Source organism: Lichenostomus cassidix, chromosome 2 (assembly GCF_008360975.1).
Source record: "Lichenostomus cassidix isolate B80296 chromosome 2, HeHo_3.0, whole genome shotgun sequence".
Lineage (NCBI taxonomy): Eukaryota > Metazoa > Chordata > Aves > Passeriformes > Meliphagidae > Lichenostomus > Lichenostomus cassidix.
Genome location: NC_139482.1, coordinates 128,037,908 through 128,181,433, shown reverse-complemented (window position 1 = coordinate 128,181,433; position 143,526 = coordinate 128,037,908). Strand labels below are relative to the sequence as shown.

Below are 143,526 nucleotides of genomic sequence, written 5' to 3'. Positions count from 1 at the left end.
AATGAGGCTCTGACGCTGCTGTGTTACTGGAGTAAACGGCATTGTCGATATACTAATAAAAAAAGGGAACATTGGCTGTGAGTACAAGGAGTGTGCTGACCTCATGAAGTGCAACTCAGCTTGGCTGGGAGAGCTTGAAGGAATGATTAACTAAAACAAGAACGTTTTATTAGACCTTTTCTAACATCATCTGAAAAGACTGGGTGGGGAGGTGTGGGGATTTGTATTTCTGGGAGGCACCCATCCTCAGCAAACATGGGCTCAGTCTCAGTGCTTCGTAGGTTTTGTGCTTTTTTCTCTCATGTCCCACATTTTCTATGAAGTTTTGGTTACTGACATAATTTATTGTGCTTAGCACAACTCTTTGTTCTCTAAGGAAAAGATGAAAATTATCAGAAGACCGCCTGTCTTCAGTGCTCAGAGCTACAGACCACATATATCTGATTATTGGTGTTCAAAACACAGGGTAAAACTAAAGAGGCACCAAATTTAAAAGTTCCAAATAATTAAGGATGATGCTAGCACTAACAAAAAAGTCGTAACTTGTGGACTAAAGCTACTGTCCTGAGTTGTGTTCATGGGGTTCAGCCCCCAAAATATTACTGTTCTATTTGGACCTATGGAACGACTTGTAAAATGGCCTCAGGGCATTTTCACTGAGGGAAAAAAAATCATTGCCAATGGACTGGGATTTTGGGAAGAGGCTGGACACAGACACCCTCCCAGATGCAGGGGTTTGAGTTGCCCCATCATTCTCCTACTGGTTTTGAGTCACCAACATGTGGTAATGCAATTATCATATTACAGGCAGCCTCAGGCAGCTGAACTTTGCTTTCTGGTGGCTGAGATGCAATCCCTGTCCCACTGGCAATGTTGGGCTGTCAGGCTGGCTTAAGTCATGCCAATTACAGATAAAACAAGTTACAATAATGTTACAGCCCCAAAAGTAATAACCAAGCTCACCAAAGAGAAAGTCTTACAAGACTCACACGCAGAAAGATCACTTAAAGCTGATGCTCCAAGTTTGAATTTAAAAAGCGAGGGCTGAGGTCTGCAAGTATTAGCAGTATTTCCCTGGAGCTAGCCTTATGTCTCACTTCAGGCTACATAGATTGGGGTGACTGAGATGGGACAAAACTTACATCTCAGACTCAAAATCCTGAAAAGAATACAGAAGAGGAGATATGAATATGATACCGATTTATGTTGAAATTGGAGATTTCTAGATCAGCCTAGACATTTTTTGAGGACATGTTGTTTCCTATAAATAGGAGACTGGAATATAAGAGACAGCAAAATCAGTGCCAACTGCTCAAAAGTATCCACTGTAAAGGACTCCCACAGAAAATTGTTTAAACTCAGAGCAGGAGAAAGAATGCAGTCATAACTGTATCAAGTGGGAGTTCAACAACATTTGAAAAATACTGTGTAAAACCCAGCTGTGTATCTGTCTTTTTTTAATCTATTTTCAGCTACAAGAAGTAGTAACACACAGTGTAGTTAACTGTGTGCCTGTGTGCCATGTCTGCATCTACTTCATTTTTCCCCTTTACATATGTTTTCTGCAAGAAAATAGTTAGACAGAGAAGTAAAAGGAAGTGGAAATTAAGAGTGAGACATGTATCTCAACAACACAGCTCTATAAAAGGGAATTACTCAGCAGCATTGGAAATAAATCAGAAAGACACAAATCCAGGATTTACTGCCCTTGTCAGCTATTTTGGATGAATCAGATCCAAAACCAAATCTGATCTTTTGTGTCTGGAAGAAAGAGTGGTACTTAGTCACGTAGTTAGGCACAGTAATGCTTCAGACTGGGGTGGTAGTGTGCCTGAACTACCTCCTCTTTTGGTGAACAGCCCCCATGCTGTCTGTGTGTACTAGAGAAGCACATTAGTCTCAACTGCTTGTTTTCAGGGCTAATTCTGCAGGATTGTTGACCCTGGCCTGCCATCCAGGTTCCTGCAGTGGAGAGACAGCCACGTGGCTCTGCAGGCACTGTCCTCCCTGAACACGAGGCCCTTATGAATCCCTCATGGTTCATGGACCATGTCCTGTGACCTTGATAATCATCAGTGAACCACATCTTTGGGAATTACTGCTGGGGGTGTCTGCATTTTAATACTCATGGACACATCATCCAGGTGAGTGACTTGAACATAAGCAGTCAGCAAGCACATTGTCAGGTTCAGCCTTCGTGCTGTGCTGCAGAATAGTGACATTTGCATTTAAATGCCAGTCAGGAAAGCAGTGTACTGAGCAGAGCTCAGGACACAAGTCAATCTAGTTCAGTTCAATATTCTTATTTGAGAGTTACTGTGGGCCAGGCAGAGAGCAAAATAGCCTGCAGCTTTTGGTACTGCTCTCTTCCTAAATGATCCTGAATGATTTTATTGATGTAAGCCACTTCCTCCATTTAGTTAGAGGTCTGAATTGCTTATGAACCCAGATGAGGTGTCATGGTATGCATTCAACAATATCATGACATTTTGTGTATGATTTGTGAAGATGAACTACTTGAACCAACCAATGTGTGCCCTTGCAGCTGCAAGCTGAGGTCTGGTGCTTTCTACGTCTTTACATGCACATCAAAGCCCTGTTCTAATTTAATTTAGATTAAATTAAACAATAAATCCATGCATCCATTTTAGGGAGCAAGAACATTTTCAAGAAGAGTCAGCAAGGTAAGACCATGAGCAAGCACCAGCCAGGTAAAGAGGGAGGATTTGCAACCCGGGGAAACCCAAGTGACTGGCAGGGATGCTGCACAGTGGGTTTCCCACAAGGTGGTATGTGCAGACATGGTGGCCTTTGGAGAGGAATTGACCACTAGAGCTTTACCGTCTGCAAAATTCATCTTTCTCTTTTGACTAAACACCACAGGGTTTAGTTCCCCCCTACAACAGCTCTACTCTTCAGAGGCTTAGCTGGAAACTGAAACACAGGCAGTTTGATCGTCCCTGAAGAGAGCAGCAGGATCAACAGAACAGCACAAACATACATTGACGTGCTGTGCCTGCTGCCAGGTCAGCAGGGTAAAAGGGGACTTTTCAAGGTCAGAGACAGTTCATAGGTATTTTCTGGCTCCTCTGGTTCAACTGAAGGGAAAACAGAATCAGGAAAGGTTCTGGGCAAAAGGGCAAAGGAATTGTGTGTGGGTGGAAAAACTTGCCTCTGGTTTATAGCTTCTGATCCTAGATTCAGTGGCTTGTTGTATGTGAAAGCACCATTTTTGAAATGTGCTTTGTCATGAAAAGGCTTTTACAGGAAGCTGGGAGAAAAAAGCCCTGCAGTGAGTGGGATGCTGACTCCAGCCCAAAGATGGTCACACAGTCCCTCAGGTGCACGTGTACAAACGACCTTGCTGGGAACAGGGAGAGACAGTGGATGTGCAGCTGCTGGCACTCCCAGCCTCCAGCTCCGCACATCCCAGCCTCCTGTTAACCACTGTTTTGGAACAGTTGCTTGGATACCACAAGAGCCTGGCTTCAACTTCAGGCAAGTTAATTTGACATTAAAACTTGACAATACCAAATGTATTCCAGGGTTGGGACACACTTACAGTTGAAAACCACAACATTGGTAGACATCGGTATTAAATCTAACCAGAATGAACAAACCTCCTGTCAGAGATCTGGTTGAGCCACACCCTTTCTTCTCCTCAGGCTCTCAAGGATCGTAGATAACACCCACATGTGAAATTTCCTTTGGCTTGCTGGAGCTGAGTGTCAGCTCTGTCCATCCTGGGACTCAAATGCTTGAAGGGCCCAAAGTCCAACATTTTCCGGTCTTTGTAGTGACAAGGCCCTACAATTTAAAGGTCGTGGCTGCTGACCTAATGCCACCCCTAGTGCTTGCATGTTCTTTCAGAAGCCATCTGATGTGAAAGCTTTCTGGCTCATCATTTATTTCTGCAAGGACTTAAATTAATGAAGACATCACTTTAGACAAACTTCACTTCAGGATGTTTTGACTTAATTACCTAAGGAAAAAAACCCAACATACAAAAGTGGGATTACATGAGTAAGCCTCCCTGCCACACTCTCTTCCATCCCATTTGGAGTCTGCTTCTGTCCAAGCTGTCAAGGTCCCTTGAATCTGCAGGTAGTGACCCTTTTGGCCTCAAGCAGTAAAAATGGCTGAAAGATCTAGAATGAAACATTTCTTTGTGTTTTGTAGCTTTTGAGGTTTGGTTGATTGTGGGGGTTTTTTGTTTGTTTGTTTGTCTGGGATTTTTGTTTGTTTGTTTTGTTTCTGGTTTGTTTGGTTTTGTTTGGTTTCTTATTCTGACAAATTATCAACAATAGTCTGGACAATCACAGACCCAAGTTGTCCTGAATAAAAGGTCATTTATTTTCCATACTTCTTTCTCTTGCATGTAGAAACACATATTCTTGTTTAGGAGCTAATGGGACCTGACTACTGCACTGTTATGAAGTGCTCTTTTGACTGATATCCCAAAAATTCTTCTGCTATTTTTCCCTTATTACTAATATATTGATGGTTGTGTAGGACTTTGCTGCAGCAGCATTTCCTGTTGTACCTGGTGACTTAGCGACTGTCTGGGGCAAATACATCTGAGCTTTGTAGATTCCTCTCAGAGCAGCCACATAATGCTGAGCTTTTCCTCCCGTTAACTGGTTACATCCATGCTTTGGTACAGTTGGAAACACAGATTTGAGTAGATTTCACTTGCTGTGAGAACATTCATTAAATAGAAGTTCACTGAATCAAGTCTTTCAGTCTTTAATCAAATATTATTCCCAAGAACAATGGAAAGGAGCCTTAGATTAGTGAGAACCAGAGCACTCTTCCATTGTTTTCTTGTTAATATATCTCCCTTCATTTGGAATGTCTCTTAACTCATTGCAACAGCTGAATGATGGGGCCCTTATTTCCCTTGGGAATAATTTTAAGTGGTGCAACATGCCACTGAGAACAAATAACCTAAGTAAAGTGCTGTAGATAACATTTTAATAAGCTTTATCAGATGATGAAAAACATAATGTTTTCCTCTGCAGTCATGGGGGAAACCATGAATTTTGATCTTGACAGTGGTTATTCAAGAGAATGAAGCAAAAACTGAGAAACGATAAGGATTTTCAGTGTCAGTTTTCACCTTCAAAAACCAGAATCACTCTGCTATTTGGTCTGTACAAAACCTTTGTGTCTACAAATATTTCTCATACTCTTCCTTGTAATATCTAATTCTATAAGGGGTTGTTTTGACCCATACTGACAGATTGAAACAATATCACAAACAGGGTATTTATTTTTGCTACCATAAGCTCCAGAAGAAAATCTCTTTTAATGAAATCTTGGCCAAAAAGACCTCTTAAAAACACTTACAAAGACAAAAAAAAAAAATCCCTTAGCTATTCAAACAAAAGGTACTTTCTCAGTTAGGCATACTCAGTTTTCTTAAGCAAAGTTATGAAGGATTCAAAGGGAGATCTTAAAAGGTAATTGAGATTATTTATCACTTTTTATATCTAGGTAAAAGGCAGATCATTTAATAAGCTGGAATAAGGGTGGGCTGGATCTCAGGAGGCTGCCTGATGGTTCTTTCCATTTCTGGAGTTTCAGTATATCCAAAGATGTGTCTTGTTGCAAAGCCTTTCCCTGTGTGTTTATGCTTGTCCAGTTTTACTGCCCACTGATTTTTCAAGCTCCCTCCTGTGCTATTGTGAAATATTGCAGTTTATGAATTCTGGAAAAGCATTTACAAGAGAAATTAGGTAAAGCAATTTCATAGTTGTTATGGTTAATTGACATCACATAAAGAAAAAACAAGCAAATGTCTTTCTAGATGAAAACCATACGGAAATGAAAATGAGATTTAGTGCCATTTTATCATAGAATCATAGAATCATGTAATGGTTTGGGTTGGAAGGGACCTTAAAGATCACCGAGTGACAATTCCCCTACCATGGGCAGGGACGTCTTCCACTAGACCTGGTTGCCCAAAGCCCCATCCAGCCTGGTCTTGAACACTTCCAGGGATGGCAAATCCACAAATTCTGTGGCCAACCTGTTCCAGTGTTCTGAGTAAAGAATTCCTTCCTAACATCTAATCTAAACCTGCACTCATTCAGTTTAAAACCATTGCCCCTTATCCTGTCACCATTGGCCCATATAAAAAGTCCATGTCACCCCTTTTTATAAGCGCCCTTTAGGTACTGGAAGGTGCTGTAAGGTCTCCCTTCTCTTCTCCAGGCTGAAAAATTTCTCCAACTCTCTCAGGTGTGAGGTGTCCACCTCACACAAGATGTGTTTCTTGGCCTGTTTTCCTAAAAAACCCACAAAGTAGTACAAAGTGTTAAAATAAGGTAAATCACTTTAAATAGACAGCAGATTTGTCTGCTGCTAATCCCCAAATGGAATAAATCCAGGCAGTGTTGACAGTCCTGTGGTGTTGGGAAGGGAAGGGAAGGGAAGGGAAGGGAAGGGAAGGGAAGGGAAGGGAAGGGATGGTGTACTGCTTCAACCAATTTTTTTTTTCTGGAGGTGTATGTAGGGTGCCCTCAGTAAGGTATTAAAAATCAATATGCTACAAGGGAAAATAAACGGAAGTTATAATTTCTTATCTAACAACAGAACAATGAACCTCAGACCGAGGTGAAATAAACAGGCCATTTATAAGTTACTGTAAGATTTAGAAAGACTAACTTTTTATTAACTAGTAACAGTAAAGCCTGCATCTATCAGGATACCTACTGACAGATTTATTTTTGAGTTTAACTGGAGAATATATTTTTAGAAAAGGGCAATATATTTTTCTTGTAATTTGAAAGTTCAGAAGGAAGAAATAACTCAGTCTTACAAAAAATTCCTACTGCAGTTCTTAGTTTTATGAGCACAAGATTTTACCAAGATTAGTGCTCAGCAAATGTTAAAAAAAGATGTTTGCTTTTTAAAGAAAGGAATTGCTTAATAAATTGTGATTCTATTAAAGTCCCTGCAATCAGACTAGCAAAACAAAAGGTCTAGAGGCATAATGGGAAAGGGGGTTCCCAGAATAGAAAAGTTTTTTAGTATCATTCAGACATTTACATTCTTCTGTGGTGTTAAGATACCTTATCAAAAACATGCTTCAGTTTTGTGTGATGCTTAGCAAATACAGAAGGGTCCAGACTTAAACTTTTAATCTAAAATGCTTTTTTTATTGTGAGGAAATAAGAATTTGGCCCACCCCCACGGGGGCTGATTAGCTGATATCTCCATGGAAGAATAAAAGTTGACTGTCTTATCAGCAGCCCATGATCTAGTCCATCACAGTATTTGTGCTCAGTGGATGTGGCTGGACAAACCTGGTGGGAATGTGGCAGCCTTCAGTCAAGCAGGGAATTGAATTCAAAATTTGAAGGCCAAATATCTCATCCTAAAATTTAACAAAGAGGATTAATGCAGTCAATAGTAAACAAATACAGCGTGGGTTGGAAATGGTCTCTCATCTTCAAAAAATTACTGAGAATATTAGGGTTTTGAGTAAACAAATTTCATCACAAAGAAATAGGTGGCCACCATGGAAAATGTTCATGCCATTAGACAAGCAACAAAAACACATTTTGACCATAAATATTTTCTATTTTGAAATATCGTTACAATATTCCATTAGTTGCAGGAGCTGAAATTCAGCTGTTTTCCATCCAAGCTCCTCTGTGGTCTGGACTTCTTCGTCACAGAACATCACACTAAATGCACTGTGGAGAGGTACCACATCGTGCAAGATGGGATATGACAAGAGACTCTGCCCAGGGGAGGAATGGGATGGGGATGCAAGGATCCTGCTCTGCCACTGGGCTTTAAGTAGAGGCAATCAAGAATTTATGATCTGGCTGTAAAGATTATGATTGACTAGTTAAATTTTTGATACACCCCCAAGATCTCCTTCTCTTTAACAGAATTGGCAGTTACAGCCTCAAAACAGAACAGTTTTGCTGGACTGAGAGACAGCTGAGACCATGCATCCATTGGGAATTAGGGGCAGGGTAGGGCAGTGTATCTGAAAATGCACCATGAATAACCTTCACCTTCTCTAATGGTCTTCATGTTGAAACAGAGCCGAGAGTGAGGGCCAGCAGACAGGAAAGCTGGGACACCTGTGACTTCAGGGCCTTGTGCTGCTGTTCACAATGACAGTTACACATGCTGTAAGATGCTTTGAAAGCTCTTACAGCAAGGATCAGGCAAAAGAGCTATTTCCTTACACTGTGGGATTCCTGTTTTCTATTTCAGGGAGAGAACAGATGGAGGCAGCTGGAATTAGGAGTGGCATTATAATATTCTTTGTGTTTACGTTATGATTCAATTTTTCAACTATTTAACATGAGAAATAATGCTTTAATCCTGCAAGCAAAGAACAAAAGTGTGTTTTGAATGTTTTCATGCTTTCCAGTACAGTAACAAACATTTTTTTTAAACTAAGGCATTAAACTGTGAGGGATGAAAGGCCTAAGTTTAGATCTAGATATAGCTAAGTGTTATGCAGTCTTTCTCTACTTGACCTAGGCACTGTAGTGCATCTATTACCTATCTGGAACATAAACCCTATGAACTTAAAGCCATCCTGAAATAAATTTACTTCTCAGGATAATGTCATGTATATTTTCTATATGTTATAGTTTGACTGGTTTTAATTACTACCCAGTGGAAAATTCTATATTTGGAAGAAGTTATTCACAGAAAGACATTGGAATGAGCTGCTCAGGGGGGTGGTGCAGTCACTATCCCTGGAGGTGTGTAAGAAAAGATTGGATGTGGCACTCAGTGCCATGGTCTAGTTGACAAGGGGGTGTTAGGTCATAGTTTGGACTTGATGATCTCAAAGATCTTTTCCAACCTAGTTAATTCTGTGATTCTGTGATTCAGTGTGAAATAACATCTTTGCCTTTAAAAAAACTACACTCACACTCTGGTAAAAAACTCAATGTATCTGCCCAATGATATGAGACATCTAACTGCACAAAGGTCATTGATGTTGCAGAAAAGCTTATTTGTTCCTGTTCTCTTTCCCTCCATCTCCTCATTACTGATCTCCTATGTCAGATTTTGGCTTTCTAGCAGTGAAGGAGGTGTTCAACGGCAGGTTGGATGGAGCTCTGTGCAACCTGTTCTAGTGAAAGATGTCCCTGCCAACAGCAGGGGGCTTAGAATGAGATGATCTTTAAGGTCTTTTCCAACCCAAACCATTCTATGATTCTATGAATCTGTATTTCAGTTCTTTGAGAGCAAATTTTCTCCTTGTGCAGAGCCCATAGTTACCTGAGATTTCTGCTCAGTCTCTGAAGCTAAAAAGGCCATATATGCTTGAGAAACACCATTTCAAACATAATCTTTGGTTCAGTTTGGTTCAGGAGCTGCAAATTTATGACAAATTATATTGCTATTCCTAAAACTATTTTTTGTTTTGTTTGGAGAAGAATACTCACCAAATGTCCTACTTTGTTCTGGTTGCCTGTGTGTGCACAATCTGCTTACACCTTACTTGTCCTGGTTATGGAAATGTTCATGTTTATCACAACTAAACCATCTTTCTCACCTTCAAACAGAACAGAGAGGAAGAGAGAGGGCTTGTTTGCTGAAGAGACTGCTGGTTGTAGTTAGTCCTTGGAAAGACAGGAAAGAAAAAAAAAGGGAGGAGAGAATGGAACAGAAGCAGAATAAAGTGAAGGAAAATAAATAAAAGAGAAGGGAAAGATCCATTCCCAGTGCTGCAGCTCTATAACGTGGCCTAAGTGTCAGCTTTTGGAGCAGCATTTGAGGATTATTCGTCCCTACTGAGAGCAGGGAGGATAATACAACAATAGGGAAATAACAAGCAGACACTAACCAGAGAAATGTTTTCCATTTGTAGTGAGGTTAGAAATAAATAATCAAAACAAGATCCAGTGTAACTTTTGCTTTTTCCACAAAGTTTTCCCTGCCAAGAGACGTAATGTCACATGGATCTGGTAAAGCTGCCAGGCTGGGGCCTCCACCAGGCTGCTGTGAGAGCTCCCACCAGAGACTCGAGTTGTGAGCACAGAGGGGCTGCTGCATGATGTCCTCTCCTTGGCTTTCTGCTGCTCCCCACATCTGCTGCAAAGCCACTTCCCGTTATTGTGAGACCTGGCTGTCACCTACCTGCTACTGCTGCCATTGTCCCCAGACCCTGGACCTAGGCTGTGCTCATTCCTGCACCAACCCACTGACAGTCAGTCCACCCACAGCAACTCCCTAACACCTTCACTAAGGAACCTTACAAACCCTTAAGCTAGCACAAGACAAGAACAAATCCAGAGGCTCCCTGGAGCACAGCAGATGCCCAATCTACCTGCCACAATCTCCACATCCTCCTGAAGGGAGAAGGACATGCTCCCAACAGGTAAGTGTGATCCCCAAAACTTTTGTGCAATCACCAGATTAAAGAACAAATATAAAAAGTAACCTTTAAAACTGCAGTATTTACATTGTAAAATCACTTGTGTATGTCACAAGACAAACATCTCAGAGCAGAGGCATGATCCTGATTGCGAAGCAAAAACTAAACAGACCACAGCTCGGCTCTGGGCATCTTGCAGGCTGCAGACTCCATTGTGCTTCATTGTAGAGGCAGCAAAATTTTGCAAGAGACGTACTCTGACAGTCTGAATGTGGAGGTGATCATACAGTGGACCAGGGGATTTAACCACAAGAAAGGCACAGCTATGGCTTAGGTTGGGGATGGCAACCACTCCATGACAGTGGTGCTTAAAGAACACAGTATACAAAACTAATTATCACAACAGGATTTTTTTAAACAAGTGAGGTCAACATTAACACTTCCTGGGTATGTAGGTAAGCTCAGATGATCAAAAGGTGTGGTAAAATGAAATTAAACAATTGCAAATGTGGTTCAGTCCTATTTCAGATCAGATGAACATGCTTGCAGGGTTTTCTTCCTCAATTGCTATTGTAGAAAAAAAGCAGAGATAAGCCTTCAAAAAGTGTTTGTGTACAATGCATTTATCTTGATATAGTTCCCCATGGAACTCTTTGCAATATGAAATTACTATGAATAATCTTCATATCGGCAGCTCTCTTAGACTTATTAATGCCTGTACTGAACACAAATATAAACAACTATTTTTCAGAAGACTTATCCACCAGGAAATATGAAAAAAGTAGGTTAATTTGACTGATTGCTCTTGTCATTGCTCTAAAAGATGTGAAACTGAGCTTATCTATCAATTTTAATATGCAAGATTTCACTCAGTTTTTCTCCTTCATAACTGGTATGAAATCAGAGAGACAACAAAGATATTAATAACAATATGCAATATAATCCACACAACATTCTTTTTTGGGCTTCTGCAGGAGAGCATGGTGTGTCTCCACCACAGGGATTTCTGTAAATCAAACAGATTCTTGTGACTCTGAGCAATCCTTTTGCTTAAATTGTTGTCAATGTGATCTGCAAGGTGTAGGATAGAAAGCAGAAATATAGCTGTGCTGTATTTGCACTGCAGTCCAAATTGAGAGAGAATGGAAAAATTAAGAGCAGACTGGAAAAATAATTTCCCAGTTTCTAAACAATAAGAGCTGTGAGATATCCACTGTTTTGGTTGATATTTTTTCCATGTTAAAAAAAAAAAAGAGCCTCTTTGTTTTAAGGTGTATTTATAGAAGGAATTCTCTTATTTTGCATTTTACTATGACTCTAAATTTAATAAATGCACTCCTGTGGCTGCAGGCAGGGAGAAGTGGCAGTTCAGAGAGGGATTTGGGCTGAAGGGCTTTGGGTATGTGACCAATCCACTTCCCACACAGACCTCCAAGCCACAGCAAGGCTGGAGATGGGCTGTGCCTGGGTGTCTCCAGCTGTTCTGTCCTGGCACCACAGACCACTTTTCTCTCAGAAATCTGTACATTAAAGACTGAGCTTTCATTGAGCAGGAATAGCCCCCAGCTATAGATTGAGAGAGTCCCTTGACTTTGTGAAATGTCACACATTCCTTGCCTCAAAAATTTGCACCAACAGATGGAAAATGTGGGAAATCTTCCTAACCTAATGAGACTCGTCTTACTTCTTGTCCAGGAAAACTGGCTATTTCCTTGTAGGGAGGGCCGAGGGTATAACACTCCAGTGAAAAAAGACCATCTTTTTCCATCTTCAGAATTATTGAACTCCCATGAGGCCTCAAGATGTTTTCATAATTATTTCCAGTTTCTAAAATTTCTTGTAAATACAACCTCCTCAGTCCCACCGATGTGAACAGACTATAAACAGGACTAGCACACTGACACACATCTGCTCTCCCTCCCCAGCTTGGCTGTCTGGCCATTTCAGCCCCAGCCATCAGGTCCCCTCATGGGCAATGCCCAGGTACCTTTGGAGGATGATTCCCAGGAAAACATGCGTGGATAACACCCCTTGGCTCAGGGGGGATGCTCTGGCTGTGCCTGCCTTGCTGAGCAGCCTGCCCCGGGGCTGGAAGGGCAATGCCTGGGGGTCTCACTTATCAACACACACAGAGCCCACTGAGCCACTGTGGTTCCCAATTACTAAACTAGTTTTCATGGGCTTTTTCATTTCCGTTTAAGATGTCCAAAACCCATCTGTTGCCAGTGATGCAGCCCAGAAATATGTGGAATGTTTATATGGCCCATAAGGAAGAGTAAATGCTGCATGTCCAGGGCTGCACAGGAGAGCAAGTGAGGCTGATTGAGTGTGCAGAGGCTGCCAGGACACTGCCAGTGGGAACTGTTCAGTTCCCTATAAAAGGGAACACAGTCAAACACATCCTCTGGGAGAGGTCTCAGGAGGGAGGAGAGACGTCCAGAACCACATGCACACTGTTTTTCCACAAGGAACCAGTTTGTCCAAAAGTGGGACTAGGGGCAAACTGGTGCCATGCAGGCAGACAGGAAACAAGAAAAAAGAACTGCAGAGCTAAGCTGTTTGAAGTGTAGATGACACCTTGAAGTGCAAGAGGCAATAGTGCTGACTGATGCTAGGAATGTTAATTAACCCACTGAATAAAATATTCAATAAAAATGCTGAATTCATACTGATTAATTGAATGTTCCCTATGAAACTGCCTACTTACACAGCCTCCCACAACCTCCCTTCCACACCTTCATTAAAGACAAGAAAAGCTTCAACATCATTGTGTGGCAGGGAATAAGTGTTTTGTGTGAGACAAATATCTTTTGATTACACTATAAAAATTAGGAAAAAGATACAGGGAGAGCTAGATGATTGGGTAAAAAGGTTTCAAATAAAGGGGAAGCAATCTGGAAAAAAAAAAGAAAAACCATACCAAAAAACAACAAAACCCCAAACAAACAACCTAGGAAAAAACTGAGAAGCTAAGGCAAATCCGTTCTGCACAAAGCAGACCATCTGGAACACGTTACTGAAGAAGAGATGTGGGATCACATAGATTGTTTCTGGAAAAGGAGGGGCTTGAGGGGCATGGAAAAAACCCAGCATGGTTGAATTAAGAGCCAGCCACAAACACTGAGCCAGATGGCTTTTTCTCTTCTTAAAATGATGTATGTCCCCATCTTTCTATATCTCTGCTAGTTGCTTTAACACCAGAGAACTACATGGAGCAAGATGCTAAGGAGGAAGAAGAGGCACCTGGGTAAGATGAAAAGAACTTTACTTCTCTTGTATGCCTCTCTGTCCTAGAAACTGAAATTTAAAACAGGGATGTCTCTCTTATGCAATAGTACATCTGCTGCTGTTCTAAACTCTTTGGGCAAAGAAACTCTTTCCAGACAATGCAGAGCAATCATTCGGGTGTTTTGACAGGTTTCCAGCTGTAAGCCATATATTTGTTTTATAGCAAATTTTAGGTTAGTTCCTAGAACTTAAAACATATTCAATCTGCTTTTGTTTTACAATCTGTAAACACTTTTAGAGCTCTATTCTTTATTTAACGATAGATAGGCACAACACAGCTGTTCTCCAGTGGCCTGTATTTTCAGCATAACCTTACTCTTTCCTACACTGTTCAGAGTTTCAAACATGTTAGAAGAATATGGGACAAAATATCAGGAGACCAAAAGTGTCTGAAATCGACAGAGAGGATGAATGATTTTTCATTTATATCTCCAAGACTTTACACTGACTCTCTTTCACAGTACCCAGGGCCACAGAGGATGGCTCAGATACAGCTAGTACAGGAATTTGTTTCTATGGCTCAGCATAGTGCAAGGGTACAAACAAAGCAGGGATGTCAACACAGAGCCTGTTGAACAACTGCACGTAGTTTCTCAGAAGGGTCAAGTGTTGCATCAGCATGATTATGAATGCTCCTGGTAGACAGGGCAGCTCGTGGTGTCTCAGCATGGCACTGTCCCGTGCCACATAATCCCACTGTGAGAAGAGAAGAGCTGAGGGGAGCAGGAGCCCTGGGAGCACAGTGAATGTATGGAAAGCACCGGTGCAATTGCCCAGCTGAAGTTAAATGCTGCTGCCTGCACAGCCGTGTCAGAGGGCTGGACCTCTACCTCTGCTGAAGGATGCCCTCTGCTGTGCCACAGCATTCTTCCAGCAGGGTACATTATGACCTTCTCAACAGCAATAAAAAAGCTGGTTTCTACTTTGACTTCAGTTTATACTTCAAATGCTGTGATAAAATGATCTCCCAGCAGTAAGGAATGCAATGTACCATTATAATAAACACAGCAGGTCCCCAGAATTGGGTTGGCACCCAAGTTACATTACAAATGCTTGCATATAATCTTCCTTTTACAGAAACTACACAGACAAACTGTAACTCTCTGGATGTGCTCAGCTCACGTTCCCCTCTGTAAACACTGCACATTCACAAATCAATCCCACACTGCAGCAGGATAAGCAACAGCAATGAGTCCAAATTCACCTTCTGACAGGTTGATGGAAACACAGTGAATTCTTTCCTTTTTACCAAGTGATTCTTCAAGGGAAAGAATTTGTTTCCAGAAAACCTTACCCTCTCACTTACAAAGCTTTAACATGGGAAATCCTGTCAGCAGGTGGCTTGACAAGTTATTTGTTTTCATACACTCACATTAATAACTCAGTCCTTCTCAGACACCACTCACCCGTTGAAAACAAGCCACCTACATGCACAGGGAACCCTCAGATGCTGGTTGTGGCCTTTTCCTCTGTCCTCTTGGGAATCCTGAACTCCTGTCCCCAGACCCAAATCAGGTGACTCAGCCTTTTGTGAGCTTCAGCTGGGAAAGAAATGGCCACATTCACTATTTCAGGTAATTCCCTTTCTGCTGTCAGCTTTCTTTACCCCCTCATCACTTTCCAATTAATTACTCTTTTGGGATATATGGGGCTGAAAAGAGCCATCCTATAAGCTCTTTTGCAGCTGGAATCCTACCTTAGACAGGATTACCAGAGCAGTGCTGGGTGGAGGGAGTGCTGGGCAGAGTAGCAAGAAACTGAGAACACCATATTTTCATTTTTATTATTATTGTTATTGTCCTCAGGGTGGACTAAGAGACCAGTGACGCATAAACATGGAACAAAAAAATGGTCACTTCCCCCAGAAACTGGCACTGGAAATACAAATATCCAGCATAAATGGAGTCCAAACAGAGTGTAAGTAGGGAAATAATCTGTTGTAGGAGGAACAGTGAGTGAGGACCTAATTTATAATGGAATACAAAGCAAACAGACTGAACAAGAGACTGCTGCATGGTCATACAATAACTGCATTGTGGACAGGCATGAGAGTGTCTTTGTTGAAAGACAGAGAGATGATTTTGCAAGAAGGTCTCTATGCTAGAAGCAAGAGAGCTGTAACCTTCTTGATTCCAGCTGTACTCTGGGGGGAAAAAAATCATCAATTTACATTCTTCACAAATAAGCAGGACTGCAGCAAAGAAAATACTGCTCCTACCACCACTTGTTTACTCCTCACCACCAAGACCCTAGATTTTAGCTCAACAGGTGACTTAATTACTCCAAGCAATCCTAGAAAAAATGAAGTAAAGTATGGCTTTGTATCAAAACATGTCCTAGTAAATTATAAGAATAGAGCACTGTTCAAGGCAAACTGGGATTTATAAAATAACTTCCCAGAGGCACTGATCCAAGGCCTGTTAGAGTTAGCAGGAGCCCTTCCTCTGACTTCAGTGGGATTAAGAGGAGGCCTCCCACTCATCTCACTAAGGCTCTTGTAAAACTGACAAGTTTAAAGTATCCACCCTGCCCAGATGATCAACTTGCACACAGAGTAGGGGCACTCATCACAAGCTCCCTTCAAAGGCCTGGAGACAAGGGCTGATGTATTGGATGTATGGTGTATACATAAACACAGGAGGTCACCTACTGAAATATAAAGCTTCAGAAGATAAAGTTTTTTGTGCATCTAATATGGTATTTCTAGCACTCCAAGAGTTTCTATACATTTGCATGAAACTCACTTTGACTCCTTGTCAAAGGGCTCATCCTCACAGAAAAATCAGAAATTATAGAAGCTGCCACTTACTGCACTTTTTTCTTTATGTTACACTCAAGACACTCACACTAATGAAAGGTGACTTATTTTACATCCTCTCCTCCCTGCAGACATCCCTTAGCCACATGGACATTTTTGCACACTTTGGCACTGTTTGGACTCTAGCAAGTCATGCTGGCAAAAAAAAAAAAAAGAAACCAAAACAAAACCCAGGCAGAATTAATGACAGGAGTTAGTTTGCAAAACAGTACAGTGTGTCAGCAGCAACCAAGGAAGGAGAGCCACCCAGATAGCCCTGCACACAAGATTAACTGAGAAAAATAAAACTGATGTGCTGGTAAAAGCAGTTTACAATGAAATGTTTAACTTTTACCGTGGTAATAGTCCAATTTGTAAATGAATGGTAAAAGATACAACATTCATGGTCACAAAGAATTATTCTAGAGACTCTTGCACTGATCAATAAAGAACAAGAGCTCAAAGTAGAAGGACACGAGACTGTGCTGTTCTCTGGAACATCTTCTGGTACTTTCTTAGGAAAAAGCGTAAATTCTTTTAAAGAAGATCAAGAAAAGCCATATGTTAATGCCTCAGGCTGGCAATAAAACACTCACACAAGGACTGAAGCAAAAGATAATTTGCCAGCTCGCTCCACTGCACAGGTCAACAACCGTACCAGAGAACATGGTGAAGGCAGTCTGTCCTTTCTGAACAGTTTCAGCTCACACTGACATAGACACTTTGTTTTGTCTGTTTTGATGCACAGCTTCATTGTGTATTATGTGTTTGACCCCTTCAGGAACGTGGATAGACCCATGTTGGGCAGTGGCTGGTGACATTCCTCTGGGCAGACAGCCATGGGGCAGCATGTACCCACTGTGCAATGGAGACACCCCCAGAGCTAAACTGGGGTCATTGCTTCCATTTTAGCAACTGCAGGTGAGAAGTGCCAGTCTTCTAGCAGGCACTTACACAGCAGAGAAAGAGTCCTCCACCTCGTTTTTTGTCTAAATCCTCAGATGTATCACATCTGAGTAAGAACTTGGAAAGAGAGAGATGTCAAACATTTCACTTCAGTTGTTCACTTCCTTACCTATTAGCAGGAAAATTTTCATGCCTGAGTAATAGTCTTATATTTGTTGATTTATTTATTTGTTTATTTTAATAAGTAGCAAAGACTTATTTTCTTTCTGAGGAGTGTATTTGTATATTGCTAATTATCTTTTCCATGAGTGTGCCAGCTAAAGTTTGCATGGAAAAAAACAGACAAAAGGATGTCATTAAAATGGGTCCTGAGGACCTTTCAAATGATTCACAGTGGTCTTGTTCTAATTAAAATTGAATGCCAAAACAAACATGTTTGCAATTTGCTAGGATGATACTATGTATTTATGAATGTTGTCAACCTGGCCCATATGTGAAAAAATGAAGCACATACAGTTGAAGTTTAAGATCCTAATCATGCAGAGTGAGCTGCTTGAATTGAATTAACTTTGTAGAAAATGATACAAGTACTTGATCTTACAAATCCTTACAGCACTTGTAAGTACTGTAGCTTGTTAGCTCATTGGAAAAAAATTCAATTTGAGAGTTTCACCACTGCCCCATTACTGGAATTGGAAATCATCTAATGTACAAAACCTTTAGCTCTGTGCAAGTCATAACAGCGTTTAGAGCCCCACTCTACTGCTCTCAGTGCTAGCATGCACATTTCCAAATTTATGCAAGGAAAAGAACTGGAAAGAGATATCCCTTTTAATGCACTGCATTTTCCTGTCTATTTGAACACAAGGATGGACTGACTGGAGGGCACTAAAAAGCTGGGCATAGGTGATGGTCCATCAGCTTGGCTAGAGAAAGTGAATCATTGCATTCCTGGTACAAACCCATTGGATGCATTTGGCTTAACACCATAAGTTGTATAGAACAGCTGTAGACTGGATCTAAAACCAACAAACAGTTTAAAATGGACAACCTGTGGAAAAAAAATGAAACACAACCACCCAAATCCCTGGGAAACCAGTAAAGCATTAAGGTAACACTGAACTTGTCAAGTAGAGCACAGCATTCCCTGTTACAAAATGGACATCCATACACCACATGGGATGGGGTCAGGCATCTCTGAGAGGGGTTTTCTGACCGTTTCTTTGAAATTACCCCATGCCATGAAGTGTATGGACATCTAACTTTTTTAAAATAAAAAACAAGGTGGAGGAAGGAAGCTGGAATTCTGAGGATCTGAGGGGATTAATTCAGGACTGCAGGTGTGTGCTTGCACTCCTGCAGGACCCAAAGCCAGGAATCCTTCAGAGAAAAGGTGCCTACCTCAGTTCTTTCAAGGAATGGAACAAGATTCACTGATTTCTTTTGAAGTGGCACCCACTTTTTGCCTCTTTGACTAGTGATGAGTACTCCTTAGGAAAGCAAGAGACCAGAGTTCAAAATATCTGCAATAACTGCTAAAGCAGGGGATGGAAGAAGAGACAGGAACACAAACCTTTCTGTCAAAACTGCATCCCATTTCAGGGTCTTATGGGAGAGATGTGGAACTGCAGAGAGAAAGGGACTGAGAAGACTTAGAGAAAGTGCACTGGTTTTGGGTAGGGTCATTTGACAAGATGAGGGAACACTGTGGCTCCCTCTTGTGAGATTATGACTGAAGTTTATATTCAGCAGCCACAGATATGAGGCAGAAACAGTCCTGCAGCAGTGAGAAGGTGGCAGCCCTGACAGCACTTTTTGCTTTCATGTGTTTTGCCACAAAATTGTATCCTCTATGTCTTCTCAGGGAACTCAGCACCACTCTGGCTAATTCCCCTAATCTGACCTGACTGTGAGGGAAGCCCTGTACCTGCTGACCTGGACTGAGAATATCTCAGCAGGCACCATAAGAGCTCAAGGGAAGTATCTAGGAAAAGTAAGTACTAAATTACTTCTGGACTAGAAACATCCAGTCTGTCTGAATTAATTTCTGAATATAGCCCTCAAGGACAAATCTTGCTCCAATTCTAAGGAATGACAAACCTCCCCTGCACTCCAGTGGGCTGTGGAAGGGATGGTATCTGGTGTTCAACCCTGGCTAAAGAATCAGCTGGGCAGTAGTTGTGTACTGCGTTATGAATTGCAGTGTGCTAACACAGGGAGAAGACCTAGTGGGCACAAGGCCATCATCTTCAAAAGCTGCCAGAGAGCACCAGCACTGTCCTTGCTGCAATCTCATCAGCACCAGCCTAGCAGCCTATCCTGGCTTCCCAGGAATCCCTTGCATCTCCTGAAAGTCTCTAGGTGCAAACCAGAACCACAATACACCACACAAAGAAGAAGACTGCAGCTGACCTCTATTCCTTTTGGCACAGTGCAGACCGTTCTGCAGGAGGCAATTGCTTTAATGCTGCAGGCAGCAATCTGCCAAGTTTCACAACACCTGGCAGTCAGATGGATAAAGGTGCATCCAAAGCCCAGAGGCAGGTGGAAAGCTCACCTGGGTTCAAGACTGGGTCTCCAGCCAGTACTTGGATGTGCCACGGTCCCTCTGCCACGAAGATGCAGGTTTTTTTGCAGAGCTGGTAATTAACTTCATCCCAGTAAAAAGGATGCAGAACACATATCCAGCACCTGTAACTCACAAGTAAGGACAGCTGGTACTCAGAACTGACAGCCTTAGAACTGAGCCTGCCCAGTGACAGAGTGCCATGTTGGGTGAATGGAGGTGATCAAAGCCCAGCATTCTCAAGAACCAAATATCTCAAAACATTTCACTGCTCACACAGTTTTCACAGGAATGAAATAAAATGAAAGAAGGAAAAAATTACATATGGCATGTGTTAATTGGTTTGCACAGGCTTAACTCCACAAAGGTCCTAGGACTTGTGATATGGACTGTTAGATGCTCAATTTTACATACTTATGTTCTATAATGGAGCTGTCACTGTTCCCTTTTGTATTGCATCCTTTAAAGTAGGCTCAGGAATTGATTCTCCTAATTTTGCAATTCATACCCTAATCTGTGGCTTCCAGTGTCAGCTGTGAAAGAAAATAATTGCATAGGTGTTCTGCAATTCAAATTGTCACTGCAATCTTCAGTTTTTTGTGTCCCTACATATACAAACCTATTACCAAGCAAAAAAGGGCCTATATACATATATATGTATATATATGAGAAGTAACTCTTGAATTAGCAGTAAACTGGACTAGTTGTCACTTTTTGATCTGCTTCAGCCAAAATCAGGACTCCAGATAGAACAAGAAGTCCACAGTCAGATGTTGCATTTAGTGTCCCCACTACTTTTCTTAGCACCCAATTCTCTAGCCATGAATGCTACACCAATGATGTTTCCTGCCGCAGAACACTTTGATATCTGTATAAATAACTTCACCAGTGAGGCTGCCGCTCCTTTGATCCGCCGCTATCACAGAATCAGCAGCAACACATCAAAGAGATTCAAAACTTCTTTCCCTGTGCTGGCCAAGCTTCCCGAGCGGCTGCAGCCACTGTGACCCCAGCGAGACCGGAGCGGGGCCAGAGAGGGGCCGGAGAGGGGCCGGAGTGTGGCCGGAGAGCAGCCCTGCATGATCAGATGCTGCCCCCTGCCTGGCTTCTCGTTCCCCGGCCCCGGCTGAGCTCTCCTCCAGGCAAAGGACGCGGCTCGCAGCTTTTATCTCTCCTACCACAGAATCATAGCATCATAGAATAGCTAAGGTTGGAAAAGACCTCTAACCGTGGACTGCCAGGTCCACCACTACATCATGTCTCTAATCACCACGTCTACATGTTTCTTTGACCGCTTCCAGGGATGGTGAATGCCACTTCCCCAGGCAGCCTGTTCCAATGCCTAACTACCCTTTCAGTGAATAATTTTTCCTAATATCTAATCTAGACCTGCCCTGGTACAACTTGAGGCTGTTTGCCACTTGTTACCTGGGAGAAGAGACCAACCCCACTTGTCTACAGTCTCCCTGCAGTTTCTCCAGATTAAACATCCCCAGTTCCCTTGGCTGCTCCATGATCACAATCCCATCCCATACTGGCAGGTATGCCACAGGAGGAACTCCAACAATAAGCTAGTGGTGAAAGACAGGAAAATAAACCAGTTATTTCCCCAAGAAAATTATGTTTGTAGGCACCAGAAAGTCACTTTGACTGAACAGTTGTTCAAATTGCTCAGCATCACTTGAAAGGGAGAACACAGACCTAAGTCCATTGGACAGTGGTAGATTATCTCAGATGTTTTTGGGCTGCACTGTAGTGACTTTATGATACTTTATTAGTTTCTGGGTTTTTTGAATGACAACCAAGTCAGCAGCATCCTGTTATATTCGTAACTGGAGTGTCCAGCTTGTTGGAGAAATTGTACCTAAGTAGATAAGCTTCAGTTAAGTTCCTTCACTGTTTTGCTCCTTCCAGCTGTAAAAGACAGCACTGCAAATCCCACTTGTTTCCTTCCAGGGTCTGCTTCCAAGGTCTGCTAAATTTCCAAAAGGAATGAAGCCCCTTTTCCCAGAAACCCCAGTCAAAGTCAACCTCAAATGCTGTAGACAGACCTTGGACAGTGTGGCAGCACATTCCCCCACCCCTCTCTGCACTCACGCTCAAGCCATAACCACCAGTGGGAGTTGTGATGGCTGCATCCAGCTCATTCTGGACTTGGGGGGACAGATGCCAACATGGCAGCCAAGAGCTGTCCAGAAAGGTGACATAGATGTCTTGCTGCTATGCAAATGTAAGTAAATAATCTTACTTCATAAATAGTGGGCAGCCTGCTAATCATGTGTGTGACACTCCTGTGGACCTGCTCCAACACACCCACATCTTTCCATGCTGGGGACCTCAGAGCTGGATGCAGCACTCCAGGTGAGATATCACCAGCACAGACTGGAGGGGCAGAATTGCCTCCCTCACCCTGCTGCACACTTCTCTTTTGATGCAGCCCAGGACACAGCCGGCTTTCTGAGCTGCAAATACACATTGCCAGGTCATGTTCAGTTTTTCATCCACCAGCACCCCCAAGTCCTTCTCAGCAGGGCTGTTGGCAATCTCTTTCTCTCCAGACTGTATTGATGCTGAGGGTTTTTCCAGCTCAGGTGCAGTACCTTGCACTTGGGCTTGTTGAACACTATGAGATTCCCATGGGCCCACTTCTTGAGCTTCTCCAGATCCCTCTGGATGGTATCCCATCCTTCACATGTGTCAATTGCACCACTCAGCTTGGTGTCCTTGGCAAACTTGCTGAGGGTGCAATGATCCCACTGTCTGTATCACTGATGAAGACATTAAATTCTCTGTTCCCAACACGGACTCTTGAAAGACATCACTTGTCACTGATCTCTGTTGGAACACTGAGCCATTGACCACTATCCCCTGTATGTGACCACACAACTAATCCCTCATCCACCAAACAGTCCACACATCAAATCCATCTCTCTCCAATTTAGCAAGAAGGATGTTGTGCGGGACCACATCAAAGACCTGACACAAATCCAGACAGATGACATCCACAGCCATTCCCTATCCACTGATGTAGTCACTCCATGATAGAAGACCACTAGTTTGGTCAGGCAGGACTTAGGCATGGAGAAGCTGCACTGGTTGTCCCAAATCAGCTCCCTGTCCTCCATGTGCCTTAGCACAGCTTCTAGGAACATCTGTTTCGTGATATTTCCAGGCACAGAGGTGAGGCTGACAGGTCAGTAATCCCCAGAGCCCTCCTTTCTCCCCTTTTTAAAAATGGGTGCAATGTTTCCCTTTTCCCAGCCACCAAGGAATTCATCTGACTGCCATGACTTTTCAATATCATCTATTGCCAAAAAAGCATGGAGTATAATTTTACTGCTATCTGCAATGAACAGGAGGAAACCAATAAGCAGCTCTATACTGTTGATACACGAAGCCACAATGCTGCCAGGTTTGTTCATGCTTACATGTGGATTTGCAAACCTAGGTATCTCTGCCAGAATTCAATTTGAGGTTCTGTGTGCACAAAAGCCAAGGATTGGAGAAGGAAAATTGAGAGAAACGTGAGCAGTTCTAAGGACTGAGGAGATTTGGCATCCATTTGTAGACCGGAGGAGGGTAACTGAGAGTACAGTAATGGAAGGGAAAATGAAGAACATCTACTCATGCAGACAAAAGGTTAAAAATGTGAAAGTACCAGAAAAGACCCAGATTTCTGAGAAAATATCTGCACCAAAGCATCATATTGTGTCTTGAAAGTGCTGTTGTCACCTTTCCACTGCAGGGCAAGAATTCTCTCAAACATATTTTTCTCCTTGCACTGACAAAACAAGAAACATCTCAGAGGAACTGAGAGAACATGACTTCTGTGTATAATTACATAGGTATATAAAGACACCTTAATGGTTTAAAAATGGTAGGAAAACATTTTATTTAGACACAGGGTAAAATTATGACACCATCAAAATGCCAGGCATTTCATTGCTGCCTTCACTGGTGAGTCAAGATCTGATCAGCTATTTTCTTCAGCTGAAAATACATAATTATCTCATTTTTTAAGATAGACATCCTGGATGATTTGTCCAAATTCATGCAACAAAGTGGTCATTTAGAAGCAAGTTGAAAATTATTTCCTTCTTCATAAAAAATGTTGACATTTCTAAGCAATCACATCCATTAAAGTATGAACTAAAGTCAGAATAACAAGTATGCTTAAACAATGAAAGCCAGAAAAATAATCATTTTAGATGGGACCTATAATTTTGATGATCAAAATACTTGCTTTAAATTTGTTTTAATTTTACTGAAACTTAATTTAAATTTTAAAATTAGTTTTTTAAAAAAAAACCCTCTGGAATGTTGAAGCAGGATATGTGAACAACTTCTAGGCATTTTAAAAGAGGTTTTAAATGTATTGAAATGGTTCTTTTACAATACACAGTTTGATAAATTAGCACTTTCTAGTGGAAAATCATTTTTCTGGTCAACTTCTGAGCAACTCTACCACTGTCACATCCTGCCTTTCGCTATATGTTTCTAGTAGGACTTGAGGTTAATGGTCCTGCTGATGGTTTCAGCCTGTTTAGATAATGAACCCAGGTAATCTCTGCCAATATGACTGGGTAGGCAGCTTTGTCCAAGCCTTATTGGTGACTGGGCAGGACTCTTACCCTCCTGTGGCTGACAGGACAGGTGAGTCACCTGCTGTACCTCACTGCTCATGGACTGCTGACCCAGGCAGGCACAGTGACTGCCACATGCACGCCTTGACAAGCCCATTAGGTTTCATCTGAAGATAAAGAATTCTTTTCCAGTGAGAGTAATCATTCACTGAACAATGTTGCCAGGGTCGTGGTAGAGTCCCTATAATTGGAGGTTTTGAAGATGTGATTGAATAGCTTGGTTGCTAATCTCACCTACACTCACTTTCCCATGAAAGGTTGGACTAGATGATCTTCTGAGGTCTCTTCCATACTAGACTGTTCTATGATTCTGTGATTTATACACCCACAAGGCCATTAGGATATGGATATGATTATGAGGATATGGATAATGAGTACAATTTATTCCAGAAAAAGTTGGGTCCCCGAATTTTCTGGCACTTTTCTATGAAATAGCTCTTTACAGGGGAATGAAGAACATTGTTCTCCAAGACTTCAGGAGATGAGGTGAGTCCCAGGACAAATCTGCAGGTGAGAGTTTTACTGAGTGTGGCAGATGAGGGCTGCTCCTTTTGCCCTACCCAGCACAGCTTTCAGATGCTGGCAGGGAATGTTACAAGAGCACTGTGAAAATGATCTAAAGCCCAGAATATCCCCAGGGTCACAGAGAGTCTGCTCAGTACTGCTGTGTGGTGCTGAGACCCTGTGGGGCAGTAGCTCTGAACAGACAGGGACATGGGAGAAAGGATCAATTCTGACTCTTTAAAAACAAGCCATTACAGGTTCTGTTGGAAGGATGGACCAAATTCACTAAAATGTGAATTAAGATAAATTAATGAAATTCAGTACAATAAAGAGCTTCAGAAAATGCAAAAAAACCAGTGTCAACACACTGGAATAGGCCAATCCATGTACTAGCCTTTCAACATTTTAAGCCTATTATCCTTAAACTTCTGGAAACAAATGACTCTTGAAATAACTAGTGAGAAAATATTCCTGCTTATTAAATACTGAGGGAATCCCCACTAACAGCATCTGCAGATATCCACTTCAGTGACAATTAACAATGTTCAAGTGTTGAAATAATACCCAGGTTACACTGGTGAACTGACTTCTCTTACTTAGGGTTTGAGCCAAGCTGTGGCACACTAAGGAAGGCTAACAGTAGCTTCAGTGGACAGATGTGCACTGCAATATAACATCCATTTCAAATGTATAGTTAAAAACAGACAAAAAGAATTCTTGAGAGGACTCTTCCCTGTATGAGTGATAATTTAAAATTATTAAGGCTATATTGGTGCCACACCAAAGGACTCTCAAGCATATTAGTGTACCAAGCAAATGGGGGTTTTTTAGGTATAAAAATGGCCTGTTTGAAATACATTTTCTACTTCAAAGCTTCCAATTTCCATTTTGGCATACCTTTCATCCTTCTTCCACCTTTACTTTTTGTCATAGCATGTGTTATTCTTTTGTTCTTTATCTTACTTTGCTTCACTACATTTTTTTTTTGTCCCTTGGAACTGCTTTAACTATAGAGAAAGAAAACACTTTTGGAGATTGGCATACATTCATCCTAGCTGTTATATTTATTAGGATTTCCCTACTATAAATGAAAAATTAATTTAAAATTTGTTTTGAACTTGTCTTGTGCCAAGAAGAATGGAAGAGCTAACCAGAGGTATCAGACCTGACAGGCCCTTGTAAGACCTGCTGCATGCCTGAGCTGCTAGGAGGTAGAAAATGAGAACAAAATTAAGGCCTCACCCATTAAAGACACATCTTGGTCCTTGTGTCTCTGCAAAATGGCCATATTTACATTCAATACTGAATTACAAGGTTTCCAATAATTCCCTCTAGAAGGATGCTTTTAAACATAACAAAGACTTCATCTTTTAAAGATAGTTTGTCCATTTAAGTAATGAGAGCAAAACCCAAATAATGGAAGGAGCGATTTGAGAGGGATATGGCTGCTCAAGGTGTGCCATGTGAGGAAAAACTCAAAAATACAAAATACTATCTTTGCTGCTCTGTGAAATGGAAATATTTGAGAATTCCAGTTTAAACCAAGGGAAATGCCTGGAGACAAAACCCCAACTATTTTTGCACTTTGATGTCAGCTGAAAAGCAAAGGCCAAGCAATCTCAAACTGTAAAGCTGAGCTGAATCTGGAGAGAGGCATTCTTGACTCATGAGTCACTCAGCTTGTGCCAGCCAGAGCACATCCACACTCAGGCTTGCAAGCTGGGTAAGCTTTCCCAGATAGTCCCTGCTAGTAGCTGGGCTGAGCATTGTGACAGATGTAGGAAATAACAAGCAGAAATGCTCTTCAGATGGTGCTTTCCAGCATGGAGTCACAAGGAGTAAATTCAAACATTGCAGACACTGTTCAAAAATTCAAAGCAGAACGTGAATACTACAATTTAAACCCTTCCCCCCCCCCCCCGCCCCCTTCCCCCGTGACTTCAGTAGCTCAGCCCCATCCTCCCAGGAGCCAAGGACCTGGAGGGAAGCACACTGGGCATCACACAAACACCATGCAGTACTTGCTTCAGAAAATGATGGGGGATGTTTTGTTGCCATTGAGAGGCCAGGTTTGGGAATGTCCAGATGGCACCAAAACAAAGTGCTTCTACACACTTTTATCTCTCTGGCCTTGCATTTAGTCCCTACCAGTACATTAAACAATTTTTTTGTTTTTTTAACAGATGAATTCGGCTCCCGTAAGGTACCAAGAGGAGGACTGACTTTTGCAAATCATATTTAGCAACATAATAATTTTTAGATAGCTCAGGTCAGAAGCCCGTTTAGTGCAAAACACTCAGATAATGTGATTTACCAAAGGCTCTGCCCAGTTATAGTCATGTCAATAAATTTCCTTTCCAAAGTCAGCCTCTACCACAGGAGAGTAGTATTTCTTTCCAGGCTGAGATCTGGGTTACAGAATCTCAGAAAAATTTTAGCACTAACAGTTTTGTTATGTATAGGACAATGATAGAATTAATATCTCATAAATGTCAGGATCAAGTTCTCATAAAATATAGAACTAGTCATAGGGACAAAACTTAAAGAAAAAAAACACCTTGCCATGAAGTGGCTGTTCATCTTCTATATGGTGAGATGTGCAGGCAGATCATAATTTCATGCTTATCCACTCAAATACCAATTTCTCTCCTAAATCAGTTCTGTCAGTTCAAATATTTTTCAATTCTTTATCTTGTTAGTTCTTCTCAAACTGTTCAAGCTAATTTATTCTTCCTTTGAGGAACACTATGCATATTGAATTTTAAAAGGTGTCTTTCCGCCAGTCTTTCAGGAAGATAAATTTGCATTAATTACAATACAGCGATGTTTGCTTCTGCAGAAAAGGCTTGTTTGGATTATTGACTCAGTCAGGAATACTACTGCCAATAAATCCATACATCATATTTATATATTTACTAAATCATTCTTCTCACATTCCATTATACTCTATCTTCTGTACCATCTCCAAAGCCAACATACTAGTCTTTTGAGAAAATTACAGGAAATCCATAGTATGCAATCAAAAAATAACTTGTCACTAAAACAATGTACTTCTTAGGGTGCTCAAAATAGCTTTCACCTTAAAGCTATGGAAGTCATTCTAATTTCCAAATGCATTCATAAAATCCTGCAAGTACTTCAGCTGTTTATGATATCCTTATCTCTGTGACAATGACATAGACACAAAGATAATAACTGATTCATTTCATCTTGACAAGACTATTGACAGGTTGATTGTAAGAAACCCTTTCTTTTATAGCTCTTAGTTTTTTTTCCTTTCATGACTGTTGAATATACTCTTTCCATATTATAAAGAGCAAACAAATCAGCTTATTTTCTTAATTACCTGTACAGAAAAATCGTCACTTATCTGTATAGAGTATTTTATTTTTTTGCACTCAGCAGCATGCATAGTAGATAATGATTCAGTCAGATCACATATATAGGTTTTTAAATTATTGTTTTCATAGTATATTTCTACTGCTATAAGTCCAATCCAAATGGAAAACCACAACAGCACTGTGGACATCATCATGTCCCAAGGACATACTCAGTTAAATCCCATGAGAAATTCAACTACTGGTTTGGTGACTCCTCTGGTTGCTCTGGTGGCACTTCATGACTCAGCAGGGAAGCTACAGGATTTGGAAGGGATATGAGAAGTCCCTGGACTAGGTTCCTGCTGCCAAGCAAGCTCATAGCAGCTGACAAACTTACATACAAGGCTGCAGTGCATGGAGCTTGCAGGTCAGAGCCAGCACTTGTGACTTCTCACACTTCCAGGCACAGATGAATATCTGGTCAGAGCTGTGCTTTGAAACACACAGAAATATCATTGCATGTGTCTGTCTAGAGTGAAAATCTGACAGAGAGCAAAACAAAGGAGGACTGTGGAGCATATTCCTTATATTGGATTTTGTCTAATCACCTGCATATCCCTTTCATGGAGGTTTTGTAACAAATCCCTGATTTATATGTTTGCTAGAGAGCAAAGACAATGGATAGAGATACAGTTTTGCTTTCCCTTCTCCTTCTATCTTAAAAGTGAAGAGAAAACAGTACTAAAATGAAATGAAGTTGAATGACTGCTTTTTTCTCCCCTTTTCCAAGTGAGTGTGGATGTTATGCTTGCCATTTGCCATAGCTGAGAGCTACACAAACACCCTCACCAGGACCAGAATATCCTCCACTGCTTTTCCTGCCAAGGGAATCTCAATGTTAAGTACAAAGAGAAGCATTGCTTCCTAAAGACACTGTAAAAAAACAGTTCTTATAAAAGAAAGGGAGTTTTTTAAAAATAATTTCTGTAAAGAATGTGCCAGTTTCCTCTTCAGAGTGTTTGCATTTCACAAATAATCAATTTCAAATTAAGTGAAAATTTGGAAGAGTTATATTGAGAAAACATCAGTTTTTATTTCAGGTGGACCTAATTTTATTTTGACTTTTCATAATTAGATGGAGAACATTTTTTGTGACTGGAAATACATATAAGATGGAACATCAAAGAAAAGTTGCGTATAAGAACTAGGTATAAATTCTATTAAGGTAAAATTTGAATTTTTTAGACTTGAATGGACAATTTCAACTTCAACAAGATCCTTCATTTCAGCATAACCTTCAGATACAATATTTATAGGACTGAAAATGCAGCACTTTATTTCAGCTTTACTAAAAGACTATTTGACTGAAATATCACAAAAAAATAAAATTGCAGGCAGAGTGGGTCAGGGCCATTTTGCATTAATTCAGGACAGAGAGAAGTGTTTCCTCTCAGGGTCTGTGCCCTTGCCAAGCCTGATGCTGTTGGCAGCAGCAGCTCCAGCTAATGTAAAATTAATTTTGCATTAATTGAAGGGTGGTGGGTAAACTTGCTGGTATCAGCCATTGTGCCTTGCAGCCATTGAGACACAAGCTGCTGCTGTGAATAAAGACTGGCTGGGCTCCTCTGGAGAGCATCTCCCTTCTCACCGCCCTGGCCTGGCTCTACAGAAACACCTCCACAGCTCGTAACCCCTCGGGCTTGCACATGAACCTCCGGTGTGAAGTGTTGGCACACGACTGAAAGGCTTTCTGCATATGAATCGTCAGTGATTTGCTGTGCATAAACCCAGGCAGCTGCAGGGAGCCTCTGCCCAGCCCTGTGCTATGAACATCACCCACAAGGAGGAGCCCCATTTACAAATAATTCATCAAGAGAAAAGACCAGAGTTCTGCCCTAGCGATACCCAGGCTAAACAGATTAGCGAATAATCACTGCTTGATAGAAGAAACAGTGGGTTTTTTTCAACTAAACTCCCATCAGAAAGAAGATTCACCAGACAGGGGATGTTTGCCTAATTACATTATCCCAACTTTTCCCAATTACATGGAGAACAGATGTTTTGTGACTGGAAATGAATCCAAAGGGAAGGAACATCAAAGACCAACTGCCTACAACAAGAGCCTACAAAATCTTTTTTTTTCTTAGACTCAATTAGTTAAGGCGCCAAACCCGTTTCGCCCAGGCAGGAAGGTGTGATTAAGTGAAACTGAATCCCTGGGGACTACAGGATGATGCTGAAAGAAACACAGTAAAAATTAGTAGAAAGTTTACACAGTAAAATAAAGCTTCTGCATGAATGTGCAACCGCAGTTTTCATTTTGAATTTGCTGTGCTAGTTTCAGTATAACCCATAAAGCTTAGTTTAACTGACCAGTGTATTTGTGAATAGCCTCATTACTATCTTACAGCTACAACAATCTGGTGAAGAGTAGGAAGGGCAAGTATGCAAAGCACTTGTGCAGTTGTGACTTCTCTTGTTCGATTTTCAGGTGTACTGAGCCTTCAGAGAGCCGTTTGAAGCCAAAAGGGTGCATGAGCCCTCTGAGCCTGTATGGGCATGGGCTTTGAAATTGTAATCCTAAACCTGAGGTTAGCAAATTAATTGACTTTATTTCAAAACTTGATCTTGAGCAACTTACCTATGGTTACCCAGTCATGCCTGGCAGAATAAGGAAAAAAATCTCTATCTGTCAAAGATCAGTAAAATGCTGCTAGATGCCTCAAAAGAACAAGCAAGGATTTCTCTTGATTTCACTTGAGTAAGAATTTCATTCAAGATTCCTTTCACGTAGGTGGGTTTTAGCTCAATTTTCAGCTCACTCACTTTAAAGCAGTGTGGTTTTTCCTTCCTGTTTGAACATTTATTTTACATACCCAGCATTCGCAGTAAGGTAAGCAGTTTCTGTCTTTTTTATTTGTCTGTTCTATCTTGATTACTTTTCAGTTTGTTTAAATTGTTGACTACTTTGCAAAATAAAATTACCTGAGCTGCGGATTAAGACTTCAGAAAAAATCTCATGGCAATTTTTTTTTCTGCATTAGTCAGAAACAAATACCTTCAACAGATCATTTTAATAAAGTTGATTAAATGCGGAATTTTTACATTCTAACAAAACTCTACCCTGCTATGATACTGGCTGAGAAGTCAATTCAGAAGGACACAAGCAAGCTGAGAATTACTGCAGTGAGAAGCTGCTAACAAACATGACCACAGAGCCAATGGGGGCAAAACATTCTGCTAGATCCCACATTTAAAACCAAGGAATACAACCAAGGAAGACCTCCTTGGAGATGCAAAGGTCACAGGCAGCCTTCGCTGCAGTGGCCATGAAATGGTGGTGGAATCCACAAAAGCGAACAAGGGAAATAGCAGGATCACCCCCAGGACTTCAGGAGAGCAGGTTGTGGCCTCTTAAGGTATCTACTTGGAGAAATCCTGTGCAATTCATCCACAGAGAGAAGAAGGGACCAGAAAAGTCAGGTGAATTTTAAGTATCACCTCCTCCAGCTTCAGAATGATACATCTTAATGTGCAGGAAATCAGTCAAAGGCAGGAGAGAGCTGCAAATATGAGCAAGGAGACTCTAACAAAATTAAAATTTAAAAGGGAGTGTACAAGAGGTAGAAGCAAGGACAGATGAATTGCCAGGAATACAGAGACACTGTCCAAGCACGCAGGGACAGGGCTAGAAAAGGCAAAAACCCACCTGGAGTTAACCTTGGTAAGGAATTGTGGACAGCAGTGAGGACATCTACAAGTACATCAGCTGCAAAGGAAGACAAGGGAAAATGTGGGCCTGTTGCTGAATGGGGTAGGGGACCTGGTAACAAGAAAGCTGTGGTACCTGTACATTACTGGCAAGGCCAGCCTTCAGGACCCTCATGATCTGAAACCTGTGATAAAGTCCAGAGCAAGAGGAAGAAAATCAAGTTAAGGTACATTTCATTAAAAAACAAAAAGGCATATTAAAGTCCACGGGGCCTTATGGGATGCATCCATGCCTCCTGACAGTGCTGGGTGATGCCACTGAGGCTACTCTCAATTATCTGTGAAAGATGATGGTGATCAGGAAATGTTCCTGAACCACAGAAAAGAGTGAATGTCACTCCTGTCTTCAAGCAGGAGGTCACAGGGAACTACAGGCTGGTCACCCTCATCCCTTTATTTAATTTGGTTTAGCTGTGATAGCAATTTTGCTAACTGACCAGGGGGTTAAACAGGAGAGTTGGACTAGACGATGCCCAGAGGTTTCTGCCAACCTCCACTATTCTGTGAAAATAAAGTCTGATGAAATTCACCTAGAATTTGTCTCCCATTTAAGAAATGGACAAAGCGTTTTTTAAATTAACTTCTTAAGAAAATTTTAGACCACAATTTTCTCCTTGTTTTGACAGTCTCTTTTTTTGACTTAAGTGAAGGAATGAAAAGTAGAGCTGATGAAACATGTTTGGGAGGAGTTTACAGGTATTGAATATTTTATACAAGTTATTAAATTAAAAAAAAATACTGGTGTAGTTTAACTGAAATTTTAAGAAAATAAGAAAACTAGCAAATAATGAATTCATAGTATAGCTCTTCACTCCTTCTTTGAAGAGTATTTCAGCAAATTAATTTGTTTTAATCCTTGGAAATGTACTTAAGTGTATGAAAATTAATACACATATTGAGTCCAAGATGTTTTTTGCAGCCATTGTAACTTATGCTGTTTCTTAGTTTTCTCTTACAAATACATCTGCAAAGACCTGATTCTTAAATAGGTCTATTGATTTTTTTAAACCAAGAGTAGATCAAAACTGGTATCAATTTGCTCAAACATTATTTCTCTCCATATTATTAACCACTAGCTTTTTGGTTTTTTACCCTTTTACAAGAAAACTTTGAACTTACTATGGAAATTATTTGTTTTTTCTGGGTGTGTTAGGCTTTTTGTTGGTTTTGTTTGTTGGGTTTTTTTTTTCAGCTGGAACAGGATATTTTACTTCACATGTTACAAACTTTCAACCAGACCAATAATGCTTTTATTGTCATGGTATATATGGGATTGCCCATTAAATTACTAAACTTAAGATCTGAGTCAAGTTTTCTATTTACTTTTGGTTTTGGTTTCCTGTTATGTTTTGCTGTCAGGTGTTGATGTATTACTGTCTTTCCAAGTCAAATACTCTAGAATGCAATTTTTTCTTAGTTTGGTCAATGATTGATCAATTTACTATTGCAAAGGTCATATGTATGTTGCACTTACGTTCCTGGCAGGCTCTGTCCAAACAATCACACCATGAATAGACATATTCCCCGTTCTATTAAATTTACACAAGTGGAGTATTTTGGCAACTAAATTTATCTGAGGAAGTTTCTGGAAATGAAACACCTCCAAAAGTCATCTTATGATAAAAATTTTAGTTCTCTGCCTATGAAGCTGCCAGCCATCATGTGACACTCCCACCCTTGCAAACTATTCAGTCATCTGATTATTTACTGCCCTCTTGGTAGTAATTGACCGAGTTGTGTCCGATAGACTGGCAGGATCTCCAAATGCCTTGAGGATGTTCCATTTAAGGAATGCACATGGACACCCATGTGCCTGCTTGCAGCATTGTTCTTCTCTTGGATGAGGGTGATTTAAGATAGACAAAATGAACTCTTTGTCTTCATACAGCAGCATTCACCCGAGGTATGGAGAACGAGAAAAACTTGTTGAGCAAGGGAATGCCACAATGATTAGTATTCATTTGGGCAGCAACTGGTGGAATGCGGGAGAGCAAAACGTCCAGTTTTGCATTTCAACAACCGTGAAAATGTCAGCATATAGTTGCTTTTAACCACATTCTTAGCCAAACTTAACTTTTCATGGTCTACCAGCATGGCCTGAGGGCTCAAAAACCTATGCAAAAACCACACAGGCATCATTCAAATTAGACGACTTTGCTAAAAATGAAGTGACAAGTTCTCCTCAGCTCTGATTTTTTTTCCCACTACTTAGTTTGTCTGATCTTTTTTCTTTCATCCTCAATCACAGCTTGCTTTCTGTTTTCTGTGCTGAGGTGCCATTGCAATGCAAAAATCAGGAAAGTACTGTTTTATAATGTGTACTGCCCTTGGTTTTTTAAATTCCCTGCATTTGTTTTGATGACTTGTGTTTCTGTTTTCATATTTGCACAGAAATGATAAAGTAAACTTCATTTAAAAATCAAAGCAACAGCAGCTATACTTTGTTCAGCTTTTGCTGTTTGTTTTTTTTTGGTTTTTTGGTGGGTTTTTTTTTTGGTCTTCAGCTTAGACAGTAATTTCTGATCTCTTGATCTGTTGTTTGTTTGTTTTTCTGAGCAGGACCATGTTACCAACCATAACTGATGCAAGATCTTTCTCTTCATAGCCATCTCTGACATCATTGTGGTTTACTGTCTGCCTTCTGCATTTGTTTTATTACACACACCTAAGTTTTTTTTCTTGTGTACAACTTCAGCTTTAAAGACACGTTATGACAGGTTTTTTCTCCCTCACATTTTCCTACTTTATCCTGATTTTTTTTTTTAAGATTCACACTCATTTTATTTCTGTGTACTATTGAAATCCTCCACATTCTGTTGCTTTTCTGAATCTGTCTCCTAACTCCCTACTGCCATTTCAGTCAGTGCTACCCAGCTTATGATGGGCTTTTCATGTCTCTACATTAGCCAGACAGATCTTGTTACTTTTTTTTTTTTTTTTAAGAGTTAGCTGCTGCAGCAAGTGAGAGTTTCCAAGCACTATTCCTGTGGATACCCTGGGAACACTTGATCTCATATCAAAAGGACTTCTATGATTCTCTGACTTCAGAACTGGCCTTTTAATATCACTGCTGTGATATACTTCAAATGCTCCTTTAAGCTGCTGCATTGAGAAATAAGACCCAGAGCACTTCAATATTTCTATTTTAATACAGGTTAGCAAATACAGCAGACATCAGAACTGTCTGAATTGTGTCTTTTACCAATTTATTCATGACACATTTCAACTGTCTGAACCCTTGTCATAGCTCAGGCAATTTTAATTTCCAAAATTTTGTATGGTACAATGGCTTTAAAATGCAGTAGACCAGCTTAAATGCTTGCCATCTACCAAAGTGGAGGGCCTATGTTATTTTTGGGGCAAATCTTGCATGACCTTCTTTCCCCATTGCATTTTTCTGTCAGTTGGATTTTCACAACAGTTCCTTACATATTCTTTACAAGTATCAAGCATAGTCAGTGGCTTTCCTCAGCTGTAAGGAGTGTCTCTTACACATTGATTCTATATAGATTATTTTCATCTGAACACCATTTGGCATGAAGTTATATAAACATAGTACAAATGCAGAAAAGCCCCAAATATTAAAAAGACGAAGTGTCTGTCAAAAATCTACATATTTTTTATGGTTATGTGTCTTTCTGACATTGAGCTAGACAGCTTCTCAGGCTCTTTTGTGTCAGTGTTTGCTAAGCAGTGAATAGCACCTCAGTGTTCATTTCTAGATCAGCCTCAGAAGGCAGACACAGGACTGCCTTCCATTGCCACATTACAGTGCTGCCAAGCCACCTGCTAGAAGATTTTTCCTCTGTCTTCTGTACTATCGACTGTAAGTTCAGGCTCTGTTTTTTCCTTTATTAATATTTTAGCCTTTTACAAGCCAGACTGTTTTGATTAAAAGACACTGTCTCCCCAGCTTAGGATTTTTTACTTCTTTTCCATATAAAGGGGGACTATGTAAATGCCTTGATCATCTTTTCTGTAGGGCTGCTCTTATGACTGAGCTTTTTAGAAGAATGAATAAAAAACCCACAGATTCCTCTGATCAGCTGTGTTAGGAGCTTTACAGATTCCTACTCATGCAAGCAAGAAGGAATACTGAACACTGTTCCAAGTGTTCAGGCTTCAGAGGTTATGCCAAGGAAACCGTATGTTGCTCACTTAACTGTTGACACCAGAAGGGCTTTGGAACAGGGAAAATAAAGGGAGTCTTTGGTGTAATAGCAACACGTCACAGTGCACAGCAGTGACATCCTACACACCATCTGCATAGGTCAACAAAAATATGACACTGAAGTTTGAGATGCACTTCCACATACCTTAAGAACCAAAGAGCAAGAACAGGCCCTTAGAACAGGGCTAATCACAGGTACATTCGGTACAACACAAAAAAACCCCCACAGTAATTATGCGAAAGTGGCAGATGCAAAAACTTCAGGACTACAGTACCTTTGAAGACCATAAAAAGAATGGTTAAGATTTGCCTCCAGAAAATACCAAAGTGGAGCTACCTCTATGCGGACAAGGCAACTAAGCTTCTGGTGTGTTCAATGGAGTTGAATGTAGGCATGGAGGGAGCTGAACAGTCTCTACTGAGACTACACAGCATGCACTGAATACAGCTCCACCACCTCTAACAGCTTCAACACTCAGCATGCAGCACATGCACAGAAGTATCCAAGTTAGGTGCATTTAGAAAAAGCTGGTAAGGGATCTGCCCCCAACAGACAGTGCTCATATATACACAGGAAAATACCAGGTTTTGCAGGGCTGTTTGAGCTACTTCCAGAGTAGCAGGGTGGTAATGTAGCATGCTGTACAAATGAGTATGCTTTGCTTCTTAGCTAGAGTAATAAATCCCTATCAAACACTGCTGGGCTATAGCTAGGTCTTCTGTATAGCAGTCAAGTTTTGTTAAGATTCATCTTTTCCCCCTCTAGAAGAGGTTGCTACTAGGGAAGCAACATTCAAACTTCCTGCAGCTGCTTAAACTTGGGAACACTAAAATTACTATCAGCCATTTTAATCAACTTGTACAAAATCCACAAAATCCTGGAAAATTGTATTCTTGTTATTAGTCCAGCTGTTACACTATCACAGTGGGCAAGGAGGACTAGGCATGAGCAACAGGAAAGACTACAGAATTAATGGCTATAGGCTTGTAGCAATTTCAACAGACTCTTTTCATTAATATACAGAGCTGTTGAATGAAACCATGCTTAATGCGTGGCTGTGTGTCAGCTCATGGGTGTTTTCCTGTTAACATCAATGATATTCCTATTTATTAGGCATTTTTCCTGTCTTTCAGCATCATCTGATATGACACAATGTCCAATAAGATAGCCCTAACTGGATTATTTTTGCAATTAAAATGTGAGGCAATACATTAAAGGCTACCCTAGGTATACACATTGGATATTAAAAGTGACCAGTTTGTTCATGATGTTATACAAATAGTTTGGTATGCACAAATTTTATTAAATAGCACTTTTTATCTAGGAAATCTAATAGAAAGTCTATAAAGCAAGCATAATTTTTCTGTTCAGAGAAAGATTCACCATGAGAGTGAATAGCCTGCTGCATAAAACATCCCCTGAAATCCATAAGACTGATTACCTACTTATCCAGACTAGGAACCATAAGAATGGATATATTCTTTGCAGCTCTTTTCATCTTTTTTTTTTTTCCTTTAACACAGAGATGAAAGAATACAGGGAGAACAACCCTAAAATAATCTTGTACTGAGTGGTCCTGATTTTTTTGAGGTAGAGAACTTTTAGTCTACTCCTTTTATTTGTTAAGTTCTAAAAACAAAACAAAAAATTTCTTCTTAATCACCACAAACAAAATAAAGTACCTACTTATCATGGTATATACTGAATGATGCCTGTAGTTTCTTATGCTGTTTAATGTAATCCTGATAAGTTTCATGATTGATTAGGTGGTCATTTGCAAGAAATGCAGTTTCAGAAGACTTGCACACAGATCAACACATGAGAGAAGTTGTTTGGTTGGTTTTTTTTTTACCCTCAGGCCTTGCAGAACAGATAAGAACAGACCATACATGCATCTCAGATTGCTTTTGTTTTCACTGCACAAGGTTCCTGCCAACTTATACATAATTTGTGATGTGGTTATGAAAGTCAGATTATCCTTTCCCTCTACACAGAAATTTATTATTAAAACACATGAGCAGCAAACAGAAGGCTTTACTAGCATTATAACAATAAGCTTATCTATTGCATTGCAAATATACCTGGACTTGCCACTATGTCAGTGGCGTGAGCAATTAATACTAAAACCTGTCAAGGAAGCTTTTGAATACAGTTCTACATAAGCTTCAGTAAGAAATAATACTCTTTGTAAAACTGGCATGGATTGTGCTTCAGCATTGAGATGGATGAGATGCCAAACAGGACAAAAATTCAAATTGGTTTGACCATTTAAAGGATTAATTACAAGATTTGTGCTGTTACTATTCCTCCCTCTGCTAAGAACCTACTTCACCTGGTTAAAGCAACTCAGCAACTAGTTTCAAGTTCTGTTTTTTTTACAAGACAGCAGCTTAAAAGACAAAAATTAGTCATTAATAATGTTTATTATCTAACCGTTTGCAGTAAGATAAAAGTAAAAAGAACCTATGTGTTTCCTCCAGATATTCCAACTCCAGATTTTGTTTCTATTTACACAATACTAAGCAACAATCAGGAGGTGCACAAGTTTCTCACACAGGATCAAGCATACTAAAAGATGCAAACTCCCAAGATGCCTTGTGCTAGCACTGTTCTTGGACTGCTGTGCAGCAGCACTCATGACAATGTTCAGCAGTCTATGTCAGAATGGTCACTGGTGCAAATCAGACAGCACATCTGTTTTTTGTTATGAAATCAGGTGGACTGTGTCCATCAGGAAACTTAGGTCACCCACCAATGCTTAGAGGGATAATTCAGGTTTCTAGTTCTATGCCAGGTAATCTCAATACAAATACAACTCCCCAGTGAGGAAGAGCAGAACAGCCTAGCCATTCTGCAGAACACTTATCAGAAATACTTACCAAATGTCCTCTCACTCTAGAATTGTTCTAAGTACAGGGACCCATGCTCAAGAATCAAACTACAAACAGCACCTCATGTTGAGACTATGTTCCTTGCTGTATGTCATTTTTTACAACTGCGCTAAATGCAAAACTCTCCCCTGCAATCAGGAAATGAGTGGAAAGGGAAACACCTAAGTTCATACTCCAAGTCATGCACATAGAGGGCAAATGCACATTGGAGCACAAGTCTTAGGAGCAGCAGCTGAGGGAGCTTGTATTTAGTCCAAAGAGGAGGCTCAGGGGAGACCTTACAACTCTCTACAGCAACGGGAAAAGAGGTTACAGACAGGTGAGGGTCAGACTTTTCTCCCATGTAAAAAGTGACAGGACAAGTGGAAACTGCCTTAAGTTGCACCAAGAGAAGCTTAGATAAACCCCCATGTAGACATGGTACTTTGGGATATGGTTGAGTGGTGGACCTGGCCATGATAGGTTAACAGTTGGACTCAAATGATCGCAGATGTCTTTTCCAACCTTAGTAATTCTACAGTAAACTGAGAATACAGAAGTTACCACAAGAGTTGTAAAATACTGCCAAAGGCAAATACAATACACATTCAACTGAACACAGGGGAACAGAGTTAACAGAGCCTTAGAGAAGATGTACAGATAGCACATCTCCCACTCCTCTCTTAACCTAGTATAACTTAAACTGACACATTCATCTAGAACAGTTTTAAAGATCAGGGTGAATCTTGTGTTGACTGTCAAGATTCAGCCATCCTCCACGGTGGAACCACATCCTGGCAGCTGTTAAATCCTCATTTGAAAAATAAATCACAGCATCACCCTTACAGATACAATAACTGTACTTTCCACAATGCAACAATTCTGGCAGACAACGCAAACATGCCTGTGGCAGAAGAGCTGCTTCTGTTTAGCTCACCACCAGCTCATTCTTATGCCAATTTAATCTGCACATATTTTACACTGTTTATGCAATGCTGTATAGTTCTACACAGGGTACAGTACATAGCTTTAAGATCTAAAATTACGCTGTTTCCTTAGCAGCACTGCCCCAAAAGTACCTCATGAGGTTCTGGGAACTGAGAAACAGTGACATTGATGGAAGGATCTGAACTTTGCTGCCTGGGGGAGGCAGCACCAGCATGCCTGATGCAGGGTGGCACTGAGCCTCACAGTAGCATTGAAGAGCTCTCAAGTTCAATTCTCAGTTTGTTTCCATTTATACTTCACTTTCTTTGGCCATCTGATGTATTCATAACAGGGACCACACAAAAGAACAAAGTCCTAGCAGAACAGATATCATATTCTACATCAATGCAATACACATGGATTTCTGCATAATTGATCATTTTATTGGTATCTGTTAAAAGATGTTTGTTCAGATCACCTGTTCAGCAGGCAGTTTTGCTGCTTCTGTTCACTGCATACATACTGAGCAAGTCTCCAAGCAATACATAAATACTGTCTGATCCCATACTTAAGTATCTTCACTACAAAAAGCAGCTTTTCCTCAATAAAAGTTGTACCCATGGGACCAATGTGCATTTCTTCTAGCTATGACTTGTACCAAATCCATACCAACAATCATAGGTTAAATACATCAATACATGTTAATAGAGCTTTAACAGTAAAAAAGTAAGAAAGTTAAATACTGCAACAGCTGAGATACATACTGCATTTGAATGAACATAGTCTTATGACCTAGTTAATGACACAGTCACCAAAACACAACATACAGAAGCAATGTCAACAGCCAGTACTTGTCTAAGCATTTTAGAGTTCCCCTTTTCCCTTCAAATAAAGAAGGGTTGTGTACATCTTGAATGTGAACTTAGGTATCATTAACCTTACAGCAATATTGATGCTCATAGTTAAGGTCAGGTAAAGAAGGAGACATATTAAAGCTGCAGGCCACTGAGTACACATAGCATTTGTGAGTTTGAGGAGCCAATGTTTACTATAGGAGAGTTTCATTGTTCAAACAAAGTGCACCCTATTTAACAGTAGCATTAATTGGCAAGACATATTTAGTAGAAAACGCCACTTTAGAAACCTAGCATGTTTCAGTTAATTGAGTAGAGTGTTCATTCAGCTAGCTATGATGAGGGCTAGGGAGGGATTTTAACTGAAACACCTTGGTAAAGTGAAATAAGCTGACCTATCATTGTTCTCTAGAATCCAGGAATAAAGTTACACATGGTCTTTCAGATCAAAGCCCAGTATTTCTGCGGGCATTTCACTTTTTAACCTAAGGGCAGGTTAAAATAAATCTGTATACAATGCAACATACCTAAAATAGATGCAATGATGACCAATTAACTGTCAGTCTCTACTTTTTACCATTACAAGCCCCACAATTTTGGCACACAAGTATAGCCAATCTTTTAAGCTCAAATTCAACCTTTACAAGCTAGAGAGACCCATTTCAGAGATTCCTCTGTGATAGCATTCTGGACTGTAAAAACATGCATACACCAGTTGCCCAGAAACACACAACTAAAAGAAGTTGCTAGAAATAGCCACTGAACATACACATGCATGCCAGTGAGTTCCCCAATTGAAATGCTATTTACAAGCCGTACTTCAATTTTTGTAATTTGTAGTTTTTAACCCAACTTACACATATAAGTTCAAGTGAAGGACATACAATATGACCTTTTGAAATATTCAAAGTGAAAAGGAGTGCAAGTTACAAAGCTACAAAGAGGTTAGCAATGATTTCCTGATCTTTCCAGGTGAAAAATTATTTACTAGATAAGCAACACCAGAGACAGGTGGAGTCCATGAAGGACATAACCTTTAGGAAAGCAAACACAGCCTTAACTAACAATACTGTCTTTTCAAAAGGTCTGAGTTTCTTTATAATGAAAACTAAAGTCCTCCACAAAGTTATCTGGTATCTCACTGCACGTTGTAATGCGTTATTGCCCTACAAGTTGTGCGGAAACCCACAGCCAAGTATTAATGCACAAGAAATTTAGAAGTTACCATCCATAAGATATGATTAAGCTGTAACAGAATCTCAGGTATTGATTATGGCTTAGACCTGCATTGAAAGTCAACACTTAGACAAATATCCTTACGTGAATGACATTGTCCATATGAAAGTGAGACAACTTTGTTACATTGAAGACTGACTTGGTGAAAGTGACCTTCTGCTTAGAAGAAACAATAGACCAATATATTCACAGATAACCATTGCAAGAATTAGCCCTGTAAAAAATTCAACAATACTTTTTACGCATATTTTAAGGTAAAGTATATATTCAAATATTTTATAAGCAAGCTGTTTCTTGAACAGCCACACCTTTGATAATTAATGCTTTATCCTACCTCTTCCCTCATCCAAATTCACCAAATTCAAGACATTGTTTTAGCAGCAGTCATGAAATCAATAGTGCAAAGTTGTTACAAAAACCTCTTTTCCCAACATCCTCTTCAAGTTTTGCATTAGGTCAATAGCACTTCCCATGTATTTAGAGCTCTGGGGAAAGGAAGGAACAATAGATACGCTGAATCTAGCAAACAAACTAGGGCCAAATTAGGGTTTGCCAAGGGCTTTTTTGTATTTTAATTTTGAGTGGATGTTTTTTATTTGCTGCTCATACTGGCCATTGTTACAACTTCAGTAACGAGTTCACCACATCAGATTCACAACTCCTCATTTTGATATGCACCTATAACATGTGAATTGAACTGCACCACAATAATTGTAATGTCATCCCTATACATTCGAGCCAGCTCTTCTGGAAGACTGAGCATCTTGGACAGTCGCTCATGATCCACGGTTCCAAACTCATTGTTACCCACTGCATGACGAATCAGGTGAGTTGCTGCATTCTGATCTTCAAACACCGAAGAGATTCTCGCTCTCCTTTCTGTTAACAGACCGTGCATCTGTCCCAAAGTTACCTTATAGCCACCAACAGCTATTGGCTGTTGGTGGTGAACGCCAGTGAGGTACTCCCCTACAATTCTAGCCACATCTTGCCTGTGCATTGTCTCCCACAGCCCATCTGTGGCCAAAACCAGGAACTTATCCTGCGGCCGTAATTTGTGATGTATGACTTCTGGTTCAGCTGTGAGGTATGGGGGAGTGTAATAGTTTGGAGGAATAAACTTTGTATATTCATTGTCATTCAGCTGATCAGGGCCTGATTCTATTACTCTCTTCTGCAGTTCAATACTCCATTTAAACTTCACATCACCAAAAGCTCTGAAGGGCATCAGGAGACCCAAGAGACGATCCTGTTTCACAAGACTTTTTTCTTCAGACTTTGGATGCTCCATTTTCACACGTTCCACTTCATTTTCATTTTGTGCATTGTGGTCATAGGACAAATTAACGGCAGACCAAGATCCATCTTCTTCCTGAACACCAAGCATTGCTCTACTGTCACCTGTGTTTGCAATGTGCAAGTCAACACCATCCACATGGGCCACACAGGCAGTTGCACCAGAAAATGCTACTCGCAGTACTAGGTAGTTGAGAAAAGAATTTGGATCTCCTACTTGAGCTTCCAAAGAGATATCATTATCAAGCCTCTTAAAAGCATTAATTAAAGCTTCTCTCACATCAGTAGTCTCTCCACTGTTGAGATCAATCAGCTCCTGCCAGTAAGTTCTTAGACTGTTGAAGTAAAGCTTGGAAGCCTCTTTGCTAAAATAATCATTGGGATGCTTGTGCCACTGTAAAATGGGCAACAGAGCTCTGCCACTCTCCACAGCATTTTCTATTTCAAGTAAAGTCTCATGAGGTAACAAAGAGACAGCAATGTAGTAAAACAGTCTTTCACTGACAGCTTGAGCACAAGCACAGCCTGCGTGGCCATCAAACACACCCAGAAGCATCCCTCTCGTCTGTAAACAAGTGGCAGCACTCCTCCGGTCCTCTATTGGAGCATTAGCAGGCAACTGGTTGCTATCGAAGCCAAGAACAGAACTTACATTTTTGCCATCAAATTCTGGGACTTTGAAACTGTATTCATTTGCCTTGAGAATGCTGTTGACCTGTGGAGGGGTGAGGTAAAACCTCTGTGGCATAGCAGCATGATCCCTTGTGTGAATAAAGTGATTAAAGTGCTCCTTTGGCCTATAAAGGGCCGCAAATTTCTTCTGTGGTGCATATCTGAAGTGACTGTGAGCAAAATGAGATGACAAACAACACAGATGTTTATGGTGGCAGTAACACGCAGTACTGCCTATTCTGCTAATCTCACAGTTACGAATCAATGGGAACAGATGAGCTGGTGCTGGCATGGCATCAGACAACAATGGTAGCCTGGAGCTTCGGACTGGAATTGCTGAAAGACAAGAGAACAACTCTGCTTAGCAGAACAGCTAACAGATTTTTTTTCCCCAGAATTGTGTTAAGGTGTTTACAGCTCCTAACCAAGTTGCTTATTATACAGAGTTCATAGCTTCAAAGGACTTGACAAAGAAAGGCATCAAGAGGTGCTTGTTTATAGACATTACGCTGGGCTGTAACAAAAAAAGCTGTACCACACTTCAGCAGCACAAATATTTTAGGTCTTATACCCAATTCAGTCTGAAGGCAGGAAGTGAAAGCATCACCCAGATAGTCAAAGAAGGTTCAAACAACTTAGCACAATGGTTAGCATGGAACACTCCATAGAATTGCCACAGGACTTTTACAGATATTTGCTTTCCTGATGACTTCACAGCTGACAAGAGGCAGATGTGGCACACAAGGAAGAAAACTGTCTTTCTATAAGGCTGAAGAAGAGAAAGCATCCAAAAGGAAGATTCAAGAAACAATTTTGAGATGACATACAATGAAGATGGTTTAAACAACAGAAACAAGTAGTAGGTGTTAGAGATCAGATATTCTTTACGCAATCAGAAGTCTGTAGCAGGTTTTGTCTCTTCTCCCTCCTTTCACATGTAAAACTTCAAACTTGTGTGACATACACAAAATAGCAGTCTATGCAGCAATTTTCTAGCTTAAGATATTTTCTAGCTTAAGGTAGAAAGGAAATACATCTTTCCAACAGCTATTTCATCCCAGTAAATTTTAAGATTATAACACACTTTAAAAAGCTACTCAGTTGAAAGACTATTGCAAATTGTGTTTGCTTCCATGACTTCCAAGAACAGAAACTTGCACAATACTCAAGCTAGTTCAGTGTTAAGATAAACCACTAGTATCCAAAAAATACTCTATTACTACTTGCCATATCTAAAAGCTTTTCTTATTTTTCACTCCCCTGGAGAAAGACTATTCTAGCATACTCTGTTTTGTCCCCATTTACATACCAAATCACAGTGTAAGTGTGAGTGCCTCTCAAAAGCCTTATTCACTATGCCTCATTATCAGGAAGTCTTTTACAATGTAATACTTGAGAAACAACTCCAGAGTGGAAATGGAGATGAACTGTGTCTTGTGTGAACTACACACATTTACGGCAAATTCAATTTTCTCTTTTATGATCAAGTTTCACCATAAAAGCTTTTTCTCAGAAGGGACCATTAGAAAGCTTACTGCAGTTGTAAGTACTAATCTATCAGCACCACTTGATCTCAAATTGTTTTACTGAAGAAATGGATATTGCAGTGTTATGAGAGGTGCTTCAATCACTAAATGGTTTTTTTAGCCAAGCAGGCATACCAGTATTTCAGATGAATTCCAAATAAAATACGCAGCAAGCCCCAATACTCAGTCTAAAGGATCATGCAATATAGAAAGAATTGCACTCTGCAATCACCCCATTCCATAAGCTTTCCACAGCTTCAGCCATAGGATTCTGGTAACCTCAGCCAGCTGAGAAGTGTCTGGAAACATATGAAGCTTCACCCTATTCTCCCTGTTTCAAGAAATGGAAGCAGGTCACATTATTCCCTCCTAGCTTGTTTGTTCTTAAGTAAACCAGAGTAGAGCCCATTTCTCTGCTACATGACACACAAGTGCTGAAAGCAGAGTAGAATTCATGTCGCTATTACTCTGCTGATTTCCTAGTATTAATGAATGACTGTAGTACATTGACAAAAAACTCCCAGTGTCCCACTGACAGCTGTGAAGACTGAGCTGGTCAGTTTTCTGTTGTGCAGGTAGCAGGAAGAGCTCAGACTGTACTCCAGATGCCCAGCAGCAGTGTATTGGCTCAAAATTCCAGATGCATACTGAATTTGTTAGCCATTTGCTTCTCAGAAAGGTGTCTCCAGTCCAGGCTTCGCATATACACAGCATGACAGCAGTAGACTACAACTCCAAATATAGATTTTAAATTCTATTCACTGCCTTCTAATTATATGGGAGCTATCTTGGTAACAGTTATGTATATTTCTTCACGTGACATTTAAAAGCAACAATTTTGCTTACAGAACAGTAACCTTAAGGTTCTATGCATGTGCCTGGCCTATACTAGCACCTCAGCTTCAGCACTGGTCTCCCATTAGACTCCAACTGAATCAAGCTCTCCTGACTGCTCAGCATTTGTGTTCAGTGCTGACCCACAGTGGTGCCTCAACTGTTCTGACAGTTTTTTTGGTCCATGATGAAGCAAAAATACAAACGTATTGCTGCTGTAACAGTTCTTCACCACCACTAGAATATACTTTGCTGATTTTTAATAATTAGTTTATCAAATATTATATGAAATCCAAGAGGAAGTAGTAAAAAGTTGGTCTCACATTTTCCACAGCTCATATCATGTACAGTAGATCTGTCAGCTTAAGAGATCAGTCTGTTTCACATACCAGATTCAATAATTCCAAGTTGATTAAGTAATGCATAATTCCAAGTGTCCCAACTTGAACTGAAATTAAAGTGTCTCCCATTTGTCCCCACAACACAGATGTCCCAAATATAACCAGACACTCCAGCTAGTCTTTAAATAACTGAAGACCCAAGATCACTATGGCTGATCAAAAGATGACAGAGAAGAAGGAGAAATTTTAGAGTTCAATCGAGATTTGTCAAGATACTAGAATCAATCCAGTGAAAATACCTCTCCAAGCCCAGAGCATGGTACAAGTGCTATTTTTCAAGCTGCAAATATAACATGACCAATAACGAGTCAGATGGTGAACTTATAGGTTTTGTAGTACTACACTAAAGAAAAAAAAGTTCCACCACTCTTTTAATAAAGGCTCGTTATAGCCATATTATTGAGGCTAACTGACACTGTGCAGACAGGTTCCTCCAAAACACTGCGCTAAAGACACCCATGGCTTCAGGTAAAAACACTCACTCGGGTGCTTTTCCTACACCTGACAGACCTGAGGCAGCTGGAGAGGACGGGGCGGTGGGGAGGAGGAATAAGAAGCACCGTTAATCCTTCCCTCCGGCCTCAGCCCTCAGACACAGCCCAGCCTAGCAGCCCCTTCCCCGGGTCCCATCAACCCCCGAGCCCATCGCTCCACGAAGGGAGATACATACCGATCCGCCTGGGCCCAGGACATACACACATTCTCCTGTCACAACATGAAGCCGCCAACATCCACAAAGCAGAAGCCCGGGGGGCGGGGGGAGAAGCAAGGCAGAGAGTTTGTTAGAGAAGACGTAGAGCTCCGGCACGGAGGTGGGATGGCAGACAGGAGGAGACACGCACACACAGCCCTTCTGCGGGCGCACGGCGCCGCTGCCGCTCGCCCGGCAACGGGACCGAGCCAGCTCTGCAGGGACCGCCCGCACCCGCCGCCCGCCCGGGCACCGAGCCCCGCCGGCCCCGCTCTCCCTTCCGGCAGGGCGAGAGGCAGGGCCCGCTCGCACCGAGCGCCGCCGCAGCGGACACGGCCGCCCGCTCAGGCGCTGCGCGGCCCCGACATGGCCGCCCCTCCCCAGCCGCCCTCCCGCACGACCACCTCCTCCACCCTCCGCCGGTCCCGGGCACAGACCTGGCCCCTTCCCGAGCGGCTCAGGGAGACGGGTGAAGGGACCGTGCGGCACAGGAAGGGACGCGGGTAGAAGGACCGCGCCGCCCAGAACGCACCCACCACTCCCAGACCCCCCGACAGCCACCGCCTCACGCCCGCGGCCGCCGCGCCTTATAAAGAGCCCTGCGGCGCGCGGCGCGCCGCCCATTGGCTGCCGGGGAGGGCAAGGCGGGCACGTGACGCGGAGGCTGAAGGAGCGCGCGGAGGGCGGGGGGAGAAGGGAGCGCTGCGTGCGCGCGCACCGCGCAGGGGCGGGAAGGCGCGAACGCGGCGGCGGCGCGCGCGGTGTCCGCCCGCCCCCCCCAAGGTGTGCGTGAGGGGAGGGAGAACGGCCGGGGCGCGCTCTGCCGAGGGGGAAACGGGGCCGTGGGGGTCTGCCCTTGAAATGTTTGTGAGGTGTCTGTAACAGGTACGAAGCACGTTAACTCCGCAAGAGACCGGCAAGGTGTGTCCCCATAACCAGTGACCTCTCTGCCCTGAGAAGGCCCCGCCTACCCTTTAGTCAGGAGTCAGAGTCACTTAACTTCTGACTGATGGAGACCGAAAATGGGAAAATGTCCAAAAACTGTTGTAGGGCGTTTGGCATTTACTCTGAATTCCTTTTAGAGAGCAGTGCTTTTTGTTGTTTTTTGTTTGGGTTTCTTTCCGCTTGAAAAGTTTGAGTTGACTTGAACAGTATCAAAGCATGTTAACTCCACAAGAGACCACTGAAGCCTGTACTGAAAGGTGGAGGTGTGGGGTTTTTTTCTTATTCGTTCATTTGCCCCGTGGTGTTTTGTCTTCTCTACAATCCCTCCAAGCAAAGCAGGCTGCTATGGAGTGCCAAAGACCTCTCTGCCCCAGCATCGCCACATTGCTGCTGTCGCTGCCCGCAAGGAGTGGTTTGAGGGCAGTGGCTACGGAGGAGGAGCAGCCCTTCCCTAGAAGGGCAACACCTGTCGTTCGGGCCGGTGCGGCAGCAGCAGCAGCAGCAGCTCACTCTCCCTCCTTTCTCTCCGCTCTCTTGGTTACTGTCCTGTCCCCCCCACATCTGTAGGGCAACGCTCAGTTTCGTATGTGTTTCTGAGATATTCTGATCAGAGGTGCTCTTCATGTACATTTCTGAATATGGAAAGTGTATGAGTTTGACAGTATTTTGATTTTCTTGACCATATCTGTTTTATAGATGCCTGTGCTCTCACACTATTTTTCGGGGTGTCTGGGATGCCCACTTTGCTGTGTGTTCTTGGCAGCACATGTTAGCAAGCCTCGGAGTGTTGCAATTAGCATTCCCTCAGCAGCTGTAACAAGACATAGAGATTTTAACTATACTTACGTCTTTACCCAGTCGGTAGGATGTGTACAATTGTGTACCAAAACCAGGAGAAGAAACAAAGGGAAATCTGCACTTAGTGCTCAGAAGAGCTCTACTTGGTAAGAGTGTGGGAAGTACTGCCTTGTGACCCGCTGTGTGAAAACCAGCTAGAAAGATAAAATGATGGCATCCTTAAAAATGCAAGTCTTTCATGGTAGTAGTTGAAAACACAGAATATTAAAATTCTCATTTATTGGTGTCCTGGGTGACTTTTGAGACATTTATTTGTTTATCCAGAATGGTACACAATCATCTTCTCTTTGAGGCTTATTTTAGAAGTCAAAAAAAAAAAAAAAAAGGCATCTGACAGACACCATTTTTCATTACAAACTTCATTAAACAGCATGGAAAACAAATTATTTGCATTCTTTTTTAACAGTTGCACAGGGTTAAAAATAGATTGGCAGAATGTGCTGAAACAACAACCATTTGCATAATTTTCTACATGCAGCGAGAGTGACTGTGAAGCCCCCAAGTTTAGGAATTTTCTTATAGACTACATAAAGTGGCATTATCAAGGCAACTTCTTACCCTGTCAGAAGGTAGAAGGCTGTGGGAAGACAGATCTCTGCCTGTGTGAATTTAAGTGATGGTTGTACAAGTAGATACACAGCAGTGGGTTGGGATGAAGTTACCTTGTATTCCTCTAAGTCCAGGAGTTCATAGAGTGGTTTCATGTATGACTTCCACAGAGAATGCTGCTGTCTAGAGTTGCCTACCTAGAAAAAAAACAATCACAAAATAGTTAGCATTTAGCACTTTTGGTCTTCAGAACATTCTGTGCCCATTAGTTAAATTCTCTGTAATTTGCTGTGAAATTGAAAGGTTAGTGGTACAGCTCCCAGTTTATTTATTTAATTATTCCTCTCCTCCTGATTTAAGGCCAGGAGAGGAGCTACTTTTAGAGCTGGTCTTTGAAGCTATAGTTCCCTGTCTCACAGTATGCTGTTGATATCATATATCTCTGAACATTGGACAAAACTTGAATTTTAAAATACTGCGTGAGAAAAGATTTTGGCCTTACTAGCCACATATAAATCCCAAAAATTAAAGATAACATGCTAAAATTTGGCTGACATTTTGTTCCTCAAACTTACGTGAGTTTGCTGGTGTGCTGCCAGAAGTTGGATGTTGCAATCTAACTGGAAAGTTAGATTTTCCTTCTCTTCATCTTGCTGCTGCCAAGACCTTTTTGTGCACTTTGAGCAACAGTCCATTTTTGCTGATTCTAAAAAATATTCTAATGAATATACATGTTGTTCCACATGTAACGTTTTACACCAGAGACTGATGGCAAAGCAATTACTTGTAACTACTTCAAGGTATGCAAAGTCTCCCTGTTTCCCTGGATGAAAGGATTATCAACTGAGTGTAACAAGAGACATCAGTTCTTGTCTTACTGTGCCTGTTGCCAGCAGTGGCTAATTCTGCACTGCAGAACCAATAGGCAGCTATGCATTATCACTGCAGCTAAAGTGCTGCAGTACTTACCCTAACACACATTTCTGAAAAACACATTTCCAGAGAAACACATTTCCAGAGAAACTCCGTTACAGATCATCAAAATCCATTTTTGTTTGAAATCAAGTGTTTGTAATAAGCTTCAAGTTTAAATAGGTTCCTGTGCCTAATGTATAAATATTTTATTGATTCATATTTATTGATTCATTTTTACTGAAAGCTGGTTCAGGAGCACAAAATAATATTTCATTTGTTTTTATATCCCCTGACTCCTTAACATTCGTATGATATCTTTCCATACAATGTTTCAGAAATACTGTGTTGCTCCTGTGCTTGTTGAAAAGAGCAGTTGCTCATAAAACCTGTCTTAAAACTGAGTGCAGGGATCAAATGCTTCCACTTGGCATGCTGCCATACCAACCTGGACCAGGAAAAAAAGACAAAACAGTCATAAAAGTTTTGAAAGCAGAAAGAAAAGCCTAACAAGGGAGAAAATAAGGGAGAAAAACATGCCACATACTGAATAACCAGGAATTGGACAGGACTAAACTGTGTTCTTTCCTTTCCTGAAAGCATTACAGAAGCAATTACAGCAATCTAAGTATGCTGCTCCCCAGAGCAGTAATTTACTTTTAGCTGAAATCAGAAGCATTATGTGGCAAAAATAAATGTGTCAGTAGAGTTCAGAGCAGATGGAATACCTGCAAACAGCGGTGGCCTGTGCCTTTCAGCCTGCTTCAAAGGAAGAGTTTGGTTGTACATGCAAGTGTTCTGCTGCCCTCTCAGGGAGTGTTTGCTGTGGGTGGTGCATTTGTCCTCCCTCAACACAGCTGCGCTCCTGAGTACAGTGAACATTTCTGAAGTGTTACAATGAGCCCTGCAAAAGGTGATTTTTAAGGAACATCTCCTAAGAATATCAACTTTAGAGTAAACCAGCAGCACTGAGCCACATGGTTCATCTCTCCCCTGCCCTTTCTAAAGGCAAGTCCAATGGGGAATCACAGACAATTGCTTCCAATGGGTATTTTGCTGTCACTGTGGGACTCACAGATAGTTTAATTTATTTTGTCTTCCCTGGAGGACCTTTGTGTCTTCACTCTTAATTCCTTTCTGAAATGAATCAATGGGTCTGACTCATTCAACAGTTCAGATCCAACTTCCTAGAGTCAGAGAGTAATTGAGGTCAGACAGGACCCGCTCAAAGCAGGGCCACCTTCAAAGATAGGTCTGGTTGTTCAGGGATTTGGCCAGTCCCATTTCATACAACTCTGAGGACTGAGGTGATCCAGTCTGGCTGGGCCCCAGTTCTAGTATTTCACTGCTTTCAGTATGAAGATTTTTAATTTTTAGTTAATCAGAATTTTCCTTGTATACGTTGATTTCCATCTCATTAGCAGAGAATTAAATGCATTTTTTGCATTTGGTAGTAGTTGTGCACTAGTTTTTACTCTTCACCTGGGTTGGTTTTTCAGGGTCTGGTATCCAGTTTGGGGAACACAGCATTCTGACTGCTTGATGAAGTAAAAGAAATTCTGTAGAAAAATGTTGTTGAAAAACAATTTTTTGGCCAGCTTCAAGAATGATACTTTGGACATTATCAGTGTCTGGCTATGAGGAAGTAGTTTCAGGATATCAGGAAGTTGGATCCAGCAATTACCTTGGTTGTGAAGGGCCTGAACCCTTTTCCAGCTGTAGTTCATCATGTGCATTATTAATATTTCTTTATTACAGTCATTTAAAAAAGTAACTACATTTGCAGTTATAATGGCTGCCATGCAAAAGATTCAGTAGACTTCAAGGGAAGTAGTAGAGAATAAAATTGGAAGGGGAATCTGCCTGCATTTTTCCATACAGAGAATAGCTTACCTTTTTCAATAGATAAAATATTGTTCATGTAATGCTACTGGAACAATGATATCCTGGGTTCATTTTATCAGATATGATACCCTGAAATAAAAGATTGCTCAGAGGCTGGTAATTGGATACAGTCTTTTGTCTTTACTTGAGGTCACTGGAATCAAAAGATGGAAAGCCTAGTGGATGGTCTATAGAAACAGCTCGCTTATTTGACTTGAGATCTTTCTATGCAAATATGAATGTTAAAAACTAGTAATTTCTCCAGCAATGAGGAAAAGCAACCAGTGCCAATTACTAGAAGTACTGGTGGTACTTCTAGCATGAGGGGGTACTTTGAAGTGAAAAGTAGTTATGGAAGATAAAATTAGAAATTTCAATTTAGAACCAAGAGTAGACTCTGAACAAATCTCTTAGATGTCTTGGGGCCCAGGGCCCAGGGTTAGATCAGGTCTCATTTCCACATGTAACTAGGAAGTTTAGGAAGAATACCAAAGTGACTTCCTTCTCCCTCCTAGTTACCTTCCTCAGTTTAGCTTTACCTAAATGCTGGGAAAATAAGGCCAAGCTGTATCCTTTGGCGTTTGTATTTTATGAAAAAAATAAGCATTTGTTATTTTTTTTCTGCAGAAAAAGGATGAGGTACTGTTTTCCTTGGTTGATAATTAGACTTACTATCTCAAGTGACCCCATCTACATAAATATTTACTATTTGTTTTATACTGTATGTTTAATTTATATTTTTAAACAACAAACCAAACATGTGTTTGTTCTAACCTCTTCCCTTCCCTGACTAGATCCAGTAAATTATTCTGTTCTTCCAGGCAGGTGTCCTAAGCAGGTTACAGAGCCTCATTTGCTGCCTCGGAGCCAAGGAGTGGTGGATTCCTGTGTCAGTGACCAGTCTTCACTGCAGGGTAAGGCATTGCCCTCACCTCAGCTGACCTACAGCCAGACAGCAACAACTCTTGCCTGGAAAAAGAGGCAGTGTGGAATGACGGTGACAATTATACCAGCCTTTTACAGTTAAAAGCTTTAGCCACTAGGCTGTTACATGGTAAGATAGGAACAAGCAGAAGGAGTAACACTGTGTCTTACAAGTGGAGTTGGAGCTTTGTTTATGGTATTCAGGAACTGGAGGCAGCCAACTCCCTCTGAAAGATCCTGTCCATCTCAGCAGAACAAAGCTGTGTTCCTGTGCCAGGCTTTTAATCAAAGGAGAAGGCCTGACTGTGACCATTTCCAGCAGGCCTGCTTTAGGGGTGCCCTTGTTGTCCTGGGGAGTTTTTTTGTAAGGTCATTTAGGGATCCCTACTCTAATTTTGCCCTGCATTGGCACTGGGGTGCGTCCCTTGGATCTGGATTGCAGCCCAGGGCTGGATTTGGCTTGCAAGTCTGAATAACCTGCATATTCAGTTGCACAGCTCAATGATATCCCTGTGGCAGAGGCCAGGGAGGTGGTGCAAGATCCCACAGATGGGCTGTGCCTCTGAGCAACCTCCACAAAGATCTAGGAGCATTGGGAGGACATTCAGCAAGCACAAGATGACTGCTACCCTGCTACTTTGCAGGAGCTCAGGACCCACGTTTACTGTAATCTTTTCGGGCTCCCATGTTTGAAGTCCAGGCACCTTACTCCTTCCCCATGATCGTTTTACTCAATGTGTTTCCAATGCCCTGAAGCAAGTCCAGATTGCAAACTCAGTGTTTTAGAGTAGTATTTTAAGAAGAATTATTCGTTCTACTAGTGTTGACTTTAAATGCTAGGGCTAAACACCAGCCACATCAGGCTGTTTCTCTAAAACTTCTTTGAACTTTGGATGCAGCTCTGCAGCCTGCAGCCTTGTGTAACTGCAGAGGTTTGTTCAATTTGTCTGGATGTTATATAAGCCATCTTTTATTTTCCTTATGCTTGTGATCGTGTTATGTAGGCTGCCTTCTTAAATTTCAGGAACCCTAAGGCAGCCTGAGTCATGTGTATGAGGCTCTTTTTTGCACTGTTGTGTAAGGTAGTGAATTGCAAAGGTCATGGGAATGAGTTATTTAAAAACTGAAACATGCTGGGTTCTATCCAGCTTAGAATAGATGAGCTCAGAAAGGCATCTGCGTTTTAAATTTCAGTTTGGGTTATTAAGGACTGATTTACCTAACTCACTATTTCAGTTTCCTTAGCAAACTGCTGTAGCACACAATATTTCTGTTTCTTTTAAATGTGTTGGTGATATAATCATGCATTCACATAAGATGATGAATAAAACATTTGCTTTCAATTCTAGAAAACAAATGCATTCACAAATATTGTCATCATAGGCACAGTCTTCATGCTGATTCGTTTTCAGTGCTCACAGCAATTAATCTCCCTAACCATTTGATCCCAATGAAAGATGTAAGATTCATGGTCTAAGCGTGCAGAGTGCTTTGATCTACCCAGTGGATAACTCGGTTGTGATGTGTCACTATGCTCTTGTGTACTCTGGCTCGGTCATACCAATGCCATGCAGGTTTAAAGGCACAAGAACAGATAAGAGTGTAGTGGAGTCTCTAGGGCAGGTCGCTCTGTTTCTATTCACTCTGTCTCCTGTCTGGTTTAAGCTATCCAGCTGTACCCTCATTTATAGAAAGACCTTTTTTGCTTTCTCTTTCCTGTCCCCTCCCAGGCCCTCCAAGTCACCACCCAAACAAGAGCGTGTCCGGCCTTACTTTCAAGTGAAAGTGCTCTGAGCTCTCCCAAAAGCACTTTTAAACTTGGATCATTTCACAGCAGTTCAGTGCATGACTCCACCAATTGCTCAGTATGCAGAGCAGTCTCTGGCAGCAGGGAAGGGCATTGCAGCGCGCTGGGGAGCAGGAGGAAATACAAAACCACACCCTGGGAGTGATTTTTGTTCTCTCTATCAGTCTATGAAGCTATCCCAGCATAATTTTGGCCATTTGCAAAATTCATCTGTGCAATTCTAATTTACTTCCGTTTTCATGCAGCAAAATGCAATCAACTTGTAATCACGTCAAATCTTGTTGAAAATAGTAAGAAAAAACTATGGGATGAGAAAAAAAATACATTAAATTAGTTTGGCATGAGGAAGCAGTTAAATGACTCTGATTGCTGAAAACCAAACCAATACAATCCACCTATCCAAATATTGCACCAGTATCACAAAATTATGTAATAGCATATCCCAATACAGGCTTGCAGAGCAATGTACTGGTAAATGATACAGGCAGAAAGTGGTGAAGCCAGAAGTTGTGGAGTCACACACGTGCATGTAAGAGAGGAAAAAAAAGTGTTTGAAAAAAAGGCTAGAAATGCAAAGGGTACAGTAAACTGAGTTCAGGGACATGACACTGAAAGGAAAGAGAACAGTGCAGCAAAGGACTTCCTGGAAAGGTCTTGAATGTAAGCACAGGTGGGCTCTTGCCATTTGCCTGATTTTTGCTGTGTTCAGAAAAAAAAAATTAAATAAAGAAATTGTACGTGTGAGTCTATTGCACTCTACCCAGCATCGTGACTCAAGGTGCTTGCTAGGATTAAAGAGGAAAAAAAAGCTAAATTAAAGCTAAAAGAAGAGGTGGAATAAGGGAGAACAGGGTTTACGAATCTGTAAGGGTTTGAAGATGTTAGAAAAAAAAATCCCAGTGATTTTCCCATATTCAAGTCGTTCTGGTTTGTATTTGCTTGTATCAGTGGGTAAAATATGTGAGTCACAGGGTGGGTTTTTCTTCTTGCATGTTACTGATGAAGGGATGCCTTGACCTTAGTCAAAAAGCAGTGCCTTCGGTTTATCTGGAAAACACTTCTTGAATCTGCCATCATGTGGAGACTGGCAACAAGCTTGCTTCGCCCTAGAGAAGAGCTATAAAACCAAGCAAGAGAAATCTGCAAACAGAAAGTCTGTTCACTTCTCTGACACTGCCCTTATCCTCTTGGACTATCTTGGGTCGAGCAGCTGGAAGACAACATGTTCTGTAGGCAGTCAGCTTCTGGCAGGCAGTCAGTACAGCTGCGAATATGACACTCTGTGCCAAACATGAGTCTGTAATTTCTACTACTCTCCAACGGTCAGCTTTTTGAGGACAGCATTTAGTCATTTCTTAGGAAGACAAAGGGTGCCCATCAGAGTTAATGATACTTTACTTGCTCACACATTGCCAGGTGGGAGGTAGCTATAAAGCACACTTGGAAAATCAGTGCAACTGGTTCAAAATTACAGCAACGCTGTTGATGCAGGAATTTGCTGCCAGGCAGTTCTCAGAATCCCTGCACCCTTTGTCAAACAAGAGGAATTTTCTTCTGACTTGCTTTTCTCAGCCATCTGAATAGGAAAGCAAATATGCCTCAGGAGAAATAAGAAGTGTGTTAGTTTTCATTAACTTTTAATTTGAAGTCTGCATAACTGAATGAAACCACTGTAGTAATCTGTGGTTATCTGGGGTATCTGAAAGCCCTGTTGAATCAAGAGATAATTCCTCCCCTCTCTCTGAAAAGTACATATTAAAAAGGTGCTTTGTTCAGAGGCACAGTGTTCCCACCAGTACTTGCAAAGAACTCGAGCAGTGGGAGCAGCTCTACAAAGTCATTTCAGGCTGCTGCAACATTCCCAGGGCTGTAGTAAAGGTCAGTGTGTGTGTGTCCTTCAGCCACGTGAAGTTTTGATTAGCAAATCTGTGTCGTTGATAACTCTGAACTGCTTCCAGCCAACGGAATATCAGGGTTCCTACGTGCACAAGAAGTGCACTCCTCATGCCCAACTTGTGCTCAAAGGCATGCGACTTGCTGCACAGTGTTCATTCAGGCTGTAACACATACTGCAGCAAGACTCACACCCAAACATTCCAATCATGTCAGGAAAGAAAAGTTTAAAAATGTTTTGTTGCTGGGTTTTTCTAAGACAGAGAGACAGAGAGACAGAGAGACAGAGAGACGGAAAGAAAGAGAGAGAGAGAGAGAGAGAGAAAGAGAAGGAAGGAAGAAGGGAAGGAAGGAAGGAAGGAAGGAAGGAAGGAAGGAAGGAAGGAAGGAAGGAAGGAAGGAAGGAAGGAAGGAAGGAAGGAAGGAAGGAAGGAAGGAAGGAAGGAAGGAAAACTAGGAAAACAAAAGGAAAACGAAAAGAAAAGAAAAGAAAAGAAGAAAAGAAAAGAAAAGAAAAGAAAAGAAAAGAAAAGAAAAGAAAACTTCATTAAGGGAAAAGGAACTATAGCATAGTTGAGTCTCTTCCCACACTGTACCATTTTCCAGGGTCATTCCTTAAGGCCATCTTTACAGCACACACAGTGCCAGAGCATCATGTTTTCATTATTTTAGCTTGTCTGCAGCAATCATAATTCTGCCAGGTGCCTTGCTACCTTTGCCTTATGTTTTGTTACTGTGGCCAAGCCTGTTTGGTCTTGCCCCCAAGGCCAAATCATCCGATGTAGTATGATATTGGGAAGCCAAATGTCTCTGACCCCGTTAAATATTCAGTGATGAGTCCTGCCAGAAATCTGCCCATCCCTGAGAACTAGAAACGTCGTCTTTGTTGTGTCCAAGTGCCACTAGCCAAACTTTTGTGCCTATGGATTAGCTTAAGTGTTTGTCAAATACACTATGGTGCAGTTGCTCCACATGGTGCATTGCTATAGTGAATGTTGAAATAAAAACAGCATCCAGAGCATTCTTCAGCTTCTCTTGAACATCCATAAATAGTGAAAACTGGTTCACTGGCTGTCTCAAACCAAGCACTTCTAAAAAGAAAGGTTTGATTTTGATGTTTGGAAAGTATTATTTTCATCCTTCTGCTTTATCTTCTGTCAGTTACAGCCACTTTCTATACCAGAGGAATAGAAAAAAATATATGAAGCAGAGATTAACAACAGGCTTGTGCCACACACCAGGGAGCAGCTGGTGAGTGAAGCACTCCCTGACAGCCCAGAATATCAGGGGAGCTGGATGTACTATATTGATCCATTGCTTCTGTCTTGTTTTGTTTTCTGTTAATACCACACTACTCCTTTATTCGAGCTTACGTATGGGGAGCTCTGGGAACTGTGACAATGCAGCACGCTGAGGCTGCTGACGCCAGTGAAGGTGGGAGGGAAAAACACACATTTAAGTGAGAGAAAAATTTGGCCCAGTGTCCCCTTTTGATCTTATACAACCCAGGAAAAGTAAAATACTGTTGCTGACAGTGCCAGCTTTTAACAGTAACTGCACAGTAACAGGACATTGTATTAGAACTTATGTTAATACTTAATTTTGTATTTAATCTCTTTTTTTTTTGCCTGTCCTTCTGAGATGTTTCTTGCTTAATGCTTGGCTGCTCTGAAAAGACATGTCCTGTAGTCAACATGAAGGCAATGTCAAATGATTTCTGCAAATACAAATTTCTTACAAAATTTTTGTAAAAGTTCATGTCTTTGAAATGTTTGCAAGCCAATGATGTAGTAATTTATTCAAGCTTGCTAAGTGCACTATTCTTCTATAGTCTCAGTTAAATACTGTGAATGAAGATTGCCATAGTTACAGTTGAGTTCAGAAACTGTCTCTATTGTATTTTAATTCTGGTTTCTTATCTTGCTTCTCTTGCTTTGGTACAGTGAGAGGCACATTTCCATCTCTGTATTTAAGTGTGGTGTGAAAGATCTTGCACATTCATTAAAAATGCTTGAGCAAATGTGAGATGAGGGACATTTTCCATTGTCTTCTTTTTCGCAAAAGCAGTGAGTGACATGGTACTTCCTGAGCCCAGTCTGCATACCTTCTGTGCATAACTTCAGCCTAGTCCTTGAGATTCAGTTTGGCATTTTTGGCATTTTAATTCATTGCAAAAATATACACCACCAAGTAAACAGGTACACCGACAGCTTCCTTTTATATAGGATATATCGCGTGTAAAGACCTGCATTATGCTGGCATTTATTTTGACAAAAAAACCAAAGGTCCCAATGTGACTGGAGCTGGCAGGTCTTAACACTGACTTCTGTGTGGTTTGGAGAGGTCTCAAGATGGTGGCTGGTAAGCACGAATAATCAAGAACTTCATGTAACATCTACTGAAAAGCAAATGCCTTCTCTAGCTGAGCAACAACAAGGTATCTGTCTTACTGTCAGAACAACTTGTCTCCATGAGCTGCTTGCTAACACATCAGAAATGACACACGAATAATTGGCAATGATTCAGGCGTTTTGTCCGGCTCCTGAGTCATTGCAAAGCAGACTGGGGCTGGTAGCGCCCTGCAGATGGGGACTCGGCACATCTGGTCTGCCCTCTGCTCACCGGGAGCTCCCCCTGCTCACGGGCCCGAGCAGGGCAGCGGCTCTGCGACAGTGCAGCGACAATGCATCCTCACAGAGCTCCCTCATTTCTCACCTGCAGCCCAGCCCCCTTCCTTGTGCCGGCTGTCATGCTTCACAGACCCTTTGCCGGGACAACACAACTTCCAAAGCTGGAAATAGATTACTATTTTTTTTATCTTCACTGCATTGGATACTGCTGGTTCAGTGGATTGAATCTGCCCATAGAGGAGGCGGGGGGTGGCTGGGCTGGGGCGACGGGAGCCACTGACCTGGGGACTAGCAAAAGGGAGCGAGGGAAGCAGGTCCACTTGTCCTCTTGGCTCTTTTCTATCATCAAGTTGTGCCTTTTGAGCTTAAAGGTGTGCGTTATCACAGGATTTGTTAAACAATTAGACTCTCTTCCTTAGTACAGCAGAGAGAATAAATATGCTTTTTTCTCCTGAGATGGTGGGTGGGATGGAATGCTCGTAGCACAAGATGGGGTAGGGCCGACCTTTGTCCTGTGAATATTTTCCTGAAAATTTTTTCCCAGACAGGATTATGCATGTGTGTGCCTTACAGAAGGGATCCTCTGGTCATTTGGGAAAAAACACCATAAACGACATGAACAGCAATTTGTTTTGAATGAGAGATTTTATACAATACTGGTAGAACTTAAAGGAAAATCAGCATTCACCATGCTTTAATATTAAAATCAAGCTCTCTGAGGTTATATGCACAGCTCATCTGCATAGTAGACATAATGAAATATGCATTTCATACCCATAGTGAAATAAATCCTCAGTTTGCTTGCAGCCTGTGATTGTGATGCCATATGCTTGGCTGAGCATTGCTCCTGATGGATCACTGTGCAAGGATGCCTTACACTGGGGGCTGAGTTCCTTGGTGACTCACTGCAGTAGAATGCACGGTGGAAAAGCTCATTTCCCCAGTTACTCAGAGGTAAAATATTTTTGGATCCATGCCTGGTTTGTGCTAGGAATATTAAGGATGTTTTTGTTTTTCTGATAAAGTCCTGTTAAGAGAGAGAGTGATGATTGCTGCAGTTAGCATTGAATTCTCTGAAACTGAGTTTTCCTTTCCAAATCAGTTATGTCTCTGTGTCTGAAACATGCCTTGGAACAGTATGGTTGGCTTCTGTGTTGGACACACAGGACTGCATTTTCTCCTTCATCTTTGCTTTATCTTTAGTCCCCAAAGGCAAATTGGCATTGAGCCCTCATCTGAAACACGGACTGTAGCAAATCTATAATTTTTCAAGCTTTGATGCAGTAATTAGAAGATGAAAAATCATGTGGTGGTTTTTTGTGTTTTTTTTCTTAAAGCTCTGTTAAAGTTATCCAAGTTCTTAAAAATTATGAGTGGAATTAAAGCTACATTTTTAATCAAAACCAAAGCATTTGAAGGCGTGCCCAAGTTTCCTGTGGTGGAAATCTGATGAGGTCCAGAGTGAAGCAGTGCTGGAGATGGAGGTAAGTCAGTAAAGGAAGGCATGTTCTGTGTGCAGGTGTCTGTGTAAGGTGCTGATCAGCCCTCATGACAACTGGATGTGAGTGACTGAGTGCAGAACTGGCTGTGCCCGCAGCAAACACAGCAAAAGCAGACAGCCAAAGAGCAAGTGGTAAAGGACTGAGCAGTCTTGTGTCTCTGAGTTCTGTAAACCTATGCCATCAGGATGGGAGATAGACAGGCCATTCCTCAAATCAAAGTGTTTATCTCTCCATTTATTGAATCCTAACCTCTTCTAAACATTTTTTTTTTTTTTGCATCTGTTCTCTTTCTGAGGATGTGGCCACCTGGTTACAGAGGGCAACACTGTCATCTGAGCTGCCTGAGGTTCTGCGACCAAAAAAGACCCCGTGCTGACCATGGTGGCGATTTCTGTCTGTTTCTGCTGAAGGCACAATACTACAACCTTGAGGCAGGTGCTCTGCATGCACAAGGTGGTCTGGTAATCAAGTAATTTAAAGGAAAGTAGAGTGATGCATCAGACCATGATTTATTTGACATCAGAAGTCATCTCATAATCCCTGCTGTAGGCACAAAGCCTCGGTGGTAACAATGGTGGTAACTTTTTCTCTCCCCATCATCTTCCCTTCCCCTTCCCCTTCCCCTTCCCCTTCCCCTTCCCCTTCCCCTTCCCCTTCCCCTTCCCCTTCCCCTTCCCCTTCCCCTTCCCCTTCCCCTTCCCCTTCCCCTCCCCTCCCCCCCTCTCCCCTGCCCTGCCCTGCCCTGCCCTGCCCTGCCCTGCCCTCCCCCTACATCACTGCTTTTACTTCTCACAGGCAAAAGTAATGGGATGTATTTAGTGCTTTTCCTCAAAACCTTGTGGAGCTACAGGACACCTTCTCTGCTCTCAGCTTGGGTATGACACCCTTTGCAGCTGGTGCTCTTTTATGCACACCAGCATCACGTGAGTCTGAACCAGAGCTCTGGAGGAATGTATGGATATCTGATATGGCTGTTAATGAGGAATTCAAGCTGCTGCTTATAACTAACCAGATGGTTAGCCACAGGTAATAATCCAGAAACAGTAATGGAAGCACTACTTCAGGTTATAAGGGAGGTTATAAGTGTGTGCCTTGTCCCTTTGGGAAGTGTGGCAGTCAGAGCTAGGCACCTGCATGTCTGCAAAACGCCCCTGAATGCCACCTTGAGTGTGAGCCCTGGGGACTGGGTTTCTCTGAGCTGCAGGTTGGAAAGGTGTCCAAACAGCTGGGCTTGGGTAAGGCAGTGAGGGCTGGGGGCTTGTCACCTTGCAGAAAAGCCCTTGGACCATACAGAGTAGCTTTTGCCCCCTTCAGCAGCATTAAATGACCCACCCAACTGGACATCCACTCGGCCTTGGTAGTGGAAGAAAACATCTATCCAGAAGAACAGACTGGATAGATGTTTTCTTCCACTACCCAGAAGAACAGACTATTGTAGCCAGGGCAGATATTTGCCCTATCTCTGGATCTCACACAGGCAATTTCACTCTGGCACACATAAAGGAAGCAACACCTGTTATTAAAACACTTTGGAAATCATTGGCAAATAGCTCTTGTAGACATCAAACACTGGAGAGATAAGCGCTTGGATAAAATGACAAATTGTGTGCCTTCAACACTGTTAAGGCAGCACTGAGGGAAATGTATTTTCCCATAAGAAATGTGCAGGAAAACCTGCAGATACTGCAAGAAGTAAGAGGAAAGGATGGAGAGTTAGAAAGCACAAGCATTCTCCTTTCTCAGGGGTGGGAGGACAGGTGGTGGGTCTGTTCCTCACAGACAACAAAGGAGATGCTCAATTTAAAATGAAGTATTGATAGTATGAAACCTGAATGGAGATCCTGGGGTTTAAATTGGTTATTTAGGGTTTAGTGTTCCTATAAACTTCCTTTAGTCCAGGAATTTAAGTTTGTGTTATCCAAGTTTTCAATGTGTCCAGGCTCCTTGTTCCCTAGGCATGGGAACCGTTATGCCACACCCCTTGGAGTGAGATGATATCCTCCAGGATGCCAGGCTCTGTCCTGTGCTGCAGGGACCTAGAAGCCTCATTCCTGCTAGGCCTTTCCAGGCTTGTCAGCCCCGGAAAATAAGAAGTCTGAAATACTAGCAGCGCTGCTGAGCTGTAGATGTGCGAGCCCTGAGCAACTGTGCAGCTCAGGAAACCAGGAAAGAATGAGGGAGGTCCTGAAAAAAAATCTGTTTATTTTTTTCTCAGAAGTTCATTAGAAACTGCTCTGCTGGTGCAAAGCCTGCTGAATTTGATAAACTGGCATTTTCTGATGAAAACTTGTTGTTTTGATGAAAATTCCTGCCAGCTGTAGGATATCCATTTATTGCCTGGTGGAGCTGCAGTGAGCAATGTGAGCCAGGCCAGCAAACTCCAAGCCACCATATCCAGGGAGGATAGCCCAGCTTGGTGTGCACCCGGCCAGGGTCCATGAGCTGCCTTCACACCAGGCCAGGAGCAGAGAGGAGCAGCCTTACAGGCAGCCAGCCAGGTCCTTCACATCCCTGCAGCTGGAGGGCCTGGCCCTCCCCTCCTTTCCCTGTTGACACAGTGGTGCTACCAGAGCTCTGTCTCTCCAGAGCAGTTTTTAATTTGTTTATTGACGTTGACAAAAGCCCATTTTTACTTCTGTCAGCAGAGGTGATGTGGCTGTAAATGAGCAGGCTGCTCTGCCTCCCTCATTATCAGCAAAATTGCCAGCTAAGCGCTAACTTCTGGACCCTCTGTGGCTGAGACATGGAGCAGAGCAGCAAAACAAGTGGCCTATTTACATTTTGCTATGCTGGGAGTGAGAAAAGATGTAGTTGTAACCCCAGAATTGACAGAGTTTGTGACCAGGGAATGTGCATGTATGCTGGTGGCTCTATGGCCCCATGGTTTCATGGAAGTGTATTTCTGATCATAATTGATCCAAAATAACTGGGGCTTTGGTAAGGTCTAGCTATTTTGCCTGAGGTCATACTTGGAGTAAAACTCATAAGATAGATGGGGATGACGAGAAGCCGATAACCCTGAAGTGATTTGCATGTTGTTCCATATAACAATATATATAACGTATACATAAAAGAATGTTAACTCAGATTATTGTATGCACATTACAAAACAACCATTAACTTGAGATAATTACAGGGAGATTAGCTTTAACTAAGACCATACTTTCACATTTATGTCTCTCCCTCACTGAGAACCTATTCCAAGCATGTTGTTTTGAAGTCCCTTTAATATACATTTCATGCTTTTATTGGGCACTTAGTAACTCAACTGGAGTTCGGTGGAGAGATTGTCACAAGCAGAATTGGAAGGCTGTTCCTTTGGCTTTGGCCCCTGGGCAGCCAGCAGAAGCAGCCAATGCATGGGGTGGTCAGAGGAAGTCATGGTTTTGCTCACTTTGAAGAAACCTCAGCACTGAAACCCTGCTGGCAGTTCTGGGATCACTGCTGGAAAGGCAGTGTTCGGGCTAGAGATTGTCCTTGGTCAGGAACAGGCAGCACAGAGCAGCCTTGGGCCAGGGATCTCCAAGTGCTTGGCAGATGTTCTGTGGCAAAGAGGTGATTCAACATTTTGCAAAGTGTTTGGGAGTATTCTGGAGTATTTCACCCACCTTTCTCTATGGGTGTTCCCAACTCTCTGTGCTTCAGTTGCGTCGTGTAAATGAAATTGCCACACCAATGCTTTCAGCATTCAGCCCAGGAATTTTCTGAAAACAACAAATTTAGGCATTTCTCCTATGCTCCCCGATGTTTTTACCCTCTTCAGCCCAGTCCTCTCTATCCGAGGAAACAAAATAAAATCCTGTATTGGTCCTAGATGGAGAATTTCCCTGGGCCAGGGGGGTCCTGTGGTTCCTTTCTGTCCAAGAAAATGCCTGGCTTTGTCTGGTCTGACTTCTGCCAGCAACTGAGTGTAACTGGACAGGATGGTGGTAGGCAGAGCTGCCTGGCAGCACCCATTCCCACTAGCTGGCCCTGTCCCTGTAAAGAGACTGCAAGGCAGTGGGACTGCCTGCTGAGGGACACATGGGCAGGGAGACACTCCGAGTTTTGCAGTATGGTGGTAGTCAGGAACGTAGTATTTGGGATCAGCATATGCATAAAGTGAGGAAATGTCCTCAGAGAGGATGAACGAGTGGACTTGTGAGCTTAGGAGGGAAGAGGAGGTTAGGGTGACAGCCAAGCAATCCCCAGCAATATGTCGAAGACCAGCGTGGCAAGTGCTCCTTGTCCCTCGGGCGCCAGGCCGGCTGCCCAGAGCCTCTGCAACTCCTCCTTCTGCAGCTGTGAGGAGTTTCCTGCTGAGCAGAGCTGCTGCTGCGCAATGTCTTTGATCCTAACGCGACGCTTCCCTGTCAAACGGGTCCTTCGGAGGCGGCTGGGTGGCGCAGCGCCGTGCGAGTGCTGCTGCGGCTGCGCTGGGAGCAGTAGCTGGAGAGAGGAAGGGATGCCAGAAAACACCCTTCCTCCTTCAATCTGCACGGCTTACACAAGTGTGCCTTTTGTCCCACAGTTTTACGTGCTCCCAAAGATGCCCCTGCATGCATCGCTCCTTTCGGCTCTCTTCCGCTTTTTGAGAGTGCAGCCCCCTGACCCAGGAGCCAGCCCAGCCCCAGCAGGGCTCCAGCACTGGCACAGCCTTCCAAAACCACTACTCTGAAGCTGTACCTCATTTAAACCTGTGTGCCCAGCTATAGGCAAAAGGGGAATTGCCAGGTACTTTAATTTGTGCATTTCTAGAGCCCTCCCTTTTTTTTACTGTGATGGGCCAGTGCCGCCATCCAGCAGAATTAATGGGCACAGATGGCTGTGGGAGTGGGGAGTGGCAACCTTGTGGAGTGCCAACCCTGCCACTACTGGGAAGAGCCTTTGCTGAGAGGCCCCCTTTTCTCTCCAGGTTGTGAAAGAAATTCAAACTTTTCTAACAGGTTACCACCAACACAATATTCTTAAATCAATACTGCTCTAGGACTGAGCAAACAAGAGGGAGGTTATTTGAAACATTTCTATTTCAGGTTTGGCTTGAGAACAGCCTTTTTTATGCATGTGTAAACCCAGAGAAAAATTGTGTTTAACAATGTAGTTTATTGGAAGCATGAATACCTTCCCTGCTTAGAAATTAATCCTAAAAATAAATACTTTGGGAGCAAACTGTGCAAGAGCCTGTGCTATGACACAGCAAGGGGGATCAGGCTACCAATAGGGTTTTAGCATGTGCTCAGTGGGTTTCTGAGAGAAAAACATTTGCAGCCAAAGCAAATGGGGTGATTTCCCCTTTCCTTTAGATAAATGAGTCCTTGTCAGCAATGGAGACAGAGACCTGCAGCATCCCCAGACTTTGGACAGGGATATGAGCTTTGGGGCATTTTATCATTGCTTACAGCCCTCCTTTAAAGTCTTAAGCAATGCTTTGGGGCCAGAAAAGTCACTGATCCCTGACGGCTCTTGGGCTAATGGTTACAAACACCTGCAGGTCAGGTACCTTTTACCTGCCAGCATGGACACCCTGCTGGGAACCATCAGGTTTGTTTGCAGAGGTGGTTTGCAGGAGGAAAAGTGCACTTTGATGTGATCCAGACCCACTGCTGGGAGCCCTGCAAGACGGTGTGCTCTACTCCTCACCTTGCTGATGGCTCCAGTCCTCCTGTAGAGTTTAATTTGATGCATGTACCCTTCTGTACCGTGGATCTCCTGCACCTTTGCCATATGGAAAAGCTTGAAGATGACAACTTCCTGGACTTGGAGGCACCTTTCTCAAGAAATGCCTTTCTCATGTATTTGCTGGGACAAGGGAGTCTGGTGATTCTTGGCTAAGGTCTGAATACAAAACCGTGTGAGAAGGTGTCATCACTGGGTCATTGTCCCTGCTGCATTGGCTTGGAACCTTCACTGTAGTCCCAGCTTGCCCACGTTGGGTGTGCAGATTGCTGGCAGCCAGGGATGAGGCAGTACTGTGTGTTCAGCATTCACATTTACTGCACACTCTCCTTGCGGCAAAGGGGCTGCAGAGAAGGAGCACACAAGAATGGGTGGCCTTATATTTCCTTATTTCCTATGCAATGCCAAAAAACAGCTGAAAGGGTTTGTGATCCTGTGCTTTGCTCCAATGTCTCTGGGCAAAACTGAGGCCTGCTGCCCCAAGTACCTCTTCCCAGGCCTGGCTCCTGCACTTTTTCCTTCACTCACCTGGTGCCACCAGCATCATTCTGACCCTGCAGGACAGCAAACCCTGCCAGGGTTCCTTGCTCACCAACAGTCCTCTGAGCTACTTGCCCAGTTCGATCCATTTCAGTGCCACTGCACAGATAATGTCAGGGGCTGAAGCTTGTTCCCAGCTGTGGTCTAGGTTCTAGAGGTGTTTATTTCCAAGTACATGCATCCTCAAAGCTGGCTCATGGTCCTTGCAGACTCATGCCATCCTTGAGCTGAGAGACTGACAAGGGGTGTGAAGCGCAGCCAGGATTTTGCACTCCTGCATACACACAGGCAGAGAATGTGAAAACATCCACCTCCTCTAATTACACACTGTGGTTTCCAGTACAGCTTTTATAACTATGGGTGGCATGGCAATGACTGGAGGGAGGTGGAGCTTCCCAAATTCTCTAACTTCTGCCCTTACCTATTGCATCCATTTCAAGCTCTCCCAGTTAAGGCAGCTGCAATCAAACAGTGCTGGAGAGAAACGGGAAGCTGAGAAAGCTAAAAGCCTCAGGAAATAAAAGACATTCCCCAGAGCAGATAAACTCCTCTTTCTTCCTCAGTCTAGAAACATTTAAATGTCTCTACTTAAATGCATCTTAAAGAATCCCAGCCCTTCCCTTAAATGGTTGCTGAGAAGGCAGCGATTCCCTTGATCATAAGGGATGGGGAGTCAGAGTGACTGCACCAGAGGAGCCAAGAGCCCTGAGTGGCCACCAAGGGAGGCTCCATTACCTCATGGTCTCTGCTGGCTTCATGTCTGGTGAGCATGGGCAATGAATATTATTTCCAAGGAGCGTGTCATCGAAGCATCGCTCTGCATTTATTCAGACTGTCAGAAATAAACCACTGGAGAGCAATGCTAGCTCTAAACAGCTAAAGAGATTGAGGAAGTTGTGGTTTGCTCACAGTATTTGGGGTGAGGAAATGAAACTTCCTCACTGACAGCAGCCAACCCTCCCTTACACCAACCTGTATTACCGGGGTGTCTCACCTGCACATCTGCAGCTGCAAACCAGACAGCATCGTTGTAGGATCCAGCTCTTCCTGTTGACAGACCAGATAGTCCTGATCCACAGGTCTCAGATCCAGTGCTTTCCCATCACCATGCTCACAAGTCCCTGAGACTCATTACAGCATCTGCAGCCTTCAAAGGGATTCAGTGCTTTGCCTTCCAAACAGCACAGTGCTGGGCTTTCTGCAAATGCAAAAGCAGGATGTCCCCTAAGAGAAATAATATGCAGTAAGATTGGTGTTAGCCAGCAGTGAGAGCTGCAGCTGCCTGTGAAAGCTGGGCAGCCATTTTCTCTCTCTCTCTCTCTCTCTCCTCCCCCCTTTTTTTTTCTTTTAGAACTGTAATTTATGCCTACACAGAGGAATTTGTCAGGCTTTGCCTCCATCCTTATGGAATCTCCATCCCTGTCCCTGTGGGTTTAAGATGATGTGGGGAGAACCCAGAGTCTCATCAAGTTCTGCACTGAGCTTTGAGTGCCCCTTGTCACAACCCCTCTGCATGGCAATGTCCACAGAAGGCAATCTGCTTGTCCTGTCATGTGCCTGACCATGAAGTAATATTTTCCAGTGTTTTTAGAGAGAATAACTTGCACTACAAGGTGCAGGTGAGCAATTTTTGTCTTTTCAATAGTGAAGCTCAGCTCTTAATATCCACACACACAAAAAAAGAAAATGTTGCAAATGGGAAATGCAACCTTTTTCTTCCCTGTCTCAAACTGTTGAACAAACAGAAACTAGTTTCTGACTGTATGCTTTTAGGAGAAATGAACACCTGAGAGGTCCCTCTCCTGGCAACATTGGTGCTCTGACCTTCCAGGATAGTGCAATAAATACTGAGCTTTCAGCACAGCTGTTATTAAACAAAGATATCAGCTTAACTCCTGCAATCCCCTTGGTGAGGTTTCTGGGGCTTGGCTCTCTGCAGGCCCAGGTGAACCTGAGAAGGAGGAGGTGAGAAGAAAGGCTGGTGCAGGTGAGCCAGCATCCTGCAGATGTGCCCCAAAGCCAGTGCCCAGATCAGCCTCTGAGAGGCTGCAGAGGGGAAATGCTGCCCCAACAGCTCTGTGAAGTGTGTAGAGGATTCAGGGGGAACTGTAGCACGTTAAAGTGCAAAATTTATTCATATCAGGTTGGCTGCCTGTGGCAGGGCACAGATAAGAAGGGGGATCAGGCTCTGTGAGGTACTGAGCTGTTTGCCTGAGAGGTCAGTTGGTGCAACTCTTGTCCCAGGGATCAGGCTAAGCCAAAAGCAAATATCTCCATTCAGCATTTGTAGGAAGAACTGGAGATTTATTTCTTGTATGATTTGAAAGGGATTATTTTCTTGCAGCTGTAAACCAGGGAGAGAAGATTATGGAGACCACGGGGTTACAGGTCATTTTATCCATTCCTGTTTCCTCCATACTGCATAAGTCTTTCTGCCACCCCAATACAAAGAGCTGTAAAATGGAAATTCAAGAATTCTATAATAAAAGGCACTTATGTAAAAAAACCCTCTTAAGTCTAAACCCAACCACTGAAATAAACCATCTAGATCTGTCTCTTAGTTGCTGTGTGTTTTCTAGGAGTAACTGCTTTTATGCTATGGCAAGTACATTTCCTTCTCTCTGCGCAGATTCAGCCTCTGGTTTGATTCCATGAACACCACGGGTTGTGAGGAGATTGACAGGTGTGGGTTCAGCTTTCACAGATTAATTAAAGAACAATTCTGAACATCCAAAGGGAAATTCTCAATGTCAGCTAATGCAGTGCTGCCTCCTGATCTCTGCAGAGCTATTGCACAGATGAGCTTTGAATGTCAAATATTTCCTCATTAACCTCAAGGGCCATCCCAGCTGCCAGGCTTGGAGCTACTCCTGCTGTGACTGAAGTCACAGGGGAAAACTAAAGGGGTGACAAGTCTCGAGTAACATTGGTAGGTTGATAAAGTAGTCTGGAACAGAGAGGGATACAGCTGGTTGGGGCTCTGGACCATCGAAGTTTACTGAAGCTCTACCAGGATAAAATGGTAACACTCAGCTTGCAGAGGCAAATGCATCTCCCATGGAATTTCCTGGGTATTGTCCCACAAGGTCCACAATCCCCAGCCCAACCTGTGGATCCAGGTCCTCCCCATCGGCCCTGGAGCCCAGAACCACCCACACACTTCTGCCCAGGGAGGCTGGCACAGCTCAGCCACCCTGCCTGCCTGAGGATGTCATCCACAGCCCCACTCCCTCTGGCAGCCAGTGGTGGGCCAGCAGGGACTGTGGCTTTCTCAAGCCACCTATGGCAGGGGTCATCTGTCTGCTGTGTCATGGCAAGAGGCTAGGAAAGAAGGAAGGAAGGAAGGGAGGAAGGTGGAGTTCTGGGATGGAGATGGTATGTAGGCAATAGAGGAGGCAAAGCTGGAGGAAGCCAGTTCTCAAAAGACAGGTTTTTTTAGAGGCACCTTGGTTTCATTCCTTCTTCATTTTAGACATACACGCAAGTTGGGGCTTCATGCTTTTACACTGCTTTTTAAGGGTATGATTGGATTTTCATTCTTCTCATCAAATAACCTGTGCCGTTGCCCTGAGGCACACCTTGGCACACAGTGCTGCCTAGCTCGGCAGCATTCTCCTGCCGAGGTCACAGTCTCTCCTCATTTGCCCAGGGAGGAGGGGCAGGCAGCAACTGTCCTGGCAGAGAGCCCTGCTGACAGACCTGCAGGAAGGGAGGGGCAGGATCTGCACCTTGCTGACAGTGATGGGGTGAAGGAGGAGGCTGAGTCAGGCACTGCCTGAAGGCAGTGGCTTGGGGCACAGGAGAGTTGAACAGGGGATTAGTGCTTTTAATTTGTCAAAAGGTACAAGAGAAATGGGTGTGGTACTGGGTAATGAAATAAAGTTAGGGGAAAGCAGGTAGTATTGAGGGAGACCAGTTTTGCGAGGTTTGATAGTTACCTCCTTCCACAATCCGTTTGTGATTTTCCTAGGAATGTGTCACAGTGTCATTGTGCCCTTCACCCGCTGCTCAAAGGCTCCTGCTGAGCCTGAAAACAAACCAAAACCCCTCGAGCTCAGCTTGGCCAGCATTGCCGCGCTTCCCAACGCTGCAGCAGCTGCCGGGAGGGTGGAAGCTGAGCACCCTGCCAGCTGCACTTCTCACCTCTGCTAGGCTTTACCTCAGTCACTCACCTGCCACTACCATCAAATGACCGTTGTAGTAAAATGGCAAGTTCTCACTAGTAAAAAAACCTGTAAATTTTAAACGTATTTTTGAAGTTACTGTACCTTTTCTGTACATACAAATTATAATTATTTGTAGAAATAATTTGGTATCTAACTTGGCAAAAACCGACCATCTCATTCCATTAGTTTTGGCTGTCCAAACAGCCAAATGCTAATTGCCAATGCCTCCGTTGTTGCATTAACTGCAAAACCCCTTTCATACACTTGTTCTGACAGAGCTTCTCTGGACTGTAAAGCCAGCAGCAGCCTCTGGTCCTACTCTCATGTGCATGGAAGGAAAAACATGACGTAGGCTTGGGTCAACTCCTTTAAGAAGTGCAAAAAAACCAGTCTCCAATCTGACTTTTTTTTTTTATTGCTCAGAGAGACAGGAGAGATTGAAATGCCATGTGGGCAAATAGAACATTAAGAAACCTGAAAGACACTCATCACGTGAACAACACATTGTAGATGCATATTAATTAAAAAAAAACCGCAAAAAACATGAAGTTGGAAATACAATCACAAGAGATATTTCTTGATCAAATATCAAGCTTGACATTTTTTGAACAAATATCAAGCATTTGGGGAACAAAAAGCTCAGTCAAACCATTCCAAGTGTTCAATGGACAGCAAGAGTGAAGAAAAGCTTCTATGAATTCCTTGAGCTTTTGACTCCTGTAATTATTTCCTAAATCATGTGCAGTGCCTATGTTAGCTATATTAACATTTTAGACAAATGATCTGGAAAAATAAAACAAAGCAGAGTAGTGTGTACACTGAGGAGAAAGAGAGGGCCAAGTGACTGAACTGTTTTGACAGGATGTTTTTAGATTAATTTATCATTTATCTGTAAGAAGAGTTGCTTTTAGCAGTCGTTCTTGCAAAACGCAAGGTTATTAAAGCTTTCACGTGCCCTTCTGCACAGCAGATAATTAAAGGCATATCTAAAGCAAACTCAAAGCAGGAGTTTTGTACAGAAAGGTGTACCTGGTTAGCACAAGCATTGAGAACAGGGTAGAGTGAGAGCCCACATGCTGAAATTTCTCCATTTCTGCTGAACTGATTAAAAACACACAACTACAGATGGCACAACCACATCTTCATTTTGCTTTCAGACATTCCCTGATTCACCCGAGTCTAGTTATTTTAGTTATCCTGACTGCAGTTGGTCATAAATCTGACCATTCTGGAGTAGGTACGTTTGAGGTGTGGTTCTGTTCCCTGGAAAGACTTCCTGATCATGAACACATCATCAGAATTCACAGAGAACAAGCCTGTGCCTGTGACCACTGACCGTGACGCACAGTTCCATTCACAGCTCTATTGGTCTAAAGGCCAGTATTATGGCACTTCATCAGGGTCACCCTCGCTCATTAATGGACCACAGCAGCTCTCTACACCCCTTTAGTCACATCTGTTAGCTTGAGTAAATGTAGTCACATGACAAAGATTTTATTTCCTCTCATAGACTGACTTGGCACTAGAATTTGTAAGGACTTAGTTATGCTATGGAAAGATATCCACCAAAGAAACACATGGACCCCAGGTGAGGCTAACTTTGCCTTGTGAATGTCCTACTGCAGACTCTTTTTCAGATGGCTCCTTAGCTTAATTTACAGTTTTAGCTCAGTAGATCACTGACGAGAAATCTGACAAGGTCATATAGTCATGGTTCCCAGTGGAAATAGGATTTTTGGCTTTTAAAACAGATCCAGAACCTAATGGATATGTTAATTACTACATTCACCATAAATGCAACAACCTTAATTTTGTTTATCCTGGACACTTCACTCCATTAGAAGTTTTGTATTCACACCTTTTCTGAGGCACAGTGTGCACCAACAAACTAAGAACTGTGTCCATAAACAGACAAAAGCAAGGAAAGCATGACATGGAAATGCCCATGCTGAACTGCACATTAATAAATGGATGTCCCACTGCAAATCAACTCCTCAGTTATCTCTCTGGTCACAGCCTTACTGGCAGGCACATTCTATCAGTTAATAGCTACTGTACTGGACTAGCAAGCAACACAGGCTTTGCAACACCAAAAGCAAATGCAGTGGAATAACAGTGACTGTGAGATTGATGTCCAGTTACTCTAAGTTATGAAATGCATGAAATGCAATGCAATGTTGCTTCAACTCAGATAAGCATGTGTGCACTGGAAATCCGCCAAGTTCAACTAATCATGTCCTCAGTCTCTGTTTCAGAATAAATATGAGATGATGGTGACTTATCTTTTTCTTACGTATCTAAAGAAAAGTAACAGCTACAAACCCAGCAAACAGTATTAGCGTTTAACCATTTACTGAAAAAACATTAAGTATAAAAAGGGAGGGAGACTTTTCAGTGATAAAAATGGGAGGTAGACACCACAGTTTAAGGCCATTCATAATCTCCCTTAATACTTAATAAATAGCACTTGAGTAATTATTAACTTGTCTAAATTCCAAAAATATGATGATGGTAAAATGATTATAGTCTCTGTTATATCTAAAGATAATAAAGTTAGAAAATTAAGAGACCAAAGGTACGTGACCTGTGAAAATACTTCTAAAAAGGTACAAAAATTTGCTTCCATTTCACTTGTGTGGAAAATGTGATCCGAATAATTACTGCTGTTTCCCTGAACATCTTGCACTAGATGACAGAAGATCAGGAACAAACCCCAAATGAAAATAACCATCTCCTCTGCTCTATCATAGCCTCTTTTTCTACATCACTGTAACACCACTGTGCTTCAAACACATGGGATGTCATGTGTAGGCCAACCCAAGAAAAACAATGTTAAACTCCAGAAGAAGAGACAGAATTATACAATACTGTATGACACAAGAAAGAAAAGTTGAAATTTCAGGTTGGAGTCTCTGCAAATAAATGATCTTTAAAATGTTCTCCTGAAATATTAACTTAATTCAGAACAAATCCTGTGCTGTATAAAATTTGACATATATTTACTAAACATTACACCTCAAAATAACTTAAAAAAAAGGAAAAAGATTTAAGGTATTTTCAGAGAAACTTCAAAGGTGACAACCTCTCCTGTCAGACACTCAAATTGTTGCATCAAAGTCAGTGGTCCGTATCTTGTCAAAAGCCATGAATTAATTTTTATCTTATTCTAAAAATAACAACAGTAAGTTTACTTCTGTCTTATTTGCATGTACCCCTCTTTTTAAAGGCCTATGGCTTAGTGTTCACAAATAAAAAAAAAAAAATCTTTAAATACAGAAAAATAAAGCTTAATAGCATACAATATAAAAAATGACAAATTTCAAACCCATTACATTGTTATTGTTGAAAAGTGCACTACAATTAATCTTCAGGTCAGAGACGCTTCAATCATGTTCGTATTTTCCATTATTAAATCCTTAACACAGTTTTTCATCCTCTTGATTAAATGAGAAATCTTTCATCCACCAAGGTTTTGGATGCCAAATTCTTCTGCCCAAGTGTATTACGAATAAACCTAAATATCTAAGAAAATTTTAGAAAACATGTATTAATGAAGAAATACTAACACCAGTATGGTTCACTATCTAACAAAAAACAGTAACTTCAGATTACCTTTGAATTGTAAATAATATGAGTGAATTAGGTGCTTAACTTCCTTTAGCATTTTTAAAACATTTTCCACTCTAAATTATGATGGAATTATGTGTGATTAACTTTAAGAGATATTTGTGTTTTCTACTGAAAATTATTTGTAACCTCTTCATTCATGATCACCACATGAACAAAATTAATTTCTCACAAGTCTATTTGACAAAAAAATATATAAAACTATTTTATAAATTCTCAGCATAATCTTCTGTCACTGCATACTGCTAACTCACTATCTTTATTAACTGTATATACTACCATACTGACTCCCATTTAAAAAATATGACTTTGTTCTTAAATTGAAATTTACCTCTTGTTGCAAATACGTTAGAATAGCTGCTAACACAAAACTTTGGGAAGCTAAATCCACAACGGAGAAAAACAGGATATCAAAGATGAGCAGTGTTGTTTCATTGCCATAATAGAGAACATCACTGAAAGAGTATCCTTCATCTATGGAAAGAGAATATTAAAAAAAAAAAAAATATTTCTGTGCATGGCTGGTTTGTGGTGTTCATCAGTGCATGTTGAGAAAGCTGATAAGAAAAACGATAATCAGAGATAGAGCAAGTTATGGCATTCTGTGGCAACACAGATATAGTCCTGTCATTCTATTTAAAAATAATACAAACTTTTCACTTATAAAATGTCATCACAATGATGAACGCAATAGGCAAAACCCACATGTCATACACAACTCTACTTGCTCCTGAAATCTCAATCAGATTATTTTTAAAAGTTGCTTTAAACCACGAAGCAGATGTAATTTCCTTTTCACTGAAATTTTTAGCAACTATTAGCTCTGGCCCCATCTCAATGAAATCATAAAAACATATGCTTAATATCTTACTTAGCAGGAGGTTCAGACCTTAGCATTATTTTTGTTTAATGGTTAACAGTGCCCCAGAAAATGGGTATTTTAAGGTGCAAGTACCTTTTTCATAGCCAAAGTACTCTAGACCATTTATCTACTTCTTTATTTTATCAAAAAGCACCACCTTTAAAAGAGAAAAGAATACTTGAACAATTACAGGAAACATATTCATTTCCCTCTTCTTACTTTTCCAAAAAAGGTTCAATACAAGTTTGACTGAAACAGTGTATTTTCATTACAAATGGTGTATGTCCTACTGCCATGAAATCCTGATTTATATCTAAACTTCCGGGAACCATAGCAGTCTAGACTATCAAACAATGTATTTTTATCAATGCATATGACTGTGAACTTCATAAATGTGCATATCTGTACACATGTGCACATCTGCATCTTTTCAGTTGCCTTAAACAAAAAAACATCACAGCAAATGACATATTAAAAATAAGACTTCTGTGACCTAAAGAACTTCTCTTAAATACCTCCCTCACAAGCAGTCGTTTAATGATCACTCCTTGCTGTGAAGTCCATTCTAGATTGTAAATCCTGGGAAAGAAATCTATAGGAGGCTGGATACTTAAAATAGTACAAATACCACACATCTTTTTACCATTATAAAAAATACTTTTCTCTATTGGTTCCATGAACTCCATGCCAAGAATCCGTTCAAGCAGCAACTTATCTTTAACAATATAATCCATTTCCTTATGAACCTGTAAGGAAAACAAAACCAACACTTCTTGTTTTATGATTTCAAAACTGCTACTAAGTGAAGTGCAGCTACTTAGACCTTTATGAATAAAAAAAAACCACCACAGGTTTATTCCAAGACAAAAATAAGCACATAACATCAAAGGATTTGTCATTTTTAAGTGCAGTGTGTGCTGCTGGACAGCACTCAAATTTTTTTTTTTTTAAATGAAGCACTCTTCTGGTTGCCATAAAATCTTTAACAACAAATCTTGAAGCACATATGCTTTAAGAGGGATTACATTCCTTTAGATTTACAGTTTTTAGTCTTGACTTAGAATATTTTCCTTAATATATTAATATCAATATACATACGTGATCAATAAAAGAACCGAGAAATTTGTTCATGGTGTTGTAGGCCCTTGTGCTTTGTTCAAAAGTATTTGCAGATGAGTCCAAAAGCCTGGCAGGACCACGTTTCTGAAATATAACAAGACCATGACCTCTGCAGAAAACGTTCATATTTTAAATAACATTTAAAGCATACCAATATCTCACTTACTCTTGTTAGGGTTTCATGAATCCAGTCATAGTGCAGTCGCATTTTTCTTGAAATGGAAATCTGAAATGTCTGGCCATCTGTGTTTGGTAACAAACCTCTCTGACTACACATATTTTCCTACACAATTAAAACAATTAAAGCAATTGTAAATTAATGTTATTATTGTCATTCATAGACCCAAAAATAGTCAAAAGCTTTTCATTTCCTCTCTTTCATGTATACATAATACTTATTATCTCTAAATATTTGAATCCACTGCACTCTTGTTCCATTGCAGCAAGATTTTCTTAGGACGTGAAATCCTGACCCCTGCTGTCACAAAGTCATATTTCTCTTTTCACCTGTGTTCGGTTCATTACCTTTTAATAATACGCATTCTGATTTTCACTCTGAAAACCTTTCTTTTCGGTCTATCATTTCTTCTATACGTGTCCCATTTTTTGTGTTTCTTTGTTTTGGATTCCTGACTCTTTTCATGTCACATTTAATAAATCTCAGAAACCCCAAGAAAAGAAAAAATTTCACATCTTCTTAAGGGAAAACATCTGCTTTTCCCAAAATTATATTAAAATTAGCAATTAGGAAAAAAATTGTAGGAACACACAGGTAAAAAAAACATTATTAATAAGATTCCTCTATATTTCAGTGTTTGAGATTTAACTTTTACACAGTTATGGTTTTTTTTCTGTCCACTTAACACTGAAATAGCAATATCCTTATTTAAGGTATTTTTAGTTGTCCCTAAAAAGATACAAGATGTCATGACATTTAGTGCAGTCTCTGATTTTGTATTAGACATTTTATATTTGCCTGATCTTGCAGCAAAGATACAATATATGACAAACTAGAAAAAATACTTATGCAAATTAATTTCTATATAGAATGTGTTGTATCACCACAGTAGAAGAGATGGAATAAAATAATTGATTGTAAGATTACATGTTTCTGTATTAGTTTTTCAGATCTCTCTTTACGAAAGCTTTTTGGTATGCACCTTTTTGGTATGCACCTTTTTCAATGTAAGTATTGAAAATAAGGTTCTTAAATAAATGAAAAAAGCTTTTTAGAGAAACAGGAATTTTATATTCTTGAAATCTGAAGAAACAGCAAGACGAAACAGTGAAGAAAAAGAAAGATTAAGAGCTAGTTAAAAGAATTACTGAGTCAAATATTTACATATCAAAAGCTGCCCTCTTGTAAGTAACATAGTTCAGTGTAGTGCACAATTGCAAATCCATAATGCAAAGGTGTGGAGTCTTTATATAAAATAAATAATTAGAGCAGGTATAAACTTGAACTTTTACTTACTGCTTCTCTTTTCAGGTTCATATTCATTTCTTCCATATTGGTATCTGCATGTCCATGCACTGAGCGACCATGAATATAATGACCAAAGCAGTTGTGAGACAAGAGAAACACTGAAATCTAAGAGATGGGGGAAGAGCAGAACACTTTAATTAACAATTATAATTTTATTTTTGATCTCCTAAATTTACAGTGTAGATCAGTCATACCGGCCAGCCCTGCTACAAAGTAGGCAGGTACCACAATAAATAAAATAAGAAAAATATTTAGCAACTCTTTAACTAGTTTTATCTCTATGTAACTAGAAACTCATACCACCTTCAAGTTTATCAACAGTGAGGATCATTACTTAAATAAATTGGGCCAAGAAGTTAAAGCTAAGTTATTAGATTTTATTTTGATTCAAAGGTTATTTCTGTGCTACATAATACATGTGCATGAATCCAGCTGAACTCCTAAAGACTGTATTTAACAGAACTTCATTCAGTATGATAAAATGCTTACATATCACATAAACTCCAAAATTAACTCTCTCTACAACCCAGGTACTACATGGGTGTTTCACAGAAGAGGAATAACCAAGGCTGGAAAGGCTGATAATAGGGGTGAATCTGTATTTTTAAGAAGTTCTGGACAAATGAGGTAATTCAATCTGTTCTGACTGCACTCTTCTTTGGTTAAAGGGGAATTCCCGCAGAACAAAGCCAGAATAATAGGAGAATAGTAGCATGTTCACTGCAGTACAAAGTTTCAAGACCCAAAGGTAAAGAAAAAAAAGGGAAGTAGTTCAGATGTGAGCACGTGAAAATGCATGCAAAAGGTGGTAACTGTTAAGAGGGACAAAATGAAGTTCAGCAGCTGAGAGATAAACCCAAGACAGGAGCAGAAACTGAACGTAAATGTATTAAATAAAACCAAGACAACTTGCAAATCAGAAGGACTAAAACACAAACCAGTAGAAAGAATGGCAGCAAGAGGTTCCACACCTAATTTCTGTTATGACTTGGTATTTTTGAATTCTATATGAGCACATGTTACCAATTCAAATTAAAAAAAAAAAAAGCAACCAAAAAACCTACAAATCACAGATCTAAAAGAACATATTGATACCCATGCCTCCAGAATATTTTTCCAAGTAAATTTTAACTGCAATCTTGCAGAGTTTACCAATAAAATAAGCTGAAAGAAATATCAGCTTTGGCTGTTAGCTAGTAATCTAAAATAAATGAATAAATATTATTTAATATTCTTAAAACTATCTTATGTACTATTCTATTTAAAATGCCACTCTACAAACGAGACAAAGAAATACTTACATTGCTCACGCAACACAAATCAACAAATTGGCTTATTTTATCTTCAAAAAATCTTTCATAAAACACAGCAAAAAATATAACCTGAAATAAATCAACCAAATTTTCTTTTATTGGTTCATCAGATTTGACATTATTAAGAAATACATTTCACCATTTAACACCCGCAAATAATAGACTTCTGTAGTGGCCACCACTGCATTGGACTTTATGAAATGGGATTGACATCCGTCCTTTAAGAAGTGAAGTTGTAGCAAGAACCTGCTTTTCATTTTGAACTTGTGCAATGCTTCAAAGTGGTTCAAAACAAAACAAAGTATCTGCATAAAATCACATCTTTGAGAGGATTACAAGTCTGATTCCAAAGTGAGATGTCTCATATCTCAGAAGATTCATTTTTAGTCCAAAGGTGTACTATGCTAAAACAACTAAACATAACAGTTAAGGACATACCCAATGCTATGATAAGCAGTTTGTACAGCCTAGGGATTTATTCTAGCTTCCAAGAACCAATCTGAAAATGATAAGTCAGGATGTCATGTGTTTCACATACCTGTAAGATGGCAATGGCTATCCAGAGTGCAGCAGACACACCAAATCTTAAAATGCGGCTCCAAGGAGCTACATAGCTCTCACTGCTTCTTGTAAGGCTGGAGGAGGCATCCATTAAAGCCAGGTTTGAAAATCCCACCACCTGAAGAGAAAACAAGGTCAATATAACAACCAGAGACAATAAATAGTATTAATTACAATCCTGTTGTTTCCATCATAACAGGAAGTAAGAAAAAATTATGAGAAATGGACCTGGGAATAGTAGCATGTTCACTATGACAGAGCTCACCTGTGTGATTCAGTGTTATTACTGAGAAACATAACCTGTATGCACAGGGGTTGATACATAAATTACAAAACATGCACTTAAATCTCACAAAAAGTCAGCGTTGTTTTTTACTGAAAAACTCCAAAGATTCTACTGTTGTACTGCATAGGGACATAATTTCTGCCAAATTTCAGCTCTTTGGTCCTATATATTCCAATGTTAAAGCAAATTTTTAATGTTTTGCAACTCTTAAAAGACTGATTTTTTGTTTTTATTGAATATACATATATTTTTCTCTGCTGTCTGTATGGTTTAATTGATTTTAAACAAAAAATCTAGAAGTTCCAAAATAAAAAAGATGAGACGAACACTGTGTCTTGAAACACTTAAGAGGTGAACAATTTGTGAAAATCTTTCAGAACTGAAGTTGCACCAAAATATACTTGTGGTGGGTTGACTATTTCCTGATACTCATTTTGTCATAACCTACTGCTTATTATTTGGGAGAATACATCTCACTACACTCTCCTTTCAGGTAGCTGCAGAGTGCAGTAAGAATAGGTGCTCTCCTTTCTCCCATTCCTCTCTTGTAACATGGCACTTAAGTTGGTCCTGGTTTGTATTAACCAACAGCAAAAATGCTCATGCAGTGAATGATGAAAGTTTTGGGACTTTTATTATTTAATTTAAAAGAAAAATTTAAAACCAGGCATATGAAATTAAATGTAAGTATTAAAATATATATAAGAACCTCACAAAAACAACTTAACATTACATGCTTTAAGAACACTTCCCAAAATAAAAAAAATCACAAAGCTACAGAAGAAACAAACCAAAATATTTTTAAAAGCTAAAGCACAGTTTCTCACATATCCTGAAGCTGTAACTGAAGGCATTCTGCCATCAGGAACAGAACTGGTACATTTCATTTCCTGCATTCCAAAAGGGCACTGTAGCAAATTAGCAGGAAGGAAGCTCAGTTCAGATAAATATGAGATCAGAAATAAAGCTGTAGACTGTGGCAGGAGGGAGCTAGTAGGCAAATAAAGAATTGAGTGTGTACAATTTATCAGTCTCTTAAGCTCTTTAAGGTAACTCATTACCTTAAAAAAAACCCAAACAAAACTAACAAAGGTCTCTAAGGTATTTAGAGGTTGGATTTTTTAAAATCTCCCTTAATGAAATATTGCAATGACCTATACATACATATAAATTAAAAAAGACATTTAAATAATGTCTTTACCAAGACATTTAACTAAGTTACTTGTAATTTTACTAAGTTACATGGTTTAAAGTGAATTTAAAGGGATTCACTATTACCACACAGAATACAAGAATGAAAAATCAGACCCTGATGTGACACTTTGGTTGTGAATTATAAATAATAATAATAATACCTCCAGAAAAAAAAGAACTGCAAGCACTTGAAAGAGAGGATTTATCTTCCTCACTGTCTGAATTTCATTCCATTCATTTGCTATAAAGTATGTCCTCCATATGCTCACTGGTGCAGCAGCACTTTTAATAACACCTTCACCTAAAAAAGAGTACATACTGTAAATCTCTAAAATTTAATACTTGAGAATAATATCTGAATTTAACCAAGCTGTTTATACAAATAGTTTGAATAGTTTAAACAAATAGTTTGAATTACCTTCAACTGCTTTAAGAACTTTGCCCTTAGGTCTTTCCCAGTCAATAAAGAAAATATCAATAGTAAGTTGTGAAACCAGCAAGTGCAAAACTTGCAGAGCCTAAGAGCGAAAAAGGAGAAACACAAGTAAGGACAGCCTCAGCATACAGACAAAGATGAAGAAACAGTCATTGCACGGATCATTCATTAAACATAACAAGTAGTATCTTGACTATACTTGAGACTGCAACTTTATTACCAAATTCTGACACTTTTTTGTTTGTTTAAAAGCTTGGAATAATGGTAAGTCACATGATAATGTCCAAAATTATGAAGAAAATACAGCAAAGAAGCAAATTTAATAAATTAAGTATTTCCCCATAACATAGTAAGCTGTACTTCGAATTCCAATTCAAAATAATACCCATAATTTATACAATACTTGTATGTGCCATGATGACAGAACAGTGAGCTCAGAATTCTACATATTTTAACATAATTATTTGAATCTGTCTTGCTCCTAATCAGGAGCTCACAGCACTTACATTCTGCTTTAAAAGAAAGTACTTGCTTTCTTGATATTATGTTATTTTATTTGGTTTTCTTTATACCTCTATCCTTGAAAGAAAGGATTTTTCAGTCTTTCGTAATCTTCTCGAGACATTTGTTTTCCTATAAGGACTACACAAAATAAATTTCTATGGAAAAACTACTTAATTCTTGGAAGAACATAACTATTAGGACGTAACATCTACACACTAACAACTAATAACTGTACAAGATATTTAAAAACAAGCCTACTGAAAATATAAAGAAGCATGTTGACATGTATTTTATGGTGAGGAAAAAATTATTTACCTTTAAACTAAATGCACACGCTATGTATGTAACAAAATCTTCTTCTTGAGATGGAAGAGGTAGAAGGACAGATACAAACTGCTGAGCCTATAATTGAGAGGTTACATTGAAACAGACACCTGGCATACATGACAACATAATAAATGCTTAACTGTGAATAAGCTTTTCCAGAAAAAGATCAATACTTAATGTGCAATCATTTTGAATGTGTAAAATATTTTAAATTACTATTAAGAAGACTGCAAATACAACGAATCTCAAGGAAAATAAACAGGTGAACACAAAATTTAAACACACAAACCAGAATATAATACAGAACTTGCCTCAATAGTCTGACAAGAAAGGAAAAAAAAGAAAGAACAAAATTAATGTTCATGTAAAAATATATTTAATATTACTAGGTTTTCATAACATCCAAATCTGGAAAAACACTTACTTTGAAGAATACAAGCCAATAAATCCCCGTGCCCACTGTGATGATAAAGAAGACGTTGGCAAGGTCTCCAGCATAGAACAGTAAGAACTTGAAAACTGTCTGCAATTATAAGAACATGCTGTAGAGATCTGTAAAGCTAATTAAATAATGGACGTGTTCATAAGGCACTCATATAAAATGTTATGCAGCTCACATAGGAAACTCTAGTATTGAAAAGTAGCCCTGAATAAAAGTTTTCCACTGTGATTATACATTAATGGTATATTCACTTGCTGAAGCTCCTAAATGCTGATCTTTGTTCAAAGAAGAATTAATCTGAAAACTAAGTCCACTCAACTGGTCAGAATAGCTCTGTAAATACCTTTATTTTTAGCAGCAGCATTTCCTGAATGACAATATCAGAATCAAAAAGAATGCGAAAACCTACTTCCTCAAGTGAACCTAACTCCAGGGCACAGTTCTATGCAGCTAGGCTACAAATATTTCAGTTACCTTAAGAAATGAATAGTAATAATCACAGGGAATGACAGCAAAGGTGTCCATAAATAGAGGCAGAGATGTCCCTTTTCAGTTTGCCAGCTGTTTATACCTGCAAGTCAATTATAGAGCTTCCTGTCCGCCTCTTCCAGCCTGCAGTCTTGAGAAGGGACCATAACACTGCCAGTCCACCCAACACACCCAATGCGATCTGAAAATAATTAAAAATTATTTGCAGATATTAAAAAAACCCACAAAATAGAAGTAAATCATTGTATCAACAAATTAAAGGGAATTACAACTTACATCAGTCTGAATCTGAGCCTCTGACTGATTCATCTCATAACTGACTGAGAAAGAAACCTGGATATTAAAATACAAAAAGTAAAAATGTATCGAAATTCCGATGAGCTACAACCATTACAGAGAGTGGTAGTTTTCACAGTTCTAGCTGGTGGGAATTCCCATCTAGGGCTACTATACAAGTACAGCATGCATATTTTTTTCCTGCATGTGACCTGGTGTGCTATGGTGCCAGCCTTAGTACTGGCATGTGCTATGCTACTCTTACTGCAGATTTTACCAGCAGTAATGTTGGGGATGGATGCCTGCTATCTACAAGTTATCAGCTATATCTATGTGTAATTCTTTCACATGTGCATGATTTTTTCCCTTCTGAAACAGACACCAAATGTGTGATGCTTTCCCTTTCACCAGTGATTGAAGGTAACCTCAATGTAAGTATGCCAATATACAAAATCATATGGTAAGCTTGCACTGCTCAGACACCATCTTTTTTTCAGCTTGAATTAAATAAAAATTGTCATGAGGCATTGAAATTGTTCCCTCTAACTTAAATTTAACGTAAGACCTCTTTTGACTTTGGTCTGAAAGATTTGTACAAGGAAAAGAAAATGTTTGGCTTGGTTTTATGATATTCTGGCCTGAGTTTTTGTCACTGCACAGCTATGTTTAACACAAGCATGATAATAAATTGTATTTTTAATTAAATTTTAAAAAAGTAGCACTTCCCCCACCATCGCCTGAAACAATCCGTCCTTCCCTACACCTTGTCTTCCCCAAACATTTATTCCTGTCAGACCTCCTTCTATCACTGCACGTGAACTTAAATCTAAATATCCTCAGGTATTAGAAGTTCAGTGTTTACAGAAACTGGTAATGAAAGTCAATGTATCTTTTTAGTTGCATAAAATTTGTTAAAGCAACAAGACATCCAAAATTGACAATACCCAAGTAGATCTCACACTGATGAAAGGATGAAATAATATGACAGAAAACTGAGGAACTGAAAACAACTGTTCTGACCACCACTATTTGAATGAATTACTTTCCAGGTACAGTGCTGTCTCTGTGCTTAAATAAAGACATCATTTAGGCAGGAAAAAAGGGTCTTGATTTTTCTATCTTTCTAATTCTCTTGCTTTCATGCAGCTAATACGGAACTCAAGGAATGCTTCTAGCACCACAGATTTCTTCTAGCCAGATGTCAATCAGTACTGGAAATCTGAACTGTTGAAGGTTGACAAGCAGAAAATGCTAATATTAATTTTTTTTAATAGCTGAATGATTATTCTACCATACTAAGATCAATATTTTCACTTTTTAAAGCAGTGTGATCTAACACACAAACAAGGCAGAAGAATGGAGCATCTGAGCTGCTGCCCATGAAGGCAGGCAAAAGGGCAAGTAGGAAATGCCCCTTCTGCATCTGCTGCAGCAGAATTTGGTGCTTTTCAGTACAGAAATACAAAACAACAAAGGATGTTTTAAATATATTACTGTTATTTTAACTACTACAGGTGACCTGAAATGTTTGTGTCGTAACAACCTCCTCTTAATGCACTGCTGTAAATGAAAATACTAATTCCTTACATAAGTCGTTGCTTTCAGTGCTGCATAAAGATCCTTTATCTGTTATTTTCCTGTTATTTTATGTGTGTATAATTTTGTTTGAACTGTAGCCTAAATTAACATTATAAAACCAACTTCAAATTCAAGGTATCTTAACGTAAAAAAAGACTGAAGATAAATTAAAAAGAGAATACTTTAAACTGATTTGTTTTAAAAGGTTTTAGTGAAAACTTTTAACTTCAAAACTGAGCAGAACTAGAAACCGCTTAATAGATTTTTATAACATGCTGCCAAAAACTGAAATTCCAACAGAATTAAAAGTATAATTAAGATAGCACAAAGATCTCACCATCACACTCTGGGTTTCAGGGTTTTGGACAAGCACATCTGTGTAAGTGACAGTTACTAGAGGAGGGTAGATAGTTCCTCTCTGTGTATGGGATACCAGACGAATACTGAAGAAATACAGAGAATGATTTTTAGTACAAAGAAATGGATGACTGCTTGGAAAGCAATCGTTGAAACTTCTAAGAAAATACTAAATGAACAGAACAATCTGATCAACAGAATGTGAATTTCTAACCCAATGACAGGGCACTTCACATTTTAAAAGTAACTGGAGTGTACAAAGGCATGTACACAAATACATAAAAAGAAAAACATGGGAAGGATTGTTTACTTGTAAGAAAACACCTGAATCAATCTTTACCTGTTTGCATCTCAGAGGAGGACAACACATAAAGAAGGAGAAAAAAAAATTCTTCCAAAATACATTCCAGCTGAGCTGAGCAATCACTAATGACCCTAACAGGTAGTCTCACAATTTCAGTTAAATGACTACAAGCCTATCCTAGATTGTATAACAGAATAGGCAAAAGGTTGTAAAAATACTGCAAGAAAGAATATGGAGCATGAAATAACATCCTTGTATAGTTAGCAACACCCACATTGAAAAAGCATTAACAGAGGAGTTTTTAGGTCTTTCGAGATGACACCTGCTTTAAGAGGTGACTGAATACCTGCTAACTTGCATTATACAAACATGGTCTGATCCTTGTACCTGGAGGAGAATCAAGGTGATCTTAACAACCACAAGTCAATGTTGTTTTCTCTCACTCATCAGAACAATCTACGCAAATTCATGCCATTTCCAAATATGCAATTGAAAAAGCAGCACATATTACATATTAGACATATTAGAAACTACATAATAAAACAACTTAAGACAACAAAATGCAGACTGCACAACATTGGCTTTATTTTCTATGTACTATATATTATATGAGTTAATCACCTTATTGTTATTTTGCTAGCGATCCGAATTACCCTTGGTGGTTTTCCCAAGTCATTCTCTTTTCCACTAAGTGTGTCCACCAAAAAAAATCGACGAGTCAAAAACCAGTTGTTCATATTACTGCCTATGAAAAAACATTACAGTTTCACACACATTATTCAACACACAAAAAGAATGAAAAGGATTAAAAATGACACATTTGACTGTATAACACATAGTAACTACTGAAGATATAAAATTGTTTATTTTTAACTTAACTATATAATGAAATGAGATTATTTTATTTTTGCATATTACTGATTGGAATGGCATATGCAACCAAAGCTTGCACTTAAACTATCAGAACTTGCCAACAAAATATTAAATATTTTAAATGGAAACAAGTTATGGTGTGTTGTGGTATCTTTAAAAACAACACAGTAACAGTAATAAACATAGATTATTTCTATCTGAAGTTTTCAGATTGTTTAAATTCACAGAGATGTTACAATCATCATCTTACCTTGATTAACAAACTTTTCATTGTATTGGAGATTCAAATTTAAAACTGGCACGGCCCAAAGATGTTGTTGTCCATTGCCACCATTATATTCAAGGAACAGGTCATAAAAGACTGGATTAGCAAAATCCAGTAAAATCTTAGAAACTGGAATTTCACACTACAAGAAAAAAAAGTGAAAATAAAAAGATCACTTAACCATTTAGTTATTTTGTCAAGCTGTGGACTCCTTGCCTACAAAATTATTGTGGAATCCGTCCCACTTCTTCACAAAAGCCAGAAACACAGAATCATCAAGGTCCCCCATGAGCCTCCTTTTCTCCAGTCTAAACACCCCCAGTTCCCTCAGCTGTTTCTCAACAGACTTGTGCTCAAGATACTTCCCTAGCTCCATTGCCCTTCCCTCCATGCTCCAGCACGGCAGTGCCCTTGTGAGGGGCCCAGAATTGGACACAGCACTCGAGGTGTGGCCTTACCAGTGCTGAGTACAGTGAGACAGTCACTGCCTTGGTCCTGCTGGCCATACTATTCCTGGTACAGGCCACCATGCCATTGGCTTTCCTGGCCCCCATGGCATACACTGGCTCATGTTTAACCAGTAACCCCAGAACTTCTGCTGGGCAGCTTTCCAGCCACTGTTCCCCATGTCTGAGCACTGCACAAGGTTGTTGCAACCCAAGTGCAGGACCCAGCACCCCGCCTTGTTGAACCTCACACCACTGGCCTCAGCCTGTTGATCCAGCCTGTCCAGATCCCTCTGCAGACCCTTGTTACCCTCCAGCACATCAATGCTCCCACACAACTTGGTGTCAGCTGCAAACTTGCTGAGGGTCAACTTGATCCCCTTGTCGAGATCATTGATAAAGATGTTCAACAGAACTGGTCCCAGTACTGATCCCTGAGTAACACCACTAGTGACCAGCTGCCAGCTGGATTAGTTCCATTCACCACCTCTGGGCCTGATATCCAGCCATTTTTTCACCCAGTGAAGAGTGCACCTTTCCAAGCCAGGAACGGCCAGTTTCTTGAGAATGCTGCAGGAAATGGTGTCAAATGCTTTACTGAAGTACTGATAGACAAGGCATTCCAGCTTGCAATCCAGCAAGGCATTCCAAGGCAAGCAATTACAAAGTACTAATGATTTTATACAAATTTCTTGGAAATGATTGCAATTAACTAGAATGACTACTGTGGAGAATGAAGCTCTTAACATTTCTCATCAGAGTTGGAAAAAAATATCCTAGCAAAACTCACAGACATAAAATTTGAAACAGCATAAACATTAAAGTCAAGAAACATAAATGCTGAAGTCATGGAGTACTGAATATGGTTCTGGGTCCAGCAGTACAAGAGAGAAATTAAGCTACTTGATAACAGTCCAGCACAGGCCACTATGGTGATGAAAAGACTGAAGCATCTCTGCTATGTAGAGAAGCTGAGACTCTTTTGCCTGGAGATAAGAAGGCTCAGGGGGATCTTACCAATTTGTACAAATATTGCTCAAGGGAGGATGTAAAAGACAGAGCCAGACTGTTTTCAGCAGTGCCCAGTGACAGGACCTGAGGCAATGGGAATGAACTGAAACAGGAGGTTCCCTCTGAGCATCAGAAGACAGGTTCTCACTGTCAGAGTAACCAAGCACTGACACAGGTTGCCCAGGGAGGCTGTGGAGTCTCAGTCCCTGGAGATAAAAACCCATGTGGATATGGTCCCAGGCCAGCTGCTCTACATGGCCCTGCCTGAGCAGGGCTGTGGACAAGATGACCTCCTGAGGTCCCTGAATACTTCAACCACTCTGTGATTGGATGAAGAAATCAAATGTGAAAGTAGGCAACTTTTTGCATATGTGAACAACTATGCTGTCTTTAAATACTCATATAATTTATCAACCATGTTTTCTCCAAAGCCTCAGGGGGAAAAAATGTAATGCATACGATGCACAAAAATAATTATATTAAAAATCCTCAGTACGTTATTGACGTATCTATTCAAATTCAACAGTATTACCTGTTATTAATACTTAACACCAGGTAATACAGACTTGATACCAAATACTCAAGATTTTAAAAATAAAAAAATCCTATACTTGACTAGTTCAATGATCCTAAATAGAACATGTTTCGATTTTGTCTGAAATATTGAAATATGGATTAATCAACATCAAACAATATGGAAGAGCAAAAATATTTAACAAAGATTTATAATATTATTTGGTAAACACTTCAGATTTTCCAGACTAAGCTTTGACAGCCATTACCCTCTAAGACTTTCCCGCCACCCAAATAGCAGCCAGATTTTATATATTTTTACACTTTAACACATAACATGGGGAATGGTTTTCAATGTTAGGAGTTAATAAACAATATTAGTATATAGGTATGAGATACTGTGCATGCATATGGAGTTTTATAAAGATGTTTCTTTCTCCACTCCCCTGCCAAAGAGACTACCACCTTCACATTTAACACATTAAGTGACAAAAATTAATGAAGCTTTATCCCTGGCAGAACCATTTCTGTGGCTGACATAATTTAGTATTCTACCCCCTCTTCCTTTCCTGATGTTTAGTAAGGTGTGAAAACTCCAACAGTCTTTTTTCATAGCTATGACAGCTAAAGAATTTCTTTCCTCTGATGTGTCATCTGTTCAATTAAAATATGTTTTCAATACTTTTACTGAATTCACTGAAATCAGGGCATACAATAAAGAGTTAAAGAGAACAATATACAGGCATGGCATGACTGGATTGGCCTTCTTTCCATATGAGAACTGGCCAAAGATGGTGGTAGGAAAATTAGGAGATATGATACAAAGTATATGGCTGTCAGAATTCAGGCACTGTGTTCTTCCACTGCTAAGTCAGCTACCACACAAATACAAATAACAGTTTAATTGACTATGATTATGCTATGTAGTACACAAGTTTTGTGATGTAGTTAAATAGTTAAAAAACCCCATACTTATGTCACTCAATTTCACAAGAAAGAACTCCATGGTGCAGCTTATGCATAAACTCCAGATGTTCTTCAATATGCATTGAATAACTAATGACATATAAAGCAGCTCAATTCAAAATTCAAAATAGCATTTTATATCTTACTTACACTTTGTTGGTAAGTTGTTCCAAAAGCATAAGCTGCATCCAATTTTCTTTGGGTATCAGGACAAAGCTGAATAAAACACAGTTATAATTAGGTTAATTCAAAGGTATAATTTTCTCATGTGAAAAATATTTCAGTCACCTCAAGCACTTACGTATTCACAGTTCTCAAAAAAGATATGTTGTTCTATTTTTTTGATAAGAGAAGGATTGATTTTGGAGTAAACACAATTATTTATTTCAATAATATTTGTGTTCCTAAAATGCTGGTTTAGCTTATTCATACTTGCATAGTATTTTTGAGTTCCATCACTGAAATCCATGGACAGCAGCATCCAAAAAGGCAAGAATTATCTTCCTGTGCACTGACTGTTCAATGCACTGTGCTGTCTCAAGTTCTATTAGTGGCTTCTGCTAAATTCAAGAATCCCATATGAAAAGAAGTCCACATTCATATTGCCCTGTTTCTCTTAAGCTGGCGTTCTCAGAGGATGAAAGTTATAGCAAGTAACAGATCTTTTTTCTTTTTTTAATACAAAACTTACATTTTCAGCAAAGGACAGCAGATTCAGTTGAATCCAGAAAAAAATGGGCCAAATTCTAACTAAATGAGCATGGCATTTAGTGGAAGGCATAGCCATTTTCCCAAAATGAAAATCAAGTCTAAATTTGCATAAAACACAATTCTATTCGTGTGGAACTGAAATTCTGGGAATTGCTACTATTATGCATTGAGATCACTTTAGCACTGTGGTCTAAATGATTATCATTTCTATGTAATAGATTGTGCATGACTTATCAACACGCACAATCTATTACATTAGAAGAGGCTTTGAACAGAAAAGTCGTTCCTTTCCCATGGGCTCTTGATAGCTGTTAAAAGCTTTGCATTAGAAAATAAATGTGCCCCAATAAACCTTAACTTCTATGTTAGAATATATAATTTTCTATGCATAGTAACTGTCTTAGTAACCTGTTCTCTCAGACACTAATTTTCCTTAAAATTGGAGACGCAGACACAAGATGGCTCATCCTGAGACGAAAACAAAATAAATCCTGAATGTCAGCTCCTCTTCTGTAGACACTGGAGTGTTTGAAGTGATGTGCTCCAACAGAAAAAGGGATCAACAATTCCCAATTGTTCTTGCAAGTGTTCCTATTGTTGTCTGCCTAGGGAAATACTGAGAGTGCCTGGATCACCACTGGACTGCTAAACAAATTCTATTCTGTAAAATGTTGCAGCTGCCAATTGTTCTCTGTGAGAGGCTAATTACTATTGCACTTTCTAATTGCTGCTTACTTGCATTTCTCACACCCTAACTATACAGCATGGTACTGCTGAAACAGAATGTCTGTGTCCCTGAAATCTGAGGGTGAAGTGTCCAAGGGTACTTCTAGCCAGTATTCCCCACTTCCACGTAAAGTCTCCCAGCAAGTATTTATAACTTTCTGTTAAGAAAAAGACAGGCAGATGCTGGCCAAAGTGTACATTTTATATTTAAAACCAAAAGAAATAAGCAAGTAAAAAAATCCCAAGAGAATGCAAAGAAAATGGGGTAGATCAACTTTCCTACCTCCCTTGGCAGTGACATAACCACTGATTTGGCTGTCACCCCCATGATGTGTGCAAATAGATGACAGCATCTAAGAGGGACATATTCATAGAATCATCTATAAACACATGTGGATCATGAGCTAAAGAAAACACTTTTCTCAACAAGAAGAAGAGGTTTAATAAGAAACTACACACATGAGCAACTATGCTGAATGGAAGGAAGAGATAGCTGGCTCTAAACGACTAACACTATTTTTCAGAGCTTTTCAATATGCCAAATTTATACTGGTCCAATGGATGAAGGCAGCGTTGATGAATTTGTACTTCTGATTTTTTAGAGATCATTGTGAGCAAGAATAAAGGGCTGTTTTCCCTAACCTAGCTCTACAATTATGAACTGTCATTAGTGTAATAACCAAACTCTTGGCTTTTGTCTTAATTTGGCTAATGGCACTCAGAACGTTTGTTATCAAGAAAAGATAAGTAAAATCAAGCATACCTGTAAGATGCCTCCTTCCAAACTTTGCCATTTAAGAAAGTTTCCTGCTGCATCAAATGATGCTGCAATAAATTGCAGCTTTATATCCTGATAATGAAAAAAAGATAAAGAATAATGAAACTACCCTGAAGTGGACATACACATTTTAGAGACTGCTGTCTCATTGCTTCATGTTTACTAACACTTTCAGCACAATCCTTCATTTTTTCCCCTTTTGATTTTGTTTTCAATCTTAGGTTTGGTAGTTTACTTTTTTAAAGAAAATTACCATTATTCTACAGCTTCACTAGTAACATGGAAAAAGTTCTAAAGGAACTTCTACATAGCTAGACATGCCTTCAACTAATCAGAAACATATGCAAATTTCTAATGTATGCTATGCTGGAATCCTGAGGGCTTCCAGAACATTCAGTGTTAAGAGGAATAACAAGTATATTAGTTATTAAAACTACTGCTGCATTGCAACATTGTTTAATTTAAATCACAGCCCTGTAGAATATGGATGAATAAGGTTATTTTATTTTTGAGTCAATAAGAAAACTCTAGATAGATTTGGCAGTACAACTGACAAACAGGTTATCACTAGAACTATTTTCTGTGATTAGCTGAACTTGAATAACCTATTCCAGTTGTTCTATTTTACAATGAATTTGGAAAAATAAATCACTTTACTCTTCGATTTACTATCTGATTTCTTCATAAAACAGTGCCAGGGAACAAGCTACTTAAGGAGTCCAGCCCTCCCAGGGATGGATATCTGGCTTTGTTAATATTAAAACTATTTTTCTCAACTCTTTTTATTTTCCTTAATTCACTGCAGTAAGGGGAAAAGGCCGGAGTAATACACAGAATCCATCTCTGATACAATCATCTTGTAGAGAGTTGTAACAGAAATATTACAATTGGTAAAAATGAAACAGGGAGAGAAATATGCATGCAAGCAACAGAAAGGGTTAAACACACAGCATAACAGTAATGAAGAACACTGTTCCTAGCTACAGAGCTGATAAATGGGTTGTGATAAAACCTGGCAGAGACAACTTGTCAGCAAAAGACCTTGCACTGTGGCACACCAAGAGGGTGACAGTAAAGTTACAGCACATCACATTTAACCCTTTTTCACATTAGTTCACCACAAAATCTAACAAAAGGATGTACCTATTTCAAACATAGAAAAAAGATTTATGAAGATGAAAGTGAACAAGATTCTGAAACAAAGGACAGTGTCAAAACAACTATTAACTCTTAAGGTGTATAAAAGATTTGTCTAATTACTAGTTTACCACTGACAATCCAGATCTTGGGGATACAATGAACCCTTAAAAGCTGGCATCCTTTACTGCTTGTGCCCTGGTAAGACCACTCAAGCAAGCACATCTTGGCCTTATGAGAATGTGGGTATGAGAATGCAAGCAAAGGAAATGTGTGAGTGAGGGAGTGTAAGTCAGTAACATCATCTTACTAGATATTATTTTATGGGAATATCACCTTCCTTTTTGATAAGACCTCACACTGAGTTTTGTTACACTAACTGCCTAAAATTTACTTTTAATAGAATCATATCTATAATAAATCTAAAACTTTTTATGTGATTATGTCCTCTTCCTAATGTATGCTTCCCTAGGTCTACTACCCAACACTTACCTTATCTGCTTCCTTAAAACTGAAGGTTGTAGGAAAATGATTTTTCTCAAGCACTTGGGATGCTAATCCTGGTTGGTCACCATAATATAGCCATGGAAGATTATTCCTCCTGAAAAGAATGACAAAGTTTTCTCTAAAGAAACACAGTATTTTCATCAAAGAACATTTAGAATAATAATTTCCATAAAAAGCTATTAAAGACCAAAAGTTATGGAAAAGGCAACTTACCAGTAGGGTATTGAATGAACAACGCCTGCCCTTGCTGTACTGACAAAAATATACTGAAACAAACCACAGGCATCAGTACTTGAAGAACTCAATGAGTTCATATTCATCACACACATATTTCCAAGAGCTTGGCATGCTGTTAGATTAGAGTACAGCTGCAGTGGAGAAACACAAGAACACAGAAAAAATTATTTAATTACCCCTCCTTTTGGTGAGGCAGTCATAAATTAATGTTATTTTTAAGAAGCCACTCCTAAACCCTTGTTTTTACTTGTCAGTAATTTCATTTTGTCAACACCTAGTATTTTCTCCCAAGTATTCAGGTCCCATGTTTTTGTAGCTCTGCAGATGGCAGCATGAAATCAATACTCTCACTTTTTCAGCTTATTTTAGTTGCATCAGCTAGATGGTATGAAGTAACAGAAATGTCAAAATCCACACTTAGAAAACAAAGTAAGAATCAAAATGTTTAATACCACTTAGGCTGTATGGCAAAGATGACTCCATCAAAGACCTCAGACTGACAACTACAGATGTATGTAGCGTAAATATCTTCTCTTCAGATTTAGTACTTCTTCTATTCTGCTCTTCCCAAACTATGTTGTATTTATACCTTATTCAGTTTTGGTAAACAAACCAGTGCCAAGTGATACAAGGAGGTGACACCTGCCATCTGTGTGCAGGGGTCACTGCACTGGTATTAACCTGCCACCTCCCTACCCCAATTTGTGTGGGTCAGACCAGCAGCTGCTCATTACATCCAGGCAGCACCTCAGAATCCCTGAGCAGGGTGAGGCAGACAGGATAAACTGATTTCAGTGATAAAGAATGGGATCAGTGGGAGAATACATCTCAGAGCTGTGTTTATGAGATGGTGATGGAAGCAGCCACAAAGGTGATTTGGGAAAATTCTGAACAGATGTCTGCTGAAATACTGACTGAGAGAACACCTGCCAGCCTGGGAACACAGCCTGGGAGTCTGAAACATCCTTGAGAAGTGCAACTGGGTACCTGAACTTCAGAGACCTCCTGAGATAACATCAATAAGTACAAACCCAAGGAACTGTAACAGCAAACTATCATCTGGAAAGATGAAAAAGAGTCCAGAAGAGGGAAAGCATTCCAAAAGAGTAGGAATAAGCAACTACTATTGATTATTGTACATGAAAGAGTAGAAAAACAGTCTGGAAAAACCAAAAACTAGCTTGAGAGAATATAAAACATTGTCATCTACTGGCTGCTCCAAGCAGTGCTGTCCTACACTGCCTTATGTCTCTCTGATATAAAAATTACCTTTCACCCCAAATGGAGAGTGAATCTGTCCCTGTCTGTCATCTCTCTTTCTCTCTCAATCTCTCTAACACACACAGAAGGTCCCCTACACAAACTTTTATATGAGCTGTTCTAGGCAAATTATCAGACTGTGGCTAAGGATGCCTGACTGACTCCAGATTCTGCAATGCCAATCATCTTTGAAGTGAAACTTCATCTGTCATCAATTTTGAGGCCCCATTCCTGGGAGTGGTTTCTTGAGTACTGTACTGGTACTATTTGGGATAATGTACATGCATATGGGTAATTTATCATAAGTGCATTTGCTGCTTTACTAGTGATCATTTTGTAGCAACTTGTAACGTTGAAATGTATGCCTGCTGCTACTATTGAGTGCTGCTACCACTGGAATACATATATACTTGCTTTACTAATCATAACTATACTCACTTTACCAGTAATAATTTGTACTAATCTCTAATAAAGAAACATAGGAAATAAAGACTCTGGATGCTTGTGTATTTTGGAATTCTGAAAATCCATATTGTGATCTTTAGAAACTTCTAGGCCAGGCAACCCTTTGAGTTGTGACAGATAGGGAAAGAAGGCAGAACTTGAAAAGTTAAAATCTGACCTTCAGAACAGCAATACAGAAGGCAAAAGAGCACGTGTGATAACAGAGTTGGTAAAAAGCAGGAAGAGGCACATGCCCTTCACAAGTGTCTGTGATTCTGTTGCTGCAGCCACTCTTTCACCCATGGTTACTGTCACCCAGAGCAACATAATGGTAAATAACACTTGCATACATAAAGCAAAGCAAAGCTAAAAAAGGGTGGTTCTACGGTTACAAATGACTGAAAAGCAAATAAAAGGTAAAGACCAGGTGCCGGTAAATACTGAATATTTAAGAAGTTAACTTTCTGAGTGATCCCTTACTGGATATGCTCATTTATATCCATATACATGGATATATTACTGGATAGTAGTTTACATACTGCTGAATATTGAAGGATTTTTTCTTTCACACCATTAATCTTGTGAAAATTCCAACCCTGTAGTCTTGCATTAACATTGACTAGCCCTCAATATTTCTGAGCTTTCTGTATATATAATTCTTTCTTACCTACTGTCATGACAAAATAAAATTATTTTTAAAAAAGCAAGGTAATTTCCAAAATTAAAAGTGACATGCTTTTATAGAGTACCACTTCTGTAGAAAAAAGCAAACTGCAAACATTAATGAAACTCACCCAACAGGCAGAGGCTGAGGACTGCAGGTTTTTCAGAAACCACGCTGATGTCAGTGTAATACCCTGTAAATAAGGAACTTTTTCACTGTCTTTGCTCACAAAAAATTTATCCATAATGTAACAGTCTGGAAAACTATGTCAGCTAAAAGATGCTACTTATTTTTTTCCAAGAGCTTTCTATCCTTTGTAAATATCTCAGTCAAATAGTATCAGTTCAAAACACAACCATAATGCAATAATTTCTTTCACTTCACTAAATTAGACAAAATATAGAGAACAAGAGCTGAAATATTTAAGCTTTGAATATGGATTCTGTGACACATAAGTTTTCTTCACTGAACAAGAGAAGTACTAACTACTTTAAGGCTAAGATATTGACTTGATGGTAAATCTAACTCAGGACCGAATTCGCCAATTTAATTATTTCACAACCTCCTTTTTATAACTACTACTGTTTGAACTACAAATAACATTCATACCAACTGTAAGCATCTGAAAAGACATATTTTCAATAAAGTATTACTTGGAAGGTGGCATTCTCAGAAAGCAAACCAGTGTCTGATATCAAAAAAACCAAAGACTGCTTTTTACTTTCTTTCAAGCAGTAGCTTTTAACATCAATTCATTTAGGAACAAAATATATTTCTTAGCCACACAGCACTTCTTGAATTCAGAACTACTTGGAAAATGGTCCTAACTTTGAGTAGATTTCACAACTAATGAAAGTTCAGTAGATAAAACAATGAAAACCCCTTCATTCTTCTCAACTGAACATATTTTCATTCATTAGCCAATTCTAGGAGTTTAGCAATTTCTTACACAATCTCAAACTTTACAGGTGCTCATTTTCTTCTATAAGCTCTAAGATCAAGCAGTAAACTCAACCCTTCTATCTTCTTTCAAGTGTTTTATACAAATACCAATTTTATATAGTAAAGAAGTCCAGAGCCACTCATGGACTTTTCAGCATGTTTTTGTGATACAAGAGTGTGATTTAAATGCACACAATTAATACAAAAGGCCACATGCTATTGTTTTGATACTAAAGTCATGTAAATTACTTCCCTTTTTCAGTTGCCAAGAGGGCATGAATTTTTAAAAGCTTACTCCATTTGAACAATGCTTGCTTGGTGTCCATACCTCATCTCTACCCTGATGCAAATGACCGTGATCAGACAACAAAGTACCACCTTTGTTTCCCACAAGAACAGGGATTTAAAATATTTACTGAAAGTAAGTAATGAGAAAGTTTAAAAGTATTTTAAAATAAATACACTTACTAGCTGTGCAAAACGAACAGTTGCAACTCCCTTTGGGGGTAAGCCTTCATGAGGCAAGAAACACAATCCCCCAGTCTGAAAGAAATAAAAGAATAAAAAAATAGATATTGATACACTTGTCAAAATAACTTTTCTTTTTCTGAACTTCAATAACCATTCTTCTACTTACTAGAATGTTTGGGCTGTTGCAGTCACAAGACTTGCTTACTTGGATGAATGTTTTTTCACATCTTACACACCTACGGATCATAAATATGAAGAATGCACTTAAAATGTAGTTAAGTATGAGATTTAGTACTCAGTGAAAGCTGATTAGATAGCATGCCTGGGAACAGTGTCAGCAACTTCACTCATCTGAAGTGAAATTCAAAAGTCATTACCAATTTGTTTCTACTATCAGTGAAGTAGAAAATAAATCAAATAATTAATTATCAAAATCAGAATTCTGTTCTGCTTCCAATCCAAAGCCTGCTTTTTAGTCACACTAAAGCACGACAAAAAACCCAAGCTGCTTGTCATATAAGGACTTCAGTGAGCACAAAACACTGCGGGTTTGATATGGAGTTGAGGATTTCCCATTCCCTGCCTTCAAAACTTCCACCCCAAACATACAGTCTGTTCCTCAGGAATATTCAATTTAAAAGTAGCATGACACGTTCAAATTTATCATCACAAAAGGCAAAGAACACCCACCTACTTCCTGATGCATCTGAAGCAGAGAACGACTGCTCACTTCCATTACAATGTATGCACAGTGCTTCATTAAGCAAAATGCCATCGATGCTCCTTTCCACTAAGCAGAAAAGAAAAGCAACTGTGATAAAATGGTCCAATGTGAAGTGTCACACAGGTTAAGAAAAGTGTGAAGAAATAAAGCATCCGTGCAGATCTAAAATAAATTCAAAGAGCTTATTTTGAAAAAAATCAAGAGCACAACTTGCAAATAACATCCACTATAAATGCACATTCATGCATGTATGTGTGCATTGTTTACAGCTGTGCACATGCAGTTTACTTTGAATGAGAAATGCAACATTTTATGTCCAGTTTGGCTGCTCCTATGTTATTTATTTCAAATCAAACTTCAAACAAAGGCTCACTGCAAAGCAAAAATTCAAAACATCAAGTTTGCAAATTACTGGGGAAAAAATTTAAATTTCATCTGAAATGATTCATGGACATGTCACAATTTCCAAATTTCAAAACTGCATCTGCCACTGATTAAATCACCTGGCAATAGATTTCAAATCTAATTATTAAAAAAAAAATCCAAACCAAAGATAATTAAAAAATGCAATACTAATATTCTTCCTGCATGTCCAATTATGGAATCAGTTTTGCTCTCAGTATTCTACCATAAAGGCTTATAATGTATTTTGTAACTCTCATAAAATTTAAGGTAGAAGAGTGGCATTCACTGTTTTCCAGATTCCTAGGAAAACTGAAAATTATTGATCTGGAAAACAGTGATTCTCCAATACACTCTGTTGGAAATATAACCAAAGTGAACATTTATAATACTTACCTAAAGATTTGTAGGCATTCCATGTCTTTGAAAATAAGGAAAACTAAAGGTCCCAAGAGCTTTTATGTTTTACACCACTGATGAAAACTGTACTTTGCTCTTAGGTTTATACTATCCAAAATAAGCAAAAATCCCTTTAACACAAACACTAAATTAAACATTATTTTTCTGTCTATTGAAAATCATCTGCAACTACCAGAGAGCATCAAGTAAGAAGCACAGATATAGGGAAGCACAAGTATCGGGAAGCACATCTCAGAAAGTCACAGGTACAGGTGTCTCAGGGAGGCATGACATCCACTGACACTAACGCACAGCCCTGTGCTTGGCTTGCTCAGGCTGTTCTCTTCCACCTACTCATGTAGGTATAACTTCTTTACTGCTTTTTGTACTTCAAAACATTGAATTGTTTTTATAGTCTATATTGACATTGTTATTATTCCAATTTTAATGACTCCATCCATTGCCAAGAAGCTTAAAGGAAGGGATACACCAGTATTCATTTATGGAATGCTTGCACAACAGTTCTTATTGTAATGAGCAATGGTACAGATTTAGCTGTTGTCTTTCAGAAATGACAATTAAGATCAAGAAGAATGTTGAACTTTTACATTAGATATGTAAACACAAGTAAAATTTTCTTTCTCATTTAACAGAAGAGCATGTCTTAGTAAGCTCAAGTATTTAAAATAAGTGCTATCATCTCATAACCGACATATTTTTTTACCTAGAACTTCGTTATTGGGGCATTTACAATTTCCATTCGAAGTCAGGCCTTTGGGGCAAGTAATACAATTCCACCCATCTTGAGTAACTCCGCTCTAAAATAAAATGTAAAACTATTAGAATTTTCAAAAATACAGGCACCACCCAGTATCTGTGAAGAATGCCTTATCCAGCCATTAGTTACTAGAAACTGTGTTCAGATAAAACACTGATAACATTCATGAAGCTTTTAAAGATAAAAAATGGCTAAACAATCCAGAAAAAGTAATTCCTATGCAGACACAGATGAAAAAAATGTAAAGCTCTTCTGAATCTGTTAGCTTACATCCTTCAGTGAAAATTAAAAGCAGAATATTTAAAAAGAGATACAGAGGTCCTACACTGGATAAACACAATAGTTCATAGACAGCTGCATATAAATATACACAAGTAATGGAAATGAAGGAGTTCTAAGTGAAGCAGCTTATATAACTGTTTGCAATTGTGCACCTACCCAGGCAGTTCACATCCAAACTTATTTTATAGTTTAACTGCACTACAGATAAAAAACACTGAGGAAAATGAAGGTAACTGCTCATTCCCAAGTGCTACTGATGCTACTCCCTTCTCCACTATCATCATGTTATCTTTACAAAAGCCTTGGCAGTAGATCAAAGGCAAATGTCACCATTGCAGGAAAGAGACAGAAACAGCAAACAAACACAACACAAAAGGATATGTGCCAAAGTCTTTGTCTAACATAGCAAGGAGATGGAAAGAAGAGGGAAATTACCTACATTGCCCATTAGGCCTTAAACATTTAACTCAGGCAACTAAGCCAGTCTCCGGAGAGTTCTTCTATAGTTATTGAAGGGAAAGAAGTATTCAGAAAGGCTTCACCCTGAAAAGTTGATTTGCTGGAAAAATACATTTCTTTATTTACTATAGTGGGAAAAAGCTGATTAAGCCTGGTGTTTCTGGCTCAATGCTGTGAATATGACACAAAATTATAATTTAATTTGTCAAGGAAGGTAAAAAGAACTGCCCAAACATTAAAGATATTTATAATTAAAGTAACATAGTAAGAGCAGCTCATTTTAAGAGTAAGAAGTAAGAAGATGAAGTGTCAGGGGCCATGAAGATACCCTGCCTAAATATTACAATAACAGGATTTATATAAATGATCAGTTAAGATACCTATGAACTGAAAAGCGTCTTTAACATTCAACAGAGTTGTGGTCTCTGGGAAAGGATGAAGCAGAGAAGAAAAGCAGTGGAAGGAACTAAAACACTTTAAAAATTTTATTTTGTCTGTGGGGTCAAATTTCTAATGAAAAAATGCCTGCAAAATAATAGTAATAGATACTTCTAAACTGAAAAAAATACTACCCATAAGCATGGTCTTTAAAATTTCCAAGCAAAGACTGAGATGCAAAAATATTTTAAATTAATGAAAAATAACTTGCAGTCAGGATAACATTTAAAATTAAAAAAAAAAAACCATGATGATTATGATTACTATTATGTCATTATGGCAAAACATGAAAAGTTCAACACTTACCATATTTTCTGGGCATTTTTCACAAGTAACAGAGAACCCATCATTACTAGAAACCATCCTGTACCCTGGCTCACATACACAGGAACTACCTGAAGAAAACAAAACAAATGCCCTTTTAATCTACATAAAACTGACCCGTTGTGACACAGTACTAAGAACAACTGCTATTGTTCTCAAGAGATCAAGATGGATTATTGGATAATACATAAAATAACACATAAAATACTTGAATGAGGTGTGCATGAAAATTATCTTGCTTTTAAAAAAATGTTGCAGTTTGCACACAGATGTTTTAGGAAATTGTTACAAGGCTGACTGATCTACCAGGCCGGAACAGGGACCCAAAGCCTGTGTTTTTGTGGGGTTTTTTAATTAAACCAAACTTTACCAGTTGGACCGTAATAGATATAATCTCTCAATCTAAATCTTGCCACAGCCTTCTTCTCTAAACACCAGCATGATATGTTTGTACACAGTTTTTATTTTTTAAATATGAATTCAGTCCTAAAACCAAAATGTGTTCCTTTGCAAAGGTTTTTCAAAATACAACTGTTGTATGGAAAGCCATTTTAAACTCAAGGCTTTTAAAATTGTGCATGGAGATCAAGCTTTATATTAAACGGTTTTCAATATAAAAGAGAGAACAGAACATCCTTAATATTTTGTATGAAATTAAACACTACTTCCATGGCACATCAGAGCACCCATCTGCTAGTGCTCAACAACTTTCTTTTTCAGGTACTTTTCCAGTCTCACTATCATGAACTTCTCTCCATATTTTTAAACACATTCTACAAACCAAAACTGATTATATGCACCAATAAGTAAGCACTTCATTATTTAAGCTTATTGAACTGTGCAGGTAAAAATAACGTAAAATTCTGTGAAAGTTTTATAAACTTAAAGTACATTCTAGTGAGACCAGCTGTACAGGCACATTTGTCAAAGTGATCAACCATTTATACTTAATTCTAAAGAAGAAAAAGCCCAAGTGGATTACATCAATGAAAAGGTCTGAGTTGTGACATTCACAGTGTCACAAGATTTTTAGGCATGTCACTTGATAGCAGAATCCACAGTGAGGAGCTTGCCAAGGAGTGTATTGGCAATCACAAGTGGAATTCAGTCAAGATGCAAACAGCACTGAGTGGCACCTACCTAGACTGCTCCAGTCAGATGCTGCAGGGAAAAAATAAACCCTTCACCTCCCCTTGGAATTTCTCTCTCCTTGAAGCCCTTGATTTAGAGAAAGCTTCAGCCTAAAAGGGAGTTATGGATCTAGACACCCATGTTATCAGGACATCTGAAAACAAATATAGTGTAATTTTCTTGTGTAAGTGAACTATGGGATCACTCTTTAGGGTATTATAGTGGCACTGGAAAAGGTGGCCAGCTTTGATACAGCAGTTGTGAATTCAGCCATCCACATCCCTGCTGCTGACTGAGGTACCAGTTCTGAAAAGAGATGCTGTTGGGTTTTAGTCTCAAATTTGTGTCTGTACACACAACAGGGAACTGCCACTCTTGTTGGACTGTGTATTTATAAAAGACGGACTCTTTAGTACCGTCTTATGACCTAAAGAAAGTGACCAACTATCTGTATTTGCCATTTAGTACTGTCAGGGCGTGTTGTATCTGCTCCAGGTTCCTGCGTGGGACTCGGACTAGCATGGGCACAGCCTGACGATTTCAGACATTCACTATCTCTGACATTCCAGTTTTGACAAGGAGTTTCAAGTTACAGAAGTGTTCGAGAACATAAATTCAGGGTCCTGTGGAAAGTTACAGATGAAAATGCAAAGATCTATAATGCTTGAGGAAAGAAAGGTTATTATAGAAGGTGTACAGTCATTTCACTAAGCTGTATATCAGCTGTATCACAGCTGTGCTGGGTCCTCTTAGGTCTTTGTGAGATCCTGGCCCTCTCGCGGCTTTCCCAGACCCAACCCCGAGGCTGCCGTTTTACCGCCACAGCCCGAGCCCCGCCCGTGCCTCTCCCGCTGCCGGGGCGGATCCAGCGCGGAGCCGCCCGCGCCCCGCCCGCCCCGGGCCCGGCAGCGCCGCCTCCCCCCTCACCGCCGGCGCTCTGCCGCTGGTGGGCTCCGCAGGGCGCGCAGGCCAGGCGGGAGCTGTCGAAGTAGCGGTGGGCGCCGCAGTCGGCGGGGCGCTGGAGCGGCACGGAGAAGGCGCGGGCGGCAGGCAGCGCTGCCCACAGCGCCACGAGCAGCGCGGCACCAGCGGCTCTGCCGCTCCGCGTCGCCATGGCCACCGCGCCCCGGCGGCGCGCGCCGATTGGCCGGAGCCTCGCGCGCGGTACGGCGAGCGCAGCGGGCCTGGCGCCGCAGCACGCGGAGCGTCCGCCGGGCGGGCGGGGAGCGCGGAGCGCGGGCACCAAGCGGCTGTGAGCGTTTAACGGGCTGCAGACAAACCCCTCCTGTTCCTCTGGGGCGGGATGAGGAGCAAGAGACCAGAGGACACCGGGGCCCGGTCTGCACTTCCCGCCACCTCGTCTCTAGAACTGGTGCACGGAATATCGCACAAATGTAACACGTGTTTGTAATTTCTCCCCAGAGAGGGAAGCGGTGAAAACACAAATGTAATAACAGGGTGAAAACACAAATGCCCAGAGCAATGGCTGTACAGCCAAAGTTACTCCCCTTTACCTTCTACGCCTTTGTCAGCACAATCTTGTTCACGTTTTACAGAATCACAGAATGGGTCAGATTGGAAAAGACCACAGTGGGTCATCTGGTCCAACCTCCCTGCCCAAGCAAGGTCATCCCAGAGCACACGGCACAGGACTGTGACCAGAGAGTTCTTGAATATACCCAGTGCGGGAGACTTCACAATCCCTCTGGGCAGCCTGGGTTCCAATACACCCGCACAGTAAAGTTCTTCATGCTCGGATGGAGCTTTCTGTGCATGGTTCTGCCCGTTGCTTCATGTCCCATGCCCTCAAATGTTACCAAAACTTTGCAGGACACTGTGTCCCGGATTTTAATAATTCCTCTTTGTCCCTCTCCTGCGTGCTAATTGCCTATTATGATTTTCGACATGCTTTATTTCTCGCTGGATTTATTTTGCTGGCTCAACAACTGTTTAGAGTTTTATCTTCAAGACGAATTATCTGCCCCAAGCTCAAGTTTATGTCAATTTGACAATGTAAACATGTAACTTTTTACCAGCGGTGTGTTTGATTCGTGGAAACCTCCACCTTGTACCCTGCCCAGAATAAATAATGCCTCCTAGCTAAACAAGACTGTGTCTGTGTTGAGAGAGCTCCTAAAGTCGGCAACATTGCTAGGTCAATCCACAATAAATGGTACATTTTTTTTTCTATGTAAAATGGAGCAGACAAGTACTGAATATGCATAGAAAGACGGGATAACATGTAAAGACAGGGAAAGGCAGGTAGGATAAACATTAGGATAAAGTACCTCTCTTGCACAACCGAAGTACTCTGCCTCTGCCCTTCCGTTTACCCAACCTTGAACCTTTCCTTCTCCTCTTCCATCCCTCCATCCCTGCCTGCCTTTCCTCTCAAACCCCGAACCTGAGCCAGCCCCGAGCTGGGTCAGCAATCGTGTCTGTAGCAGTGTCTGAAATCGTGTCTGAAAAGCAGCGGCGAGCGATGCCTGAGGCTCGGCCCGCGCCGGCACAACGAGCTGCCTGCGGACAGCGCACAGCACGGCAGGGCAGCGGCTCTGCATACAGATGTATCATCACACAGGTCTGCCACGATACAAACCTACAATCATACAGATTCATTATTCTACAGCTCCAGCGGATCGACTCACACAGGCACCGCACACCCACCCCGCACGGACAGCGCATGCGCACGGCCTGCGGCGCGGCTCCCGCCCGCGTGCCGATCTGCGCACGCGCGGCTGCAGGGGGCGGGGCCACAGGGCAGCGGCGCTTTTCGCCCCGCCCGCAGGGTGCGCGCGCAGCCCCGCGCTCGGGGGCCGGAAGCGCTCGCGCAGCGCAGCTTCCCCTCAGCGTTGGGGGGCAGCGGAGGCGGCGCCATCTTGGCGGAGCCGTACCGGAGCTGCGGGGCCCGGCCGAGCGGCGTGTCCGGTGGGTGCGTGGATGGATGGCGTGAGGGACAGAGCACGTCTCCCCGGGGTGCGGCGTGTGGCCGAGGGCGGCGCGGAGTTTGCGCCGGGAACCGGTTATCGGCTGCCCGACCCTCGCGGAACCGCTGCGCGGCTGCTCCGCGACCCCCGGCCTCCTCGTGTCCCTGGGCTTCCCACCCCCTTCCCCGCTCCCGGTGCCTCCCTCAGCCCTGTGCGGTGTCAAGAGGCAGACGGGCTTCTCCGTGGGGCCGGAGCAATGGCGGCTCTGGCGGGCCGAAGCGCGTGTGGCGCGGGGCGGCCTCTCCTCGCCCCGTCCCCCTGGCCCGTTCCCTGCCCTGCCGCCCGCGGCGGGACCCTCCAGCAGCGCTGCTGCCGCCGGGGCGACTTGCTCCGAAGCGGTTCCGTGTCACATTGGACCGCGTAGCGGGCCCAGCTGCAGAGCTCATTGACGTCTTCCTCTAGCATTGTGAAAACTGCTGTTAGCAGCAGCCCGCTCCCACTATTAAGCCTTATTTTGACGAACAGAATAAGAAACCTTCCCTGATCCACTGGTTATTCTACACTGGTCCAGTTTTATAGTCTGGATGTTTCTGTGGATGTTCTTTCTAGCTTGCATACAGTCTGTATAATCTTTCAATGTTATGATAAAAACACTAGTGTAGGGCAGGCTTAGTTTCTTACAGTATTTACTAATTGTGGTTTATTTTAATGGCTTTAATGATATTTGGAATTTTCCGAGGCTGTGGAAGAATTGGTATTGTACTGTTTTCTAGCCAATTTTGCTCATATATAAAATTTCATAAACCTGTGTACACCTCTGTGTTTTTAAATTGGTGGCATGAAGTTGTCAATCTGTTTATTCTCCAAATCCTTTCTGTCTGAAGTTCTTGTTCAGTTAATGAGTAGCTCTTACTTTTCATGACAAGTCAGCTCTTTTTGGTCATGCACTTTAGGTTGTTGGATGGCTTGTCTATGCTTTCTACCTATGCTTGATTGTTTACTATACAGTCAGAAAGAGCTTATTATTTGAACTTGCATTTCTGTTTGTGGACTTCTTAGAGATCACATTGTGATCTGGAATCACTGTGTCTGGTTTTCACCACTGAAGGCTGTGTATTGTATCCCTGGTGCATCGTGGAGAACTTGCTGTTTGTCACTGAAGAGTTACGGAGGAGAGCTGTTGTGAATGATGTTTAAAAATTGGGATAAGAAAGTGGAGTTGTGAAATCCAGAAGTACTACAGATTAAATACAACGCAAAGTAGCAGGGCAGCGGATTTGCTTTTTCAAGACATGAAGGTGCTGTATGAAAATTCTGCCTTTGAATTCTCCATGCCTTTTGGCACTGCTGTTCCATCTGTTGAGAAGACACGTTGTAAAGTGTTCTGGGTCTGGCTGGGATGGAGTTAACGTTCTTCACAGCAGCCCATACAGTTCAGTGTTTTGGATTTGTGGCTAAAGGAATGTTGACAACACATCGGTGTTTTGGCTGTGGCTGGACAGCACTTGCGCAGTGTCAAGGCTTTATCTATTTTCCCTGCTCTGTTCCTCCAGTGAGTGTGCTCAGAGTAGGTGAGAAGCTGAGAGGGAATGTGGCTGGGACAGCTGACCCAAACTCACCAAAGGGATATTCCATGCTTTGTAACGTCATGCTCGGCAACAAAAACTGAGGTAGAGGAAGAAGTATTTTGTTTGATGGTTTTGGATTCTTTGGGGGAATTTTTTCTTGGCTCCCAAGAAGTTGTTATTTGGAGGAAGGCTGGACATCAGTCAGCCTGTGGGAGGTGATGAATGATTTCCTTTGTTTTGCATTTTTCTCTCCACTGATGAAACTGTCTTTATCTTGATCCACAAGTTTTCTTGACTTTTTGTTCTTTCCCATCCCACTGATGGGGACGAGGAGTGAACAATTGGCTGTGTGGGTGCTTGGCTGCTGGCTGGAGTCGACTCCCCACAGAAGTACAGAGAACAGATGGTCTTTAGTGAAGTTTCTAAATAGGCAGTTGTTTTTGGTTTGTTGTGCTTACAGAGTACTGGTGCAGAAGTGACATGGAATCCATTAGTTGCAGAATTTGGGTTTTGCTCTTGTTTTGCGAAGTTAGGGGTGGCAGGTATGGTTATTGATAGATAACTTGTCATCAGGATCTGGTGCTTTGTAGGGCAAGGTTTATAGGAGGGATGTTCTCAAATGCTTTGAATGTTGGGCTGTAGCGTTTGGTTTAAAGGGATGCAGTAATTTGGTACAGAGGCTTGTTTTTGTTCTGAGATTATTGTGCTGTTTATAGTGTGATGTTAGAAAATGTTGAAAATCAGGGTATGTTTACATCAGTGTATTAAAACTTTTCTTGTTCTTATGTTTGAAAGGCAGTACAGTAAGGATATAGGGAAAATACTGATGTTGGCTTTGTAAATTCAGGTACTTTCTGAAGCTTCTCCTTGTTGGATATTTTTGCTCTTTCATTTGATAGTCTTCACTGAGTACATTAAGTGCAGTGCTGGACTGGTGAGTAGCATACTCTTGTGAACTTTGAAACCAGGTGGATTTCAGAAGAATGGATACATCCTGCAATCCTGAGATGGACTTAAGCATCTTCCAAGAACTCAGTTGAGAATTGTTCCCTCGATACACTGTCAGTCTGTTTCATTGCAACAGTTCTGTGTGGCACAATTGATGACCAAGTAATCTCATCGTATATTCATCGTTTCCAGAAATGACCTTAAATTTTGAATTTCTTTTGCTTCTGAAATGGAAACACAAAGATGCGGTGCATGGCATCTTGGATCGTGGAAGAAGTTCTTCACATGGGTTCATAACATGCTTGGCTTTAGTATTAGCCACTGCTATGGATGAGCTGCAGCAGTGTAGCACAGTGTGTAAAGCAAAGTACAGGTATCAGCCATTAATTATGTTTCGTTTTCTTTCCACAGTTAAGTTGATTTTACAGAATTTATCAGGTCTCCAAAGCAGAAACAGGTAAGCTGCCAAAGCTTAACACTTCTCACTGAGTATTGTGACAAGATCATATACAGCCTTTTTCCTCACAGACTAGTGGCTGGCAACTAGGATATGCTTTCCTGAGTGCTTGTGGCCGCTGCAGTTAATACTCTGACTACATCAAAGAGACAACATTTTGAATGCTGAGAAAACATACATTATTGAACAGAACTGATCACTTGGTAGAGCAACTTGTCAAAGCAGTAAAGTCATCACTGTTTGTGTATTACTTCATTTTCCAGTGACGTAGTTATTTTTTCCTTTCTCCTTTTATCAACTAGTGTCTTGTTCAAAAGTAAACCGGATTTTTTTTGTTCCTTAGGCTTGGGCAGAGATCTCTGGCATATAGTAACTATGCTGTGAAAGACTTGAGGTGTTCTTTAGGTATTGTGGATGGTGAGGAGTGACTTAGATGGATTTTGTTGTCCTTAGGGTAGGGAATATTGATAGATTTGTGCACGTGTTCTGGTGGAGTAGCTAATTGTTCAGACCAATCAACATTCAGTGAATTGTTTTAATCTTGCTTTTGTGAACTTGTGGGCTTTTTGATACCTTCTCTCTTGATTGAGACAAGGGCATTCCTTAAAAAGGCTCCAGCTTCTTTAGTGATAAGATACTGTAATAGCTGAGTACTAAAGACGTGCTATCATGTGTACCTTTTTGTCTGCAGGTGATTTTTGCTGTGGGTTGAGCTCAGCATGGCTGTAGTCATCCGTTTACAGGGGCTTCCTGTTGTTGCGGGTCCTCCAGATATTCGTCGTTTCTTCTTGGGATTGAATATTCCTGATGGAGGTGTGCATATTATTGGAGGCGAGATTGGGGAGGCTTTTATTATATTTGCAACAGATGAAGATGCACGGCGTGCGATGAGCTGTTCGGGAGGGTTTATCAAGGACTCGCGCATAGAGCTCTTTCTCAGCAGCAAGGCAGAGATGCAGAGTACCATAGAAATGAGTCGGAAACGATTTGACCGTGGGGGACGAGAAACTATGTCTGGCTCTAGAAGAACAGGTACTAATGGTTCTGGTACATCAAGTGTTGGAGACATACCACATTTAGTTACAGTTTCTCCAAAAGGAATAAGAAAACCTAGTTATGGGCCACCAAATCGCCTGGAGGCTGGTTTCCACACCAACGGCACAAGACATGGTGATATGGGTATGCCCAAGTCAAACTACCAGTTAAGAAAGGATTCTCACCCATTTAACCCAGATGATCGTTACTTATTTCTCCGTGGTATACCTTACTCTGCAACAGAAGTTGAAGTACGCGCTTTCCTTTCGGGGATACGTGTGGATGAAGTGATTCTGATAAAGCACCGCAACGGTTTAAACAATGGTGATTGCTTAGTAAAATGTGCTACACCTGGTGATGCCTTAGAAGGACTTAAACGTCATAGACAGTACATGGGTCAGAGGTTTATAGAAATTAGTCCAACTACAGAGGAACGGTGGATTGAATGTGGTGGGAGGATAGACATGCCAGATGAAATGGATCACTTTTTCTGTGAAGACCATTCTCCAAAAAGTTCAGGCTACATGCATTCAAGGAAGCATTCTCGTTCAAGATCACCAAGGAGACAAAGAACACATTCTCGTTCATCTCCCAGCCAGGAATATTACATACACTTAAGAAATCTATCTTTTAATGTGGAGAAGAGAGATTTGAGAGATTTTTTTCCTGATCTGGATATACACAGCAAACAGATCAAGATTATAACAGATAAGCATCAGAAAAGGACTAGAGATGCCTTTGTAGTGTTAAGGAGTGAGAGAGAATATCAGGCTGCTTTGGAATGTCATAGAAAGGTTCTTCTTAATCGTCCTGTTTACATTTTTCCAATTTCAAGAAAGTCAATGTTGAAAATAATTGACTCTTGTGAGAGGAAAAGATCACCGGACAGAGATCATCTTGGACAGGCCATATCAGAAAAAAGTTACCGGGAAGGTCATTCCAGCCCTAAGACGTGTGTTTATGTAAGGAATTTTCCATTTGATGTGTCAAAAATTGAAGTGCAAAAGTTCTTTGCAAGGTTTGATATTGATGAAGATGATATTTACTTGCTCTATGATGAAAAAGGAGTTGGACTGGGAGAAGCACTAGTGAAGTTCAAATCTGAAGAACAAGCCATGAAAGCAGAAAATTTAAATCGTCAGACATTTTTGGGAACAGAAGTATTAATAAGACTTATATCTCAAGACCAGATGCAGAAGTTTGGTGTACCTGCACCACTATCTGCACCAAATGAAATGCACGGCCATTCACATCCATATGACAGAGGTGACATCTCCCGTCCAGTTGGTTCACCATCTGGGCCACCACAAGGGCCACCCATGCATTCATTTGGTCCCCCTGGGAACTTTAGGCATCATTCTGAATTTAGACATCCCCCTGAGGACTTCATGTGCCCTTCTAAGGATTTTAGGGGTCCGCCACCCCTCATGGATTTTGGTGGTGACAGTGAACCTTTTGGCAGAATGGAGTTTGGGAATAATAAAATGGGAAATTTTCCTGAAGGAAGATTTATGCCAGATCCAAATTTCCGTGGTGGTTCTGAACGTGTTGTTCCTATCCTATTGAAAAATTTACCTTTTAAAGCCACTCCTAATGAAATTCTGGATTTTTTTTATGGCTACAGAGTGATACCGGAGTCAGTTTCTGTGCAGTATAATGAACAAGGATTACCTTCTGGTGATGCCATTGTTGCTATGACAAACTATGAGGAAGCTATGGCTGCTATTAATGAACTGAATGATAGGCCCATTGGTCCACGGAAAGTTAAGCTGAGCTTGCTGTAAAGGAGGAAAAGATGCTCTAATAACACATTCTAGGTTTGACAGTATTGACAGTTACCTTAACTTTTAATTACTGGAAGATGCAAAAGAAACAGTTGCCATGAATGGTTGTAAATAATACCCAGTTCAGTTGTTTAGCTCTTGGTTGAAATATCTGTAGGATACTGATTGTCATACATCAAGGTTTAAAGGGATGGAGTTGTAATGCTTTGGTGTTTTGTTTGTTTTTTTTTTTTTAAATTTGGTTTAATTCCAGTCTTATGTCTTTGCATCAAATAAAAACATAAGTGCTGGTTGACTGACCACACAAGCGGTTCAAATAGAAGATTTTCAGTGCTATCTGCATTAGTAAATAACACTTCTTACTGAGATTAGCTTAATGAAACTTTAAAAATTACCAGGTTTTTTTTTTGTTGTTTTTGTGTAAACACTTCAGGTTTTATTCGGTTTCATGTGTTTGCAGGCATTCCTGTTAAAGAGCCTCCTGTTCTCATTAGCTGGCTTTGCAACTTTTTTAAAATAAAAAAGAAATTGCCATTTAAATGTGTGTCTTATATTTAAAACTTGTATAGTTAACGACCTCAACTATTATGGTCAGCATATCTGGGTCTTGGTGAGAACGATGCTGGCTGCTTCCTCCAGAAAGAGTGAACTGGTAGTTTGTCAACACAGCAAAGAATGGGTAGTTTACAGAGATTGCAGAGGCTGTATTCATCAGTTAAGACAGGCTTTTTTCTCACTCACTCTAGTACCTTGAGGCAGAAAATGTTGGAATTAGATCAAGAATTCTGACTTCAGTGCTCTTTGTTTTATCCTCACATGCTGCATTACATGAATACTAACTTGATAATGATGTCTGGATGCATTCCATGTCAATCTCTGATTAGTTTTAACAAACATCTGTCACTGGCAACAAGCTGACAACCAGCTATGTTATTTTCTTACATAATAAAATAAATGCTTATGTCAGCATTTAGAACGTGTTGTTTTCATTGGTTTGGTACCAGCATATTTAAATTTTAGGAAGAAATAAAAGGTAGCTTGGAAAAGCTGCATCTTCTAAATTCATGTTTAGTAGGACGCTTTGGTTGTGTGGGTAAAGACTTTCGTTAACATTGCAACTGTGCAAGATAGTATCTGTAGTACTAAAGAATTAAGTCTCAGTCCCCTCAAACTGAGACAACAAAGTTGCAACTTGGCAGTGAAAACTTTTAACCTTTGCTTGGGCAATACCAAAAAAATAACTTCATGAAGTAGGGAGATCTCTGTTGCAGTCCTCCCCTTTAAAGCAGTTTTGCCTAGAATGGGCTCCTCAAGACCTTGCACATTGCATCTTTAATGGCTTTAAGGACAGAGCTGTCTGGGCAGACTTTCCAGTGAAGATCATCCCCCCCACCAAACTGGTCAAACCTTAATTGCTTTGTGTGAAGTCATTATCGTCATTGCAAAACTTCCATGCAAACTGTTTGATACAAGCAAACAAAATCAAGGGAGTTTTTGTTCTGTAATTTTTAAAAGGTTAGTGTAGCGTTTCTGATGTCTGGTAGGAATTAACTTCAGAATCATACAATTTTGAATTCTTTGAACTTAAAAGGAATTAAACCCCAAGAATTTGGTGCTTTATTTAATAGCTACTATAACAGAGATCAAGGAGCCAAGCCAGAAGATGTTGCTGGGAAAATAAAGACATGAGAATCCTCAAAATAAACTTCCCTGACCTTATTATCATGCTGAAAACTTAATTGTGACTATTTTTGTTAGCCAGTATTGCTCGTATCTTTACTACTAAGCTGTGTTGTAAATGTGAATATGACTAACTTCTCAATCAGTTTTAGATGATTTCTTGGTTTTAAAGTTCTTCTGGCTACTACACAATAGATTTCAAACTTGGAGGCTGGAAAGGTAGGGGAATTTAATAGGTTGTTTTGCCAGTAAAGTGTGAGACTGTATTTTAGAAAATAAGTCTATCTGTTTTCAGAAGAAGTTAAGAGTAATGGCCAATAAGATACCATTAGTTTTTGGGATGGTAAACTCCCCCCCGCCTTAGTGAAGATATAAAAAGTTATCATAAAATTTGTAATAACAGAAGTCATAATTAAGGCATTTCAAAATGTTTATTTGTCCTGTAGCTGACTTGTATTTAATTTAAAGCCAGATAGAGTATATAACTGTGTTAATCTGATATGTTTTCAAGGTCTCTAAAGAGGAGAGCTGTACCTCAAAATATGTACAGATGCACTGAACCACAGGAAACATGGGAAGGGATGCCAGTATATCAGTTAAATAATAAAGCTAATAGGACAGTTGATTCTTAGTTTATACCTGTTATCTGGTTGGTGTTTTGGGTCTGTGTGTATGTCTGTCCCCTCCTGCCTCTCCATACAGGGCATAATATTCTGATTCTGCCTGAATAGATGGTACTGGTGCATAGTGTGGTGACAGCATTTCCTGATAATAGGGTTTTGTAACATCAGATGTTTAGTGGTTTGGATGCACTGTATTCCTAGTACAAAGGACAAATCAGAGACTGTCTATAATTACATGCTTGAAATACTGTTCTTTTTAAGTATGATCCATATAGTAAAGGGTAACAAATGAAATGCTACAGTTTGTGATACTGATATAAAACATGGCAAGTTTCCTTAGTTATGCCTTCTCTGAATTTGCTTTTGCTACCATTGTCCAAAAATTCTAATGTAAAGGAGAACTGTTTCTGTTGTCAAAAACTAGGAATAGTGGTCACCTACCAAAGCAGCTTGAGGCATTTAGGGAAGGTCTAACAGGACAGTCTGATGAGCACCCTTAATCCCAAAGGAATGTGCCAGTGTGTTCAACAGAGTGGCAAAATAGTTTTGGCAAGAATGGATACAAGCCTACATCATCTAGGTGCCAGTAATAAAAAATACAAATGAGCGAATAGAATAACTGCAAGTCAGCCTTGCAGTAAGCACTCGTACCATGAGAAGAATCTTTGCAGAAGTATCTTTAGGTATTATTTAATTCTTTAATTACATTCTAAATTATTATGGCTATGAAGTATTTTAATTTGGGACTTTTAATCTATAGTTTCAAGGTCACAATTTCTGTGCAACATGCAAACTTAAGACATCACACATGCAGGACAAAGTTGCCCAACACTGTACTTCTTTTCTGGAAGTTTTTCTGTAATTCCTGAAGTTGACTTTGTTTATGATGTAGGGAGAATGAATTTGATGCTGCTGGGGAAAACAAAAATCTCTTTCTGTACCCTAGCTACTCATCTTTTGGGGGGAATTAATCTAAACACAACTGCCTCTTTTTTTCAGAATTGCTTTCTCCAGGCATAGAACACAAATAATAGCTATTTGCATATATGTATATTATATGAAAACCTGAAGTTGTTATGAAGTTAGCTATCTGTTTGGGAGATGGACTACTTCATTGTGCATGAAATGATAAAGTGGTGATTACAAAAATTTTGATGTTGTGGTACAACTATTTATTGAAATGCCTAAGTTGCTGAAATAGATGGGAATTAATTATCTAGATACTTAAAAAGTTTTGCTCATTGGTATTTACTCCTTGGCAACAGTAATTCGATGCCAATAGTATGTAATTCTGGTGTAAAATTATTTTCTGGGTTTAAAACAGAACCCTATATTGTGACTTTTTCACTTACATTTTCATCTTACTAATTTTTTGGAAAACCTGTGTTTTTACATGTCAAAACAGGTATGCATTGCATACTTTGCATCAGTGGACAACAGTAGCATCACTAGTATAAATGCACTTCCTAGTTTATCTCTGTAACTGAAAGAATATTTTGTTATAATTTAAAATTGTTTTCCCAGTGACAAGTTGAAATTGGTCTGCATTCGTTCTTCAGCAGATACTAAAGCTGGAGGTGAACAGTGTGGTAGCAGCTTTCTGGCAGACAACCATACACTGCTAAAAAGCCACACATAACCACCATCTCCAAACAGCATAAGAAATTATACTCAAAATCTGTAATTTCTTGTATGTTTGATGGAACCAGTAACTGAATCGTGTAGCTAAACACATGAAACTGGAACTTTATATAGCATGTTAACTAATAGCATAAACATCAACTACATAAAATAGCCACTAGTTATATCATGAAGGCACTTTTATTCAAAAGCAAAGCAGCATTAAACATTGATACTGGGCCAGCTCCTTATTTGTGAGTGTTCATTCTGTATGCGTAAAGGAATCAAGTCATCTGGGCCTGATGAAAGCCTGAGGAAAATGAAAGTAAGAAAAAAATACACCTCACCCTGCCTTCTGCCATCCAGGGTGGCTAACAAAATGAAATTTTAATGGACTGTTGCTGCAAACAGTTTCTTGATTACTACAGTTACTTTAGGATGTTTAAACCCAATTATAAGCTAAAGGACGTATTAAATTCAAGAGGTGTGTAGCTAGAGAGGTAATATATTGGCAAAGTAACAAGAAAACAATGTTCATACCTGCTTGTAAGCTTAGTGCAGTTTTTGGACACTGTTCATCATGTAAGTGTAAGCAAATGTGATTACAATATAACATCTATGCAAATATAGTACAGGCATCTATTTAAATACTTTGTTTTCTAGCTACTGAAATTGTCCACTTTGAGCAGATTTCTTTCCATTCTTTGAAACAGGTAATATCTTGTCTGGCACTCTAGAATTAGTGCTGATTCTTGCTCCTGTTGGTATTTTAAATATACAGCCCTGGTGAAATTTTAAATTCTACATACGGAAGCCTTTAGGTAAAGGGGTTTTTTGCCCTTAATAAAAAAACCCCTCTTAGAACAGCTTTGTTATCTCACTTCCTTAGTAGCATCAAATTCGTCCTCCTCATCATCGTCTTCCTCATCCTCATCTTCATCCTCTTCATCATCTTCATCTTTTCTTAGCATTCTGCGGGAAATCTGCTAAAACAAAAATCCACCAAAAGTATATCAAGTGTTCTCCGCAAAGAAAAAATTATTCTCTGTTGGCATTTTCAGTCTAAATATTTGTAGGGTTTTCTTTTAGGGGAGGGGGTAAGTTGTTTATTTATTAACCCTTCATAACATGCATGCTAATTGAAAGACACATGACACAGAATAAAAATACTGTAATGATTTTTAAAAGCTAGAAGAATCCTATTACAGGATAAGGAAAATGGTATTTTGATCCAATTAATGCTAAAAATTAACAAGATGGAAATCAGCTTTTTCCTGGGTTGGCTGTTGAAACAGCAGGCTGAAGATGAATATTAGGGCCTAATCTTATCTTGAAGACATCAGACCACTTCAGATAAAAGCTCAAAACTATGCTGCTCTAAGCTTTTTATTTTTTTTCAAGTATGAATTAGACAAATTTATTAAAAGAGTCTTGATTCATAGATGAACTTCTTTGCCCACCACATCCTTCAGTGACTCCTTTTTTTGGTTCATCAAACGTTAAAAACAAGTGCCAGCTGCCAAGCTTTCATCTCATTTGAGATTCTGCAGTCTGTACTTTTTTCTAATGAGGGCTCAATCTAAATCCTATTGAAGATATATTCTTCACAGACAATGCAACATTTACAATTTAAAGAAGGATATATGGGGTTTTTTTTTCTCTTCCCATGAGAAAGAGAACATTAAAGACAGTTATTCAAGTCATCTGGAATGCTTTTGAAAAATTATTTCAGGTTCAGTAGTTCTCTAAGGGCATCTGCAGCTCTAATTTTGGTCATATTTTCTGTGTCTCCTCACATACAATGATATAATAAAAATTCTGTACTGAAGACAAAGCTTGCCTTTTTTTTAGGCAGCATCCTATTTTAAAAGTCTGTAAATGCTCATTATTAAATTGACTTCTGAGATATTGTAATTTATACAGCCCTGTATGTAACATAAGGGTTTTTTTGTGTGTGCATAAAGCAAACCGTAGGCATTGAACTTACGAAAGCAGAAAAATCCTTAGTGTTGTTGATGTTCACAAAGTACATAATTTAGCTTGAAGCAAATGCTTGCTTACAAATTCCTGAACATTACAGAAAATGGAGTTAAATCATTGGATGAAGTTGGGTTAACCTGAGTTGATATGCCTAAAACAGCAATCTCTCATTCTGTGAAAGAAGAAAAATGGCACTGATTTGTAATTGGAGATTAAGGAATACTGCAGATTCAGCCTGGTATGGTAGCTTCAATTCAGTGGGATAGACTAATTTTCCAAGTTTTTTTTTCTAGTGCAGAGCATCTGAAATTGTTCAGCAGAACTTGCGTATTTCTGAAGAAAAGCTCTCCCCTTTCCTGAAATAAGTGTTTTGGCTTTATGGCTTTTTTCTGCTCACTACTCAAACACCTCTGATCATGCAGCAATTAATTACACAGTGTATTAAATATTATCATTGGTGGTGCTAAGATGGCTATCCCTAAGAACCAAACTGGATCAGGGAAGCAAAGTGAGAAATTAGGCAGTTTAAATCCAAGTTATTGTGCCAAAAAACTAAAACATACCGGTACTAAAATTTGAGTTTTCATAACTTAATGCAAGAAATAATAATAAAGGAATATGATAATTTGTTGATCATAATTTTATGTAAAAATTAATTCTGTGAGTTGCATGTAGGTGATGACTGTCCTTGCTTAAGCAGTTCAGCTCCATATTTTGCTGCAGATGCTACTACAGAAGAATGGCAATTCTCATGTCTTAGTGTTGGAACATTTGAATGCAGACATTTTCAATAATGGTTAAAATGATCCTTTGCTGTTCTACAGAGTTAGTGTAAAAAGATTGTAAACACTGAGGATAAATTGCCAGGTTAAGTGCAAAATGAAGGAGGTAGCTTTTTGTGAAAAAAATCAAGCTCAAGGCGTACTTTAGATTTTTAACATACAGGTAATACAGAAAGTTAGTCCACAGAACCAAATATAAATTCAAGGATGGTATGTTAAATCCTCTGAGAAGACCTGAATTGTGTTACTGGCACACTTTATTCCATCTGGTACACAGTGACTTCCCACACTCCCCCACCTTCAATGATAAAACTGCATTACTAAGAGCTTAAAATGATATTTATGCCCTTGAAAGTTTATTTACCTTTCTAATGGTCCTGAACTGAGTAAAGACAGTGGATCCATGTGCATTAGTTAAAAGATTATCTTAAACAGAGCTTTAATATAGTGATTTAGTATGTTATTTTTCTTTCTTACCGGTACTGTTCTCAATGAAGATTTTGGGGAGCCAGTTCTTTGCAGGGGGGACTTGGAATTTGCACGAACTATGTCTAAGCGAGACTGGTAGTCTGGTGGATAAAGTGAGCTCCGGAAAACCTAATCAAATGGAGAAAGCTGTGACTTAGATGCTGGCAAGCTAACCCAAGACTGAAGCTAGAAGAAATGCTGCATTGGACTCTGATCTAGAGATGTGCATCAACTGTTGTCTGGATTGATCACTTTTAGCTGAAACAACATCCTTGCTTAGCCTGAGACACATCAACATATGTGGTCAAAGTAAACATTCTTCAGAGGTTTGAGGGCATTTACACAGGGAAAACTGCAATGGTTTCCCACCAACATATAGCTGAGTTTCAGGCTAAGCTAGAGGTATGAATCCCAGCAACTCCTTCAGGCTCTCCATTTCTTGCAATGATGAACTCTTAGCCCCTTCACAAGCAAATTCTTGCTGTTGGTGACAACTGCATCAGAAAAACTTTACTTGAAATGTACAGGAGATGTACACCTCAAGAAAAATCTGGGAAACCTCTTAGAATACAGGGGAGACCATAACGTCCATTATATTTTCAAGTTATTTCAATAACCAGTAAAGCTATTTGTGCAAGACTTTAAGTCAAGGAGATGGTAAATTATGGTCAGTATTTTTATGAAAAGTAAATAATTGTCCAATTAATAGGAAATTGAAAATTATATTAGAAATTTGGTTGTGAAAGACAAGGTTTTGACTTAAAGGAGACTTCTGAATTGGTGCCATGTGACATTATAATTGTGAAATTAGAATAGTACAAAATTGCCACGGCATAGTTTAAATGAATTAAAATTACCAAGTAGTCTCAAATGTTACTGTCACTGAAGAATCATGGCTTTTTAAGTCTTGTGCTAACTTGGTTCTGAGCTATGTCATGGACAAAATAAAATTATGACTGGTAGGATTTACAAAAAAAGACTGAAAATTATCTAACTTGACAAACTGAACATTTCTACATGACACACATTTCAATGATATTAAATTTAAAGGCCCAAAATCCAGAAAAACTCTAAGAATAAATAAAGAACTGAAAAGCATGTCTTGGGAAAGACAGACTATAATTCAAATAGAAAAGAAAGGGTGACTTGAAGCTGTTAACTGCCACAAAGCAAAAAACCTGATTTAGTAAATAACAAATGTCTCTTAATTCTAGAACAGCCTAATAAAAAATGACTGAAAGATGAAAACAAGCAAACAAAATTCAGATTAGATAGAGATCTTTAATGCAGTAATTAGTCTTTATATCATCTTATCACTGCAGTGTAAGATTTTTTTCTGTGTGCATCTTCAGAGCAAGATTCAGTGCAGAGGTGTTCTTGAAAAACTATGATTAGCTGAGCATGGAGTGGCAGGTAATTTTGTGAGTCTCTTTTTTGTGTTTTGTGGGAAAGATTAGATTGCCTCTGCAGTTGCTCTCTGTGTTCTCTTGAGATTATAAACCTGCATGCTCTTGCTGAAGAAGTGCAAAAAAAAAAAGCTTGGTATACATGAGTTTGGGGAACCTGAAACATTTGTTGCATTTTTCTGTGTGGGACATGTGTAGCCCAACTGTGAAAACAGTTTTTATATAGGAAGTAAACAGAAACACAAATCTCAATCACTCTTACCTCCAAATCTTCATTTTCATCAATATTTTGGATATTTTGGTAGGCAGCAGTATAGATCTCTAAAGCTTTCCCATGGAACAACATTTCAATAGTTATAAATTCAGAAAATATGTTCTAAAAGCAAATTAAAGATTTTCTTAATGCAGTAAAGTACATTTTCATTTCAAAAAATTATTGCATTCTGTGTTTGGTATTTATATGACATAAATAACTGCATGATACTTAGTACTTTTAAGTTGTCAGACCTGAATTTTAGAAATTAAATGTAAAGGCTGGCTGGGCTATCACTTATGCAGTTATTATTTAATAATAAATTCTAAATAAATACTTGAAGAGTAAAGAGGAAGCATATTAGGAATAATGTCTTACTGAAAAGTGTCTTGATAATCTCTAATATGTATTCACAAGATGTAGTCAGTCAGAATTTTTGCTATTTTGAAGAAAGTCTTTTATAACAGGTTGGGGATAAGTTATCTGTAAATTCTATACATATCTATAATTTACAATTCTGTGATTATGAAGTATTCATGAATACCATGAGATCTGCATTTCAGTGAATACTAAATGTTACTAATCTTGCCCCCAACTAACTACAGTAATTTTATTATGCAAGATGAAATGTGAGCACACATACTTTGATGTCCTTTATCTTCTGTTTCTCAAAATTATCAATGGTTTCCTCTAAGTGCCGACTTGTTCGAGTAGCATCCAGTGTCGCTCTCTGCAGTTCACTTTCAGCCTGGTAAAGTAACACAAAGGTGAAATTAGTCTTGTATTTGATACAAAGCTATTTGCTCTAATGGCCATGAAAACATTTAAGTGTGAGTTTTCAAAACAATACATATCTGTGTTACAGTATTTTAAATCTGTAGCTTAATAAACATATGAAGATGCCTTCTACACTGTTGTGACTTTGATGTGAAACATGAAAAATGACCACTTGCAGCCAGTTAGGGAAATCCCTCTGCCCTGATTCATTTTCTGTAATAATCCTGTGATAGTTTTACTGAGCCAGCCCTGACACCCTGTTGACAACAGTGACTGGGTTTAGATACTTAACCCAGCAAAGGCCAGAATGGTTGGTGAGCAAGAAAGATCACCCTTGTTTACAAGTGCAGATCAAGCTGCCAGAAAGAATCTTTTCCAGTATCGTGTGCTGAACCTCATCTTAATAAGTTTTTATAAATTACTTAAATAGACAGTTATAGCAGCAGCCGGAATGAATGTGCTTATCCTGTAAATATCTCAATCTGCAGGCGAGAGTTACTGTACTTTTGAGATCCAGAGGCATTTCAGGTATTTTATAATTTTAATATTTTTGTATTATTAAAATATCTTATAAAAACATCTTCAACAGGGCACTGGGAGGGGGACACATCAACCAATTTCTAACACATAAATACCCAGTTTTTCTGATTTTGTTAAAAAGAATTTTAGATAGCTATTTTAAGTAATTATGAACTTTCTATGAAGTTCATTACCATTTAATGGAAGATAGTGAAACTATTCTGATTATGTCAAGTCTGACTACTGTGTAGTATTACAAATTACTGATGTACAGATGCAAGAGCTTGCACTTGAAGTCTACAAAATTTGGGTCTAAACTTCTGTTATTTTCCATGCATTATTGGGTCAAATGTCATATACTAGTGATACTTGCAGGCTAAGTCAGTAAGTATCATCACAAATCTATTTTGTCATGAAATTTGAAAGTAGTATATGGATCATGTATTGTACCCTGTGATCAAGAGGTAGGGTTCTTCCCCTTTCTACAAAACTGCAACTTAAGAGAGGTTTTTCTTTTTTAAATGGAAAAAGACACCACAGGTTCAGTTCCTGTGATCTAGCTTTTAGTGTTACATATATGGAAACCTAAGGCATAAGGCATGCTCTATTCACTCATTATAATCTACTAATTTTATATTACAGGATTATCAATTTGAAACAATCTCCTTTCAAAAACATCTTAAATTCACAGACACAATTCTGCCATTACTGGGCAAACGAAATTGCTAATGATCTTTAGTAGTTCACAAGGTCACATGTTCATCTCTCTTTCTTGATTTTGCCCAAGGACAGTAAGAAAAAACATTTTGTGGATTTTCAATTAGTTCAATCAGTCACTCTCTGTAAGTGAAGGCAGCTATTATGCATAAGCAGCCCATACACATATAAATACTGTATGTTATTTCTATGATAATCAAATACATCTTCTCAATACATTTTAAATAGATTGGCCATAATTTGTGCACATAATTTGTGCTTAGGGAGAGGAATTCTGTTGTAGAATGAAGTGTCTCAAGTCGCAGAGCCTGCACAGTTTGCACGACAGCAGTTTGATATTTTCTCTTCTGAACACTTACCTGTGACTGAAAATATTAGTAAAGGAAAAAATTGCAACATAACAATCAATATTCATGGAAGTATCAATTTTCACTTCTACTGTGAACTATTTACCTTGGTTATTTAAAAATGTCTATATGTTTAGTGCTATTATTATATTGTCTGAAGCTTCTGGCTGTAAGATGTACAGTTTGTTAGAGCATTGGTATAATTCAAGTATCCAGGCCAGAACATTTCAGGACAGCTGTCTGGGACTGAGAGTTTGGTTCTTTATTTTTGAAAGAATAAAAAAAAATGAAGGCAACCTAGGCAGACTATTTCAGGAAAAAAATGTACTTTTATATATTTAAAAATCTGGTAATGTTTTCTTTTGAAAGCTGTGCTAACACCCCATTTTGTAAGATGAGACTGAGTACAGATCCTTTGCTATCTGTGGCCAAAGTTGTTCACTGCTGCAACAACACAGTTGCTCAAGAAAACTGCAGCAGCCCAGCTGCTGTGCCCTGATGTGGTCAAGCCTCTCTCAGGAATGAAAGTTGACCTGCAAACACCCTCAAAAGCAAATGAACACATTCCTGCTCCTAATAACTTTTATGCACTTTGTGTCAATCAGTTCAAAATGCAAATATGCAGCATTTGATGCCTTTGTCTATGTGCAGAATCAGACTGTACTGAGATTTTACAAACTCTTCAGGCAAAGCCTTAAGTACAGAAAACACAGGTGGTTACAAGAAGCTAAGTCACAGAAGGGTATTTGGGAGAAGCTTAGAAAAGAAACAAGAAGAAATCAACTAGGTGCCAAGTGACATACTCTTGAAATGAAATGGGAATTAGCTCGAGGGAAAAAAATCGGATCAGGCTCCCTTTGGGGAAAAGAGCTTACTGTTATAATTTACTTCCTGAATTCCAACAAAAGAGAACTTTGCAACACAGCTCAATTTCTAACCCAGTAGCTGACAGGTCTGTCTTTATTACACGAGGAATTCTAATTAGTCATCACTTGATGTAACTGATTTGATTAATAATAAGTGGGAATTCTTTGGCAGAGACAAAAACAAGATTCAGTTCTCCTGCGTTGCATTTGACCAACATAGTCATTTTCACTTTTTCTACAGCCCCAGTCACTAGAAAGATCCTGAAGATTCTACAATAGAGTTGATAAAATCCAACAAAGAATAGGACTGCTTAACTCCTGAGTCCAACACTAGATAGAGTGTAATGAAAAGTGAACAGCACATCATGAACCTAGATCCTGTATCATAATATGTAAGCATAAAGGGACTGAGGTAGGGTTGCTTTGATCCTGCTTATTTTGGCATTCCCTAGATTCTGATTGCTTCAGAACTTGAAACATCAAGGAGATTTTAATGGAAATTTTAATTCAGTTTGATGGAGGCTTAATTTTTCCCTCTCCAATACAGAATAGTATACTGGAGGGGGGGGGGTGTGACTGGTCTTTGGAAAGGAAGAGTACTCTAGTTGAGTATTCTACTAACAGAGTAACAACTTTTCTTTTCACGCAGCTGGAGGAAACTCATATCCCACCTAGGTACCAGAAAGCACAACAATTACCAGAATGGCAGGGAGAAAAACAATAAATCCACAGAAATAAAAAAGAAATTGTCTGGTTACACTTACTGTCAAAAACTTCTGAATTTCTAGATGTAATCTATGCCTACCTCTCTTGCATAAACATATCAAATAATTCAGTTTCTTTTCAATTCAAAAGTAAGTAACAAAGCAGCTACTAGAATCTGTAACTCATCATAAAGTTTAAGAAAGATTCAATGTTGGAAACACTCCCTCCCTCTAAGGAGCATTATTATTACTACTACTTCCTAAACACAACAGTTTAACTCCTAAACTGAATTCCTAAGAAATTTTAAAAATATTTCTCATAGTAACTAGAAGTGCAGGATACGATAATGTGTAGATCTGATGGATTCCGCTGACGTGTCTTTTCCAGTTGAGATAATTGCTTGGCTTCTCGGTTCTTTGCTGCTAAAGTTGCTTTAAGATCATCCTGGAAATAAAATGTTTTAGACATGTTTGAAATACATCTAGGATAATGCAAATATGCCTTCCTTCATACATGCATTGCCTAGAAAACATGGGCAAAACTTCTGCTTCGAAAAAATCCAGATTTTACTGATCTTGTCCTGTTAATTGATCCTCTGAAAGAGAAGTCAGTGGGGACCACGAGTTTAGCACCTTGCGCAACTCTCTATAGCACATGCTATAATTTAAAATGTGGCGAAGAAAAAGATATTCACAGCTTTTCATGAAAAGTATAGCAGGCGGTCACAAGCTGAGATTCCCAAAGCATTAAGAAGGCAGACTCATTCCTGACTTAGCAACAGAATAGAAGTGGTATTTAGAAATAAAGAGCAGCATCAGATAAAGTGGCATCAGTAAGAAAAAAACGAAGCAGGCAGCAGTGAGTAGCAAGCAGAAGTTATGAAGAAAACGTAACTGCTGTCACTGCTGGCAGTGGAGCTGCTGAAGGGTCTGGAGCACAAGTCTGATGAGGAGTAGCTGAGGGAGCTGAGGGTGTTGAGCCTGGGGGAGACTCACAGGTGATTTTATCACTCTCTACAGCTCCCTGAAAGGAGGCTGTAGCCAGGTGGGGGTCAGTCTCTTCTCCCAGGCAACCAGCAACAGGATGAGGATATATAAGCTGCATCAGGGGAGGTTTAGATGAAATATTAGGAAATTTTTTTCCACTGGAGTTGTGGTCAGGCATTGGAATAGACTGTCCAGGAAACTGGTGGAATCACCATTCCTGGAAGGGTTCAAAAAAAAGTGTGGATATGAGACTTGGGGACTTAGTTTACTGGTGAACATGGTGGTGCTGGACTAATGGTTGGACTTGATCATCACACAGGTCTTTTTCAATCTAAACAATTCTATAGTTCTGTGCTACACAGATTTTAAGGTACCAGAAGGTTAAAGGGTTAAACTGCATATTTATATATATATGCATTTAGTAAAGTGTTTATTTGAAACAAAATACATCCAAGTAATGATGCAGCTGGAGATTATAAAGCTTAACTCATCTAGAAAAGGCAGAAACTGTTGATAACCATTTTTGCTTCTCATTTCCAAATGAGAAGTAGGATGTACTTCTAGGAAGCCCAGTGACAATTTAAAAATGTTTATCTACCAGTTTTCTCAAATTATTTTTCATGCTATAAAACCGTGTTTTGCAAATTGTTTGACATTCATGGAGTCTAAGACTACCAGTCAAGTATTTATCATTCCACTGACGCTGGTATGGAAAATGACACTAATTTTGATGGTTCCAGTTTAAAGGAGCAGTAGTTTAGAACAAGCAGAAATACACTCTAAAGTCTTAACAAAATCTGAGGCAGGACTGGGCATGCATTTCAAATGATCTTTTACTCTAAAAATACCACTTCCCATTTATTTACTACTCCAGAATGGAGGGAGTTAGAGCTATCAGAAACAGCTATAAGGGAAGTTGTCTGTGCTCCTTCCTTGGATTTCACAATTTTAATGCTTGTGTGTCTCCTTCACTTAGAAGGATATGCAACCAAGAATGTGTCTTTCAGGACGTTTTGTGATCCTGTGATCAGATCACTAGTCAGTGACAAGCACAAGATTGCCAAGTTTTACAGAGCTGTGTGTTCCTTCAATAATGAGGCTGTACGTGAGGTCAGGGTCAAAACATGCAGTTTCTTCTTGTGCCATCCTTACTGTCTGTCTGTATGTCCTTGTATATAACTGTCATTTTGCTTCATCTAGGAACAGAGAGCTGGTTTCTGATAATAAAAACTACTTCATCTTCAGCCCATCAGAACTAATTTTACTGCTGTTTTACTACCATCTTTAAGGTCAAAGACTGCTGAAAAGGCCTTTTGCCTTTATGAAAACCATGCGTCTGCAAGAAAAGCAATAATAGAATTTTTTAAAATTGTTTTGAGCTTTAAATTTTAAAGGTAGAGAAAGAGAAAAGAACGTGTTTTTTTTTTAAAACAGAACAAAGATTTCTATCTAATAGTCACAGCTGCATGTTTAGTGCTATTTAATGACTGAGCCCTGTTAACAGCACTGGCTTTCTAGGCCCATTTAAAACAGTCGAATTTCATACTGTGGCTTAAAAGGGTTCTGATTTTCTTGCAAAGTGTATTTGAGGATGTAAAATTCTAGAGTCATCATTAAAAAATTCAGTATTTTCTTTCTAGCATGCAATGACTTTGGAAATACCTATAGGGACAGAACTGTTCCCTCCTCTACCTCTGTTTTCTGTAGCAACAGCCAGCATGAAACATACTTCTCTTCTAGCCAAAGCACGACAAAGAATTAGTGCTACTATGGTTGTAGAGGTGAACATTTGGATGTACAAAAGTAGGCAAAGTTACATACATATTTTGTCTAGGATGTTGAAAAACTGAAAAGGGTGCAGGAAAAAACCCAATAAAAATATTAAAAAGCTGGGAAAAATGCAATTTATGGTGAAAGAATCAAGGTGTACATTATTACTTAACAGAAAAGACTGAAAAATTTGTTTTACTAACATCTAAATACCTTCATCCAGAAAAAAACCCCAGAGCATTACAGAGTTCTTTCATCACAGTGGAGCATCTAACAAGAACCAAAGATCAGGTGAAGTCTTTCATTTAAAACAAAACACCACAAATATCAACTAACCACTAACTACCACAAACAGTCCTAAAGTCACCTCCAATGTCTTTAGACCAACCTTTGACATGTTTTTAGAAAATATGCTTTAATTACACTCAAGGAAAAATGGAATGGAGTGGAATGGAATAGGCAATGAGATAAAAGGTACAGAGAATATAAAATTATTCATCATCCCTCTAGCTTTTAACTATGAATTCAACTCACATGTAAGAACTCTGGTCACCCATCTAATTTCATATCATACAGAAGTACAGCTACAGTTCATCCACCAGACAATGAGCTGGCAGAGCCTCATCACTGTTACCTGCTTTAGTCACTGAAGTTATTAAAGCATATCAATCCTTTCTTCTGCACGTGGATCACCTTGGTTTTATGATGTCCTGTTTTACATGAAGAAAAGGAACCAGGAGCAGAGTTGCCAAAAAGCAGAAAAGTGAAGATTGATATACAGAACAGTGAAACAGAAAGAAATCCTCATATCCTACATTTAAGCTGCATTACAGGACAAGAATATTCTATTAGCTTCCATTGTAGCTATTCAGCATCATAAACCAGAACAAGAGAATGAAACAATTTTATTGCATTAGCAGATAAAGCACAACACTACTCTGATTGACCTGGGCCTCTTTAAAGTATTTAGTAGCACAGGACATTGGTATCTTACACCACAGAAATAGCAACAGTTGTTTTTAGATAAAGCACAGACATACTCCAGTGTACATCCTGGAACAGATCCAGTAAGTAAAAGCAGCAGTGAGAACATCACCTTTATAGAAAGTGCTATAATGACATACTCTGCCTGGTTTTACTTAGTCAGCTAATGTAGTTACAGGTAAAGGAGTCCAAGAACTAGTAGCATGTGCTAGATTTGCATGAGTGACAAAATTTCCTTTGTCACTAAATATGTCACACTGTTTAGAGATAACTGAAGACCAGACAGTTGAAGTTTTAACCAAGGTTTATGGTCAATGTAATGGGAAAAAAAATAACCATTTAATCACCTACATCTTTAGTGAACTCTATCTTAGTTCAAAGGTAAGCTGGTAAAATAGTTAATCCCATCTACAGTTTAAGAATGCTTTTGTACTCCTTACTGCAGCTAAAATAAACATGCAGTATTTTCTGACAATCTGAAAGGCAAAGACCACAGGAAATTCCAATCACTGTTGCAAGCAATGATTTAGTTTCAGTTGCTTCTGTCCTCAGCATTACCAGCTATCAGTGGCAGTGCACCTCAAGACAGTGTCTTCAAAGCTTTGGAAACCCCTGGCACTACTGTAATGTTTTGTGTCTCCTCAGCAACCCTACTGCCACAAACAGATGAAACTTGTCTTCCACCCTCAGCATTTATATCCTACAGAGTACTCAGTTCTAGATCTCACAAACTGGGTTTCAGAGTGACCATTATGATACCAGGTTTTAGGCTCTACAGCCTACACCTCTGCTCTATAGTTACTATGGGTAGTCCTACTCAAGTCCTTCACAGTTGTTTCTCTAATCACCAAGTGAGGTAACAGTGCAGTAACTTCCAAACACTGCTCAATTCACCATATGGAAAAGATACAGAACAGAAATATACGAAAACTGCTTGCTTGAGATGCAATGCCACAATGTACTCAAATTAACCACAATGAACGCACTGCAAGATTTTTGTACATAAAATACCATCAGATAATAATGATAAAAATAATAATTTAATATTTTGATTTATATAGATTATGTTACAGAGGTATACATCAATTACAGATTTGAGTTAACAGGATTAAGGTATTCTCTGTATAAGATACAAGTATTATGAAGATCTACTTTCATCTTATAAGCTAGTATCTGCTTATTAAAAATTATTTGCTCAAACTCATCCCTCCTGGAGGAAAAAAACTCTAGGATATTGTAAGGCATTACTTCAAACCCCTATAAACACTCTTTCTAAAATATAGTGAATGAAAAGACCTTTGATTTTTGTGTATCTTCACATCATCATGATGACTTAACAGAGGGATTTAGGCCACTACCTACTTATCAGGTTCAAATGTGTTTTCTAAATGATGAACATTACTGTAGAGTTAGACAGGCTGATAAAGGTAGCATATTGATGACTGAGAGCCAAGGTAGTAGTAGTAGTAATAATAATAATAACATCAAAATCAAACAATAATATTATTTATAAATAAGTAAGTCTTGAATTCACACTATCCAGGAAGTTTCACACTAATTACTTTTCTGAGCATTTGCTTGTGTTTAAAGAGCCTGAATATCTTTGTCTTCACATCAAAGCTCTTTCCTTCAACATATATATAGCTTCAGTTCAGATTTCTGACTTCGTAAGTTGAACTGATCATTGCAATATGAAAAATCAGAACCATTTCCCCCATAAACTAAAAGTTTTCAACTGAATGGCCAGGATACTGAAATGTATGTACCTTGTGAGAAAACAGATGTTTAACCTACCCTTTTAAGTTTCACTATGGTCCCGTAACATTTCAGAGGTTCAACAACCTTGGCTTCCAGCCTGTCAACCTACAAAAAGAAATCACAAGGTCACTAAAATCATCCATACCTATGGTGCACAGAAATGGGAAACAATTAATAGTGACTCATCTTATTAGGAATTAAGTCTATATATATACTGAAAAAATATTAGGATAAGAGTTTTTAAAAATTTTGTACCAGTCAAGTATATTATCCAAGAAGTAATTTGTTTTCTGAAGAGCTCAATGTGACTTCTAGTGGAATTTTTTCTTAATTAGATCAGCATAAATGAAACATGGAAAATTCTGAATACATCAAACTAAACACTAAATACATCCAACATTGCATCTTGGAGCCCTGCAGTTTTCTATCTAAAGATCAATGTATTTGCTCTACACTTACTGATAGGTTATGGACTAAGCCATCTTTGCTATCAAATATACTCTACAAAATGGAACACTTCTTAAAAATAATGGAAATAGCATCAGTGGTACTGAGTGCACTAAAAATACCAGTAACAGGGTGCATAGAATGCACAAATGCTCTCACGGTTGAATGGTTGTGTATTTTTGTTTCAGTTCTCCTGGTCAGAAAAACAGCTACATATGGTCAGACAGGCAATAGGATAAGACCTGCTTGTCAAATCTGACAAAACTAACTGAGTGGCCCCAGCGTAATCTGCTAGTGACTTACGGACCATGAGTGAGTCATGTGGCCTGTCGATGTTACATGCAGATTCGTTCAAGCTGTGTACCTCTACTAGGAAGGGACAGTTCCCTCCACATTGGTAGTCACCAGTCAGCCAAAATCTGTGCCAGCTGAGCAAACATGTCTCCTTTACACTGTCTACCAGAATACTGTCAAACAATTTCACTTGAGCTGCCAATAGAATAGAATGGCAGTAAGGCTCTAAACAACACACATTACAGACGTACCAAATAACCTGCACATCTTGCGTACTTACCCTTCCACATATTGTGGTACCTCACACCTCAGTATTTATATATCTAGCACTGCAGCTAAAGACCAGAAATTAATAATCCTTATAAACTAATTCGTTCTTGCTCGCTTTGTCAGCATACAGGAAAACTGTTAAGTGATTTGATGCACAGAAGAAACAAACCTGAGATCATATATTTTGTTTTCAGAAGCAAGGGAGAACTTGATTTAAAGACTTCTAAAGATTAAAAGCTTCTCTTTTCCTTTGCTGCTTCTGCCTTTTCTCCTTCACAGGGCAGTGCTGGTTTGCAGACAGGTATGGCAGGAGGATGTAGGCCAAATGTCAGTTTTTAAAAACACATTTAAAATTGAAAGAAGCAAAACTCAGGTTGTTACATATGTACCTCAAAATAAATGATGCAAACAGAGAGATCAGGCAGTCTGAGTTCACATACACCTTTGTCCACAATATAAATTTCATCTATTAGCAGAGATGACTATTGCTATGACATCAGTTGAAGCATAAGGACCTGCATGTGGCTCAGCTGGAGCCAGATGTATAAGAGCTGTATATATAACACCCTTAAGTTTCTTATTACTCCTTAAAAATCCCTCCCTAAATAGATTGTTAAAGATCCACACATATTTCTTGTATTTCAAACCCTCTGCTTCCCATATTAACTACTTTTAAAAGGTTTTTTTTCCTACTTTGTTAATATGGAGAGATGACTTGCAATGCCCTCCAAAATAAAAAGTCCTATACATAAAACATAAAGAATGTCAACTATTTCAGTCTCTTTTTTGAATTATAATAAGTCTTAGCTGTTCAAAACCATAAACAGGAATTTTCTACGTTCTACTAAAAGAATAGATAATACTGTCTAATAATATATACGTACTCCAAAAGCTAGTTTGAGTACGTGTGAATGATTTTTTATCTCAGTATTTGGAATTCTGCATTGTAAGTTACAGTTTGACGGGCACCACACACAAATGTGTAAGTGGCATAAACACCTTTCTTTACACTCTCACTCATCTAGCAGAAATGTGGCTATATAGTCACATATGGTCCAAATCACATTTGTACTTCTAGTGTTCAACTACAAACTTACAAAATCTACAGTGGTCCCTGACAGCACCTCTTCCGTACTATTTCTGACAAAGCTCAGCAAAAGGAAAATTACTGATTTGGCCTCAGCTGCTGCTAGACAACAAAAAAAGACTACTTTATTAACAATAACTCATAATCCAAAGTCTAAGACCAATAAAAAAACTTGCTGTGTCTCAAATACTTAGAGTGTTCATAGGGATGGATAGTTTTGCTGACTTCAACTTGACTAATTTTAGGCAGTTTTCACTGAAGTTGTTAGGAGGGTAAATGATGAACGCTTTGGCAGCCTACCCTGCTCAGACACTAATATATTTAGACGTGTTTTCTCCTATGCTTCTCTTCCAATTGCAGAGAAAATGATTTCCCTTTAATCATAGATAAGTAACTGAAAAGTTCAGATGGCAAACACAACATGTACAGCTTTAATTTTGTACCTCTGCCTGGCGATAATCCTGAAGTCTGGAAAATTCATCTGCAAAGTTTTTCAGTCCAACTTTTAAGTTTGGTGTCTCTGTAGCTGCATATGCATATATTTCATTTACTAGAAGATCTGCTTTGTCTCGTAGTCTGGCAGTTTTACGTACATATCCAGCAAATATTTGGCACAATTCACCAAAATGTTTTTCCACATTTGAAACAGCATCTTGCATTTGTCTAGTCTGATTGTCCCTGGATACCAAAGAAAAGTAAGTGAAAAAAAAGGGCACAAATGTTTACAACACATACAGAAGAAAAATTATATAATTATACTATTAATAATTTAATTTCATTTCAGTGCAAAGCAGAAATTTATTCTTAAAAAGAGAATATTGTAACAGTCTGATGTAATATGTGCTTATTTATGAATGAATAACAAACGAAAAAAAAAAGCAGATTTGCACCTGAAGATCCAACAGAGGAAAACCTAAACCACAAAAATCTGTTTGGAAGTTTTCCTCCTGCATTTATGCAAAAGCTCACTACTACTATTGGTATTAATTACTAACTCAGTGCTAACACCTGCAGTGTCAAATAAGATTTCTCCAAGACCACCCCTTCCTGCAACAGCCTGCTGTCTAAACAGTCAAGTCAATGGCTGAAGAAATTAGGCAGTAGAGGGCAAATTGGTAAAGGTATTAAATGTTCTTTAAATTGCAAACAGTTACCAAACTGCTCTTGATCAGCACTACAGAGGATAAATACCACCAAGAAATAAAGAAGAGTGAATGGACACAAGAAATGAAAACTCTAAAACCACTGAAAGGACATTCATCACACTAATAAATTATTTTCTTTTAAGCGACATTAATTAATTTATTTGATCCAATGTCTGTATGTTTCATTATTAATGATCTAGGTAAGTCATTCCAGTAACTCACATTGCTTTCACATTCCTATATTATTTGATGGTTGCATGAATTCATGCCAGTTGTAGTTGATCTGACTGAATCAGCTGTAAGACAATTCAGCCAACAGTACCGGCCAGATACTGGGTCCTAAGAAGTCTCTATGGTCTAACATAAAGTTATTGATGTGAAGTGCTGGAATTCTCAGCAAGAGAATTCACTTCTATCACTATCTTGGCAAGGGACAGAACTAAAAACTTCCTTTGTATGCTTAAGCTATTCCAATATTGCTGATATTTAAATACTGACTTCATATCAGGACACATGATGATCAGAAAATTTGAAGAAATTTGGTACTTTGAGACTGAACAACAATGCAGTCAATTCAAATGAGGAACACCTTTACTTCAGGAAAAGTACTTCAGACCTTCAGAAGTTCTGCCTTGGGCAAAAACCCAGTTGGGTTGCTTCATGGCAAGCTGTCTGGAAGACTGTTCAAAGAGATTCCGTTAATGTTAAAAAAAATCCAAGGAAGTTATTCACTACTCCGGGACATGCAGGAGCACAGAATCACTTGAATAGGGAAGGTTTCACCAGGTGAGCAGGCAAGTAAGAATTTCATTAAGTACTAATAAAGCTGTTTTTCACAATGAATACTACCTGGTAAGATCTTCAGTAAAAGGAATCTTTCCTAAATTTTCTTGAAAGGTCTTCAAGTCAGAAAGTGTTTCCTTCCAGGAGGAAGCTATAATCACCCACTTTACAATTCAGATCTCACGGTACACCCATGCAACTAGTATTTAATTCTGGGGCACGAAACACTACATTTTCTTATATGGGGGTATAAAAGTTTTTATTCCCCCCTCACTACCGTGGCCGCTTAGAATTGTCCACAGAATTATTCGCGAGAAGTCCAAATAAATACCCGCAGCACATCTTTACTGCACCTCTGCATAGCACGCTAGGCCTGGAAAAGTTTTGCGGCCTTTACCGGAGGAAGGCAGAGGCGGCCCCATCCCCTGCGGAGGGCTGATGCGCTGAGAAGGACCGGGCCCGCACCGCTGCCCGACCCCGCGCCATCCCCGGCACCCTGCCCGAAGCGGGGCCTCCTCCCCGGAACGCCCCCGGGCTCCCCCGGCCCTCCGCGCCCCGTACCTGGCGTCCAGCCCGCGGCCCAGCAGCATCATGGTGGCGACTGCGGCGGCGGCCCGGCGGGAAGCAGGGAAGGAGGGCGGCGCTCCGCGTGCGCGCGGTTTCCATGGACACCGCCCGCCGGCCCGGAGCCTGAGGGACGGGCTGCGGCAGCTCCGCGGCCGGGCGGAGCCGGGCGAGCCGCACTGTCCCGGAATCCCGGGATCAGTGCCGTTGGAAAGGAGCTCGGAGATCATCGGGTCCAACCTCTGACCGAACACCGTGTCAGCTAGACCATGGCACCGAGTGCCACGACCAGCCTTAAACACCCAGGAGTCCACCACCTCCCTGGGCAGCCGATTCCAGTGTGTAATCACCCCTCCTGCGAAGAAATTCCTCCTTATGTCCAACCTGAACCTCTTCTGCTGCAGCTTAAGACTATGTCCTCTTGTTATGGTCACTTGTTTCCCAGGACAAGAGACAGATCCTCGCCTGACTACAACCTCCTCTCAGGGCGATGTCCAGAGTGCAAAGGTGCGCCCTGAGCCTCCTTTTCTCCAGGCTAACCACCCTCAGCTCCCTCAGCTGCTCCTCACAGCACTTGTGCTCCAGACCTTTCACCAGCTCAGCTGCCCTTCTCTGGACTCACTCCAGCACCTCAATGTCTCATTAGTCTGTGAGTCTGGGGCCCAGAACTGAACACAGCACTAGAGGTGTGGCCTCACCAGTGCCGAGTACAGGGTGACAATCACTGCCCTTGTCCTGCTGGCCACACTGTTGCTGATCCAGGCCAGGATGCCCTTGGCTTTCTCAACCACCTGGGCACACCCTGGCTCATGTTGAGCTGCTGTCAACAAGCACCCCTGTGTCCTTTCCCACTGGGCAGCTTTCCAGCCACACTGCCACCAGCCTGCAGCACTGCAGGGGCTTGCTGTGACCCAAGTGCAGAACCTGACACTTCACCTTGTTGAACCTCATATAGCTGATCTTGGCCCGTTGATCCAGCCTGTCCAGGTCCCTTTGTAGAGCCTTTCAACATCCCTGCCCAACTTAATGCCCACTGCAAATTTATTAAGAGTGCATTTGATTCCCTCATCCAGATCATCAGCAAAGATACTGACTAGGACTGGGCCCAGTGCTGATCCCTGGGGGACACTGCTAGTGAGTGGAGTCATCCAGGTGCTCCCCACCCCTGAGCCTGCCCAAGGGAGCTTTTTTACAAAGGTTTTTTTTTGAGGGTTTTTTTTGCTTGTTTGGTTTTGTTTGGTTGGGTTTTTTTGGTTTTTGTTTGTTTTTTTTTTTTTTTTTTTGTTTGGTTTTTTTTTTTTTTTTTTTTTTTTTTTTTGGCATGTCCAGCCTTGGCAAAGTGGCAAGGAGTACCAGAGGAACTGGCCAGCCTGTCTTCACCTAAGGGAGAGCTGTTGAGGTTGGGCAGCTATGGGAAAATCCCATGGAGAACCAAAACGGTCTTAAAAAAAAGAACAACAAAACAAAATCAAAACAAAAATCATTACAAAACCCCAACGCCCTCTCTTTGTAGTGATAATGTATTGGGAATGTGATTTCAGGACTGTGTGGCCATGGTTCTGTCTCAGAGTCCCTGCACATGCTGTGCAAGACTAATGCAGAAAAGACTCTTGAAGGGGAAAGTGGTGATTGTGCCGTGTCCAATACAAACCCATCTGATATTACAGCAGTCCATGAGAGCTAAGGACTTGGACAATGGTCAGCATGCTGTCACATAAGTACATGACAAGAACTTTGTGCAGATAACAAACTCAAACTTTAGTTTGCCACTAAAACCAATGGGCAAAAGTAATGAACAAGGTGGGTAATGGTGATAGTCCCATGACATTTAACAGGTTACAAATTTGGTGTAGCCATTAGGATTATGTTACTACACAAAATGTACTCAAGAGTACTCAGAAGGTCTAAGGGTCAAAGAATCACTTAGGGATATCCAGAAGGAAAATAGTCACTGACCTAGGAGAGAGTGGTGAGGGGGCACTCAGTCCTGGGAACTCTCCCTGGGCACTTGGCATCCCAGCACCAAGGGAGGGCTTCCCCTCACAGACCCTCTGCTCCAAGGAAAACCACACCCAGGACCCTCATGGCAGGGCCCTCATGGATAACTTGGTCAGGTCATACCTGATCATGGTGCAGAAATGTCTCTGGCCCTTTGGCTGGGGACCCTGTCTGGGGACCAAGAGGTTCTGCTCTTCCCATTCCCCCATGGGCCGCAAAAGGTTTGTTGTCCCCACATGTCAGCCAGGGAGAAGGTAAGTGCTACTACAACACACACATGAAAAAAAATTTATAGGCTTGCATGAGCATGTGAATAGAAAGTGATTTAGTTAAAACCTTGTTTTTAACTTTTCATCATTTTTTTTCCTATTGAAAGTAGATCATTTAGATCACTTCAACAAAAGATTTAATTCACATAAAACAAAATATTCTTCAAATAATGAGGATCTAATTAGTGGCTTGCACCAATTTAAGCTAAAACGAAATATTTCCAGTTTTTCTTAAGGCAAGTGTGTGCAATCAGTGGTAAAATTCACTCCAAAGGTTCACAGCCCTTAGGAATTTGGCAGACTAATATATCTAATCCAAAAATATCTTTCAGAGGATGCAAGGGTGAGAGGTCAGCTGTTACCTGGTGGTCTTAATTTGTCTCAACTGCAAGCTTGAGAGGAGAGTCTTCAGTGTTTATTGTTAAATTCACCTACTATTAATAATCTGATTAATCAGCTAAATGACCCAGCAATTAATGACGTCACCGTTATTACTGTGCAATCCTGTAATTCCCCATACTGTAGCAAGATCCAAGTTTATCACTCTTAGATCTTACTCATTATGCACAACTACGACTGAATTACAGCTCTATCACCCTTCTCCTGACTGCATCACACTGCTTGTTTAGGGTGCAGTACAATCTGTCTCTTGATGGATTTTTTTAAGGGAGATTTTTTTCCCCAACTTCCCCTTCAGTTATGGCGTTTCTACTGCCTGCATGTTGGTTATGTGGCACACTTTCTGAGACATACCAGTCCATTTTATTCTTTTCCTCACCTAGCTCCACCTACATCTAAGTACTTTATCCTATGTGCAGACAATTGAAATACCAGAGCAAGGCTTATCCTGTTAATTTATTTTTTTCCACTGTTTTTGTACTCAGATATTATCCTGCTCTCAAGTGCTTGATTACAAGTCATTGACAAGTTTTTTGGACAATCTCCTGGTCTCCTGAGGTGGTCATGTCTCTTCACAATGACCTGTACTCCAGCAGGACCTCTCATTCAGAAATTCTAAGAACTCTGAAAGTTGAAAACTATTCTGCTGCTTAGAGCATGCTTGGACTTTATCACCCAGGAAAGGTCAAGCAAAACAAATTCCAGAATACCCAGGAATTCTTAATAAACAGCAGAATGGTGCTATACAAACATAGCAAAAAGAAGTACAATGCTATTTGCTTCAAATGGGTCAATGAGAAACAGACTGCCACTTAATGAGAAGCTAAAAGACTGAAAATAAGGAAAAGTTACTTGTGATTAAAGTCAAAGAAGTACTTGTCATTGGAGTAAGACATGGAAGAGGAATGACAGCTCATCTTCAGTTATTGCAAACTAATTGCTTCAGTCCTGAAGTATTGTACTTGGCATAGACATTAAAAAATTTAATTCGTATATACTGATTTCACACATGGTTTGACTTAATAGTTCTTAATATGATGCTGTAGATAGTCCTGGAATATATGGCCCACCAGCTCCAGCTGCACACAGAAAGTTGAAAATAATGTCGTGAGGGCCTGTTGAAATTTTGAGTCATCAGCGTGTACAAGAGCACAAGCTGCATAAATCATGGAGTGGAAAAATATTTTTGTACTATGATTTAGAAATAATTATGGAGAATTATGTTGAAAGTAATGCCAAATTTCCTGCTCATTACCTCTAAGTAAGTTTCCAGACTAACATATTAAAGATGATGACATCTTATAAATGACAAATTCTGCAGATAAGAAAGCTCTGAAATATCCAATTGACAGTGTTTTCCAATATTCCTCCAGAGGACAAGTAACAGACTCCTCCTGACTTAAATCAGCTTGAGTAAATTCTCTGTACTGTTATATTGAACAACAGTATGTAACTCCAGCAGTGTTCAGCAGCAGTGAGGAATTGCCTGTCATTGCTGGGTAGAAAAAACAGGATATGCATGTCTGTGGAAACTTCAGGAACACAAATTGGCACAGAATTTATTCCACAATATTTAGGGAATGCCTTAGCCATTAGTAAGGTAAAGCCATATTTCAGGGTTGGAATTTCATCACTGAGTGTGTCCTGGAGATATGTAAAATACCAACAGAATGTTCAGTCAACTTTTGTTTTAGTTAGCTGATGTTAATTTATATGGTATAGTAATTACAAAGTGATCCATACAGGTCCAGAGGTTCATCTGTGCACTGCAGTTTATGTGGTTAAGTCTGTATGCAATTGATGAGCTGCCTATATATTCATGTTACTACTTCTTTTCTCACAGTGTGTTTGTAACTTCAGAGTATTTTTTACAATCTTTAAACTTTTTATATAACATTCCATTTTCATGTTCACCTATGCTATCAAATCCTGTTGTATGTATTGAAAGGCAATCACTGTAGACCTTGGATGTCAAACAACATTCATTTTGGTAGAAAAGTTCAGCTCCTAGCAGATTGGACATTACTGAGATTTAATAATTTCAAATGTTTTCTCCTTCTGCAACTCTTACCCTCTTTCTGCTATTTCATTTCTTTGGGTCTGCAATTCCCTTACTTAATGCAGGAACTAGACCACCTCTTATTCCTAGTTCTGTCTTTTCTCAGGAACAAGAGGCAGCTTTTGGGAACCATCCTTCTCTGATGCACATTCCATTCCAACTTTCAGATATCTTAATTAAATATCAGTTAGTTTGTTAGAGAAAAAATTGTCACCATAATTAGAAAAACAGTAAAACATTGTTTCCTTAGGCTAATACCCTCAGGCCAGTATAACCTTCTGTCATCCATTTTGTCAGTGTTGGTGGAAGCATAGCAGCCTCTTGATGATTTATTTGCCTGTTGTTTTCTCACTTCTGTAAAAGAGCTTTAGCCACTGTTAGAGGCAGGATGCTGGACTAGCAGGGTCTTTGTTCAGTACAGGAATTAATATTTTTAGTGTGGTTTTTTTAAATAAACTAAGAGGAATTATTTTGTTTGGTTCCTTGTTTGCCTTTGTGTAAGCATTTCTGGTCCTGTGCTGCTTTTTATGCAAACCCAGTTCACAGGTGAAATGCAGAATATGTCTGGAACATGCTGCTGCACAACTTTTTTTTGATGTGTCGTTTTCTGTGGTCTGTCAGACAGTAAGGTTTTGTTCAGTGTTACTGCCATTTTTTCTGCCATGTAAACTTTCAGACTTACTTCTTCCAGACTCCTATTTCTGTAGTAGGGCCTGAAGCCCTTGGCTTGCTTCCCCAGCCTGACTAACCCACATTGTTTCTGGTTTATCATTAAGACCTACTGCTCAAATATGGACAGATGAAGATATTCTGTGTTGACACTGGTTTACGATGCTTGGTACTCTATTTCAGGTAATCTTATTTGTTGTGATGCAGACCATGATCTCAGTAATGTTTGGTGAGTACTGATTCATATTCCAGGGAAGGAATTGGAAAACATGTTTCTTGGATTCATGGTCTACGTGATTCTGAATGTTCTTATTCATTAGTGTCAGCAAATGGTGCTCCAGTTTTTGTTGGTTGCACTGTAGAAATCCAAGATTAGACTGTCAGAATGCTTCACCTGAAGCCTGCTCAAGGCTCCTGTGCTATGTGGGCACATTGTGAACAGTGCTGAAGACAAAGGGCCTGTGCCAGTCTTCTGGTGTTGGAAAGACAGGGCAGGGGGACTTTTGGAAAGAGACTATTACTACATATCTCCATGGAAATCTTTAGTAAAAAGCAAAGTATTTATTTGAACTTAGCGTATAGATGGTGAGGAAAAGAAGTTTTGGAGAGCGGGTCTGCCACTTGTTCTGCAGTAGTGTCCCTTTTTCCTACAGTGGCAGTTGCACTGTCACAGCCTGCTCAGCTTTCCAGGGCTCTGATTGATGATGGCAGGCAGTGGAGCCAGGCTGTTTTGCCATTCCCCTCAGGCTAGTGCCAGAAGCAATCTAATCTGCCTTTTGTTTTCAGATAACTGTGTTAATAAACACATTAATTAAATAGACACTTGTATTATTAACATAGTACATAATTTTAATTAGTAAATAGTTATTTTCCAGACATACTTTATTATTGAAATGAGTATGAGTCAACAAGAACAAGCAAGTCAGAATTATCCACTTTCAATTTTGTATTTATTGAACTACAAAACTGGTGGCAAGTCACTTTGCTACCTGAAAAGTAGAGCAGAGGGTATAGAATTGTTTGATTGCCTCATTCAGCAGGCAGGGAATTTCTCCTAGGTCCTTCACAACTGGAGTGAGTGAGGTTGGAAGGGCTGATATGGATGGAGCTTGTATATTTGAACCAGGTATCTGCAACATGTATCAGGTGCAATACCTTTGATGGAAGGTTCTTCATGTCTTCTGTGCCAGACTTATGCTGGTAGTCATGGCAGAATTCCTGAAGGATGTCTGTAATGCTCTCCAAGAACAAGATCATAGACAGGGCGTGTTTCTAAATTGCTTCTCACATAAGCAGCTTATTCCCAGAGATCCCAACAAGTGGCAGAGGTTGTCTTATACCATTGCTGTAATTCCTAGCTCAGTAGGGGTATTAGAGCAGGCTGCCCACCTCTGTGCTGTGTGCCTGGATGGATCCTGGCCTCTTGCCATGCCACTGTGGCTGAAATAATGCAAAGGCATGAAATAGCCCTCATGAGTGTTCTTATGGCATGGAACTGAGGCTGTCTATGTCCTGAGATGTGGTTTATGAGATATTTGGAAACTTTGGGGCAATAATGTTGAAGGATGGTAGAGAATGGAGGGAGTTAATCGCAGAGTGAATGGGCATGGCAAGCCTGGAGCAATTTCAGGCAAATGGCTTTTGTGATCATTCCCTGGAGGAAACTGTTCCCCAACACTGTTCACCCCAACACATTGTCTGAGAGAGAACAATTTGCAACTGCCAAAAATAGGGTAGTGATAAGACAAGCAATACTTGGGTTTGTCTCATGGCCCTATGACATTTACCAATGTATATATACCCAAAGAATTGGTTATACCCAGAGGGTGCCCTTCTGGGATCTCTCTTGCAGGTTTCCTGTAAATCAGAACTGCATATCTGGTCTTTTGAGCAACCTTGGATTTGCTTTTGGAAGATAATAAGTATTTTATAAGGTTTCAAAAGGAAGTTGGTATTGGTTTCATTTAAGTCCATGACAGTCCTGTCATTAGCAGTAGGAATCAAATATTTTCCTTGGAGAATTCTTCTTCTCTTTTTGCAATAGTAATATTTCATTCCTGACAAATGCCTGTACCAGAAATATTTTCTGCAGCTGAAGTGTTAGCCTAGAGTGAGGTCATGCTGAAGCACTGGTATGTGTTAACAGCTACCACTTGGTGGCATCCACACCATACTTTATTTAGCTGAAAACTCCACAGCCAGCAATCTGAGAAAATTTTAGGAGTACCAGGCTTGACAGTCACTCCTTAAAGGTTTTTAAAATCGTTAACCTTACCGTGGTCTGGATTGGTCAGGACCTGACATGCATGAACCACCTTCTGTTTGTATTTTAGTATGGGAGTATACACATTAATTGACCTTCCAGTTGACTCAAATAATGAAAGTTACTAAATTGTCTTACTGAAGTTCTTTGGAAGATTGTTCAACTATTTTTTATTTACTGGAAACCTGCTTAAGCTCTTGGACCCTTGTCGCTTACCTTACCTCAGTTTAAAATAAGGTTTGATTTTAGACAAGTAAATTAGAAGCAAAAATAGCATAGATCTGGTCAGGGGGAGAGTGTACTTGAAAAGACTTCTTGAATCTTTGATTTACACTATTCAAAGGAAGAATATTCAGATTCATTCTGGA

General features: G+C 40.0%; 4 protein-coding genes and 6 long non-coding RNA genes across 27 annotated transcripts; 6 read left to right on the top strand and 4 right to left on the bottom strand.

Annotated features, from left to right (window-relative positions):
* The first annotated feature begins 10,128 nt into the window (after window positions 1-10,128).
* LOC146442236 (uncharacterized) lies at window positions 10,129-20,211 on the top strand. Of its 3 annotated transcripts, none has more exons than XR_014850203.1 (4): window positions 10,129-10,366; window positions 13,550-13,610; window positions 15,457-15,568; window positions 19,219-20,211. It is a non-coding gene; the product is annotated as an uncharacterized LOC146442236 (long non-coding RNA). The 3 variants fall into 3 exon arrangements; XR_014850202.1 differs by lacking the exon at window positions 10,129-10,366 and having other exon boundaries at window positions 13,297-13,610; window positions 19,219-19,347; window positions 19,571-20,211; XR_014850201.1 differs by lacking the exon at window positions 10,129-10,366 and having other exon boundaries at window positions 13,297-13,610.
* A 20,337-nt stretch (window positions 20,212-40,548) lies between these two features.
* On the bottom strand, window positions 40,549-48,234 carry PDP1 (pyruvate dehydrogenase phosphatase catalytic subunit 1). 3 transcript variants are annotated; one of them, XM_085053217.1, is made up of 3 exons: window positions 48,075-48,207; window positions 47,617-47,651; window positions 40,549-44,521 (listed from the first exon to the last, which is right to left on the bottom strand). In XM_085053217.1, exons 2-3 carry the CDS (start codon window positions 47,645-47,647, stop codon window positions 42,870-42,872), a joined length of 1,683 nt encoding a protein of 560 aa, XP_084909343.1. In that variant the 5' UTR covers window positions 47,648-47,651; window positions 48,075-48,207; the 3' UTR covers window positions 40,549-42,869. The 3 variants fall into 3 exon arrangements, with proteins under 3 accessions (XP_084909343.1, XP_084909341.1, XP_084909342.1); XM_085053215.1 differs by lacking the exon at window positions 47,617-47,651 and having other exon boundaries at window positions 48,075-48,234; XM_085053216.1 differs by lacking the exon at window positions 48,075-48,207 and having other exon boundaries at window positions 47,617-48,028.
* A 119-nt stretch (window positions 48,235-48,353) lies between these two features.
* LOC146442233 (uncharacterized) lies at window positions 48,354-62,928 on the top strand. Of its 4 annotated transcripts, XR_014850200.1 has the most exons (5): window positions 48,354-48,422; window positions 53,607-53,699; window positions 58,571-58,660; window positions 61,377-62,106; window positions 62,337-62,928. It is a non-coding gene; the product is annotated as an uncharacterized LOC146442233 (long non-coding RNA). The 4 variants fall into 4 exon arrangements; XR_014850198.1 differs by lacking the exon at window positions 58,571-58,660; XR_014850199.1 differs by lacking the exon at window positions 58,571-58,660 and having other exon boundaries at window positions 61,377-62,115.
* On the bottom strand, window positions 49,672-50,849 carry LOC146442234 (uncharacterized). The gene is made up of 3 exons (XR_014849574.1): window positions 50,774-50,849; window positions 50,565-50,695; window positions 49,672-50,186 (listed from the first exon to the last, which is right to left on the bottom strand). It is a non-coding gene; the product is annotated as an uncharacterized LOC146442234 (long non-coding RNA).
* Window positions 62,929-69,061: 6,133 nt separating the features above from the next.
* Window positions 69,062-74,517, top strand: LOC146442232 (uncharacterized). The gene is made up of 2 exons (XR_014850196.1): window positions 69,062-69,355; window positions 70,366-74,517. It is a non-coding gene; the product is annotated as an uncharacterized LOC146442232 (long non-coding RNA).
* Window positions 72,295-106,678, bottom strand: TMEM67 (transmembrane protein 67). 6 transcript variants are annotated; one of them, XM_085053202.1, is made up of 28 exons: window positions 104,879-105,071; window positions 102,803-102,891; window positions 101,264-101,357; window positions 99,705-99,804; window positions 99,181-99,250; window positions 99,012-99,086; window positions 97,732-97,794; window positions 95,210-95,364; window positions 94,982-95,090; window positions 93,338-93,424; window positions 91,288-91,353; window positions 88,187-88,343; window positions 87,685-87,808; window positions 86,740-86,845; window positions 84,825-84,881; window positions 84,631-84,729; window positions 84,042-84,140; window positions 83,606-83,692; window positions 82,769-82,868; window positions 82,512-82,651; window positions 80,848-80,988; window positions 80,298-80,378; window positions 78,985-79,101; window positions 77,677-77,793; window positions 77,490-77,594; window positions 77,035-77,137; window positions 75,861-76,003; window positions 72,295-75,424 (listed from the first exon to the last, which is right to left on the bottom strand). In XM_085053202.1, the coding sequence occupies exons 1-28, from the start codon at window positions 105,063-105,065 to the stop codon at window positions 75,344-75,346; spliced, it is 2,952 nt and encodes a 983-aa protein (XP_084909328.1). In that variant the 5' UTR covers window positions 105,066-105,071; the 3' UTR covers window positions 72,295-75,343. The 6 variants fall into 6 exon arrangements, with proteins under 6 accessions (XP_084909328.1, XP_084909330.1, XP_084909329.1 ...); XM_085053204.1 differs by lacking the exons at window positions 72,295-75,424; window positions 104,879-105,071 and adding an exon at window positions 106,551-106,678 and having other exon boundaries at window positions 75,869-77,137; XM_085053203.1 differs by lacking the exons at window positions 72,295-75,424; window positions 104,879-105,071 and adding an exon at window positions 106,240-106,387 and having other exon boundaries at window positions 75,869-77,137.
* Window positions 79,095-86,744, top strand: LOC146442231 (uncharacterized). The gene is made up of 4 exons (XR_014850195.1): window positions 79,095-79,623; window positions 84,007-84,121; window positions 85,203-85,255; window positions 85,971-86,744. It is a non-coding gene; the product is annotated as an uncharacterized LOC146442231 (long non-coding RNA).
* A 62-nt stretch (window positions 106,679-106,740) lies between the features above and the next one.
* Window positions 106,741-113,210, top strand: RBM12B (RNA binding motif protein 12B). 3 transcript variants are annotated; one of them, XM_085053207.1, is made up of 3 exons: window positions 106,741-106,879; window positions 109,806-109,851; window positions 110,543-113,210. In XM_085053207.1, exon 3 carries the CDS (start codon window positions 110,571-110,573, stop codon window positions 112,668-112,670), a length of 2,100 nt encoding a protein of 699 aa, XP_084909333.1. In that variant the 5' UTR covers window positions 106,741-106,879; window positions 109,806-109,851; window positions 110,543-110,570; the 3' UTR covers window positions 112,671-113,210. The 3 variants fall into 3 exon arrangements, with proteins under 3 accessions (XP_084909333.1, XP_084909335.1, XP_084909334.1); XM_085053208.1 differs by having other exon boundaries at window positions 106,790-106,883; XM_085053209.1 differs by lacking the exon at window positions 109,806-109,851 and having other exon boundaries at window positions 106,752-106,879.
* Window positions 113,211-115,637: 2,427 nt separating this feature from the next.
* On the bottom strand, window positions 115,638-135,714 carry CIBAR1 (CBY1 interacting BAR domain containing 1). Of its 4 annotated transcripts, none has more exons than XM_085053210.1 (8): window positions 135,499-135,714; window positions 133,453-133,687; window positions 130,948-131,016; window positions 122,126-122,230; window positions 121,492-121,605; window positions 119,833-119,952; window positions 117,475-117,579; window positions 115,638-116,903 (listed from the first exon to the last, which is right to left on the bottom strand). In XM_085053210.1, exons 1-8 carry the CDS (start codon window positions 135,528-135,530, stop codon window positions 116,883-116,885), a joined length of 801 nt encoding a protein of 266 aa, XP_084909336.1. In that variant the 5' UTR covers window positions 135,531-135,714; the 3' UTR covers window positions 115,638-116,882. The 4 variants fall into 4 exon arrangements, with proteins under 4 accessions (XP_084909336.1, XP_084909337.1, XP_084909339.1 ...); XM_085053211.1 differs by having other exon boundaries at window positions 117,475-117,576; XM_085053213.1 differs by adding an exon at window positions 125,756-125,857 and having other exon boundaries at window positions 115,638-117,576; window positions 135,499-135,713.
* Window positions 135,715-136,752: 1,038 nt separating this feature from the next.
* On the top strand, window positions 136,753-138,931 carry LOC146442227 (uncharacterized). Its single transcript, XR_014850193.1, has 2 exons — window positions 136,753-137,301; window positions 138,653-138,931. It is a non-coding gene; the product is annotated as an uncharacterized LOC146442227 (long non-coding RNA).
* Window positions 138,932-143,526: the final 4,595 nt, after the last annotated feature.

Excerpts from the sequence above, each read along its gene's own strand:
- PDP1 (XM_085053216.1), bottom strand. The coding sequence starts at position 47,677 with ATGTTGGCGGCTTCATGTTGTGACAGGAGAATGTGTGTATGTCCTGGG. Across the intron at positions 44,522-47,616 it reads TCCTGGGCCCAGGCGGATCG|CAATTCCAGTCCGAAGCTCC; the intron begins GTATGTATCTCC and ends CTTGTCTTTCAG.
- TMEM67 (XM_085053200.1), bottom strand. The coding sequence starts at position 105,065 with ATGGCGACGCGGAGCGGCAGAGCCGCTGGTGCCGCGCTGCTCGTGGCG. Across the intron at positions 101,358-102,802 it reads AAAAATGCCCAGAAAATATG|AGCGGAGTTACTCAAGATGG; the intron begins GTAAGTGTTGAA and ends ATTTTATTTTAG. Across the intron at positions 95,365-97,731 it reads CCTCAGCCTCTGCCTGTTGG|CTGTACTCTAATCTAACAGC; the intron begins GTGAGTTTCATT and ends TCTCCACTGCAG.
- RBM12B (XM_085053207.1), top strand. The coding sequence starts at position 110,571 with ATGGCTGTAGTCATCCGTTTACAGGGGCTTCCTGTTGTTGCGGGTCCT.
- CIBAR1 (XM_085053213.1), bottom strand. The coding sequence starts at position 135,530 with ATGATGCTGCTGGGCCGCGGGCTGGACGCCAG. Across the intron at positions 131,017-133,452 it reads AGGATTATCGCCAGGCAGAG|GTTGACAGGCTGGAAGCCAA; the intron begins GTACAAAATTAA and ends TTCTTTTTGTAG. Across the intron at positions 119,953-121,491 it reads ATGAAAATGAAGATTTGGAG|GTTTTCCGGAGCTCACTTTA; the intron begins GTAAGAGTGATT and ends CCATTTGATTAG.